Here is a 123,829-nt window from a genome sequence, read left to right as displayed (position 1 = left end):
GTCATGAAATGCAAGAGATGATAATGCTGATCCGTTGGTGGAAGCAGAAGAGATAGATAAGTGGATGGCAGGAAGGAGGCTAGAAAGAAAGTCCCATCTCTTCCCAAAAGTCATTATTATACCATCAGTATAGGGAAAAACATCAAGTGACTTCCATTTCTATAGCCAAAACATTGAAGGACAAGTTTATGTTTAATTTGCTGCCTCTCCTCTGCTTCTGGTTGACTTAGGGGTGAAAAATACCTCTGCAGATAGGACAGGGGCTTGCTTCTCCGAGGAGGGGCAGCCCCGGCTCTCTCCACCTGCAGAGCAAACACACTTGTCTCCCTGCCCCAACCTTCAGCCCACAGTATTTGTTTTCACTGTGGTAAAATATATATACAATTTTGCTACTGTAACTTTTTTTTTTTTGAGATGGAGTCTTTCTTTGTTGCCGGAGCTGAAGTGCAATGGCACAATCTTGGCTCACTGCAACCTCTGCTTCCCAGGTTCAAGTGATTCTCCTGCCTCAGCCGCCTGAGTAGCTGGGATTACAGGTGCCTGCCACTATGCCCAGCTAATTTTTTGTATTTTTAGTTGTGATGGGGTTTCACCATGTTGTCCAGGCTGGTCTGGAACTCCTGACCTTGTGATCTGTCCGCCTCAGCCTCCCAAAGTGCTGGGATTACAGGTGTGAGCCACCATGCAGAGCTGACAGCTGGACTCTTTTACCTCAGAGCATTTAAGACCAATAGCCAGAAGGCTGTCTGCTCCACAAGGCAGTTGTTGAAAACTTTAAATGACAGTCTTCCTCAACGATCTCCATGATTCCAGCTACTTCTACCAATTTTCAACTGGGCATTGTGTGCAAATACTGGAAATAAGGCTTGCTCTCCTTTAAAAGGCACTTCAGGGGTGGGGCTTGAAAAAAAAAGGCACTTCATCACGCCTTGTAAGTGGGGAACCTCCTCTCTCTGTATCATCTCCTAACTCCTGACCGTGGCCCTGGCAGAGCTGGTTTAGCAGGAAGTCATAACTGGGTGGGGCAACCTCAGAAACTGTCTCTTCGGCACATGACCAGACAGCAGCAACCGGTTCCTGTTTAACTTGGTCAGCACCACGGCTGACGACACAGAGGGCTAGAGTGAAAGAGACCTAGGTTACGATTCCTCGCTCTGCTTCTCTGAGTCTCCGTTCTGCTGGCTTTGTAGAATGGGTGAAGGGTCCCTAGTTTCTGAGGGGTGGTAAGAAAATCATGCACGTGAAGTCCTGAGCACAGCCCTGGCTTGTGAGGTAGGGTTCATTTCATGCCCACGTACACACAGTCTACACTCCCACCAGCACTCCCTGAAGCTCCATGTGTTCAACTCTCTGCTCTGTTAGAACTCCCAGTCTGGGCTGGGCACTGTGGCTCACACCTGAAATCCCAGCACTTTGGGAGGCTGTGGCGGGTGGATCACCTGAGGTCAGGAGTTCAAGACCAGCCTGGCAAACATGGTGAAACTTCGTGTCTACTAAAAATACAAAAGTCAGCCAGGTGTGGTGGTGCACGCCTGTAATCCCAGCTATTCAGGAAGCTGAGGCAGGAGAATTGCTTGAACCCGGGAAACAGAGGTTGCAGTAAGCCGAGATTGGGGCACTGCACTCCAACCTGGGTGACAGAGCAAGACTCCATCTCAAAAAAAAGGAACTCCCAGTCTGTTCTCATTGTTTGCCACAGCCACCCGTGCAGGCACCACCCCTTCCCAAACACTGCCTGCCCTCAGTGTAGTGACCCTTTGGTCCTAGGGTCACATATGGCCAACTTCTGGGACAAACTGAGTGTGGGAAGTAGAAAAACTCCTTTTTTTTTTGAGACGGAGTTTCACTGTTGTTACCCAGACTGGAGTGCAATGGCATGATCTCGGCTCACCACAACCTCCACCTTCTGGGTTCAAGCAATTCTCCTGCCTCAGCCTCCTGAGTAGCTGGGACTACAGGCGCGTACCACCAGAAAAACTCCTTTTTTTCTTTTTTTGAGACGGAGTTTCACTCTTGTTTACCCAGGCTGGAGTGCAATGGCGTGATCTCGGCTCACCACAACCTCCGCCTCCTGGGTTCAGGCAATTCTCCTGCCTCAGCCTCCTGAGTAGCTGGGATTACAGGCACGCACCACCATGCCCAGCTAATTTTCTGTATTTTTAGTAGAGATGGGGTTTCACCATGCTGACCAAGATGGTCTCGATCTGTTGACCTCGTGATCCACCTGCCTCGGCCTCCCAAAGTGCTGGGATTACAGGCATGAGCCACCGTGCCCGGTGAAAAACTCCTTTTTAAAGTTTCATTTCTTTAAAAAATAAATCATAAGTGTGCTAATAACTTTGTTAAGCCCTATCCTACGTAGCTGTTAGACATGCCGTGCTCACAGGCACGTAGTACATTCTATGTCTTTGTACTTCAACCAAGATATCTGTGCTGGACGTGCTCACAGGCATGTCCCAGCTCTCCATTGCTTTTACCTGTTTAGAAAAGTTCTAAGTTGTTAGCCAATTGGGTTTTAGTTTAGATGGTGAGGTCTGGCTCCAGCCCACGGAGATCAGACATAGCAGTAAGGACAGGCCCACATGCCTCAGGGATAAATTTGTGTGTATTCCTTTGTTCTTTGTACTCTCACGGCACAGCGGCTACTGGGAGTACCCTTCCTGCAGTCCAGGAAGTAAAAATTGCATTGCTAAAAAATTCTTTGTCTCAGTGCTCATTTTTCTTTGCAGCACCGAGCGTCTATTTCTAACATCTATTTCCAACACTGAGTTAGAGTAGTTGTCTCCAAAGAGGGGTGCAGAAGCTCACGTTGGGGGCTAAGAAAAAAATATCAGGCCATGTGTGGTGGCTCACACCTGTAACCTCAACACTTTGGGAAGCCAAGGCAGGAGGACAGCTTGAGCCCAGGAGGCTGACCTGGACAACACAGACCCCTGTGATATGGTTTGGCTCTGTGTCCCCATCCAAATCTCATACAGAACTGTAATCCCCATGTGTCATGGGAGGGACCTGGTGGGAAGTGATTGGATCATGGGGGTGGTTTCCCCGTGCTGTTTTCATGATAGTGAGTTCTCACAAGATCTGGTGGTTTAAAGCGCGAGACAGTTTTCCCCTTCACTCTCTCTCCTGCCACCATGTCCGATGCGCCTTGCTTCCTCTTGGTTTTAGTTAAATCTCCAAAGCAGCTATTGTGTTCCAGAGGAGTAATATAAGAGCGCTCATTTGGGCAGTTTGCATCATCTGGCCTGGAGGGTGAAGTGAACGGGGGACATGACACAGACCAGTAGGTCTGGAAGGCACTATGCTCAGTGGCAGACTTAAAGCACCCACAGCCAAGAAGATGCTCCAGACCATGGTGCTAAACAGGGTAGGTAGCTGGCAAGAGACAAAGATTCTTGAAAAACAGCAGGACGAGATGCTGCCAAGCCAGAGAATTCTGTGCCTAGGAAAGGATCATTTCAATGTACAGTGATGTCTGCAAAGTGGTGAAATCTCTTTACCAAAGGGAACAGAAGGCCAGACGGGAGAGTTCCTGACAGTTTCAGGCCTTCAAGTTTCCGAAACTATGTTTATTTTTATTTTTTGAGATGGAGTCTCACTCTGTTGCCAAGGCTGGAGGGTAGTGGTACAATCCTCCGCCACCCAGGTTCAAGCGATTCTCCTGCCTCAGCCTCCAAGTAGCTGGGATTACAGGCGCACGCCCCCACGCCCAGCTAATTTTCTGTGTTTTTAGTAGAGACGGGGTTTCACCATGTTGGCCAGGCTGGCCTGGACTCCTACCTCAAGTGATCTGTCCGCCTCAGCCTTCCAAAGTGCTGGGATTACAGGCGTGAGCCATGGATGGTGTCCAGCCTTAAGTTTTGTATTTTTAGTAGAGATGTAGTTTCACTATGTTGGCCAGGCTGGTCTCGATCTCCTGAGCTCAAGGGTTCTGCCTGCCTTGGCCTCCCAAAGTGTTGGGATTACAGGTGTGAGCTACCACGTCTGGCCCAAGCACTCTCTAATATAAATCGACATAGTCAAGGCCAGACATAGTGGCTCATGCCTATAATCCCAGCACTTTGGGAGGCCGAGACAGGTGAATCACCTGAGGTCAGGAGTTCGAGACCACCCTGGCCAGCATGGCAAAACCCTGTCTCTACTAATAACACAAAAAAATTAGCTGGGTGTGGTGGTGCACCTGTAATCCCAGCTACTTGGGCGGCTGAGGCAGGAGAATCGCTTGAACCCAGGGGGTGAAGGTTGCAGTGAACTAAGACTGTGCCACTGCACTCCAGCCTGGGTGACAGAGAGAGACCCTGTCAAAGAAAAAAAAAAAAAGAAAAAGAAAAAAGAAAGTGCGGTCAGAAATTTAAAACCCTGTACTTCTTATGTTATTAAACTGTGCAAACGTGATTTTTTTTTTTTTTTTTTTTTTGAGACAGAGTTTTGCTCTTGTTGCCCAGGCTGGAGTGCAATGACATGATCTCAGCTCACCACAACCTCCACCTCCTGGGTTCAAGCGATTCTCCTGCTTAGCCTCCTGAGTAGCTGGGATTACAGGCATGTGCCACCAAGCCTGGCTAATTTTGTATTTTTACTAGGGACAGGGTTTCTCCATGTTGGTCAGGCTGGTCTCAAACTCTCAACTTCAGGTGATCTGCCAGCCTTGGCCTCCCAAAGTGCTGGGATTACAGCCATGAGCCACTGCGCCCAGCAAATGTGATTTTTAATGTGCAAGGGTTGAATACATTGAGGTTACCTTACCTCTGCTGAATGGGTTAAGGGCAATTATTGTCCTCAGAAAACAATGTATTTTAGTTTTAAAATGTATTACCAAAATAAGCACTTTAAAAAACATTTGTGTGAAAGGTTAAAAATAACATTCTTTTAATAAGTTTAAACTTTTAGAGAAATATACTGAGACCCATATATCTGCTTCAACAAAGAAAACAACTTCTTCACTCTCTTCATACTTTACTTCATATTACAAATTTGTGCTACTATTACATGATATATTAATTCTATTTTCATTACATAAATTGAGGACGAAATGCAGAATCAGATTCAAATATATTACAAGGCATTTAGGGGGTATGTTCTGTTGTGGAGCAGAAAATTATCTGAAATCTACTTTTTTTTTTTTTGAAACAGGGTCTCATTCTGTCACCCAGGTTGGAGTGCAGTGGCATGACCTCAGCTCACTGAGCCTCCACCTCCTGGGTTCAGGTGATTCTCGTGCCTCAGCCTCCTGAGTAGCTGGGATTACAGCTTGGCTAAGTTTTGTATTTTTAGTAGAGACAGGGTCTCACTGTGTTGGCCAGGTTGGTCTCGAACTCCTGATCTCGTGACCTGCCTGCCTTGGCCTCCCAAAGTGCTGGGATTACAGGCATGAGCCACTGTGCCCACCCTGAAATCTATTTTCAAAATGGAAATAGGCTTGTTTAAAAATGCTATCCTGTCTTCTTTCTTCTTTAGAATATAACCTGGTTTTCATTAAAGTCCCAATACATGGATTAAACACATTCCTTCTCACACAGTTAACATTCTGGGCGTTCCAGAAAATCATATTCGATGCATTCTTCCAGTTGTTTTAAGACCTTCGGGCTATCTGTGACAGGAAACTCCAAGAATGGAGCTCCTGGGGTATCAGCAGGCAGCTGTCTTTGGGTTTTAAATGCACAGTTTAGGGTCCTGAAGAATGGCATCAACTGCCTGATGCTGGAAACAGAATGTTGGCGCAGAAGCGGGAATGCATGCTTCGTGGTGATCTCATCAGAGCTGCTGACCTCCTGCAGAAAAAACAAACCTGTAAAAATGCTATGGCTTCACTGTTTATTGTTGGCCAGGATGGTCTCAAACCCTGACCTCAGGTGATCCACCCACCTCGATCTCCCAAAGTGCAGGCACCTGTCACCACACCAACTAATTTTGATAGAGATGGGGTTTCACCATGTTGATCATGCTGGTCTCAAACTCCTGACCTCAGGTGATCTCCCTGCCTCGGTCTCCCAAAGTGCTGGGATTACTGGCCTCCTGAATATAATTTTTTTTGCCTCCTCCTTCTCCATGAATATAATTTTTAAAAAGAAAAGCAGGCCAGGTGCGGTGGCTGGCCTGCTTTTTGAATCTAGCTTTGAAAAAAGCAGTTAGACATTTATAAAAAACTTCGAAACAGTGTGGGCATGGTGGCTCATGCCTGTAATCCCAGCACTTAGGGAGGCCAAGGTGGGCAGATCACTTGAGGTCAGGAGTTCAAGACCAGCGTGGCCCACATGGTGAAACCCTGTCTTTACTAACAATACAAAAACTGGCCAAGCGTGGTGGCACATGCATATTCTCCCAGCTGCTTGGGAGGCTGAGGCATGAGAATTGCTTGAACCTGGTAGGCGGAGGATGCAGTGAGCCAAGATCCCACCACTGCACTCCAGTCTAGGCAACAGAATGAGACTCTCTCAAAACAAAAAACAAAAACCACCAAGAATTAGGCAAGAATAGTGGCATGTGCCTGTAATCCCAGCACTTTGGGAGGCCAAGGCAGGTGGATCACAAGGTCAGGAGTTTGAGAACAGCCTGGCCAACATGGTGAAACCCCATCTCTACTAAAAATACCAAAAATTAGGGGCGTAGTGGCAGGTGCCTGTACTATCATCTACTTAGGAGGCTGAAGCAGGAAAATCGCTTGAACCCAGGAGGCAGAGGTTGCAGTGAGCTGAGACTGTGCCGTTACTCTCCAGCCTGGATGACAGAGTGAGACTCCATCTCGAAAAAAAAAGAAAAGCAAAGCACTTACCCCAAATTTTAATTTTAGAAGTTCTAGAATCCTGACAGTGTGGGGTTTGCATTCTTGGTGATTCTCCTCTACATCCGACAGGAAGGCAGGGCCCTCTGTGTCTACTTCTGGAACAAATGCCCACCTGTAACTGCAGGGAACAAACCCAAGGTCAGGCCTGCTGAAAGAGCCCTTCAATGTCGTTAACATTAGTTGTATTAAGATATAATTCACATACTACATCGATTTAGTATGGACAACTCAATGCCTTTTATTATATTCATAGAGTTGCACGTCTATTATCACAATTATTTTTAGAATATTTCATTACCCTAAAGAGAAATCCCATTCCCCTCATCCATCACCACCCCAACCCCTATACCGTTGAGACTTAGGCACCCACAAATCCACACTGTCTCATCCTGAACATATCCATTCCTGGACATATCCACTCTATGGATATGTCATGTTATCTATCAGCTGACGGCCATTTGGGTTGTCTCTGCTTTTTGCCTATTATAAGTAATGTTGCTATGCACATTTGCATACATCAGAATCCACTTTTTTTTTTTTTAAGACAGAGTCTTGCTCTATCACCAAGACTGGAGTGCAGTGGTGCAATCTCAGCTCACTGCAACCTCTGCCTCTCAGGTTCAACTGATTCTCCTGCCTCAACCTCCTGAGTAGCTGGAATTACAGGTGCCCACCACCACACCTGGTTAATTTTTGTATTTTTAGTAGAGACAGCATTTTACCATGTTGGCCAGGCTGGCCTTGAACTCCTGACCTCAAGTGATCTGCCCACCTCAGCCTCCCAAAGTGCTGGGATTATAGGCATGAGTCCCACACGTAGCCTAACTTTTGTCTTTTTAGTAGAGACAGGGTTTTGCCATACTGGCCAGGCTGGTCCTGAACTCCCGAACTCCCAACCTCAGGTGATCAACCCACCTCAGCCTCCTGAAGCGCTGGTATTACAGGCCTGAGACACCATGCCCAACCCAACCCCACTTTTTAAAAACTGAAAAACTCTCTTTTGTGGAACAGCTTTAGGTTCACAGCAAAACGAAGCAGAAAGTACCATTCCTCTATACCCCATTCTTACACACATACAAGTCTGCCCTATTATTGACATCCTGCACCAGGGCGGTACATTTGTTAAAACTGAAGAACCTCTACTGACTCACCATTATCCTCTCTAAGTCCAGAGTTTACATCAGGGTTCACTCTTGGTGGTGTACATTGTATGGGTTTGGAGAAATGGACAATGACGTGGATCTACCATTATAGTTCCATATGCAACAATTTCACGGCCCTACAAATCCTCTGTGCTTCACCCATTCATCCCTCTCTCCCTCTCCCCAACCCCTGGCAACCACTGATCTTTTTACTGTCTCCACAGTTTTGCCTTTTCCAGAACCATACAGTGTGTAGCCTTTTCAGACTGGCTTCTTTCACTTAGCAATGTGCATTTATGAGAACCCACTTTTTAAACCACAAACATTTCTACATGATTACTCTCTTTGTGGGAGTAGGAGAGAAATAGCCTCTGGGGCTGGGCATGAAATTAAACAAACGAGCAGCTGTGTGGAGCCTAAAGGAAACATAAGCCTAAGGGGCAAAGTGAATTGGAGATGGCAGGCTCCAAAGAAAGGCATTTGCATGTAACTAAACACAGACAAAAAGGTCTACACAGAGGCGGTGGGGACCACCAGTGGGTAAGCCCTGTTTTATAAGCATTCAGTAGCAAAAACCACACACACACACACACACACACACACACACACACACACACCCATAGAAACACATTCATAAACACTCCTGTGAGCCAAATTCACAGAGCCACAGATGTTGCAAGTAATCTGAAACTTGGTATTCTGAGCTGGCTCAGCTGTCACTAGAAACCCAGATGGTGGTTTCCCGTAGACTGTACATGAAAAAAACAAGTGAGAGTGCTTAAAAGGGAAAAAGAAATCTCCTACTTCAAGAAGGACACACGATTCGATCTGACTTACATTTGAAATAATGGCATCTTGTCAGGTGGAAAAGAAAGCGCCGTGTCCAGGAATTTGCAAGCAGATAAATACAAGATGAGTTCACTCTGGGGAATCTCCCCCACTGAGGGTCCATTTCCATCCGGGACTGAAACTTTTGTTCGGTTTACTTTGTTGCTGCTTCTATAAATGTGCAGAGAAATGCTTGTTATAAATTCATTCAGCTCTGTGAATAGTCCATTCTCCTATGATATAGCCCTAAGAAGAATTTTCCTTTTAAGAAATTTTCGGAATAGCTGGTCCTTTCACAAGTACTTTAAGAAAACAGCATTTAGCGTTAGATAACCCTGCATCTCAAGTGATGTCCTTTAATCTTGACCATCTTTTCCTCCCATGCACAGATCTTGTGCTGCTTACCTCAATGACTCATCTTCATCTTTTAGATCATCTTCAAGCTGTGTGAATGTCTGAATCTGAAAAAAAAAAATGCATTCAAGTTACTGAGAGATATTAAACCTATCTGAATATATATATATATCTCGGCTCACCGCAACCTCCGCCTCCTGGATTCAGGCAATTCTCCTACCTCAGCCTCCTGAGTAGCTAGGATTACAGGCATGTGCCACCATGCCCAGCTAATTTTTTGTGTTTTTAATAGAGACAGGGTTTCACCATGTTGACCAGGATGGTCTTGATCTCTTGACCTTGTGATCCACCACCTTGGCCTCCCAAAGTGCTGGGATTCTAGGTGTGAGCCACCGCACCCGGTCTTATATTTTTACTTATTTTAAAAAATCGATTAATTTATGAATGAATGAATAAGATGGAGTCTTACTCTGTCACCCAGGCTAGAGCGAAATACTACAATCATGGCTCACTGCAGTCTCAACCTCCTGCAGATGCAACCTCCCACCATGCCCAGATAATTTTTGTATTTTTTTGTAGAAAACGAGTTTTACCAGGCCGGGAGCGGTGGCTCAAGCCTGTAATCCCAGCACTTTGGGAGGCCGAGGCGGGTGGATCACAAGTCAAGAGATCGAGACCATCCTGGTCAACAGGATGGCCAACCCCATCTCTACTAAAAATACAAAAAATTAGCTGGGCATGGTGGTGCGTGCCTGTAATCCCAGCTACTCAGGAGGCTGAGGCAGGAGAATTGCCTGAACCCAGGAGGCGGAGGTTGCGGTGAGCCGAGATCGCGCCACTGCACTCCAGCCTGGGTAACAAGAGCAAAACTCCGTCTCAAAAAAAAAAAAAAAAAAAGAAAAGAAAAGAAAAGGAGTTTTACCATGTTGCCCAGCCTAGTCTTGAACTCCTGGGCTCAAGTGATCCATTCGCCTTGGCCTCCCAAAGTGCTGGGATTACAGGCATGAGCTACTACCCTGGTCCAAATTTATATGTATATAAAAAACTAGTAAATATTATCAAATGGTACCATTTGATAATCAAAAAAGTGAATCAGAATAACTGACAGGTGAGAGATCAAATACGATTATAGGGTAAAATATTCTCTATTTAACCAAGAGTAAACCATGTGCTACCAACCTGATTAAAAATAACTTTTAGGCCAGGTGTGGTGGCTCACGCCAGTAATCCTAGAACTTTGGGAGGCCAAGACAGGTGGATCACAAGGTCAGGAGATCGAGACCATCCTGGCCAACATGGTGAAACCCCATCTCTACTAAAAATATAAAAATTAGTTGGGCATGGCGGCATGTGCCTGTAGTCCAGCTACTCAGGAGGCTGAGGCAGAACAATTGCTTGAAACTGGGAGGCAGAGGTTGCAGTGAGCCGAGATCACACCACTGCACTCCAGCCTGGTGACAAAGCTAGACTCTGTCTCATAAAAAAAAAACAAAAAAAAAAAAAACCTTTTAGATAAAATGGGATGCACATGAAATAGTATATGTTACTGAAAAAGCATTTTAAAAAGCTCCAACCTTTCTTTCAAACTGACAATACCTGTACTCACCAATTCAGAGACCATTATTGGCCACAATGAAGTCAAATGTTGAGGAGATATTCTTAGCAGCAAAACTCTGAAAAAAAGAAACATCTGAGCAGCAACTATGGATGTCTGTCCAACTCTGAGATTGTCTGTCAGGCGTTCTAAGGAAAGAAGATTTTAAAGACGTCACACAGATATGCAGTTTGGGGTTTCTTATCAGACAAAGAAAGATTAAACTGATTGTTCTGACATTCTGGTAACAGCCCAGGGCAAGGAAGGAGCGTTACAGGCCAGGCTCGGTGGCTCGCGCCTGGAATCCAGCACTTTGGGAGGCCGAGGCGGGTAGATTGCTTAAGCTCAAGAGTTCGAGACCAGGCCTGACAACATGGTGAGACCTCATTTCTACAAAAAGTATTTTTAAAGAAATTAGGTGTGGTGGCACACGCCTGTAGGGTCATCTACTTGAGAGGATCACTTGAGCCCAGGAGGTAGAGGCTGCAGTGAGCCACAATCACGCCAGTGCATTCCAGCCTGGGCAACAGAGCAAGAACCTGTCTCAAAAAAAAAAAAAAGGAGATGTTTTTGCACAACTTGTTTACCCTAGCCCTCTTCTTGTGAAATACAGCAGTTCATGGCTCTTGCCAAACCTCAAAGAAAACGATTCCCATGGGCTGTCCCACCGCCACAGCTGAGAAGAAAGACACTCAAATCCACCAGATGACTAATGGCCACTTAAATGTTCTTCTAAGAATATGAATTAGGAGGCGCAGAAGCCAAGCACCTGTGGTGAGGGATGGACTTACACAGTGGGATTGACTGGCTGGGAGACAACACCATATTTTGGGGGTGGCGGGTAGAAAGTGGAGCAAGTAAATATAATAGATTTATTCACTGAGGTTTCAACTTGATGGCCATGACAAAACTCCTATGGAGGGAAAAGTCCTTCAAGTCACACTCTCTAGCTCCTCACACTCTTCCCTGCTTCTCCTCGGAAACGGTCATTTGTAGAATGAGACTTTTTTTTCTCATAGCTTAAGGTTTCCTAGGAATGTAACAAATTGCTACAGCAAACAGATGAACCGTAGTCATGCTAGCTAAGACCTGCTGTAGAACGTTAGTATATAAGTAATAAACTTTTTTTTTTTTTTGAGATGGAGTCTCACTCTGTCACCCAGAAAAACAAAAAAACCCAAAAAACAAAAAGTTCATGACAATGAGGAAGACTGGAGATGGAAGATACTGCGACAGACAGGGACGAGCCAGCTTCGTCCTGCTAACCGGAAGGCAGCGTTTCCTCCACATCTTTCTCATCCTCTAGGCAGAAGCCTCTGTGACACACAATGTCTGTTCTCATCTCATTTTAGAGAAGTAGCATTTTGCCCGTTTTCTTTTTTGAAATAAATACTTGCTTTATGCTTATTACTGTTTGTTTTGTGATCATTGTGAAAATCTTAAGCACATTTTATCGCACATATTTAAGGTGGACAATATGATATGTACATATACTTATCTCGCTATTCACATACACAGGGAAGTGATTACTACAGTCAGTCAAATTCACCATCAAATCATCATCTCATGTAATGACCTTTCTTTTTCTTTTTTTGTTTTTTGAGAGGGACTCTCACTCTGTCACCCAGGCTGGAGTCCAGTGGTGCGGTCTCAGCTCACTACAACCTCCGCCTCCCAGGTGTCAGCGATTCTCCTGCCTCACCCCTGTGGGTAGCTGGGATTACAGGCATGCACCACCACACCTGGCTAATTTTTGTATTTTTAATAGGGATGGGATTTCACCATGTTAGCCGGGCATGGTGGTGAGCCCTGTAATCCCAGCTACTTGGGAGGCTGAGGCAAGTAGCTGGGATTATAAGATCCTGTCTCAAAACAAAAATAAAAACAAAACAGAATGTCATCTTTGCCACCTGAACATTTTATGAGAAGTTAAATAACAAAATCCTCGGCCGGGCACGGTGGCTCATGCCTGTAATCCCAGCACTTTGGGAGGCCGAGGCGGGTGGATCACGAGGTCAACAGATCGAGACCATCCTGGTCAACATGGTGAAACCCCGTCTCTACTAAAAATACAAAAAATTAGCTGGGCATGGCGGCACGTGCCTGTAATCCCAGCTACTCGGGAGGCTGAGGCAGGAGAATTGCCTGAACCCAGGAGGCGGAGGTTGCAGTGAGCCGAGATCGCGCCATTGCACTCCAGCCTGGGTAACAAGAGCGAAACTCCGTCCCAAAAAAAAAAACCAAAAAAAAACAACCCTCACAATCATGTACAATATCAGCAATAATAATAAATATTATTATTTAATTATTTATTTTTTTTGCAATGGAGTCTCTCTGTCTCCCAGGCTGGAGTGCGGTGGCGCAATCTCAGTGGTTGCTCAATGTAACCTTGTAAAGCCTACAGGGTTTAAGTGATTCTCCTGCCTCAGCCTCCCCAGTAGCTGGGATTACAGGCATGAGCTACTACACCCAGCTAATTTTAGTAGAGATGGAGTTTCACCACACTGGCCAGGCTGATGTCAAACTCCTGACCTCAAGCGATCCACTTGCGTTGGCCTGTGAAAGTGCTGGGATGACAGGCGTGAGCCACTGCACCTAGCGGGCAATAATTATTTTTATACAGTCAAAGAATATAGCAGGGAAGAAGAAAAAAAATTGTTAAGGACAAAATCAGGTCTTTCTCCAAAATCTTGCCCCTTCCCTGGTCTCAGCTGAAGGTGCTGATTAAGGGAGTATTGTAAACACCAAGTATCTTAACTGCAGGAGGAATCTGCAGAGACAGTGCCGAGGAAGTATTATTCCTATACTGCACTGTCAGACTTTTAAAACTACCTAATAAAAAATTAATAACACTGTGATTGACTGTATTATTTATTTATTTAGAGACAGAGTTTCACTCTTGTTGCCCAGGCTGGAGTGCAGTGGCACAATCTCGATTCACTGCAACCCTGGCCTCCCAGGTTCAATTGATTCTCCTGCCTCAGCCCCCCAAGTAGCAGCAATTACAGGTGTGTGCCACCATGCCTGGCTAATTTTGTATTTTTAGTAGAGATGTGGTTTCACCGTGTCAGTCAGGCTGGTCTTAAACCCCTGACCTCAAGTTATCCGCCCACCTGGTCCTCCCAAAGTGCTGGGATTAGAGTTATGAGCCACTGTACCTGGCCTATAATTGATTTCAAAATAAAGTTTCAGATTTACCAATGTATTTCTCAAGTTCTGTAACTCTTCAGAATACTTGTTTTAGCATGTGACAGTCATGCCAAGGCATGTAGTAGGCCCCTCTGGTAACTAATCACCTCAGCCCCTCATGGGTCTGTCTGTGTGGGGGGTGAGGGCAGGTCAGCTGTGGTTTGAATGTTTGTCCCGTCCAAAATGCATGCTGAAATTTTATTGTCACTGTAATGTCACCGGGAAGTGAGGCCTTTAGGAGGTAATTAGGCCACATCATGGATGGGATTGGTACTGTAATAAAAGGGCACATTCAGCCCCCTCTTGCTCTCTTGCCCTTCCGCCTTCTGCCACAGCAAGAAGGCCCTTGCCAGACCCAGCCCCGGGATATAGGACTTCTCAGCCTCCAGAACTGTGATGCAATCAATTTCTGTTTTCATAAGCTCCCCAGTCTCAGGTATTCTGTCATAGCAGCATAAAACAGACTAAGACAGTTGTCTTACCTTGTATCAGTGGAAGGTAAAGGTGGTATTGATCAAGTTCTCCACTGAAGACAGCAAATGCCTGGCGCTTTAACAGCATGGCTTTCTGTTCGAAACTTGAGAATAGTTTCAAAGAACTGCTCTGCATGTCTAGAATAAATACAGCAAATATGTTTCACTTCCTGAGAAAACCACAATTGGAGGCAAGTGATAGGAAATTCACACTAGTTTAATTCTATATTCCCTGGTGAAAAATCATGATCTTTATTAAGGGCATTAGATTATTGTTACCATCGATATTTACAAAATATTTATTTATCTTTTTATTTCTTATTTAAGACAGGATCTTATTCTATTACCCAGGCTGGAGTATAGTGGTGGGATCACAGCTCACTGTAGCCTCAACCTCCTGGGTTCAAGTGATCCTCCTGCCTCAGTCTCCCAAGTAGCCGGGACTACAGCTGTGTGCCACCATGCCTGGCTAATTTTTTGTAGAGATGGGGCTTCGCTATGTTGCCCTGGCTGGTCTTGAACCCCGGGGTTCAAATGGTCAGCCCACGTCAGTCACTCAAAGTGCTGGGATTACAGGTGTGAGCCACTGTGCCCAGCCAATATTTATTTCTTTAATGATACTTAATGATAGTGCATTAGAAAGGCTCTGAGGTGTAGAAAAGTACACCTAGTAAATTATGGAAAACTTATTGTTTTCAGCACAAATGTCAAGATGTGAAGCTAGATGCTTTCAGCAGTATTTCTTCACTATAAAACTATGAAAGAGGTTGTCGAAGTGTTCTTGTCCATAGACTTCAACTGGAAAGACTCGTTCATTTAGTCCTGCTATATCACGCATATCACAGTAGTCTTTGTGGCTTAGACAGCATTGGAAAAGTTTGAGTAGGGTTCAGAAATACATGATAAAGCTGGTTATTATATTGGCATTGATCCTATAAAGTGTGAGTTATGCACAAGTAACTTAGAACTTACTCATTAAATCCTTAAACATTGTTTTCTCATGAGTCAAAAGATGGTCAATAATGGACTTCCAACTGGATATTAAAGAAAGCAAAATCAATTAAATTTGCGATGAATGATAGTTTGATTCAAAGCATTAAGAAAATAACATATCCCCTTAACATCTATTAAAAACTGCTTTCTGGGACAGGCACGGTGGCTCACACCTGTAATACCAGCACTTTGGGAGGCCAAGGAGGGTGGATCACCTGAGATTGGGAGATCGAGACCAGCCTGACCAACATGGAGAAACTCCGTCTCTATTAAAAATACAAAATTAGCCAGGCGCGGTGGCACTTGCCTGTAATCCCAGCTACCTGGGAGGCTGAAGCAGAAGAACCGCTTGAACCCAGAAGGCGAAGACTGTGGTGAGCCGAGCTCACACCATTGCACTTCAGCCTGGGCAACAAGAGTGAAACTCCGTCTCAAAAAAACAAAAAACAAAAAATTACTTTCTGAAAAGATGTTAGTAATAGAAATAAATAGTTTACGTATAAGAGAAAGCTACGCTAAAGTTTTTCATTTATAAACCTAATACAAGGAATGAATAACGACTTTTTCCAGTTCATCATAAAGAAAACAAATTGACAAGGCACTCTTGCTTTTTGAAGGGTTACTCTTAAATGTATTCATACAGGATGATACTCACACGGTTGTGTTGATGAAAAAAGTGGGATAGTGAAGATAAATACGACCCTCAGCTCTTCCTTCCAAATGGGCTACCCCAGCAGAGCAACATGATTGCATGGAGGGGGCCACAGGGCCGCCAGCAGCCCTCTGGGGGTGGCCACACTTTCGTGCCATACAAAAAGGGTTCCCGATCTCTACCCTCTGTCGCTGAGCCTTCCTGTCATTAATAAAGGAGTGGCTTTCTTTCTGGCTATTTTTGAGACAGGGCCTAGGGCTCTGTGCTGTCACCCAGGCTGGAGTGCAGTTGCACAATCGCGTTTCACTGCAGCCTCAACCTCCCGGGCTCCAGCGATCCTCCTGCCTCAGCCTTCCATGTAGTTGGGACCACAGGCATGTGATAGCATGCCTGGCTAATTTTTTTGATTTTTTGTAGAGATGGGGTCTTACGTTGTTGCCCAGGCTGGTCTCTAACTTCTGGGTTCAAGCAATCCTCCTGCCTAAGCCTCCCAAAATGTTGGATTACAGGCGTGAGCCACCGCGCTCAGCCCTGAGTGATTTTCTTGATCTCAGGAAAAGGCCCAGGAGCACATCTTGAGTCTGAGTCTCAGTGGATCTCTGCCTGGCTGCTGCAAGATTTCAGTAAGAACTTACGGAGTATCAGCTGAGAAGCGGGGTAAAGACACCACCAGGATCACCCAGTGGGCTCTGTCATCTTAATGCTGGCCAATTATTATGTGATTACAAGACAAAGTAGTATTAGAACAAGTATCACTGGAAGCCCATGTTATGCTGTTTATCTATTTGAGATGGAGTTTCACTTTGTTGCCTGGGCTGGAGTGTAGTGGTGGGATCTTGGCTCACTGCAACCTCCACCTCCCGGGTTCAAGCGATTCTCATGCCTCAGCCTCCCAAGTAGCTGGGACTATAGGTGTGCACTGCCATAACCGGCTAATATTTGTATTTTTTAGTAGAGACAGGGTTTCGCCATGTTGGCCAGGCTGGTCTCGAACTCCTAGGCTCAGGTGATCCACCTGCCTCAGCCTCCCAAAATGCTGGGATTATAGGTGTGAGCCACTGTGCCCAGACAAGAAATAACATTAAATCCCAGCTCTCTGAATTAAGTGAAATTCCTTCTCGTACTTTAAGAGACTTAATCCCATGATTCATGAGAGACATTCTCCCATGAACATGCGAGCATGTGACAGGAATGTCCTGTTACTTGGGGTGATGCTATGGCTCTGCTTCTATTTCAGGAATGAGAATTATGTAAACCAAAACACTGTTTCCGCCTGAAGATTCAGAACACACTGTTATCAGGACAGTATCTCTTACTGAGCACAAGAAGTATCCATCTGAAAGAAAGCAGGGTCGAGAAACAGTTCCAGGACTTCCTTCCTCCAGGCTCGTTTTGTGTAGGCATAGCCACTTAGGGAGCTCAGCAGCTGAGCGCCAGCCCGGAAGCTGGGAGCGTTGTAGGCACTGAGTGGGAGTGGGAAGAGAGAAGGGTCAAGGTCAAGGACTGCCCAAGGAAAACCATTTGCTTAATTTCTCAAACATATTTTTCTGCAGACGGGTGGGAAGAAATGGCGAAGACGACATTACCTGTGGTTGCGTAAATATGGGAACACATAGTAAAGCAGACGGGAGATTAATGGCACAGCTTTCTCCTTCTCATCACTTCGATAAACCATGTCCAGGAGGGAAGCCAGAACCTAAAAGAACAAGAGCATAAGAAAACAGAAACTGGCCAGGTGTGATGGCTCAAGCTTGTAATCTGAGCACTTTGGGAGGCTGAGGCCGGAGGATCACTAGAGGAGTGATCACTTGGGAGTTTGAGACCAGTTTGGCCAACATGGTGAAACCCCATCTCTACTAAAAATACAAAAATTAGCCAGTGTGGTGGTGCGCACCTGTAATCCCAGCTACTCAGGAAGCTGAGGCAGAGGTTACAGTGAGCTGAGATTGTGCCACTGCACTCCAGCCTGGGTGACAGAGTGAGACTCCGTCTCAAAAAAAGAAAACAGAAACCCTCGGAAGTGACAATAAGAAGTGTAGTCATGGCAGGGCGTGGTGGCTCACGCCTGTAATCCCAGCACTTTGGGAGGCTGAGGCAGGTAGATCACGAGGTCAGGAGATTGAGACCATCCTGGCCAACATGGTGAAACCCTGTCTCTACTAAAAATACAAAAAATTAGCTGGATGTGATGGTGGGTCCCTGTAGTCCCAGCTACTCCAGAGACTGAGGCAGGGGAATCGTTTGAACCCAGGAAGCGGAGGTTGCAGTGAGCCAAGATTGTGCCATTGCACTCCAGCCTGGCAACAGAGCAAGACTCTCTCTCTCTCTCAAAAAAAAGAAAAATTGCAGTCCTCAAAGCAAAACCTAACCCAGAACTCCATAGTGTAGCTTGAGGCCAATGCTGCCTGATGGATGAGCTCACCTGGGAGGATGCAGCCCACACCCCCTGGCACCTGAGAATGAACAAATGCCTTTGCAACAATTCGTGATGGTGCTCATTTCCATAAAGGATGACAGGGCACATGTGTACTTACCTCTGCCAGGAGAGAGAGGGCTTGCACACTGTACACCGAAGGGGCGGATGAAGACACCATTGCTGAAGCTGCAGCAGCATCTGTGAACAAAAAGAGGCATTTGTGTTTCAGCTATGATGGACGGGTCACCATTTACTGTCCCCAAAGGCACTGCATGAATGTCAGCCATCAGTGCCCACCTTTCAAACCAATTGTGTCCATATGACTCAGGTATCCTTCTCTGTTAACATTCAACTTTTTTTTCTTTGAGATGGAGTCTCAGTCTGTCATCCAGGCTGGAGTGCAGATAGTGGTGTGATCTCGGCTCCCTGCAGCCTCCGTCTCCCGGGTTTAAGCAGTTCTCCTGCCTCAGCCTCCCGAGTAACTAGGACTACAGGCATGCACCACCACACCTGGCTAATTTTTGTATTTTTAGTAGAAACGGGGTTCTCGAACTCCTGGCCTCAAGTGATCCTCCTGCCTCAGTCTCTCAAAGTGCTGGGATTGCAGGTGTGAGCCACCGTGCCTGGCCAACATTCAACTTTTTTATTCTTATTTTTGAGACAGGGTCTCGCTCTGTTACCCAGACTGGAGTGCAGTGGGTGATCATGGCTCACTGTAGCCTTGAGCTCCTAGGCTCAAGTGATCCTCCTGCCTCAGCTTCCTGAGTAGCTGGGGCCACAGGTACACACCACTATGTCCAGCTAATTTTAAAATTATTTATAGAGACAAGGTCTTGCTCTGTTGCCCAGGCTGGTCTTGAACTCCTGGGGTAAAGTGATTTGCCTGCCTCGGCCTCCCTAAGTGCTAGGACTACAGGTGTGAGCCACTGCACCCAGTCAACATTCAGTTTCAACAACTAAGAATCTGGATATTTTGATCAAAGAAATGAGCACGAACTCACTGACTTCCTCTCCATTTCCATTCTTGTCATCGTTCTTGAAACTTCACGACCCCCTTGGATGCTCCCTCCCACATCTCAGCCTCTAGGCCCCTGGCTCTCTTCTCTTCTAACCATCTTCCACGCTGCTCCAGCTCCGCCACTGTCATACCCTCGACCTCACCAATTTCACAAATCTCCATTCCCAGCATCCTCCTCTGACCACGCTGCTGGCATTTTCCTGCATCCTAGGACCGCTTTCCAGTTCCTGAGTCTACCACTCATGCAGGTTATAGGCACGTACTGGCACACTTGGCTAATTTTTGTATTTTTAGTAGAGACGGGGTTTAGCCACATTGGCCGGGCTGGTCTTGACCTCCTGACACCTCAGGTGATCCACCCACCTCAGCCTCCCAAAGTGTTAGGATTATAGTGTGAGCCACCGTGCCTGGCCTTTTTTTTTTTTTTGAGATGCAGTCTCGCTGTTACCCAGGCTGGAGGACAATAGTGCCATCTCACTGCAACCTCTGCCTCCCCTTTTGTAGAGATACGGTCTTGCTATGCTGCAAGAACCGTGTTTTTTTTTGAGATCTAGTTTGTTTGCTCTGTTGTCCATGCTGGAGTGCAGTGGCACAATCTTGGCGCACTGCAACCTCTGCCTCCTGGGTTCAAGCAATTCTCCTGTCTCAGCCTCCTGAATAGCTGGGAAGACAGATGCTTGCCACCACACCTAGCTAACTTCTGTATTTTTAGTAGAGATGGGGTTTCACCAAGTTAGCCAGGCCAGTCTCGAACTCCTGACCTCAGGTGACCCACCTGCCTTGGCCTCCCAAAGTGCTAGGATTACAGATGGGAGCCACTACACCTAGCCTGGCTAATTTTTTTGTATTTTTAGTAGAGATGGGGTTTTACTGTGTTAGCCAGGATGATCTTGATCTCCTGACCTTGTGATCTGCCTGCTTTGGCCTCCCACAGTGCTGGGATTACAGGCTCACGTGAGCCAAGTGCCCAGCCTACCTCATGCACTTTTTTCCTTTTTGTGGTGAGAATGCTCAAGATCTCTCTTAAGGAAAAGCTGGACCCACCTGTTGAGCAGAGGCACCATCGCTGACCCATCTCCACCTACCGTACAGGTCCTCTTCAGCATCAGATTCTTCTAGAGAGGCCTGAGGCTGGGCCTTCACTTCCAGGTTTCTGCTTAGCCAGCTGGTTTGCTCCAAGGAAGAGCCAGCAATGTTCCCCACAGCTTCTAGGATTTTCTGAGTGATTTCCTGAGAATCATCAGGAGGAGGGGGAAAGGAAGTTAATTAAGGAAAAGAATGTTAAGAACAGCACTGTCCAATAGAAAGAAAATGCAGGCCACGACTATGTGCATATATGTAATATTAAGCTTTCTAGGAGCCACATTAATGGTAAAAATAAACAGTTAAAATTTAGGCTGGGCACAGTGGCTCATGCCTATAATCCCATCACATTGGGAGGCAGAGGCTGAGGCAGGTGGATCACTTGAGGCCAGGAGTTCAAGACCATCCAGGCCAACATGGCAAAACCCCATCTCCACCAAAAAAAATTCAAAAAGTAGCTGGGCTTGATGGCACATGCTTGTAGTCCCAGCTACTCAGGAGGCTTAGGCAAGAGAATCGCTTGATCCCAAGAGGCAGAGGCTGCAGTGAGCTAAGATCATGCCACTGCACTCCAGTCTGGATGACAGAGCAAGACCCTACTCCAAAAAAAAAAAAAAATTAATAATATATTTTATTTAACCCAATATATATAAAATATTATCAACATGTAATCAAAACAAAAAACTAATAATAGGCTGGGCACAGTGACTCACACCTATAATCCTAGCACTTTGGGAGGCCGAGGTGGGCGGATCACCTGAGGTCAGGAGTTCGAGACCAGTCTGACCAACATGGTAAAACAATGTTTCTACTAAGAATACAAAATTAGGTGGGTGTGGTGGTGCATGCCTGTAATCTCAGCTACTTGGGAGGCTAAGGCAGGAGAACGGCTTGAAACCAGGAGGCAGAGGTGCCATTGCACTCCAGCCTGGGCAACCAGAGTGAAACTTTGTCTCAAAAACAAAAACAAAAACAATTAATGAGATTTTGCATTCTCTTTTGTGGTGTGTGCACTAAGTCTGAAATCCAATGTGTATTTTTTTTTTTGAGACGGAGTTTTGCTCTTGTTACCCAGGCTGGAGTGCAATGGCGCGATCTCGGCTCACCGCAACCTCCGCCTCCTGGGTTCAGGCAATTCTCCTGCCTCAGCCTCCTGAGTAGCTGGGATTACAGGCACGCGCCACCATGCCCAGCTAATTTTTTGTATTTTTAGTAGAGACGGGGTTTCACCATGTTGACCAGGATGGTCTCGATCTCTTGACCTCGTGATCCACCTGCCTCGGCCTCCCAAAGTGTTGGGATTACAGGCTTGAGCCACCGCGCCCGGCCCCAATGTGTATTTTGCACTTACAGCACATTCAATTCAGGCTAACTACCACATTTCTTTTTGAGGGGTGGTGGGCAGGATCTTGCTGTGTCAACCAGGCTGGAGTGCAGTGGTGCAATCAGACTCACTGCAGCCTCAACCTCCTGGGCTCAAGCCATCCTCAGGCTCCCAGGTAGCCAGGACTACAGGTACATGCCACCACACCTGGATCATTTTTAAATACAGACGGGGTCTCCCTATGCTGTCCAGACTGCAGTCTAGCCACACTTCAAGTGCTCAACAGCCACCTGTGGCTAACGGCTACTATACCGGCCAATGAAGGTGAAATATACAGAGATCGCAAGTCATCGCAGCAAGCTGATAAATTGTATTCAGTGGACTAACTTTCTGGTTTCTCCAGGACCACGAGTTCTTCCTAGAAATGCATCTCTCAATAATATAACAAGAAATAAAGGTCAGCAAGTGAAACTGACTCAATGGGGTGAAGTGAGGAGTCACCTGCACTCAGGAGTATGATCAGTAAAGAATCTGGTTAGTAGCTGGAGAGACAGAAACTTGAAGCAGGCTTCTCAGCCAGTGTCATCAAGTGTTGCCAGCTAAGAGTGGCTGTAATCCTTGACATCGAGAGTTTAACAATCCTGACCTCATGTGCCACAAGGTTCCTAGGCTCAGCAGTTGTGCTGAGGCGTGAAGCAAGGGCACACCCGCCTGATGGGTGGCGAGAAGGGTGTGCTCAAGGGAATCGGCTAACTGGCTAACTCAGGCATGGGTGGGTGTGAAGGGCAGAAGGAAAGTCAGGAAAAGGGAGTGGGGGCTTAAAGGAGTTCCCCTAAGGACCGATGAAAGCACTGAGTGGATGGGTGTGATATTGTGGAAATATGTTTTTGGCCTTTCTCCTCATTTCCCAGCTATAACTCCTGTTTTCTGTGGATTCTTCAAAGTAATAAGTGTCTTTTTGTATGCTACTGAGATGGCTGTGGCTGGGGGCGCCTAGGAAGCTTCAGCTCCCCAACCTCCAGGAAGGGGAGAGGGTTTAAAGGTTAAATTGACCACCAATGGCTAGTAATTTAATCCATCATGCCTATGTAATGAAGCTTCCACAAAAACCCAAAATAACTGGTTCAGATGAGCCTGTGCATGGCTGAACACCTGCAGGTTCCTAGAGGGTGGTGCCCCTTCCATGTTCCCTGTCTGATTATATCTTCATCTGTCTCCTTTCTCATCTGCTTTATAATAAGGTGGTCAGCTGGGCGTGGTGGCCCACGCCTGTAATCCCAGCATTTTGGGAGGCCAAGGCGGGCAGTTCACGGGGTCAGGAGTTGAGACCAGCCTGGCCAACATGGCGAAACCCCGTCTCTACTAGAAATACAAAAATTAGCTGAGCATGGTGGCGGGTGCCTGTAATCCCAGCTACTCGGATTGAGGCAGGAGAACTGCTTGATCCCAGGACGCAGAGATTGCGGTGAGCTGAGATTGTGCCATTGAACTCCAGCTTAGGTAACAAGAGCAAGACTGTCTCAAAAAAACAAAACAAAACAAAACCCCCAAAAACAAAAATAAACCAACCAACCAATCACAAACAACTGGTCATCGTGGTCCCTGAGTTCCACGAGCCACTCCAGCTAATTAACAGAACCCAAGGAGTGGGTAATGGGAACTCTATTTAGAGCTGGTATGTCAGAAGCACAGATGAAACCACCTGGGGCTTGTGACTGGCACCTGATGGGGTGGGGCAGTCTTGTGGGACTGAGCCCTCAACCTGTGGGATCTGAAGCTATCTCCGCGTGGAGAAGGCCAGAACGGAATGAAATTGGACGACAACTATCTGGTGTCTACTGTAGAACTACCAGCTCAGTTGCTGTTGGGAAGACATTCCCACACATTTTGATTACGAGGTCACGGAAGCAGTCTGTTATGAGAGTCTGGTAGGAAAATCGCACTTTGTTTTCCTATATCCTCTGTGGGGAAGAAGCGTAGGGTGTGGATCAAAACAGCAGGAATTAGTGTGGAGAGGCCCAGTGTCATTCACAAGATAGAAAGAAGCAGACGCCACCTAACCCCCACCTCCTGCAACCAAAAGGAGCAGAGGCGGGCCAGCTGCAGTAACAAAGGGAATGCTGTGGTCAGAGCCCTGCCCTGGCCGGTGAAGACAGAGGGGCCTGCTACCGGCAACAGGCCGCAAAAGCAGGGAGGGCTTAGGTGAGCATGTGCTGTCCTAGTGCCCGGACCTGCAGCATCGGCACTGGAATGATGCTTTCTTCTCTGTGTACAAGTCGAGGCCAAAGCAAGCACTGGAATTGTCGAATTATGCTTTACTGTGCTTTTTTCTGAGACGGAGTTTCACTCTTGTCACCCAGGCTGGAGTGCAGTGGCACGATCTCGGCTCACTGCAACCTCTGCCTCCCAGGTTCAAACAATTCTCCTGCCTCAGCCTTCCAAGTAGCTGAGATTATAGGCATCTGCCACCACGCCTGGCTGATTTTTGTATTTTTAGTAGAGATGAGGTTTCACTATGTTGGCCAGGCTGGTCTTGAACCCCTGACCTCAGGTGATATGCCTACTTAGGCTTTCCAAAGTGCTGGGATTGATTACAGGCGCTTGGCCTACTGTGCTTTATACAGGACTCTCCTGGTTCAGAACTGCGGACCAAGGCTGTTTCTGGACACACCTTTCACAAATGCCAGGGATCAAAGATTAGCATCAGTATAGCCAAGGCCATAATGTGATAGAAAAGCCAACTGAATCGATGTCTACAGTGGCTGCAAAACAGTGACTTTTCCAACTTCATCATAACTTCTGTATGTATGCATGTATGTATTTATTTATTATTTTTTTTGAGATGGAGTTTCCCTCGTTACCCAGGCTGGAGTGCAATGGCGCGATCTCGGCTCACCACAACCTCTGCCTCCTGGGTTCAGGCAATTCTCCTGCCTTAGCACCCTGAGTAGCTTGGATTACAGGCACGCACCACCATGCCCAGGTAATTTTTTGTGTTTTTAGTAGAGATGGGGTTTCACCATGTTGACCAGGATGGTCTCGATCTCTTGACCTCGTGATCCACCTGCCTCGGCCTCCCAAAGTGCTGGGATTACAGGCGTGAGCCACCGCGCCCGGCCCAAATTCTGTATTTATTAGTTGGCATTCCACTCAGTTTTTCCTTCTCCTACAGATGAATTTTATTTTTCAGTATTAAACAATTTTTTAAGGAGCATATATTACTTTTATAATGGGGGATAAAGGGTTTATGGAAAGAATCCATGTATGGAGGCTGGGTGTGGTGGTTCACACCTGTAATCCAGCACTTTGGGAGGCCGAGGCAGGAGGATGGTCAGGAGTTTGAGACCAGGCTAGCCAAAATGGAGACACCCTGTGTCTACCAAAAATACAAAAAATTAGCTGGGTGTGGTGGTGCGTGCCTGTAATCTCAGCTACTCAGGAAGCTAAGGCAGGAGAATCGCTTGAACCCAGGAGGAATTTGCAGTGAGTGAAGACAGCGCCACTGCACTCTAGCCTGGGTGACAGAGTCAGATTCTGTCCCCCCCAACCTCTCCAAATAAAAGGAAAAGGAAAAAAAAAAAGAAATATCAATGTATAGGGATAAATTCCTTTACTTTTTTGAGACAGGGTCTCCCTTTGTCACCCAGGCGGAACAGCACACTGCAGCCTCAACCTCCCAGGCTCAAGGGATCCTCAGCCTCCCGAGTAGCTGGGACTATAGCACAGCTACCACACTAGGCTAATTTTTGCATTTTTGTAGAGATGAGGTCTCATTATATTGCCCAGACTGGGTCTCGAACTCCTGAGCTTAAGCAATCTTCCCGCCTCAGCCTCCCAGAGTGCTGGAATTACAAGTGTGCACCACCGTGTGTGGAGGGAGACAGATTTCTTATTCCATTTATGTTTCACAGTGAGATCCACATACATCGGCAGACAGTGCGAAGGGTGAGGGGCACAGCCGTAAATCCCAGTTGATTACTCAAGTGTTACACAAGAACCTTCATCAGAACCCGGGCCCCGAGTCTTGGAATTCTCTAGAGACAGCAATAGCGAAAGTAAGACTTGCGAACAAGTGCAAAGCTAACCTCAGATTCTGCCCAACATCTCTTGCCTGTCTGCTATCCCCCGAAGGAGGACAGCACTGCTGGGGTAGTATCATTCGGCTGAACCTCTTTCATATACAAACCTGCAGGTCTTTTTGATCCTTCTTGCTTTCCAGGTTGGGAGTTCTTGTTACAAAGTCATTCAGCATGCTGTTGAGAGACAATCAGCTTCAGATTAAAAATGCTGCAGAAATAAAATATGTGCCAAAAGAAAACATTACACAATGCCAATGTGGTGACATGATACCTGAGAAGCAGGAAATGCCCAGGTGGCGCTAGATTCAACTGCACAGACTCCCTCAATACTCCCAACAGTGAGGTAAAGTTCTCTTGCAAGGCTGGTACTGGGAGCCTGTTCATTTTAAAAATAGGAAAAATAACCATGAGCAAGTCAAAATACATTTATTCATAAGCACATTTGAGATCCTGGCAGTTGGAAAGCAAAGGATAAACAGCATACCTCACTGATTTTTTTCTTTTTTAAAAATTACAATGGGCCAGGCACGGTGGCTCACTCCTGTAATCCCAGCACTTTGGGAGGCCGAGGTGGGCAAATCATGAGGTCAGGAATTCGAGAGCAGCCTGGCCAACATAGTGAAACCTCGTCTCTACTAAAAATACAAATAATTAGATGGGGGTGGTGGTGGATGCCTGTAATCCCAGCTACTTGGGAAGCTGAGGCAGGAATATTGCTTGAACCTGGGAGGTGGAGGTTGCAATGTGCCAAGATTGCGCCACTGCACTCTAGCCTGGGTGACAGTGCAAAACTCCATCTAAAAAAAAAAATTACAATGTACCACAAGCTAAACTTTGGTATTCTGGCAAGCACTTGAAGTTTGGGAACCTGAAATCCTGCTGTTGGCAGGTGAGATACTCCTGGTTTCCTTGTCCATAAAATAAAAGCCTTAAATTAGACGATCAACCTTGAGCTCTCGGATCTTTCTTTTTTTAAGACAGAGTCTTGCTCTGTTGCCCAGAATAGAGTGCAGTGGTGCAATCCTGGCTCACTGGATCCTCTGCGCCCCCTCGGGTTCAAGTGATTCTTGTTCCTCAGCCTCCTGAGCTGGGACTATAGGCACGGGCCCCCACGTCCAGCTAACTTTTTGTATTCTTAGTAGAGATGGGGTTTCACCATGTTGGCCAGGCTGGTCTCTAACTCCTGGCCTCAAATGACCTGCTTGCCTCAGCTTCCCAAAGTGCTGGGATTGCAGGCATGAGCGCCTGGATCATTTCTCCTTTTTCTAAAAGAGGTTTTTAACACTTCCCTGTCTGTGGTTTTTTTCTTTTTCTGTGTTAATGCAAGTCCAAGTGTTTTAAACTTTAAAAGGCCTCACATAAAGCTTTGTTTACATGAAGTGTTTGAGATTTGAGTGTTGAGTGCACAGATTTTAAGATGTTAAATCTCTGGAGCAGGAAAAGTATAGATCAACAAATCGGGAAGAAATTATGACAACTTTAAAATATTTTCTGAACTATGGCTCTCTAGTAGTCTACAAATAAAACCAGAGATATTATGCATGGTCACTGCAATAGCATCTGTATTAAGGAAGTTTTTGGAGGACGGGGGACTGGATTACCTTTGGAGAAAAGCATAGCAAAACTGCAACACAGGAATGTCCACTAGGGGCGATTTCTGCAAATGAAAGTGAAACCAGTTACTCCAAGTTGGTGGGAAATAAGGCTAAAGAGAATTCAAATACAAAATGAAACATCTATAAACTAACAAAGCAAAGGTTTTTGTCTAAAGAATCTTACAGATGTAACAACAGACACCGAAATGTCCGTCATGTACAATCAAAACACGTGTGTCCTATGAACCCCCAAATCATTTGTGCCCCCTTAGACTTCTACTGTGATCTCCCATCCTGTTTACCCATTTTACATTCCAGGCACCAACAAGCATTCAGGAAAATGGGCGTTGTCACTGAACTTCCCCTGAAACAGAAAGCTGGGGCCAATGTTGACTCCAATGAATGCATATGATTACCAAGAGACAAGAAAACATTCGAATTATTCTTTTGCTTTTTTATTTTTATTTTTTAAAGACAGGGTTTCACCACGTTGGTCAGGCTGGAAGCCAAGGCGAGTGGACCACCTGAGGTCAGGAGTTCAAGACCAGCCTGGCCAACATGGACAAACTCCATCTCTACTAAAAATACAAAAAAGATAGCCAGGCATGGTGGCGGGCAGCTTGTAATCCCAGCTACTCAAGAGGCTGAGGCAGGAGAATTGCTTGAACCCAGGAGGCAGAGGCTGTAGTGAACTGAGGTCACGCCACCGCACTCCAGCCTGGGCAACAGAGAGAGACTCCATCTCAAAAAAAAAAAAAAAGTGAAAGGCAACAGCCAACTATACGTTCTTGGGAGATTGGGAGACCTGGGCCAGATCCCCACTAAACACTGTGGAAGTCACCAGGGTCCTTTTACATTCAATACCTTAAGCACTGAGCTGGCCCCATAACCTGGCCTGCAGTGTTGTTATTTTTTAGGATGGCTTCTCTTCTCTTCCCTCTTCCTTGCCAACCTAGAACATGGGAGGACTGAGGGCAGGAACTGTATTTTTTTCACTCTTTAGCCACTATGACACCACTCAGTGCGCAGAGCACATTGTTGATAAACACTGGAATGAAGGAAGAGACCAGGGACTGCAGCATAACTCGCTGGGTGACGCCCAATGGCCAGGTCCTCAGGGCCTGGGGCTGCCCTGTGTCATGTGCGAGGCTGAAAAAAAGTCTCCCAATCCTCCTGTAGTTCATGAGAGCAAAGATGACGTATTCACACGCAGGTGTGAGATGTGCCACCCTCAAACCTTGTTATAATGGTTGGCACATTACCCATCTGAAAAAAAGTCTTTCTTTTGTTTAGAGACAGGGTCTTGCTCTGTACTGGAGTGCAGTGGTGTGATCTTGGCTCAATGCAGCCTCAACTTCCCTGGCTCAAACAGTTCTTCCCTCAGCCTCCCAATTAGCTGAGACTACAGGTGCGTACCACCGTGCCTGGCTAATTTCTCTCTCTCTCTCTTTTTCTCTTTCTTTCTCTCTCTCTTTCTTTTTTTTTTGAGACGGAGTTTCGCTGTTGTTACCCAGACTGGAGTACAATGGCACAATCTCGGCTCACCGCAACCTCCGCCTCCTGGGTTCAGGCAATTCTCCTGCCTCAGCTTCCCGAGTAGCTGGGATTACAGACATGCGCCACCACGCCCAGCTAATTTTTTTTTATTTTTTATTTTTAGTAGAGACCGGGTTTCACCATGTTGACCAGGATGATCTCGATGTCTTGACCTCCTGATCCACCCGCCTCGGCCTCCCAAAGTGCTGGGATTACAGGTGTGGCCACCGCGCCCGGCCCCATGTCTTTCTTTTTTAATAGAGTCAGGGTTTCACTTTCCTGGCCAGGCTGGTCTTGAACTTCTGGGCTCAAGCAATCCCTCTGCTTCAGCTTCCCAAAGTGTTGGGATTACAGGAGTGAGCCACCCTAACACTCTAAAATCATAGTTATCTATCTATCTATCTATCTATCATCTATCTATCATCTATCTGCCTATCTACCTACCTACTTACCTAATATCTACCTACACCTACCTACCTAATATCAATGTACCCCTCTATCTATCCATCTACCTACCTAATATCTATGTATCCATCTGCCTACTTACCTACCTACCTACCTAATATCTCTATCTATTCATCCATCCATCCGTCCTACCTACCTACCTATTTTTCTATGTGTTTTTGTCTGCAGTTCTTGGTTCATAACTCCTGCCTTCCTTTTTCCTGCCCCGAGGCAGGACTCTAATCTGACTATGGTTCATTAGATCCTCATTCTGGAGAGGGTCCTGTCCCGCTCCCTGGAGGAAGGAATGCTGCACGGGCAGGCCCTGCTGGGTTTCCCCAGTCACTGTACTAAGCATTAGATCACACTCTTTTTGTTAAATCACATTTCCACACGGTTTCCATGCTTTAGTCATGCCCATCCAATGAAGTTTCCATAAAAGGCCCAAGAGGACTGGGTTTGGTGAGCTTCCAGAGAGCAGAGCACATGAAGGTACTGTGCCCACGGAAGGCATGGAAACTCCAGGCTTTTCCCCCCATACCTTGCCCTATGCACCCCTCCATCTGTAGCCTTTGTAATAGCCTTTATCATAAGCCAGTAAACATGCTTCTGGAGGTCTTCGAGCTGCTCTAACAAATTCATTGACCCCAAGGTAGGGGTTCATGGGAATTCCAATTTGGAGCTAGATAGTTAGAAGTTCCAGAGGCCCAGACGTGTGACTGACTGGTGTCTGAAGTAAAGGGTGATCTTGGGGACTGAGCCCTCACCCTGTGGGATCTGACACTATCTCCAAGCAGACAGGGTAGGAATTGAACTGGAGGACACCGAACTGGTGTCCACTCTAGAATCAATTGCTTGCTTATGGGTGGGGAGAAATCCCACATATTTGGGGCAAGAGAAGTCTTCTGTGTGGCCTGTTAGGTTGTTGAGTGAGGACACAGTTGAGTTCTTTTTCTTCCAGATATAGAACTGTGTTAGTCCTCGTGTGACTGGCTTATTTTCTTTCTTTTTTCTTTTTTGAGATGGAGTCTTGCTCTGTCATCAGGCTGGAGTGCAGTGGCATGATCTCAGCTCACTGCAACCTCTGCTTCCCAGGTTCAAGCGATTCTCCTGCTTCAGACTCCTGAGTAGCTGGGACTACAGGAGCCTGCCACAATCCCTGGCTAATTTTTGTATTTTTAGTAGCCACCGGGTTTCACCATGTTGGCCAGGATGGTCTCAATCTTTTGACCTCATGATCCGCTCGCCTTGGCCTCCCAAAGTGCTGGAATTATAGGAGTGAGCCACCGTGACTGGCCAATGACTAGCTTATTTAATTTAACTTAATGTCTTCCAGGTTCACCCATGTTGAGGATCTGACATCCATGTTGTAGCATGTGTCAGAATTTTCTTCCTTTTAAAGCCGAGTACCAATGCACTGCACGCACAGATACACACAAGGACGGCTTCTACCTTTTGGCTGTTGTGAATAACGCTGCTATGAACATGGATGCAAAAGTATCTGTGCACGTAAAGCTATATTTTTTAATAATCGCTTTTTCCATTGCACTAAATCTCTTTTTTTTTTGGACAGGGTCTCATTCTGTCACCCAGGCTGGAATGCAGTGGCTTGATCACAGCTCACTACAACCTTGAACTTCTGGGCTCAACTGATCCTCCTGCCTCAGCCTCCCAAACAGCTGGGACTACAGGTGTGCACTACCACACCCAGCTAATTTTTAAATTTTTTATAGGGATGGTGTCTCCCTGTGTTGCCCAGGCTGGTCTCAAACTCCTAAAGTGCTAGGATTACAGGCCTGAGCCACCATGCCTGGCCCCAATTTTCATTTATTCTTAAATCTTTGCTAACTGTATGATTGTAAATTATCTGACAGAAAGCAATTATTTCGAAATTGAAATAAATCCCTATTTTTTATTAAATTAATGAACTAAGAGGCAAACAGCTCCATTGCTTTCAATGATGAAGTCTGCTTTGGTAAAAACAAAAACAGAAGCCTAAGGGAATGCAAATATTATCCCATACAGCCTGCCCTGTTTTATGTTTGTCTGTCTGTTTGTTCATTTGAGATGGAGTCTCGCTCTGTCACCAAGGTTGGAATGCAATGGCCTGATCTCAGCTCACTGCAAACTCCGCCTGCCAGGTTCAAGCAATTCTCCTGCTGCAGCCCCCTGAGTAGCTGGGATTATATGCGTGAGCCACCATGCTTGGCTGATTTTTTTATATTTTAGTAGAGACAGGGTTTTCACCATGTTGGCCAGGCTGGTCTTGAACTCCTGACCTCGTAATCTGCCGGCCTTGGCCTCCCAAAGTGCTAGGATTACAGGCATGAGCCACTGAGCCTGGCCACCTGCCCTGTTTTAAATCCACCACTGTGTATAATTGAAGAAGCTCTCTAGATGACATGGGTCCTCCAGGCTGCTGTGAAGAAATTGAGCAGAAAAACTACAAGGAGTTTCTCGGTTCAATGACATCACCCTGGAGGCTTTTGTTTCACAGCAGCCGGATGAAATATCCTCTTTCTCAGAATGTCTATAATGAGTTACATTCTCTGACACTTATTTTCTACTTTTATAAAAAATTATGTGGCCAGGCATGGTGGCTCTTGCCTGTAATCCCAGCACTTTCGGAGGCCAAGGGGGAGGGCTGCTTGAGCCTAGAAGTTCCAGACCAGCCTGGGCAACATGGCAAACCCCGTCACTACAAAAGCTATAAAAATTAGCCAGGTGTAGTGGTATGCACCTGCGGTCTCAGCTACTTGGGAAGATCATTTGAGCCAGGAGAGGTCAAGGCTGCAGTGAGCTGTGATTGCACCACTGCACTACAGCCTGGGTGACAGTGAGATCCTGTCTAAAAAAAAAAAAGTTTAAAAAAATTATGCAAATTTTGGCCAGGCATGGGGGTTCACGCCTGTAATCCCAGCACTTTGGGAGGCCAAGGCGGATGGAGTTCGAGGCCAGTCTGGCCAAGATAGCAAAACCCTGTCTCTACTAAAAAAAGTACAAAAATTAGCCGGCCCTGGTGGCACATGCCTGTAATCCCAGCTATTCGGGAAGCTGAGATGTGAGAATCACTTGAACTTGAGTGGTGGAGGTTGCAGTAGGCTGAGATTGTGCCACTGCACTCCAGCCTGGGCAACAAAGTGAGACTCCGTCTCGAAAAACAAAACAAAACAAAAATTAGCCAGGTATGGGGGCATGTACCTGTAGTCCCAGATACTCGGGAGGCTGAGGCACAAGAATCACTTGAGCCTAGAAGGTGGAGCTTGCAGTGAGCTGAGATGGCGCCACTGCACTCCATACTGGGTGACAGAGTGAGGCTCTGTCTCAAAAAAAAGAAGGAAAGAAAAAATTATGCAAATTTTAATTAGTCCTTGACAAAGCCTCTCTCCTTGAGCTGACTCTAGGTAGGCTCCTCTGAGCCCTCTGCTTGACAGATGGTTCTGTCCACCCCAAGAACAAAGGACTTCAAACATACAACTTAGCATGGATCCCTAGATGGGGACAACGGTCTTCTTCGAGCACCTGCCCGAGAAAGCCCAAAGTTGCCAAAGAATTTACAGTGTATTCCTGCCAACATCTGTAGGGAGGCCCCTGACTCCATTTTTTAGAGCATTTTTTTTTTTTGGTTTACAACGATAAACACTTCCTCTGTCCCTGTGAGATGTCTATGTGTCTCCTACAACCTACGAATGTGTTTCTCAAGGACCTGGGAACCATCTCTTTGGAACAGAATCATCAAGGAAGACGGAGCCTGTATCTCGAGGCCTCTGTAGGAGGGTAGGAGTCTCGTTTGGATAAGCCCCAGTTAGCAAACCCAGGTGGCCTAATCACATCTATGCACTGACCGGCCTCCCTACCTGCTCTTTTGTAATTTTCTACTTCTCCAACTCTCTCTACATCCCTGGTCCTTCCTCCTCTCTCCTCCCTTCCCAGTCACCTCCACACAAATCTAAACGGAGCCCAGCACTTTCCTTGGCTGCAGTGGTTACCCAGTCACATCTGTCTTTACCACCTATCACTAGAGTCTGGTTTTCTTTATCTGACATCTTTAGGGCTGCAAGTTCCTTGAGGCAGGTGCCATTTCCTCTTTCTACAGATTTTATTCCACTTAATGCCCAGAAGGCGCTAACCCTCATACCAGGCAGTGTCCTCAGCAGCAGGGTACAAGGATGAGAGCCCCTGACCCCAGGAGGTTCCCACCTTAAGAAAGGAGCACCAAAGCTTCATCGGTCTCCCGCAAAGCACAGCAAACAGCACCTCCACTTCACTACCTCAAGCATTCCTCCTCATTCTCGTTACCTATCTTTTCCTCCAAACATGATTTATAAGGAAGTAGTTATAACGACTGCTACCCACTCATCTGCAGAAGCCCAGAGGCTTCCCCAGGCCCCTCACCTCGTCATCCCCTTTGACTTGGGGTGGCCTCTTCACCACCTCCTTCACTAGGTGCAGCAGGGTGTCAGTCTGCAGGGTGCTGAGTGCACAAACCAGGTCGACAAGGGTGAGCTGGGATGCACTCGCCGCTGGGATAATCTGCCAAGAAAAAAAGAATCCTTGAAAGCTGATAGAGACAGTAAAATAAGGATGATGCACAAACAGTATTCCATAGCAGTCGCCCCTGGAAAAATCAATCTGTTTTAATCTCTTTTTCTTTTCTTTTTTGAGACAGAGTCTCGCATGCTGGAGTGCAGTGGCTTGATCTTGGCTCACTGTCATCTCTGCCTCCCTGGTTCAAGCAATTCTCCTGCCTCAGCCTCCCCAGTAGCTGGGATTACAGATGCCCGCAGCATGCCTGGCTAATTTTTGTATTTTTAGTAGAGATGGGGTTTCACCATGTTGGCCAAGCTGGTTTCAAACTCCTGACCTCAGGTGATCTGCCTGCCTTGGCCTCCCAAAGTCCTGGGATTACAGGCCTGAGTCACCGTGCCTGGCCTGTTTTAATCTCTTAAACAAACATTTCCTATTGAACTGAGTAAAGGACTCCACCCATGGGAACAACATAATTTGATACAAATTAGGAATAAAAGGTGCAGTCCATGATGGGGGCTGTAATATTGGTACGTTTGAATTTAGTAGGAAGCATTTTAGAAACATATATACTAAATTTGAAGGAAACAGGTTGGCACCAACAGATGGAATAAAAAATATGAAGGCAGGAAGAAAAAACAGATAAACCAGGTTCCCATTTGCTGGCCCTGGAAAGAAAACTTTGGTATGGGAGGTGTATTTTTGATAACAGAAGTCTGCATAGCTTGGTCACAGGCATTTGGAAGAAAAACAACTAGCGCCAGGTTCATCACCAGGGAAGGAGCCCACAGGCGCTCAGGAGGGTGGTCTGCGGCACCCACCACTGCTCTTCCTCAAGAACAGGTGCCATGCCAGCCACAGAGACTGAGCACTGGGGGAGTGCCCAGGGGTTGCAGTGGCAGACCCTCTGAGCAGGGGATGGGGTGGGGGTAGGAGGGAACAAAGGAAGAGGACTGAGGCTGAAAAACGTAAGCCAGGCTGGGTGTGGTGGCTCACGTCTGTAATCCCAGCACTTTGGGAGGCTGAGGTGGGCAAATCACCTGAGGTCAGGAGTTCAAGACCAGCCTGGCCAACATGGCAAAACCCTGTTGCTACTAAAAAATACAAAAATTAGCCAGGCGTGGTGGTGGGCGCCTGTAATTTCAGTTACTTGGGAGTCTGAGGCCGGAGAACTGCTTGAACCCAGGAGGTGGAGGTTGCAGTGAGCCGAGATCCCACCACTGCACTCCAGCAAGGGCAACAAGAGAGAGACTCCATCTCAAGATAAATAAATAAATAAGAAAATAAAAAATAAGATAAAATGATGAAATCAACTCAACAGTTTCCCATGCTGGCCTCCAATGTCACCACTGATTCCGCATGATTCTGTGGTATTTCTTTGTCACAGTAAATTTAACTAACCCTCTCACTTTTTAAACCTTACCTTCGTCTTGCTGTGACGCTGGGCTTTCTTTCTGCTCCACACTGCCGCAACAGCCGCTGTCAACTGAACCCCAAGATGGGCCATCAAGGGGTTTAAGAAGTCTAAAATTTTTTGTCTTATGGTCTAGAAAACAGATAAAAAAGTTGCTGCAGAGTAATATTGGGGCTGTGGCATCAGATACACTTCACCACCACCCGCTGTCCACACCGAGAGCTCGGATCCTGCCATGTTAGTGCCCAATGCCGTGCTGAGGCGCTTCCCTGACGGGTGGATCCTAGCAAAGGGAGGAGTCAGAGCCCTTCCTCGAGGGAGCTGGATGTGTGATGGTGGCGTGCCATGCCGGGGGTAAGGCGCAGTGAGTGGCCACGACGGAGAGACGGAGGGCCGGCTGGACTGACCAGGCGCCTCTCAGGAGATGATGAATGTCACCCTCGCTGCTGTGAGCACAGCAGGGTTGTGCAGGAAGCCAGGCGAGGCGCTGCAGCACTGCTTTCATCTGAAAACCCCACAGCCTCAGCTTGTCTCCATCAGCAGCGGAAGGGCTTGTATTCACCAGGAAAGCTGTGGCTCAATTTCCAGAAACAAGCACCATTTAACTCATTTTTTTTTTTTTGAGACAGAGTCTCTCTCTTGCCCAGGCTGGAGTGCAGTGGCGTGATCTCAGCTCACTGCAACCTCTGCCACCTGGGTTCAAGAGAATCTCCAAGAGATTCTCCTGAACAGCTGGGATTACAGGTGCCTGCCACCATGCCCGGCTAATTTTGTAGTTTTAGTAGAGACGGGGTTTCACCATGTTGGCCAGGATGGTCTCGAACTCCTGACCTCAGGTGATCCACCCGCCTCAGCCTCCCAAAGTGCTGGGATTACAGGCGTGAGGCACCACACTCGGCCCATTTAACTCATTTTTACTACTCCTCTCACTTTTTAAACCTTACCTTTGTAAGGTTTATATCAATTTAATTAAACCTGTAACATAGTCCTGATATTACTCATCACCCTCTGTTTTGCACTCATGAATTTCTCTCTGTCCCTGCCACGTTCCTCATTCTGTAAACCCTACTCCTCTCCCAGCCTGAAATGCCCACCCTAGTTAAATCTCCACCTGGGGCCTCAGCTAAGCCACGCTGCCTCAGGCGTGGCCGGAGCAGGCCAGGGCTCCCGTTCACACACTCTCAGGAAAGCCTACCTTTCTCTGAAGCACTGCCCACATCATTATTACACTACCAATTAATGCCTGTCTCTGCATGGGGGCAGGGACTTCATCTCTCTTGTTCTCCGGTACCCCAGGAGAACCTGGTGCTTGGCAGGAGGCACAAAACATCTGTCGAATGAATGGATTTATCCAATGCTTCCTGTGTCCTCAACTGCCCATGTTTATTTCACATTAGATATAACTGAGCCAGCATAGAGCTGCCCCCTCCTTCCCACCATGGTTTCTGCTCTAGAGGGACTAATAGGGGATGTGTGTGGGGGGTGTCCTGCTTCTCGGGGCCCTGGGTCCCTCAGGAGAGCCAGGAGTTAAGTGCCTAAGGAGCATCAGCCTTGATCATAATTACTCTCCATCAACCCAGGAGGATAGGATGCTGGCCACAGCCTGCTTTAACAGACGAGGAAGTGAAAGCTCAGAGAGGCTGAGGGCTACAGGAACCTACTCTAAAAAAGGTTTAGAAAATCTTTTTTTCTGAGCGAGAAAAATGGTTTTCTAAATCTTTTTACGAGAAGGTTCTTGGCCAGGCGTAGTGGCCCATGTCTGTAATCCCAGCACTTTAGGAGGTCAAGGCAGGTGGATCACCTGAGGTCGGGAGTTCGAGACCAGCCTAGTAAACATGGTGAAACCACAACTCTACTAAAAATACAAAAACTAGCTGGCCATGGTGATGCACGCCTGTAATCCCAGATACTCGGGAGGCTGAGGCAGAAGAATTGCTTGAACCCAGGAGGCAGAGGTTGCAGTGAGCCGAGATCGCACCATTGCACTCCAGACTGGGTGAAAGAGAGAGATTCCACCTAAAAAAAAAAAAAAAAAAAAAAGCAGGTTCTTGTACCAGCTTGAAATACAGAATTCCCTTCTTGGGCACTCTTGGAATTGACAGAACGTCTGGAGACCACCTGTGCACTGTGGTACCTAAATGCAGGATGGCAAGGCTCATCCCTGAGGCCACAGCTGGCACCTGGGGGCTCTCAACTGATGTCACACATGGCAGATAACTCTGAGATGCCACACACCGTAATGCAGTTGGTGAGCAACTGAGTCCTGCGCCTACAAGCCTTCCAAGGTGGACACTGAAAACCAAAGAAGACTAAACGATAATATAAATATTTATGGTTGTGCGTTTCTGGCTTAAGAACTCAAAGGCACCCTGACATTCCACTCTGATGGGCCCATGTTTGACAGGCACCACTAAGAGCAGAACAGAGATGAGCTGTCTAGCAGAAATGCTTTAGAGACTCGAGACTTGGGTCTCTAAAGCATTTAGAGGTGACGCCCTAGGTACCCCCACCTTGAACCTCTAGAGACATTCATTCATTCATTCATTCATTCGTTTGAGACAGGTTTTCACTCTGTCGCCTAGGCTGCGGTGCACTGGTGCGATCTCGGCTCACTTCAACCTCCACCTCCTGGGCTCATGCAATATTCCGGCCGTGGCCTCTTGAGTAGCTGGGAATACAGGCACCTGGCACTACACCCGGCTAATTTTTGTATTTTTAGTAGAGACGGGTGTTGGGAAACACAAAGGAGAAAGGACTTACAGACGCCTACATAAATGGGTTACCAGTAACACGTAAACAAGGTACAACAAAGTGCACAAGGCCGCAGGAGGCCTCTGAGGAGGAAGGCCTCTCCATGCCTCATGTTCCGGTGCAGGGTGACCTCGGCTCTGTTACCATAAACATCGTGCTCAAGGACGTAAAACCCCTTCTAGCACTATGACGTAGCCAGACTTGTAGGCTCCTTGTAAGGCCCATCTTCCATCAGCTGCACATAGATAATAGGCTAAAGATAACCACATGTTCTTGTTTTGTGAAACTCCCAAACCGCCACTGTTATCAATCCTTAGAATGATACACCAGTTCCGGCTCACTGATTCACTCCACCATCACTCCACCCCTACCCTATAGATCAAAGTGATTGTAATCAATAAAGAGTGTGGACGATCAGAGCTCAGGGCCTTCACTGTCTCCTCCAGAGCAATAAAGTGATGGCCTCCTGGTCCTACTTTCTCTCTTAATCTGTCTTTTTCTCATTCCTTGATCACTATGGAACTTGGGGTACCCACGGATGATACAGAGCTGGCTCCCTACATTCTGGTGCCCAATGTGGGACTCATGGATCCCTACAATCTGGCGCACGAACGTGTGGGGCTCATGGATTCCCTACAGACGGGGTTTCACATGTTGGCCAAGCTGGTCTTGAACTCCTGACCTCAGTCTTGAGCACGTCTCAAGACTGTACACTTTATTATGTACACTTTCCTACACATAATTATTTTGGGTGGAACAATACAAGTAAATGACAGAACTACAGAGACGTCCTCTTACTTTGGTGGTTTTAAAGTAAACGGAAGAGGATCCTGTCGTGGCCCCCAGGAGATCGACGGGTCTCTTTTGAGTCTCCTCCTTTCTGAGAACATTCCAGAGAAGGGCCATGGTGTTAACAGTTCGAGGCAGCTCTTCCAAAATGGCATTTCTGGCATTTCTCAGGTTGGCAGGATCACCTATGGCATTGGCCTAACAATTAAAATGAACACAGAAATTAACATGGCTGTGTCTGTGGAATGGTTTTTCTTCCTACGAGGGCAGCGGTGCTGGTGGGATTCAGTCTGGGCTGTTGGGCTCTCTTCTAAGCAACTCGCACAAGTGGTGGTCTGGAAGCAATACGCGTCCCTGTGCGTTTGAGCCCATGGCCCTCTTCCACAGAGGCAGCTGTGAGTGTAACATTCCAAACGACAAACTTTTCAACCATTCACACCAAGCGTTAGATGTGTTCTAAGACTTAGTCCCAGGCAGGGTAGAATAACCAACAGCTAAAACGTCTGCCAACTCAGACATCATCAACACCATGACAGCAAGTAAAAAATACGTGGAAAAAGAGGACTATAGGCCTAAAATCAAACAAGTGGCTTTATGTGTTATCTCATAGGCTACTGATGGAACAATGGGCAAACGGCAAGCACAGGGAGTATCAGTGGGAAGAAAACCAGGTTCGCAAGGCTGACACACACACGACTTATACACGTGCATTTGCGTTAATTATATGCATGCATTTGCAGACACAGTTGCACATGTACTTGCATTGCTAACCTTATGTAATGCTTACATACACATGTGCATCACTTCCACATGCATATTAGGTACATACACTGCATACATACATTACTCATTTGAAACAGTCACAGCCCAAAGACAAAACAATATATGAAAATTGCCTTGAACTCAGGAAAAACATTTACCTTTTTGTTTTGGTTGGCTTGTTCCAAAAGACAAAAATGACTAATGGTCGTTAGACCTTCTAGAAGGGTGAGTGGATAATCTGGAGAAATGTTTTCCCTCTTTGAGGTTGTGCTGTAGCGAAGAAGAGAGAAACTGGTTTGAGAATTTTTAAGAATGAAGCCATAAAGGTTTCTAATTCTACATATCAACAGAGAAACTAGAGAGAGACCACCATCGCAGATAAACTGGAGCTCCCGTCACGGAATATCATAATAATGTTAACCATCTTTTGTGTGATTTTACATCCATCCAGTCACTTTGGAGAAATGGTTTCAATGTTTTAGAATTTCTGTGAAGATGATTTGCATCTTTATTTCTGTGTTGCAAAAATAGTAAACTGACATGCCCTGCTAGGCTGAGCTAGACTGGGTCCCTGTGTGGCTACTCGGGAGACTAAGGCAGGAGAATTGCTTGAACCAGGATGTGAGATGTGGAGGTTGCAGTGAGCCGAGATCAGGCCACTGCACTCCACCCTGGGCTACACAGTGAGACTCCAACTCAAAATAAATAAATAAATAATAAATAAATAAATAAAGGATCAGGGCTGGGCATGGCGGCTCACGCCTGTAATCCCAGCACTTTGGGAGGCCGAGACAGGAGGATCAATTGAGGTCAGGAGCTCAAGACCAGCCTGGGCAACATGGTGAAACCCTGTCTCTACTAAAATACAAAAATTAGCCAGGAGTGATGTGGCAGGTGCCTATAATCCCAGCTAGTTGGGAGGCTGAAATAGGAGAATCACTTAAACCCTGGAGGCAGAGGTTGCAGTAAGCCGAGATCATGCCACTGCACTCCAGCCTGGGTGACAGAGCAAGACTCTGTCTCGTAAAATAAAATAAAGGATCAGAACATTTAGTTTTTTGTTACCCCTCTTGATAATGCTAAATAGGCTTCTCACTGGGATGAAATTATCCTCCAACTGACATCCCTGGCAAAACAGCCATTCATTATGAAAACCATCACTAATGGAACAAAGATGTCACAAGGAGCACAACGTACCTGACAGAGAGCTTCACAGATTCGCTTTCATACTGCTTGACCAGGTCATCCAAGTTTTTGCAAATCTGGACAACAAACGGTGTCACCGTCCAGCCCAGGGACTTTCCGAAGTAGGGCAAGGAATGCGTGACCAAGCTCACCCAGGCCGGATGCATGCCATAGCCGTAGGCGGGCTGCAGACCTCTCACCACCGCAGAGACCAGCAGCCCCTGGGAGGTGAGGGGGTGGGGCTGCACGTACTGCAGGGCGCTGATGGCCTGCTGGAAGTTCAGGGCTCTCTGCCACTCCAGGGACAGGTCGGGCTGGTTTTCCACCTCCTCGTGGGCTCGACCCAGGTGGTGCTCCAAGACAATCAGCACCTGCAGCAGCTTCAGCAGCTCGATCTGCAGGGGGTGCTCACTCCAGATCTGGTCCTGACCCAAGTTGATGAGACTCTCCTCAAAGAGGTTGTCCTCTGGCGGGGCCCTGCCGTGGTTGGCGGTGGCCAGCCCGTAGCGCTTCTGGCTCGTGTACATGGATGCCGACAGCGAGAGCAGGACAAACTCCTGAACCTTGCACCTCTGCAGCAAGTTGTGGATGAACTCCACATTCTTCCCTTCGGAAGACTTGGCCACCGAGACCAGCTGTGTCATTATCCTGATCAAAACCTCGACACTTTTGACCTGCACATCCCGATTGCCGAGAATGTCTCGGTGTGAGACCTTCAAATAGCAAGGGTAGTAGGAGCGCAGGAAGCTCAGACAGAGGTAGGTGAGCAACTCCAAGAGCAGAGAGTGGGGACACACGTTGGGGGCCTGGGTCTGGAGCTTTCCATAGAAACTCTGGCCAATGAGGGACTCCTGGTGGCGAGCGAGGAGGTTGGAGATGAGGTTGAGGTGTGCGGTGGAGCTGGTGTCCATGCTAGTCCTGGACACGGCCTCGATGAACTCCTTAGGGTTGGTTTTGAGCACGGCCTCCAGCACCGAGAAGGCGTAGAGGACCCGCCTAGAGTCGTAGGGCTGCAGGTAGAGCAGGATGTGCTTGAACAAGGCCTCGACGGCCTCCTGCCTTTCCCGCTGCTGCTTCAGCAGCCTGGAGGTGGTGAGGGCCTGGAGCTCCAAGTCAGCCTCCTCATCACTGGAGAACGACTCGGAAGCCTGCGTCTTGTCTGAGTCCACCCGTACCAGGCTTAACTTGGCCCCAGCCTTGAAGCTTTCGGACTGGAAGGCTGCCAGCAGGGCCGAGCGCTTGGGGTACCCCCTGCCCCCCATGGGGATGGGCGCACAGCAGTTCTCTTCGTTGCTCAGCTCTTGCGGGTCGTGGGAAGGGGAGGAGAAAGAGGATGTGTTCTCGCTGTCTGTGCGGCCAGAGCTCGTGTCTGCGGACTCAGTGTGCTCGCTGCTGTCTGGGGCGCTGTGGGCCGTCCTGTCCGGAAGCTCCACATAGTAGGGCAGCTCATCCTCACTCAGCTCGCCTCTCAGTGGGGCCTTCTCAGGCTCCTTCTCCACTTCGGCCCAAATGGCTTCACGGTCGACGGTGGTGAACTGGCTCAGAGGCAGGTGCTCTTCAGAGCTGCTCTCCTGAGGCTCGGGCACTGCACATGCCTCTTTGAAAGAGGTTTTCTTCCTGTTAAACCAACGGTGCAAATCATCTGAAAATTACAAGATGACAAACGACTTTAGAACAGAAGGGTCAGCTGTGATACGTTACCTGTAGGGCGATCTTTGTCCTAAAGGCAGACAGAAAGATCAATATTCATAAAACTCTCACATGAAACCCCACCACCGGGTTACATTACAGATGGAAGGTGCACAGGTTTCACCGAACGCTCAAGGATGGAATCATTTAGTTACGTTGTTATAGTACACTTAGGTATCATCACCTTTTGGGGAGAACAATTTTTTTTTCTGAGATGGAGTCTTGCTTTGTTGCCCAGGCTGGGTGCAGTGGAGGGATCTCAGCTCACTGCAACCTCTGCCTCCCAGGTTCTTGAAATTCTCCTGCCTCAGCCTCCCAAGTAGCTGGGACTACGTATAGGCTCGCGCCACCATGCCCAGCTATGGGAGAGCAATTTTTAAAAATGTATATTATTTTTTCCTAGGAATTCCCTTTCAAGAAATGTATCTGGCTGGGCATGGTGGCTCACACCTGTAATCTCAGCACTTTGGGAGGCCAAGGCAGGTGGAACACCTGAGGTCAGGAGTTCAAGACCAGCAATGGTGAAACCCCGTCTCTACTAAAAATACAAAAAGTTACCTGGACATGCTGGTGGGCAGCTGTAATCCCAGCTATGCAGGAAGCTGAGGCAGGAGAAACGCTTGAACCCGGGAGGCAGAGGTTGCAGTGACTCTAGATTGCGCCGCTGCACTCCAGCCTGGGTGAGAGTGAGACTCCTTCTCAAAAATATAAATCAAAAAAGTAAATAAAATAATAATAACAAAGCCCAAGAAACTGTGGAGATGGAGCTTTCTTCTTAAAAAAGACAAAAAAAAAAATACTAAAAAAATGTAGCTGCCATAAATAGTAGCCAAACTTTTAGAAAGGTTCTTAGTTTATACTTTTTTCAGTTTTACCTTTTCTTTCTTTTTTTTTTGAGACAAAGTATCGCTCTTGCTGCCTGCTGAGGCTGGTGTGCAGTGGCACGATCTTGGCTCACTGCAACCTCCGTGTCCTGAGTTCAAGCGATTCTCCTGCTTCCGCCTCCCAAGTAGCTGGGATTACAGGCATGAGCCACCACATCTGGCTAATTTTGTATTTTGAGTAGAGATGTAGTTTCTCCATGTTGGTCAGGCTGGTCTTGAACTCCCAACCTCGGGTGATCCACACACCTTGGCCTCCCAAACTGCTAGGATTACAGGAGTGAGCCACTGTGTCCGGCCCCTCAGTTTTACTTTCTTATAACATGGAACAAAAAAATGTTTCCTATTTGACAGGGCAGTCAGCTTTTCCCCTAAAGGAAAACCAGAGGTTAGAGGTTTAGGCCAGGAGCCTTATAAAGAGAGGAAGCCATTTCATACACCTCTGCTTCCTTAGCTGATAGGCTGCTTTTCTCTGTAAGAGAAGATTGAGACAGCCGGCATGGTGGTTCACACCTGTAATCCCAGTACTTTAGGAGGCTGAGGCAGGTGGATCATTTGGGGTCAGGAGTTCGAGACCAGCCTGACCAACATGGTGAAACCCTGTCTCTACTAAAAATACAAAATACAAAAAAAAAAAAAAAAAAAAAAATCAGCCAGGCACGGTGGTGTATGCCTATAGTCTCAACTACTCAGCAGACTGAGGCAGCAGAATCACTTGAACCTGGGAGGTAGAGGTTGCAGTGAGCGAGATCGCACCACTGCACTCCAGCCTGGGTGACAGAGCAAGACTCTGTCTCAAAAAAAGAAAAACATTGAGATAAATACAGGATATTTATAACCCAGCAAGCTAAACAAGCTCACTCAAAGCTTGCAAACCATCCCTTAGAAAACTGTAATGTCATTAAATACAGCCATTGTAGGAAGTAAGGCTAGTTCACAAAGTGCATTAGGTATTAATCAGTGAAGTTTAATTGGCTCATCAGGCTTATTTAGTTTTTCTTTTCTTTCCGAGTTTCTACCTATATTCTTTCATATTTGTGCTAAAGATGCCTCTGGAAGTTCTCTGAACTACAAGGTTTGTTTATTCATCATTTCTGATAATCTAATTAACAGGGTTTACAGTCTGAATATAGAGTACAGACAGAAAATAAACCACTTACCTTGTAGTTGAAGGTTCACAAATAAAAGTTGTTTAATTTATTCATTTGTTTGAGAGAGTCTTGCTCTGTCACCCAGGCTGTAGTGCAGTGGCACAGTCTCAGCTCACTGCAATCTCCATCTGGTTCAAGTGATTGAACCTCAAGTGATTGGACCTCAAGTGATCCACCTGCCTCAGCCTCCCAAAGTGCTGGGATTACAGGCGTGAACCACCATGCCCAGCCAAAAATGCTTTTTATATGTAAAATACAACTGGCTAGTTTACATGCACGTTTTGACATTTCTGGTCACTTATACTTGGAGGCCACCCCAGCTGGAGGCAGACGATCTGGACAGAAGGGCTGCTAGTCCTGCAAACCCAAACTGAACAGCTGCGCGCCAGACATCCAAGCTCAGTTCTTTTCTCTGAAGTGAAGGTGTCAGCTTGGGAAACAGCTAGACAGGTGTTCTGTTCTCTCCTTTACCTGAGGCACACTTGAATTGTTTTCTCTAGCGACAGAATTAAGAATCAACTCTTTCTCTTGGAACATAGGTTACTACAGTTTTAAAAATTTTAACAAATAATAATTGTATACATTTATGGGATACAATGCAATGTTTCAGTATATATATACTTCATAGAATAATTAGCTCAATCTAATTAACACAGCCCTCACCTCACTTATCATTTTGTTGTGGTGAGAACATTTGAAATCTACTCTCAGGCTGGGCTTGGTGGCTCACGCCTGTAATCCCAGAACTTTAGGAGGCCGAGGCGGGTGGATCACTTGAGGCCAGGGGTTTGAGACCAGCCTGGCCAACATGGTAACACCTGTCTCTACTAAAAATACAAAAAATTAACCGGACCTGCTGGTGGGCACCTGTAATCCCAGGTACTCCGAAGGCTGAGGCAGTAGAATCGCTTGAACTTGGGAGGCAGAGGTTGCAGTGAGCCGAGACCTGCCATTGCTCTCCAGTCTGGGAGACAGAGTGAAACTCTATCTCAATCAATCAATGCAATCAATCAGTCAATCAACAGTAGAATGGTGGCTACCAGAGGTTGGCGGGGAGAGGAGATGTTGGTTAAAGGGTAGGAAAGTTCAGTTCCACAGGAGGAATACATGTTAGTGTCTACTGCAGAGCATGGTAACCATAGTGAATCATTTTCCTTTTTTTTCTTCTTTGAGACAGGGTTTTACTCTTCTGCCCAGGCTGGAGTGCAATGGTGCAGTCTCAGCTCACTGCAATTTCCGCCTCCCAGGTTCAAGCGATTCTCCTGCTTCAACCTTCCGAGTATCTGGGATTACAGGCGCCCACCATGACCCCCAACTAAGTTTTGTATTTTTAGTAGAGATGGGGTTTCACCATGTTGGCCAGGCTGGTCTTGAACTCCTGACTTCAGGTGATCCACCAGCCTCAGCCTCTCAAAATCCTGGGATTACAGGCTTGAGCCACCACGCCTGGCCAATTTTCCTTTTTTAATAGCAAAATAATCTTTTTTCAGTGAAAACAGCAAACCCACTCCCTAATAGTTCTAAGTGCTAGATTACTAGGTCCTTAAATTGTCGACGTCCTCACAATTTGCAACGTACTATTTGCATCGAACAAAACATCTAGTGGGCTTCAGTCTCTCAGTTATCATTGCTGAGGTCCAGTCCTCCACCCGTTCCTTCCTCACCCCTAGGTCTAGTGCAGGCTGCTCACCGGCCGAGTTCTCCTGCTTGAGGCAGTGGATGGAGGTTCTCTGGGTTTTTGGCTGCAGCAGGAGCAGGAGCACGGGTTCAAGAATGCGAGCCACGTCCCCAAGGGAGAGCGCACGCACCAGCCAGCCCTGGGCTGCTGCACTGATGGCGCCGTCTGTGCAGGCCAGGCTGTCCAGCACGACGAACAAGGACCTGCAGTGGGAAACATGCTAGTGGGTCTGTGCACAGCCACCCCTGTGCACCAGCCACCGTGGCAGACACTGGGCATAGGGTGTCACCCAACACAGCTGCCCTAAGAGCTCCACTCAAGTGGGGCTTCCAGACCCAAGTGGATGAGGACAAGGGGGACTCAACTTTGGTTTCACGTTGGAATCACTAGCGGGAGCATTTAAAATCCCGACGCTCAGGCCTCACCCCAAATGGGTTATATCTGACTCTGGGCATGGGCCCCAGCATCAGGATCAGCTGGTGTCTTAAGGCCAAGTGCCTGACCTCACACCTAGACTTTCAGAGGCACCTGGGAAAAACAATGTGGAGCAGAATGTGCTGCAATCAAGTTCACCTTTTTTTTTTTTTTTTTTTTTGAGACAGTCTTCTTGCTCTGTTGCCAGGCTGGAGTGTAGTGGTGTGATCTCAGATCACTGTAACCTCCATCCGCCTCCTGGGTTCAAGCAATTCCCCTGCCTCAGCCTCCCAAGTAGCTGGGACTATAGGCATGTGCTATCACAGCCAACTAATTTTTGTATTTCTGGTAAACACGGAGTTTTACGATGTTGGCAAGGATGGTCTCAATCTCCTGACCTTGTGATCCACCTGCCTTGGTCTCCCAAGGTGCTGGTATTACAGGCGTGAGCCACCTCACCTGGCCTCAAGATCATGTCTTAAGCATGCAGTCAGCAAGGGGACAAGCACATCCACCCCAGTGTAATCACTGCCCCAAAGGAGGGCTAGGCCATCTGCCCTCCCTGCAAAGTCCCCTCATCAGGGCATGTTGTAAAAGCTGGACAGGTGACTTCGGGGCACGCCAGGCTTCCTCACATCCCAACCAAATTAAGAAAATTCCTAACATGTATTCACATGTGTCTGGCCTAAGTTCACTTAGGGGTTTATGGGAACCACTGACTGTGCTCCAGAGGGGTCATGTGGAGGCGTCAGGTTTTCTTTTTTTGAGATGGAGTTTCACTCTTGTTGCCCAGGCTGGAGTGCAATGGTGCAGTCTCAGCTCACTGCAATCTCTGCCTCTCAGGTTCAAGTGATTCTCCTGTCTCAGCTTCCCAAGTAGCTGCGATTACAGGTGTGTGCCACCATGCCCAGCTAATTTCTGTATTTTTAGTAGAGACGGGGTTTCACCATGTTGGTTAGACTGGTCATGAACTCCTGACCTCAAGTGATCTGCCCACCATGGCCTCCCAAAGTGCTGGGATTACAGGCATGAGCCACCGCGCCCGGCCATGGGGGTCGTGTTTTCAACTGCACGCGCCTGTCCCTCCCCAGCCCCACACATTGGGCAGGAACCCCTGTGAAGTTTCCTCGAGTTAATGGGACACCATAAAGAAGCCCACCTCACCTGTCAAAGGAGCGACTGTGAGATGTTACTCGACTGCCTTGGATCTCTCTTGTCAGGTGCCAGAGCACGGAAAATCTAAACAGAGCTTCCAGCCTTGTTCCCTTGATTAGGAAATAAATGGGAGTCAGGAACTTGGTTTTGTAACTGACCGCTGTCTTCAATCACCATAAACCCCATTTAAACAAGAGATGTAAGACTTCAGCAGAACTGACAGCGACCACAGCGAAGATGCTGCATTCTCCTTTGGCTGATTCGGCCAGAAGGAAAAGGAGAACCTGCGTCCAGGCCCTCTGACTGTTCACTTTAACACAGCGGCACATTCAGAACTGAGCATGAGAGTCCAGGGTTTCCCCTGTGGTCTGCGGTCAAAGGAAAACACAAAGGAGCATGACTTCCTTGCAAGCGTCAGGGCCAAGTGTCTTAAAGAACGAGGACACACAATAGACTGCAGAAGAGACCCAGGGCAATGAATCCTCAATGAAATATTTTTAAAAATCAGTTGTTTATTATTATTATTTATTTTTGAGATGGGAGTTTCGCTTTGTCACCTAGGCTGGAGTGCAGTGGCATGATCTCGGCTCACTGCAACCTTCACCTCCCAGGTTCAAGTGATCCTCCTGCCTCAGCCTCCCTTGTAGCTGGGATTACAGGCATGTGCCACTATGCCCAGTTAATTTTTGTATTTTTAGTAGAGAAGGGGTTTTGCCATGTTGGCCAGGCTGATCTTGAACTCCTGACCTCAGGCGATCCACCCGCCTCAGCCTCCCAAAGTGCTGGGGTTACAGGCGTGAGCCACTGCACTGGCCTTATTATTTTTTTGGTAGACATGGATCTCACTATGTTGCCTAGGCTGGTCTTGAACTCCTTACCTCAATTTCTCCCACCTCAGCCTCCCAAAATGCTGGGATGACAGGTGTGAGCCACCATGTCCCACTTCAGTAAGTTCATAAAGAGATAATCAATTCCCTACAAGTGCCTATTTTGCCAGCACCTGCAGAAGCCCTGCAAGTCCTTGAGCAAGTCTGGGCGGATTTCCCTGGTGAGCCTTGATACAGTCACAGACCGCAATGGCTCACGCTTGCAGTGGTCTTCCAGTCCCGAAATCCTGGAACACCTCTGCCTATTTCACTAATCATGATGTTGACTCAATCGCAGAAAGACTTCCACTGGATGGATGTAAGTTGGCCTTGGGCAGGTACAGCTGTGGGCCAGGCCTGCAGTAAAGGGCAGGGCGGGGCGCTGCAGGATGGAGGTGACGGCCAGAACGGCTCACCTTGTCAGGGTCCAGGAGGGCGTGGCAGATGATGTCCTCGCAGATGTTGGCCGTCGGGGCCAGGCAGTGCAGCCGGTAGAACAGTTCTACGGAGGTGACGTGATGCTCCCTGGTCTCTTTGTTCAGCTGATTCCAAAGCACACGAGCCACCCTCTGGGACAAGGAAAAGGCAGGCGGGGACCATGTCAACACAGGCAGCATCTGCTCACATCCTCCTCACTCCATCAGTCCTAGCCCGAACATACTGGCTCTCACATACGTTTGCCATCGGAGAATCCTCCATGTCCAGAGACAGAGCACCAACAAATAAATCAAAGCAGGAAACCCACCAGAGGCACCGTGGTTCATGCCTGTAATCCTAGCCCTTTAGGAGGCTGAGGCAGGTGGATCACGAGGTCAGGAGTTTGAGATCAGCCTGGCCAAGATGGTGAAATCCCGTCTCCACTAAAAATACAAAAATTAGCCGGGCATGGCGGCCGGTGCCTGTAATCCCAGCTACTTGTGAGGGTGAGGCAGGAGAATGGCTTGAACCCAGGAGGCGGAGGTTGCAGTGAGTGGAGATCCCAAGATCACCCCACTGCACTCCAGCCTGGGCAACAGAGTGAGACACTGTCTCAAAACAAAAAAAAAAAAGAAAAGGAAAAGAAACCCACCAACGACGTCATCCAGGCAGCAGGCAACGTCACAGGAGGTCAAATCTGGAGTTTCTGGCCAGCTAAGAACATTGCAGCTCTTGCCCAGACCTCAACATTATTTTCTGAAAGGGAATTAACTGGAAGCTGGACCAGAGGGGCTGAGGCATTCTTTCAACAGCCACGCCCCGAGCCTCGCCCTGTGCAGGCGCTGGGGAATCCACAGAGGCGCCCTCTAGGGAGTTTGGTGAATTTGCAGTGGTTGTCAAGACCACCCATTCTTTGGGGAAGAGCCAGGCCTGCTAGCTTTAATTCCACTACCTTGACTGTTCTGTTCTCTGTGCGCAACGCTGTGGCTCACTTTCAGGTAATTGTACCCCAAATCCAGTCCTCCGTCTTCCCAACCCTGAACACAGCTCATTAAACAAACGGGGTCTGCAAAGGGCTACAGCCCTTCCCAAGTGGCAAGGAGCAGGAGCCAGTGTGTCTGCCCCAACAAGGATGAAACCCAGAAGGAGGGCTGGTCCCCACTTCTGCGAGGGGGAGTTTTTAAAGGCATTCTTATACTTCATAGACTACATTAAGTTTGTATCTCATAGACTGGAGTATTGTAAGCATAACTTAGATCAAATAACTGTTTTTTGGCCCATTTCTTTTCTTTTTTTTTTAAACACACTCTTGCTCTGTCACCCAGGCTGGAGTATAGTGAGTGGCGTGATCTCAGCTCACTGCAACCTCCATCCTCTGGGTTTAAGCAATTCTCCTGCCTCAGCCTCTGAGTAGCTAGGATTACAGGCATGCACCAACATGCTTGACTAGTTTTTGTATTTTTAGTAGAGATGGGGTTTTACCATATTGATTAGGCTGGTCTCAAACTCCTGACTTCATGATCTGCCCGTCTCAGCCTTCCAAAGTGCTGGGATTATAGGCGTGAGCCACCGTGCCCGGCATGGCCCATTTATTTCTTCTCATGAAAACTTTCTTTCTCTGTACACATCAAGTTAACCACTGACTGGCTCAAACTCCTAACCATTATTTTGTTAATTTTTTCTCTAAGGGAAAGTGATTTCCAATAATCACATAACAAATGAATTCTGATATAAAACTTTTTGACTAAGTAGACCCCCATTTCCTCACTGTCATTATCAAATATGTGTGCAAGGGACTCCCCTTCTGGAAGGTTTAAAAACACTTTCTTGCAGAGTTTTTGAGTTGATGCTAATCACAAAAACCATAGCTACTCCCTCACATATATTTTTTTGAGACAGGGTCTCACACTATGTCCCCCAGTCTGGAGTGCAGTGGCACGATGTCAACTCACTGCAACCTGCACCTCCTGGGCTCAAGTGATCCTCCCACCTCAGCCTCCCAAGTAGCTGGGGCTACTGGTGAGCACCACCACGCCAGGTTAATTTTTGTATTTTTTTTGTAGAGATGGGGTTTTGCCATGTTGGCCAGGCTGGTCTCGAACTCCTGAGCTCAAGCAATCAGCCCTCAGCCTCCTTAAGTGCTGGGATTACAGGCGTGAGCCACCGCACCCGGCCTTCCTTCACATGTTTAAACCTTACTCTACTGCTCTGTTCTGGGTGTTGTCTTAGTTATCTGAAATCTGCCATCACTACCCGATAAGAAAGGTCAGGGCACTCTTGGGCAACTCTGTTCCTGTTGCACTGTGGGAAGCAGGAATTCTGGTATGTAAGCTGTTCCACAGGATTAAAAAAAGGCTGAAGGATCAGAAAACAGCCTTGTCTGGAGTCTGGGAATTGGGGGCACATCCTGGCTATGGGTGAGGTTGCTGTGTCTCTAGTTCCAGCATCTGAAACAGGGACAGGCACTAGCCAGAACTGTCCCCAGCTCTCGAGAACGGTGTAATACATAAAAGTATGCTCCAAGGAATAAATCCTGGCATGCTATTGCACAGTAGCACGACTACTGCTAACAATAATGCATTGTGTATTTCAGATTGCTAGAAGAGAGGGTTCTGAATGTTTTCACAACAAAGAACTGATAAATGCCTAAGGTGGTGGGTATGCTAATGACCACGATTTGGGTATGCCAATGACCACGATTTGGAAATGCCAATGACCACGATTTGGGTATGCCAATGACCACGATTTGGGTATGCCAATGACCACGATTTGGGTATGCGAATGACCACGATTTGGGTATGCTAATGACCACGATTTGAGTATGCTAATGACCACGATTTGAGTATGCTAATGGCCAGGATTTGATCATTACACAATGTACAAATGTGTCAGAATATCAAATTGTATCCATAGATATATATAATTATTACATGTCAATAAAAAAAAGTATGTTCTTGGCCAGGTGAGGTGGCTCACGCCTGTAATCCCAGCACTTTGGGAGGCTGAGGAGGGAGGATCACTTGAGGTCAGGAGTTCGAGAGCAGCCTGGCCAACATGGTGAAACCCTGTCTCTACTAAAAATACAAAAATTAGCTGGGCGTGATGGCGCACACCTGTAGTCCCAGCTACTCAGGAGACTGAGGTGGGAGAATCACTTGAACTCAAGAGGCGGAGGCTGCAGTGGGCCAAGATCATGCCATTGCACCCCAGCCAGGGAAACATAGCAAGACTCCATCTCAAACAAAAAAAAAAGTATGCCAAGCAAGTGGTAGGTACTACATGAAAATGAAAATAAAAACCAAAGTTTCAGAAAGAACTTGGGAAAGTTTCTCTCACTTCCCTAAAATAGAAAAGAAGGTATTTAGTACTGTCACTTTTATTCCATGAGTACCTTTTCCAAAGATTCGTGGTCTCAATTCTTTCTTCTTTTTTCTTCCCTATGCCTATACATAGTGTAAATATGCCACATTTTCTGATCTCTGACCTCCATAGGGCCAAGATGACATTTGCCTAATCGCTGCTGCTTATAGTGGTTCCAGTCATAGTTTTTTTTTTTTTGAGATGGAGTTTCGCTCTTGTTACCCAGACTGGAGTGCAATGGTGTGATCTTGGCTCACCGCAACCTCCGCCTTCTGGGTTCAAGCAATTCTCCTGCCTCACCTTCCTGAGTAGCTGGGATTACAGGCACACGCCACCACGCCCAGCTAATTTTTGTATTTTTAGTAGAGATGGGGTTTCACCTCCTTGACCAGGATGGTCTTGATCTCTTGACCTAGTGATCCACCCGCCTCGGCCTCCCAAAGTGCTGGGATTATAGGCATGAGCCACCGCGCCCAGCCTGAGTCCTAGTTTTAAGTTCCATCAATTCAAGATCTAATGTGACTCAACTCTAGCAGGAAGGGGAAACGTGGCACTTAAGTCAGTGATCAGCTGGGTGCAGTGGCTCATGCCTGTAGTCCCAACACTGTGGAGGCCGAGGCAGGCGAATCACCTGAGGTCAGGAGTTTGAGACCAGCCTGGCCAATGTGGTGAAACCCCACACTGTTACAAGTACAAAAATTAGCCAGGTGTGGTGGCATGCATTTGTAATCCCAGCTACTCAGGAGGCTGAGGCAGGAGAATCACTTGAACCTAGGAGATGGAGGTTGCAGTGAGCGGAGATCGCGCCACTGTACTCCAGCCTGGGCAACAGAGCGGGACTCTGCCTCAAAAAAAAAAAAAAAAAAAAAAAAAATCAATGAGCAATTAAATATGGGCTCCCCACAGGACCTGACACTGTAGATGGGGTCCCACCTCATGGAACTAAAGCTGAGCAGTGTGAGGAGTTCCACAGACGGACCCTCTCCCCAGCAACAAAGCCATAACCGGAGAAAATTATTTTACAACCATTGAGAATCTAGAAATCATCCAAAGGGCACTCAGGAAATAAAGAAACATTTATTCTGGAAAATCTACTAAATTTCGGCAAAAGCAGCAAGAGTTGTGGCACTTGGGCATGACCTGCTCGTCATCTCCTTCCTTCCCCAGCTCAGCTCCATGGAAACATCACTATTCACGCTGGTGAGTGTAGCCAAGAAAAAGGGTGCTCTCTTTCCCCAGCTCCCAGGCAAGGGCTTCTGCACCTCCTGGGAGGGGCAGGCCACTAGCACGTCACCTTCCCACCCCTCTGCTGGGTGTGGCAGAATCCAGGAGTCCCCAGTGGAGGAGTCATGGGCTCCCCGCCTCCACCCAGACCCCACTCCCGGGCAGGGGTTCCACTCAGGCACGGCAGACCCAGAATACTGGGGCCCCAGTTGCTCTCACCAGAGCTTGCCTGGAGGGTGAAAGTTACAGGCTGGGAGAGGCAGTCTCAGCAGACCTGAAGCTACCGTCTCTGCCCAGTGCCCTGTAGGAACATCACCCCCAGCGATACGGTTCAGAGTTTTGCTGGGGGGAGAAGTAGTCCATAAGGAGAGTGTTTCCAGCGGCAAATACCTGATAGAAGTCTGTTTTCTCTGCGATGACTTTCAATATCCCTGGAGCAATGGGAGGAACGGTTACCATCTGCAGCTTGCCAAAAAAAGGGTTGTGTCCAGAGCTCTTGTACCGTTTCATCTTGTCTTCAATGACAAGCGCTAAGGACTGGGAATGGTTGATCACTTCCAGCAGAGTGGAAATGGCCACGTTCTGGAGGTAGCAGTCAGTCACACAGCAGCAAATGGTCATTAGGGATTTCAGCCAAGATGGAAAACTGAAATCACCGGCTCCTGAAAGGAAGCCAGCCACAGAGGCAGAAACAAACAGAACCACATGAGAATGGGTCCCCAGCCTGCGGATTCTCCAGCATCCCAGATGTGGGAAGTTACTTGAGAAATTTACCTGAACAGCAGTGCACTAACCTCCTGCTGGTGAGACTTGTTTGGAAATAAGGTCTTTACAGAGGAGTCGAGTTAAGATGAGGTTGTTGGGGTGGGCCCTAATCCAACATAACTGGTGTCCTTATCAGAGGAACATGTCAAGGGAAGACAGGACACACAGAGGATACCGTGTGAAGACAAAGGCAGAGACGGGACTGACACAGATGTAAGCTGAGGAGCCTCAAGGGTTGCCAGCCAGCACCAGAGGCTGAAGAGGCAGAAAAGTATCTCACCCGGAGTCTCAGAGGAGCATGGCTTGGATGACACCTTGATCTTGGACTTGTGGTGGAGTTTATGGTACTCTGTTAGAGGAGTCCTAGCAAACCAATATGTAAATATCAGCCGGGCGCGGCGGCTCATGCCTGTAATCCCAGCACTTTGGGAGGCGGAGGTGGGTGGATCACATGAGGCCAGGAGTTTGAGACCAGCCTGGCCAACATGTTGAAACCCTGTCTCTACTAAAAATATAAAAATTAGCTGGGTGTAGTGGCACATGCCTGTAGTCCCAGCTACTGGGAAAGCTGAGGCAGGAGAATCACTTGAACCCAGGAGGCGGAGGCTGCAGTGAGCTGAGTTGGTGCCAACATGCTCCAGCCTGGGCAATGGAGCAAGACCCTGTCTCAAACGAAAAAATCTTTATCAACAAGTATCATGAAATAGTCTAGTTACTACCACTCAACACCACTCATGTTTAGGTCTTCTGATGGGCCATGTTGGACACCCAAGGCTTAAAAATATAGACCCCACCCTTACCACTTTGCCATGTAGTAAGACACTAAGCCAAAAATGTACTAATTACAAATGAGGAATGGGAGCAAATGAGGCCAATAGCGTCTTCTTTCTTGGCTGACACAATTTGAGTGAGTCTGTAAACATAGGATGAGAATCTCTAATCTGAAAATTCAAAATCCAAAATCGGAAACCTGATTATTAAATACTCACTGAAGCATCTCGGATTTTGGATTTCTGGATTAGGAAATCTGAACTGCTAAGTGTAAGGCAGACATTCCAAAATCTGAAAAGAGTCCCAAATCCCTGGCATTTTGGATAGGGGATATTCAACCCACATCAATCGCCTCAGTCCTGAGATTCCTGAAGAGGGACTTCGGCAGGAATGCCACTCACCTGGCAGCTGGAAGAGCGTTTCACAGAGCTGCTCGGTCTCTTCCTCAGACAGGTAAACGGGGAAGGTGGCGCAGTCCAGCAGCAGGTGGCAGGCGGCGGCAAAGGCCTCCCTGCATTCCTCCCTGGAACCTCCCAGGTCAATGACCACCTGCTCAACATCCCATTCTCCCCTGTTTTTCCTGGCAGGGCTGCTGGGTGAAGATGATGGCGACTCTGAACTTTTTGTCTTGAATGGAGACCCTCGTGCTGAGAACAAGTCTGAAAGCATCTGCTTAAACTGGGGCACGGTGATGGGCCTGGGCTCCCACGAGTTCTTCCTGCTGGAACTGTCAGCTGCCAGGCTTTGCGTCCCGTCCCTGTCCCTCTTCCTTGCAGGCTCCTCCGCCTTGCTTTCTTCTCCTGACGCTGCTAGCTGTACTCCAAAAATGTTCTTGCTGGCGAAGTTGGCGATTAACTCTTGGATGCAAAGAAACGTCCTCTGCATGCTCCCGCCCTTCTTCCAAATGTCGTCCCTTTCCAGAGAAACTCGAGGAAGCCTCAGGTGCTCAGAGAGCTCCGGTGACGAGGCACTGAGCCCGATTCCACTGTCCTCAGACTTCAGAGGGGGAAATGAGCCATCTTCATCACCAGGAACCACTGCCTTGGTTTTCAAAACTATTTTGCCGTTTTCACCTTTTACTGGACTCTAAAAAATAAAAAGATGTGAATTGTGCATCTAACACCAAGATATTCAAGTTATCAGTTGAAATCATGAATGTATTTCAGTTCTGTTTTTCAAAATCATCACTCTGTAGAGAATCCTCGTGTCAAGTGTATAATAAAATTTAGGAGGCACCCAAAACAGGGGAAGGAGAGGGGTGGGGGCAAACAGGAGGCTGTGCACCCACATGCTCTTCAGAGAGGCTGGCTTTTGGGCCTTTTTTTCTGGTATTTTCATCTAAATATACAACCCCTTTTAAAGTTCAAAGAAAGTTGTTTAAAAATGGTTTCTGCCAGGCGCGGTGGCTCAAGCCTGTAATGACAGCACTTCAGGAGGCCGAGGCAGGCGGATCACCTGCCACAATTTTCTGGGCAACAGAGCTAGAATTGTATCCAACATATTAACAAAGGTGAGTGACGAAACTGAGCTGAGGATAAAATAAAGGTATGGGGAAATAAAATAAGGCCGGGCACAGTGGCTCATGCCTGTAAATCCCAACACTTTGGGAGGCTGAGGTGGGCCGGAATTTGAGACCAGCTTGGCCAACATGGTGAAACTCCATCTCTACTAAAAATACAAAAGTTAGCTGGGTGTGGTGGCGCACACCTATAATCCCAGGTACTCAGGAGGCTGAGGCACAAGAATTGCTCGAACGTGGGAGGCAGGGGTTTGCGGTGCGCTGAGATAGCACACTGCACTCCAGCCTGGGCAACAGATCAAGACTCCATCTCAAAAAAAAAAAAAATAAATAAAATAAAAAGAAGAAGAAAAAAGAAAAGAAATAAAATAAGAGGAGAGGCTTACGCCTATAATTCCAGCACTTTGGGAGGCTGAGGCGGGCAGATCACCTGAGGTCAGGAGTTTGAGACCAGCCTGGCCAACATGGTGAAACCCCATCTCTACTAAAAATTAGCGGGGCATGGTGGCAGGCACCTGTAATCCTAGCTACTTGGGAGGCTGAGGCAAGAGAATCGCTTGAACCCGGGAGGTGGAGGTAAGAGGCAGGGAGCCAAGACTGTGCCAATGCACTCCAGCCTGAGCAACAAAGTGAGACTCCATCTCAAAAAAAAGAGAGGAGAAAGCTAGAATGAAGAGTCTCCTCAAAAAAAGTATGCATACATGTATACACATGTGGATTTATATACATGCATGTATACATACACAGACACACACACACACACACACACATTCATGGTAGCTTTTCCAAAGTGATGGCACTTCAGCCTTCAATCAACCTTTTGTCTTTTCCTATACTGTTAGATAATATTACATTGAATTTGAAACTCTTTATCATTTAAAACACCATGCTCTGTGGGGAAGAATGTGAAGGCAGTATGTGATTTTTAAACATATTCTTATTCGTATTTGTAGACTACTCATGCTTAAGCTTTCTTTTCTTTTTGAGACTGGGTCTCCCCCTTTGTTGCCCAGGCTGGAGTGCGATGGTGTGATCATGGCTCACTGCAGCCTTCACCTCCTAGGCTGAAGTGATCCTCCCACCTTGGCTGCCTGAATAGCTACAGTTGTACACTAACAGACCTGGCAAATTTTTTTTTTTTAATTTTTTGTGCAGATGGGGTTTTGCTGTGTTACCCAGGCTGCTCTTCAACTCCTGGGCCCAAGTAGTCCTCCTGCTTCGGCTTCTCAAAGTGTTGGGATTACAGGTGTGAGCCACTGCCTAGCCAAGCTTTACGTCTTAAATTATCATGGCTGGGCACAGTGGCTCACGCCTATAATCCCAATGCTTTGGGAGGCCGAGGTGGGCGGATCACCTGAGGTCAGGAGTTCAAGACCAGCCTGGCAACATGATGAAACCTTGTCTCTACTAAAAACACACACAAAAAATTAGCCAGGTATGGTGGTGTGCACCTGTAATCCCAGCTACTCGGGAGGCTGAGGAAGGAGAATCACTTGAACCCATGAGGCAGAGGTTGTAGTGAGCTGAGATAGCACCATTGCACTCCAGCCTGGGCGATAGAGAGACGTTGTCTCAAAAACAAAAACAAGAAGAAAAGCAAGTCAGAGAACAGTGTATGTTATGGGTTGAACTGTGTCTCCTAAAAAGGTGTTGGAGTAACTCCTCGTACCCGTGAATGTGATCTTAACTGGAAAACAGTCTCTTTGCAGATGATCCATTAGGATCATTATCCAGTAGGACTGGTGTCCTTATGAAAAGGGGAGCTCTGGACACAGAGACAGACGGGCACAGGTTGACTGCCAAGTGAACACAAAGGCAGAGACTGGGTGATGCTTCGACAAGCCGAGGAATGCCAAATACTGCCAGCACACCACCAGGAGCTAGCGGGAGGTAGGAGACACTCTTTCTCCCCAGAGCACTCAGGAGGGGCCAACCTTGCTGACACCTTCCTGTCAGACGCTGGCCTTCAGAACCTGAGAGAACAAATGTCTGTTGTTGAAGCCACCTAGTCTGTGGTATGTTGTTATGGCAGCCCCCGCAAATGACTCTAGTACCTCATCCCGCTTACATTTGAAATAACCCAAGTCACCTGCTACAAACACACACATAACACAGTCTGCAAGCCTAGTTACAACTGGCCCATTAACCGTAGTCATGTAGTTACCAACTATATCCAACCACTAGCTGCAGTTACTATGGAGCAGGCAAGTAGCACGAGTGGGTGAAACAAAGGTGCTAAACTTAAACATTTTTTTTATAGAGACCAGGTCTTGCTCTCACTCAGGCTGGAGTGTAGCCGTGAAATCACGGCTCACTGCAGCCTCAACCTCTTGGGCTCAAGGGATCCTCCCACCTCAGTCTCCTGAGAAGATGGAACTACAGGTGCACATCACCATGCCTGGCTTATTTATTTGTTTAGAGACAGAGTCTAGCTCTGTCACCAAGGCTGGAGTATAGTGGCGTGATCTCGGCTCACTGCAACCTCTGCTTCTCGGGTTCAAGCGATTCTCCTGCTTCAGCCTCTCAAGTAGCTGGGATCACAGGTGTGTGCCACCACGCCTGGCTAATTTTTTGTATTTTTAGTAGCGATGGGGTTTTGCCATGTTGGCCCAGGCTGGTCTTGAACTCCTGCCCTCAGGAGATCCACCTGCCTTGGCTTCCCAAAGTGCTGGGATTATAGGCATGAGCCACTGTGCCTGACCTAATTTTTATTTTGTAGAGAGAGGAGGTCTTGCTGTGTTGCCCAGGCTGGTCTCGAACTCCTGGACTCAAGCAATCCTCCTGCCCCAGCCTCCAAAAGTGTTGATATTAAGGCATGAACCACTGCACTGTGTCAGGTGCTAATAGCTTTTAAAGTGAGGGTTTTACAAGCACATTTGATAGACTGCCTGGTATCTTCTTGTCTTTATTCCCATCCTAACCAACCCTAAAGACTTTCTACTCCCAGGAAGGCATAAGCTGCTTTCAGCTCCCAGAGTCACCTCTGCCCCTCAGAGCACACACCGAGGTTCCGCTGGTGGACTCCGTGTCGAGGTAGGAAGGTGGCATCTGGACTTTGCTAAGCACCTTGAAACACGTCTTCAAGGCATGCGTGAGTTCAGGTAAACTCAAGGCCTCCATGTCCTCAGCAAGAGGCTGCACCAGGCAGCCAAGCACCTGAGGGAGATACTGAGTTTGCACCTCAGAGTAAAGTTCCTGTGAAATAAATACATGGGTTAATCCACACATTGTCAGTTTACAGTCAGAAAAACAATGCATCTCAAAATGGCATCTAAGTCAATTTTTTAGGGCATAAATTTCACATTAATTTTCAAGTCAGAAAACAAAATAAGGCTAGGTTCAGTGGCTCATGCCTATAATCCCAGCCAGCATTTTGGGAGGCTGAGGCAAGCAGATTGCTTGAACTTAGGAGTTTGAGACCAGCCTGGGCAATGCAGTGAGACCCTCATATCTATAAAAAATTCTAACATTAGCCAGATTTGGTGACACATGCCTGTGGTCTTAGCTACTTGGGAGGCTAAGGTGGGAGGATTGCCTGAGCCTGGGAGGATGAGGCTATAGTGAGCCGAGACCATGTCACTGCACTCCAGCCTGCGTGACAGAGTGAGAGCTTATCTCAAAAAAGAGAAAAGAGGCTGGGCATGGTAGGTCATATCTGTAATCCCAGCACTTTGGGAGGCCAAGGCTGGTGGATCACCTGAGGTTGCATTTGAGACCAGCCTGACCAATATGGTGAAACCCTCTCTCTACTAAAAATACAAAAAATTAGCTGGGTGTAGTGGCAGGTGCCTGTAATCCCAGCCACTCAGGAGGCTGACGCTTGAACTCGGGAGGCAGAGGTTGCAGTGAGCTGAGATTGTGCCATTGCACTCCAGCCTGGGCAACAAGAGCAAAATGCCCTCTCAAAAAAAAAAAAAAATCATTTCTATTGTTTTTTTCTTTGAGACTGGATCATGTTATGCTGGTCTCAAATTCCTGGGCTCAAGCAATCTTCTGCCTTGGCCTCCTGAGTAGCTGGGATTATGAGCACAAACCACGGTGCTAGGCTCAATATTTTAATTTGATCTATACAAATTGAGGACGTTATGTCTCTCCTCACAAGTGGCTTTACACTTTCTAATAGAAAATAAAATTGGCACTTTTCTATATTAAGAAAATTAGTTTCCTTTGAGAAAATTAGCCAATAGCACAATTTTAATTAGGAAATGTATTGACTCTTACCCTAAAATAACTGTAATACAGGGGTGATACCCAGTTCATCGGCTGGATGACTTAACTTCGGCTTAGCCCACTTACAACTGGCCCAAAAGTTATAGCCCCTCTTAAATAAGACACTAAGAATATAAGAGATTATATCCAGCTATATATATATATATATATATATATATATATATATATATATATTTATATTTTTTTGAAATGGAGTTTCACTCTTGTTACCCAGGCTGGAGTACAATGGTGTGATCTCGGCTCACTGCAACCTCCGCCTCCTGGGTTCAAGCAATTCTCCTGCCTCAGCCTCCCGAGTAGCTGGGACTACAGGAACGCGCCACCACGCCCAGCTAATTTTTTGTATTTTTAGTAGAGATGGGGTTTCACCATGTTGACCAGGATGGTCTCGATCTCTTGACCTCATGATCCACCCGCCTCGGCCTCCCAAAGTGCTGGGATTACAGGCTTGAGCCACCGCACCTGGCTATCCAGCTATATATTTTGCCAAAACAAACATCAAAACAGTGTCGCTTATTTATGTAAAACATTTCCAGTAAAGTGAGGTTGATGAGGCAGGCCACCGCCACCCGTGAGAATGTAATCAGCAGCAGATGTTGAGCCATCTCTTCCCAAGCACTCACCAAGGGAATGACGTCCAGCAGGAAGACCAGGAGGGCACAGAGCTCCGAGACGGTCGGGGGAGGGCTGATGCTGCTCCTCATGCTGTAACACTGCTTCACTGGTCTATAAATCGCAGCAGAGAAAAATCCATTTTTTTGGCCAGGCACGGTGGTTCACACCTATAATCCTAGCACTTTGGGAGACTGAGATGGGCAGATTGTCTGAGCTTCCACCAGCCTGGGGAACATGGTGAAACCCCATCTCTACCACCATACAAAAAATTAGCCAGGTATGGTGGCGCATGCCTGTAGTCCTAGCTACTTGGGGGGCTAAGGCATGAGAACTGCTTGAATCCGGGAGGCAGAGGTTGCAGTGAGCCAAGATCGTGTCACTGCACTCCAGCTTGGGTGACAGAGCAAGTCTCAAAAAAAAAAAAAAAAATCAATTCTTCCTGCCATAAGTCTAAACATTTCTTATATTATTCTACTCCAAACATAATGAAAGACAGCTTTTGCAGTTCTGATAACTAAATTCCGTCGACCGAAACTATCTAACATGGAGAAATGTTTGTAAGTGTCTTGAACCTGCTGGTGTCCGAAACAGGTTCCCTCTGATTGAACTCTATTGATTCAGATGTGGGTGGTCCCATACCCATGTGGGCACTCCATACCCAGGAGACCTGGAGTGCACTGACAGATGTAATCCCAGGTCCCCAATCCAAGCCCAAAGGCCCGTTCCAAGGGAATGAGGCTGGGCTGGAGGACACCACAGTCCACATGGCTGTTGGATCTGCTACAGGAGTGGCCTGAGACAACGTATCTCCAAGTAACACCAGGAGTTTATCAGCAATACCCAGGAGTAATACCCAGGAGTTTATCAGCACTCGAGTTGCCTAGAACACTTTAGCTTCTGAAGAGAAGTGTAACTCCACCAATCAACTGTTGTTAGTTGCTTATCTTATACTGAAATTCAACACTTCTTTTTAAATAAACAGGGTACTAGATAAATAGGTAAGTTAAAAAGTATCTATTGCTTCTCATTCCATAACCCTGGGATGAATAAATGAACTGTAATTGCATCCACAGGCAACAGCAAAGCCACGTTATACTGAAGACAGACATTAATCCCAGGACAGTGATTAACTCTGGGATGAAAGGAAGACAAAATGTTGGGAAAGTGGAGAGTCAGCTCTAGCTGGGTAGAAACATTCTATTCTTTTTTTTTTTTTAATAACCAGGATGACCAGATGAAGTGGCTCATACCTGTAATCCCAGCACTTTGGGAGGCCAAAGCAGGAAGATCACTTGAGGTCAGCAGTTTGAGACCAGCCTGGCCAACATGGTGAAACCCCATCTCTACTAAAAATACAAACATTAGCTGGGTGTGGTGGCATGCGCCTGTAGTCCCAGCTACTTGGGAGGCTGAAGTGGGAGGACTGCTTGAGTGGGGAGGCGGAAGTTGGAGTGAGCTGGGATCATGCCAGTGCACTCCTGGATGACACAGAGAAACTTCGTCTAAACACACACACACACACACACACACACACCAGGCTGACCAAAGCATACTGTAACCTCAATATAATATGGCCTTGCTGTTGCCTGTGGATCCGATTGCAATTAACTTATTCGTCCCAGGGTTGTGAGCTTATTTGGGCAGAAAAGCGTAGTGGTAGCAGCTGAGAGTTAAGACTGTGAGACAGCCGAGAGCATGACAGTGGAGATGAACAGGAAATACGTGTTGCGGCATGCCTCACAGGACAAAACAGGGTTTGAGACATGACTTTATTCCTCCCGCAAAGAAAATGGCATGGGAAAGGGCTCTCCAGGAAAGCATGGTGTCCCCAGCGCACGCCACTGCACACAGTTTAGGGGGTGCAATTCACCCAGTTAAAAGAGACGGAGAAGCTGATTATAGCAGCTTAAAACATGAATGCTTTTATCTGACCAGTTACACATTAAGTGCAGTAAGAATTTAAGAAAACTGAAGGTTTCAGAAACACTCTATCCAGTCACAGAGCCACAAAGCTAAGCTGCTTTCAATAGATCAGGCAGCCAGGAGGGAAAGCGGATTTGATGAGTGTAACCAGGAAATGCACTGAGGATTTTCTAAAGTTAGACTTTTCACGCAGCTTCGGAATTACACGGCAAGGATTATGCGAACCTTCTTATTGGAGATGTTTTTATTCTGCTAGAATCTTAAGTGAATTCTTTCCAATCCTGTTTTAGTTGAATTTCAAAACTCAGGAAAGACCACCCAGCTTAGCTACTTCTGTATAATCTGCCCATTCTAAGCAGCTACCAAATCGTTAAACCTCTCATCCTTCCTAGATATTCTGTATTTCTGACCCACATACTTACCTAAAGCATTCCTCAAAACACCTCGTCATATAATCCCAGAGAAAGTCTGTGCTTAGAGAAGTGATCAGCAAATTTACTGTTTTGACAATCTCAGAGGCATTTCTGTTTTCTTTGATCGTGCTGTAAGGAGGAGAGGGCATGAACACGTACATCCATAAAAAATCCTGAATTACAAAAAGTGTCCGAAAAACTAACTCGTTTCACCATCTACAACTTATTTCTAGAGAAGCTGACACACCCTGATAAAAATGAAAATATTACTGTTCTTATAAAGTGTTTGCATAATGCCATCCTACACAGTATTTATCTTGATATGGAGTCTCAAAAATAAATTTCAGAGCCAGGTAGGGTGACGGGGTTTCACCGTGTTGGCCAGGTTGGTCCACCCACCTCAGCCTCCCAAAGTGCTGTGATTACAACCCGGCAGGTGGGGACTGCAGTGAGCTGAGACTGCGCCACTGCACTCCAGCCTGGGTGACAGAGTTAGACTCAGTCTCAAAAAAAAATTTTTTTTTCAGAGCTACTGTAAAAAGAAATTGTACAGAAAAACAGCTTTACTCCATATTCTACTGGTGGAATAACATGGTACACAGATATGCAGCATGGAAATTTAGCTAAAATTCTAAATGTTTATATATATAAATTTTTTTTTTGAGACAGAGTCTCACTCTGTTGCACAGGCTGGAGTGAAGTGGCATCATCTCGGTTCATTGCAACCTCTGCCTCCTAGGTTCAAGCGATTCTCCTGCCTCATCCTCCTGAGTAGCTGATATTACAGGTGCCCGCCACTAGGCCTGGCTAATTTTTGTATTTTTAGTAGAGATGGGGTTTTGCCATGTTGGCTAGGCTGGTCTAGAACTCCTGACCTCAAGTGATCTACCAGCCTCAGCCTCCCAAAGTGCTGAAATTACATGTGCGAGCCACAGCGCCCAGCCTTAAATGTTTATCTTCTATGGCTCAGGAAATTTATTCGAGAAATTTATCCTGCTGAAATCCTTGCACAGGTACACAGATGTGTGCAGAAGTGTACCACTGAAAGGCCATTAAAAAATACTGAAAAAGGCTGGGTGCGGTAGTTCACACCTGTAATCCCAGCACTTTGGGAGGCTGAGGCAGGCAGATCACTTGAGGTCACAAGTTTGAGACCAGCCTGGCAAACATGGCAAAACTCTGTCTGTACTAAAAACATAAAAATTAGCCAGATACGGTAATGGGAGTCTGTAATGCCAGCTACTCAGGACGCTGAGGCAGGAGAATCATTTGAGCCCAGGAGGTGGAGGTTGCAGTGAGCTGAGACAGTGCCAGTGTACTCCAGCCTGGGTGACAGAGCGAGACTCTGTCTCAAAAACAAACAGGCTGTGCATGTGGGGGATAGCACTTGCAATCCCAGTGCTTTGGGAGGCCGAGGCAAGCAGATTATGAGGTCAGGAGTTCGTGACCAGTATGGCCAACATGGTGAAACCCCTGTCTCTACTAAAAATGTAAAAATTAGTTGGGTGTGGTGGCGGGCACCTGTAATCCCAGCTACTTGGGAGGCTGAGGCAGAAGAATGGCTCAGGAGGTGGAGGTTGCAGTGAGCCAAGATTGTGCCACTGCACTCCGGCCTGGCAAGAGAGCAAGACTCCATCTGGGGAAAACAAAACAAAACAAAACAAAACAAAACAAAACAAAACAAAACAAAACAAAACAAAACAAAACAACTCTTCACATTACTCAGTAGGGAACAGTCAATTCCTACTGCCTGACTTCAGGGCATTGATTATGTTAACCAATGGTCTCACCTGCTGCGTCTCTACTTTCTCTACCTCTTAACAATTTATAGTAAACAAGAAAGGAAAAAAAAAAAAACCACAGCACCTGGGAGGGACAAAGATGTGTGATGTTCGAGGCCAGACCCATACCTTATCAGCGAATTTCCACTCTGGGTGTAGCTCAGTTTCAGATCGGAGCCAAGGGCATCTCTGCAGTAAGCATAAAAGGCCCTGATGACTTCGAGAAACAAATTCCCCACCACTTGAGGCCCTGAAATTAGAAGGAAGATGGTCAGAAACAGATTAGCATCCCTTTCAAAGTGTTAAGTGACAAATACACAAGACATATACAGAGTAAACCTGTACACAGACATCTTATGTAGTCTAAAATACACCGAAACTTAACTTCAGTGGTGACAACTTTAGCTGGGGAAACATTCATGAAAATAGCCAACATTTTTGTAGAACTTTCTGTGTGCTGGACATCCTTCCTTTTTTTTCTTTTCTTTTTTTTTTTTTAGACGGAGTCTTGCTTAGCCACCCAGGCTGGAGTGCAGCGGTGCAATCTCAGCTCACTGCAACCATCATCTTCCAGGTTGAAGCAGTTTTCCTGTTTCAGCCTCCCGAGTAGCTGGGACCACAGGCACCTGCCATCATGCCCGGCTAATTTTTGTATTTTAGTAGAGATGGGGTTTCGCTGTGTTGGCCAGGCTGGTCTTGAACTCCTGACTTCAGGTGATCTGCCCACCTCAGCCTCCCAAAGTGCTAGGATTACAGGCATGAGCCACTGGCCTGACAGAAATTCCTATGTGCCCAACACCCTTCTAAGCATTTAACATCTACTGGCTTATTAAACCCTTATAACAGCCATGTGGACAGATACTACACTGCTGATGACATGTAAGGGGATGGAAGCACAGAGAGGTTAAGTAACTTGTCCAGGGCAGATTCTGCTAGATGGAGGCAGAGCGCAGACTACCTGTGTTAAGTGTGTATAAACTGCTGGCCGGGGACATGACTCAACAGAAACCTCCACAGAGCAGGGCAACTTCTTCAATTCCTTTAGTCATGAGCTGGAGCAACACAAAATAAAAATGATGCCCGTCCTGAACCACCGAGAAACATGGCACAAAAGAACTGGACCAGCTGAACGTTAGAGAAGCTTTACTGCCAACCAGGCAGGGGCTGGGCAGGGCATTTCTGCTCTGCACACCGCAACCCTCAGGGAGCTGAGGGCCTGACTTTTCACCCATGTATCCGGAGGGAGAAACACACAATGAATTCAGAGAAAATGAAAGCTCTGTCAACACTGGCAAAAAAGTGGATTAATGCAATCTTTTACATTTTCTTTTCACAAAACCAAAAGATGCGCCGCAGTGGCTCACGCCTGTAATCCCAGCACTCTGGGCATGAATAGTGCTGCTAAGGCTAATGGATCACGAGGTCACGAGCTCGAGACCAGCCTAACCAACATGGTGAAAGCCCATCTCTACTAAAAGTACAAAAATTAGCCGGGTGTGGTGGTGTGTGCCTGTAATACCAGGTACTCAGGAGGCTGAGGCAGGAGGATCACTTGAACCCAGGAGGTGGAGGCTGCAGTGAGCTGAGATTGCGCCACTGCTCTCCAGCCTGGGCGACAGAGCGAGACTCCATCTCAAAAAAAAAAAAGGATGTGCCTCTGAGAGAACTATTTTCATGCTAATTTTCCTGAGTATTTTTTTAAAGATAGAATTTATTATTATTTTTTTGGAGACAGAGTCTCACTCTATTGCCCAGGCTCCCAGGCTGGAGTGCAGGGGCATGATTTCAGCTCACTACAACCTCTGCCTCCTGGGTTCAAGCGATTCTCCCGCCTCAGCCACCAAGTAGCTGGGATTTCAGGTGCATGCCACCACATCCAGCTACATTCTGTATTTTTAGTATAGGCGGGTTTTACCATGTTGGTCTGGAACTCCTGACCTCAGTTGATCTGCCTGCCCCGGCCTCCCAAAGTACTTCTGGGATTACAGGTGTGAGCCACCACACCCGCGTTGGCTTCCTCTGTGTTTTACCGACAGCATAAGAATGCTAAATGCTTGCTACCAAAACGAAGGCAATTTTGCTGCCTTGATTCATGGAGGAGGAAATGAGGTATGGCTAAAGCCCAGCCACAAAAAGTACGGACAGGACTGAACGGCCGTCCTGTGCCTCCTAGTTCTAGGTAATCACCTCCTTTGCCTCCTGAGTATGTTTTCCTGCAGACAGCTAAAAAATTAGAAAGAGTAAATTAAACAACTGTTATGACTGGGCAGGATCCTGATATTCATTTGCTTCCAGAAAATATGTCCTGGAGCCCAAGTGAGCAGCACTTGGCTCACCAAAGTGCACAGCTTTGACATGAAACACACATCTCCGGAATGCTACGTTATATTTTCTTCTTTTAATACTTCCCTAAAGCTACACAGCAAGCTCCCAATACGTTTACAGAACTTTTTCCACTTTTTGGACTAAATCATGACTTTTCAGAGCTGCAGTTACTTCACACTAGCAGGAAAATCTATTTGGTTTGAGGTGGGAGGGCAGAGATGGGAAGAGGAATCTGAACGAAGTGCAGGTCCCCTGAGGCAGCACATCAGGGGCAGAGCATAGAAGAACAAATGCTTCATACTTGGACTTTGGTTAAGAACAACGAGAGCTGCACAAGTCCTAGAATCAAAGTTCACCCCTCGGTGACGGAAGTGAACATCTGGGGTACGGTTTCTCTGAACGCAATCAGGTAAGCATCTGGGAGTGCTGAGAAACCGAGCTTAGGCTCCTCAGTGTTCCTGAGCAAATGACCTACCCCTGCCCAACCTTGGTCTTTCCATCTGTAAAACGGATGTAGTGGGAATACCCACCCCGGCGTTGTTGGAGGGACGGAAATGTGTGTGCAGACAGATATAAAAGGATGTATGCATATCACTTGGCAAAAGTAATTGCTTAAAAAAATGTCAGCTGCGGTTATTATTCATGAACAGGAAAACACTCCAGGAACATGGAGTCTCCCCTTCCCTATAACTTCATGAGAAGCTGCTCACCTTTTGCCCTTCTAGAGCCTGGCACTGTCCCTGCCACATGGCAGATGCTCTGAGCTTTTGAATGGATAAGCGAAGGGCCTCCATCCCAAGCCAGAGAGAGTCAACCCCTTCACTAATGCCCTCAGCTCTTTCTCTCTCTTTTTTTTTGAGACAGAGTCTTATTCTGCCATCCAGGCTGGGGTGCAGTGGCATAATCTCAACTTACTGCAACAGCTGTCTCCTAGGTTCAAGCGATTCTCCTGACTCACCATCTAAGTAGCTGCATTTATAGGCATGCCCCACCACGACCGAATTTTTAATAGATATTTTTGTATTTTTAATAGAGATTGGGTTTCACCATATTGGTCAGGATGGTCTCGAACTTGGCTTTCCAAAGTGCCAGGATTATAGGTGCAAGCCACCACACCTGGCCAGCCCTCAGCTTTCTTGTTCTCTGCAAACAGCTCTGGTAGGCACACCTGGCACACTGAAATGACATTCTGAGGCTTGCAATCCAACAAAAGAGAGGGAATGGTTTCCTTGGTACGGGCCTCTCATAAGCGGATGTAGACATAAGCACAGTGAACTAATATGGTAGCAAATTTCTGTTTTTCTTGTGATGGAGTCTCGTTCTGTCACCCAGGCTGGAGTACAATGGCGCAACCTCGGCTCACTGCAACCTCTACCTCCCAGGTTCAAGCAATTCTCCTGCCTCAGCCTCCCAAGTAGCTGGGATTACAGGTATGCACCACCACGCCCTATGTTGGCCAGGCTGGTCTCGAACTTTGACCTCAGGTGATCTACCCACCTCAGCTTCCCAAAGTGCTAGGATTACAGGCATGAACCACTACACCCGGCCGCAAATTTCTTTTTTTTTTTTTTTTTTTTTTGAGACAGGGTCTCGCTATGTTGCCCAAGCTGGAGTGCAGTGACTATTCACAGGTGTGATCCCACTACTGATCAGCATGGGAGTTTTGACCTGCTCCATTTCCGACTTGGGCTGGTTCACCCCTCCTTAGGCAACCTTGTGGTCCCCCGCTCCCGGGAGGTCACCATATTGATGCCGAACTTAGTGCAGACACCTGATCGGCATAGCACACTACAGCCCACAACTCCTGGGCTCAAGAGATCCTCCAGCCTCAGCCTCCCAAATAGCTGGGAGTACAGGCACGCACCACTGCGCCTGGCTGCAAATTTCTTTTTAAAGTGAGGTAGAGGGCTGGGCACAGTGGCTCACACCTGTAACTCCAGCACTTTGGGAGGCCAAGGCAGGAGGATCACTTTAGGTCAGGAGTTCGAGACCAGCCTGGCCAAGATGATGAAACCCCGTCTCTACTAAAAAATACAAAAATTAGCTGGGTGTGGTGGCAGGCACCTGTAATCCCAGCTACTGGGGAAGCTGAGGCAGGAGAATTGCTTTAACGTGGGAGACGGAGGTGTCAGTGAGCCCAGATTATGCCTTTGTATTTCAGGCTGGGCAACAAGAGTGAAACTGTCTCAAAAAAATTATAATAATAATAAAAATAAATAAATAAAAATAAGGCGAGGGAGGAAAGGTCACTTTTCTCAACCTATGCTCAAAGGACTGTAGTATCTAAGAGGGGAGCCTCTGGTGACCTTCTGGTGAACTAGACTAGAGTCTCGTTCAACCCCCTTCCTTTTACAGTGAAAATGTTTTTAATCTACACAGTGAAAAGAAGTGGCCTGCCCAGGATCCCAAGGCGAAAAGTTGGACGGGGTCCCCTACTTACTGAAAATCAGACCAAAGCTCATTTTAAGCATGACACTGAAGAAAAACAGTCTTAAAAAGGAAACACCACATGTGTTCTGTAGACACGATAGGAGCTCAGAGGTATTTTCCTGACAAAAATATTCAAATTATTGAGCAAAACTTTTTTTTTTAGACAGGGTCTTACTCTGCTGCCCAGGCTGGCGTGCAGTGGTACAGTCACAGCTCGCTGCAGCCTCAAACCCCTGGACTCAGGTGGTCTTCTTACCTCAGCCACCTGGTAGCTGGGACTACAGGCACACTCTACCAGGCCTGGATTTTTTCTTTTTGTATTTTTTTGTAGAGATGAGGTTTTTCAACATGGCTTTTCAGCCTGGTCTCAAATCCATGAGCTCCAGTGCTAGGATTACAGGCGTGGTTACAGGTGTGATCCGCCATGCAAAACATTTACGTGACCACACATGATCACTGAAGCATGTAACCTAACAATTTCAAAGGTCTGAGATTCCAAAGATTACATTATATTCAAAAAAACGCTTTGGTTGTATCCCACTGTGTTTTATTTCCCTGAAAACAGGTCACCTGTATCTGCATAGGACAGCAGCAGCATTTCCAACATTACCTATCTCTGGCTTGTCGAGCAGACTGATGAGGATGCGGAAAGGCTTCAGGTATGTGTGATGGCGCTCCTCCATGTCAGCATCTAGAAACTTCTGATGCAGTATCTCAGCCAGACCCTATTTATTTTTAAAAAGCCATATATTAGACTATCGTAGAGCATAAAGTGTAACAACATCACTGGCTATTCTAATTGTCCAGTACTCTGGGACAGAGGGAAAACCAGTTACCCACCATGTAACAAATACACTGCAGCTCCCCAAACCAGGGGCCCAGGAACGTGCCCAGGGCCTACATGGAAGTCTCCCAAAGAAATCCACTGGAGAATCGTGACGAGGAATGCCCTGAACTTTCCAGAAATGCTGCCTTACCTCAACTAAAAGATCCTTGGAGTATTTTTCAAAAAAGTAAGACGACTGGTCTTCATAGGAATTTGAGATTTCAGATTCTGGCACAATGGTATTTCCTTTAATGTCGGAGCCTGTAAAAGAACAAGTGCCAGCTGTAAAGAGAGCCACGCTTTTAAAGGACATCATATTGTGCAAAAGTCTCACGCTCCGATGTTTTTAAAAATATCATTCCTCTGACGGAAAACCAAAATCAGATCCAGAAAGACCAAGTCATATTTTTTCCCTCTGACAATGGTGTGGCTATTGGACAGGTAGAATTCCATCTCAATGGGCTTCAATTTAGCTTGCTCTAAGAATTCACCCTTTTACAAGCATGATTACAAACATCAAATGAAATGCTATCTTTTTTTTTTTTGAGACAGTGTCTCATTCTGTTACCCAGGCTGGAGGGCAGCTGCATGATCAGAGCTCACTGTGCCTCCACCTTCACGCTCAAGCAATCCTCTGGCCTCAGCCTCCTGAGCAGTTGAGACTACAGGTGCATGCCACCACACTCTGTTAATTTTTTTTTTTTTTTTTTTTTGAGACAGAGTCTCATTGTCACCCAGGCTGAAGCACAGTAGTGGGATCTCAGCTCACTCCACCTCCTGGGTTCAAGTGATTCTCCTGGCTCAGCCTCTCAAGCAGCTGAGACTACAGGCATCCACCACCTATAGTCTCAGTTATTTTTAGTAGACATGGAGTTTCACCATATGGGCCAGGTTGGTCTGGAACTCCTGGCCTCAAGTGATCTGCTTGCCTCAGCCTCCCAAAGTGCTGGGATTACAGGCGTGAGCCACTGCACTGGCCAGATTTTTTTGAATTTTAGTAAAGATAAGGTTTTGCTAGGTTGCCCAGGCTGATCTTGAACTTTTGGGCTCATGTGATCCTCCCGCCCTGGCCTCCCCTCCCAAAATGCTGAGGTTATAGGCATGAATTGCCTCACCTGGCTGAGGATCTTTTTTTTTTTTTTGAGAGAGTCTCACTCTATGGCCCAGGCTGGAGTGCAGTGGCACAATCTTGGCTCACTGCAACCTGCACCTCCCGGGTTCAAGTGATTCTCCTGTCTCAGCCTCCCAAGTAGCTGGGACTACAGGCACATGCCCCCATGCCTGGCTAATTTTTGTGTTTTTTAGTAGAGACAGGTTTTCACCACATTGGCCAAGCTGGTCTTGAACTCCTGACCTCAGGTGATCCACCTGCCTCAGCCTCCCAAAGGGCTGGGATTATAGGCGTGGGCCACTGTGATAAGGATCATTTTTTAAAACTGGTGTTTATTTGTCCAGCATTATGTGAGGTCGAGGTAATCTCGTGCACATGCTCCCATCAGCTGGAGCCTTGGATGAGTCTGCGAGTTTCTCAGGGCAAAGAAGTGCATCCTCATAGTACAGGCAAAGAATATGAGGCTCCTGGGGCCGCAGCTAAGCGATAAGACCTGGTGCTGCGGTCGGACCCCGCAGCTAAGCGATCAGACCCGGTGCTGCGGTCCGACCCCGCAGCTAAGCGATCAGACCTGGTGCTGCGGTCCGACCCCGCAGCTAAGCGATCAGACCTGGTGCTGCGGTCCGACCCCGCAGCTAAGCGATCAGACCTGGTGCTGCGGTCGGACCCCGCAGCTAAGCGATCAGACCTGGTGCTGCGGTCGGACCCTGCGCCCTCCACACAGCGTATCAAGTCCCATAGAAGCAGAGCTGTGCATTTAACAAAATCATCCTTTACAGACAAATCCTTAAAGAGTCTATAAATAGTCTTCTTAAAATCCTTAGTAAGCTTCCTTGCAATGACTTTTAAAAGTTTTATAACTAGGGAGAAGGGAAGGAAGGAGGACTGAAGAGGACTTCCTGACTTCAGTAAGATCTTTGGTACAGATCTTTGATAAGATCTAAATGGTTGGCTGAGCATGGTGGCGTGTAATCCCAGCACTTTGGGAGGCGGAGGTGGGCAGATTGCCTGAGGATAGGAGTCTGAGACCAGCTTGGCCAGCATGGTGAAACCCCATCTCTACTAAAAATACAAAAATTAGCTGGGCATGGAGGTGGGTGCCTGTAATCCCAGCTACTTGGGAGGCTGAGGCAGGAGAATTACTCGAACCTGGGAGGTAGAGGTTGCAGTGAGCTGAGATCACACCACTGCACTCCAGCCTGGGCAACAGAGCGAAACTCCGTCTCAAAAAGAAAAAAAAAGATCTAAATGTTGAGAGTTAATCAGAGCTGTGAAGTCTTGTCACAGTTGTTTTGCATACCACCTTTTCTTAGGTGCGCAAGTATCAGACTTTAGAAAATTCATGAATGTGTTATCTTTTAGGCTGCAATTTCCTAGACTCTGTCTCTGGGAGGCCTTCTGACCACAGTCAAGGGCCTTTGCCAACAAATGTACAGGCAGTCCGCAAAACACAGAAACACAGCCCAGGGGCTCTCGTGATCTCCAAAGTTATCCAAAAGACTCCCAAAACATTTCCACTCATACAAAACCTCCTTCTTGATTTACACATCTCCCACAATATTTGTAAGTTTTCACCACGATATACCTTCATCGTATGAAACTTCTCCATAGCAACAGGCTTCTACTTAAACGAGGTTTCACCACCAGTTTCTGGTGGTATTTCAAGCTCTTAAAATGGAATTCAGTTGGCATTTTAAAAATCCCACTTATTATTTCCCCTTTTTTAAAAAAAAAATTCTGCAAAATAACCATGTGTAGACACAGACGTCAACTGCCCAGCGCCATATTTAGTCACTGTGGTATCTTCATGATTCAGAAATACATCACCAAGACCAACTCCTATTCCAGAAGTCAGCTCTAAAAGGTTTCACGTTAAATTTGACTTTAAAAGGCTGCATACTGCTCAGTACCTAGTAACCACGCATACAGTCTTCTGTTCAGGGACATGTCCCTTCTCAGTAGGGTCTGGGTGGCGGCTGAGAGAATGTGCACGATGTCAGATCTGAGGAGGGGGACGGCTCGCTCACTGGAATCCTATTAGAGGGACAGAGATTTTACTGCAAGGGAAGGATAGGGTAGATGGCTAGCTTTTTGACATGCAGCCCTTCCTTGTTGGTCTACAAAGCTCTATGTTAGAAAGGGTTGGCTCCTCGCACATTACCAACGGAAGAAGCTATTCGATATGTGCAATGGAAACTCCATCCTTGCAAAAATGAGCAGGGACTTTTCACTGGCTACCAGCAAATAATGCCCATGAGTGGCTGAGCTGTCCTCTTACGACAAAAACTGCTTGAGATCTATATCCCACCCCTTGGGAAACCCCAGTGACTTACCAGAAGAGTACAAATGACTTACCAGACAGGTGTAAAATGGGAAGAAAAACAGAACAATTTCCAGATTATTTCTTTGCACAAGAACATTTGAGTCCAACAGGGAGGCACACAAAGATTTCACCTGTAAATGGTCAAACGACATTAGCATTTTCAGGCTACATTTATGTACCTTTCCTAGGACTTTTGAAACTCCTGTGTTATATCACTCAGGAGAGAAGCTGCAGCCGCAGGTCAGGAGAGTGTAGGTCCTAGCTCTCGAGGCCGGCAGGCTGTGTGACGTCGGAGATGTTCAGCTGCAGACCTCGCCGTTCCACGTGAGAGCTGGAGGGGTTTGGATGAGATGGCCGGGTTCTAAGATCTCATATTCCACGACCCCAGAAAGGATCCAACAGGAACCTTAGGTTAAACTAAAGCTCTGAAGACACATGGGAAAATACTTCCTGATCAATTCAGTAGATATTTTGAGTGTCTTTTCGGAATACAGATAGGTAGACTAGAGATGCTTAAGAAATCAGAGCCAATGACAAATGCTCGGAGTTCAGAAGAGGAGAACTCTTTCAACTGCAGAGAACAATGACACTCCATGGGAAAGCTGGGCTTGAAGGACAGGAAGGAGCTACCCTGAGCCTGTGAAGAAGGGCAGGAATGAACAGCCAGTGGGACAGAAGGGAATGGCCAGGAGCAAAGGCACCATGAGGCCAGGCCCCGTGGCAGTTGGGTGGAAGCGCGGGGCCTGCAGGGAAGAGTGAGGTGCCGTGGGTGGGAGCAGATGGTGAGGATGCTTTTGAGCTTGGACTACAGCTGGTGGCAATGGGAGGTTAGATATTTTTATTTTTTATTTTATTTTTTGAGATAGGGTCTTGCTCTGTCACTCAGGCTGGACTGGTGGCGTGATCTTGACTCATTGCAACCTCTGCCTCCTGGGTTCAAGAAATTCTCATGTCTCAGACACCTGAGTAGCTGAGATTACAGGCACCTGCCACCGTGCCCCGCTTTTTTTTTTTTGAGATGGAGTCTCACTTTGATGTCCAGGCTGGGGTGCAGTGGTGCAATCTCAGCTCATTGTAACCTCCAACTCCCTGGTTCAAGCAATTCCCTTGCCTCAGCCTCCTGAGTAGCCCACCACCACGCTTGGCTAATTTTTGTAGTTTTAGTAGAGACAGGTTTTCACCATGTTGGCCAGGCTGTTCTTGAACTCCTGCCCTCAGGTAATCCTGCCTTGGCCTCCCAAAGTGCTGGAATTATAGGCGTGAGCCACTGTACCCAGCCTAGTTTTTGTATTTTGTAGTAAAGATGGGGTTTCACCATGTTGGCCAGGCTGGTCTTAAACTCCTGACCTCAAGTGATCCACCTACCTCGACCTCCCAAAGTGCTGAGATTACAGGCATGAGCCACTGCACCCAGCTGGGAAGTTAGTATTTTTAAAGCATAGGATACATATAAGCAAAGCTAGGCTTTGGAGAACCAAATCTCTTAGCAGTTCATAAGGACTGGATGGGGAGAAACCAGTTAGACCTAAGAGTAAAAGACAAGAAGCCAGAGCAGGGCCGAGACACTGGAGAGAGAGACGAAGGGGATACTGATGGGGCAGGAAAGGGACATATTCATCGGGATCGCCTGTATTCTGATCACTGTGCGAGACGCCTTTCATCCATTTTCCACCTTGTCCTCAGAGAGACCCTATCCTCAGAGAGGCAGGTCTACGACGCCCATTTTGCAAGGAGAAATGGACTCAGAGGGGTAACTGACACCAGCTGTATGACTTCTCACCTGCGAATTCAATCTGAACAATTTAAGGTCAAAGTATGGAAACACCACCAGGTGGCGAAAGACAGCAAGACACAAAAACAAGAGGCAGGTCTGGGGAAAAGAGACAAAGATCCGGGAGGTTAGAGTCTTGCTCTGTCGCCAGGCTGGAGTGCAATGGCATGATTTTGGCTCACTGCAGCCTCCGCCTCCTGGGTTCAAGCAGTTCTCCTGTCTCAGCCTCCCGAGAGCTGACACTACAAGCATGTGCCACCAGGCCCAGCTAATTTTTGTATTTTTAGTAAAGACATGGTTTCACCATGTTGGCCAGGATGGTCTTGATCTCCTGACCTCATGATCCGCCTGCCTCAGCCTCCCAAAGTGCTGGGATTACAGATGTGAGCCATCACACCAGGTCGAGGTTACCATTTTTAAGGGCATGAAAAGGGATGTTGTTGCCTGAGAAAAGAGCTTCCCTTGAAGGGCCTGGAGATGGATACTTGGGGAACCTGATAATTTAGGTTTGAAAGCAGCCAATGGAGACAGGCGAGCAGGAGGAGAATGGCCAGGGAGGAGGCAGTTTCCACGTGTGAGCGGGCAGTGGCCCCGGTGATGCAGGACAGGGGCAGGAAATAAAGACCTTCTGAGCGCTGTGTACAGCTAAGCACATTTCTTCAAAGCTGGTGGCCTCCAGAAGGGACCTCTGAGGGTATGAACACTTATTTGAATATACAAATCTTAGTGCCACTTTGGGAGGCTGCAGCGAGTGGATTACTTGCTAGGCAGGCAGTTCGAGATCATCCTGGCCAACATGGTGAAACCCTATCTCTACTAAAAACACAAAAATTAGCTGGGCGTGGTGGCAAGTGTCTGTAATCCCAGCTTCTTGGGAGGCTGAGAGGAGAATTGCTTGAACCCAGGAGGCGAAGGTTGCAGTGAGTCAACGTCACGCCACTGCACCCTGCCTGGGTGACAGAGCAAGACTCCATCTCAAAAAAAATTAATGCATATGTTAAAAATGCCACCACCACCTGCAACTGCATGAGGCAGCCTTCTTGCCTTGCTAAGCGGCTCGTGACTCAGACTCGAGCCTGGTGCACCTCCCTTTTCCGGATGTCCCTCTGCAGCTTCAGTGACAACCTGCGCATGAGGACGCTGTGCCCACGTGTTGCCTCCTCCCCGTGCCCCAGGAGGAGCACAGCACCCACCGTGAGTTGGTGATTGGTCCCCAGCATGTACTTCTGCTCCCGGCCGGGGGCATCCCTGTTGATGTGGCCCACCACAAAGACTGAGGCAGGGAGGCGGATGGACGGGCTAGCCAGGACGCTCCCCCAAAGGGCAGTGTAAAACACCTCTTTGCCGACCACCAGCGACAGCCTCAGGAGCAGAGCATCTGTTCTGTTGATGAGAGAGGAGAGGGTTCAAGGGCTCGCCCCGTCTTCCTGGGTCCTGCTGCACAGCGCTCTGTGAATGCTGCGTGAAGAATCACGGAGGATTCACCTGGCTGGGGAAGCCCCACCTTCCTCACCGCTGGGAGCCGCTGCTATCTCTCACCCTGCCATGTGTGTCCACCTGCTGGCTGTCACACTGACCCTGGATTTGCTAAAACGAATGTCACCAGGCAGTGCAGTGTCTTGGCCAGTGAAAAGTGTCTAAGTAGTCGTGTGTGGCGCGGCAGAGACCTGGATCCACCTTGGCCGAGCCGTGGATGCTGCGGTGCTCACGGAGGGAGGTTCCACCAGAAGAGGGATGGGCAGGTCAGCCACTTTATATAAAAGCGGAAGGAGCCATTCATGTATCGAAAACAAGCACAAGCTGATGAGACTGATCAAGGACTTCAGCAATTAGACATCACCAACCTGAGCACAGCCAGAAATGTGCCAAGTGACATCTGCCTTTAGAAATGCTAGGGGCGACATCTATCTGCCCAGGGCCTCCCACCAGCCTGCAAATTCCATAAACCTGGAGTGGAGTTTTCTTTCAATCAGCCCACAGCACCCGCATGTGCTGACTCCCACTCTGAGGGGCTCTCATGCTGAGGTCGAGCATTTGTTCACCTCTTATCTTTATCTAGGTCTCCCATGACACAAAGTCAGCAACTTCTCATGCTTCCTTTAGAGGAACAGCGTCACCAGTGGATCAGGGCTTGTTTTTCCACTGACGCTGACCCATGTCTGTTCGGTGGTGTCCCTGCAGCTGTCTGCAACCCCTTTCCTGTCCACAGTGCGCACAGCCTGCAGGCTGGGTGACAGCATCTACCAGTAAGACAGCGGAGGCACATTCTCCCTAAAGGATTTTGCCCAATGAAGGATGTAACTCATTCAGTACCTGAAAGGGTTCAGTTTCTCACATGCTTCCTATCTGCAAAGACCACAGAAAACAAAGACAGCAAGTCCAGCCCAGTGGACTGTGTTGGTTCCCCCAGCTTGCCAGAGTCAGCCCCAGTGTCCAGATCCTGGTTGTGAAGCCTCCTGGCTGCAGGACCTAGAACAAGTTTAACAGCTGTGTATGCCTGGACTCAGCTAAGAGACAGGGGAAAGAGCCTTGATCTCGTGGAGATGTTGTGGGAATGAAGTGAGAGTCCCCTTGGAAAAAAAAAACAAAACAGCTCGGCCGGGTGCAGTGGCTCATGCTTGTAATCCCAGCACTTTGGGAGGCCGAGGCAGGTGAATCACTTGAGGTCAGGAGTTTGAGACCAGCCTGGCCAACATGGTGAAACCCCATCCCTACCAAAAATACAAAAATTAGCCAGGTGTGGTAGCAGGTGCCTGTAATCCCAGCTACTTGGGAGGCTGAGGCAGGAGAATTGCTTGAACCTGAGAGGTGGAGGTTGCAGTGAGCTAAGATGGCACCACTGCACTCCAGCCTGGGTAACAGACGAAAGGAAAGGAAAAAGGAAAGGAGGAAAGAAAGAAAAGAAAGAAAGGAAAAAAAGAAAAGAAAGAAGGGAAAAAAAGGAAAGAAGGAAAAGAAAGAAAGAAACAAACTCAGCCCAGCAGAGAGCACAGACCAGATGCTTGGGCGATGCCACCTGCAGTTACTACCAGCTCAGCTCTGTCTACTGTCACAGTCCTGGGGCCTATCTGAGCATCTGCCTCCAGGTTGGCACTCGAAAAAACCCTCAGAGAATTTCTTTTTTGTATCTCCTACAAAAATATCTACCATCATGTTACATTAAAAATGCATTCTGTTCTCCTTAAAATTAGTTTGAACTTTTTTGGGTTTCGTAAAATATTGTAGGAAATAATGCACGGTCCTGCCTTCTTAGGAAAAGTAAAAATGGGCCGGGCGCAGTGGCTAACGCTTGTAATCCCAGCACTTTGGGAGGCTGAGGCGGGTGGATCACGAGGTCAAGAGATCGAGACCATCCTGGTCAATACGGTGAAACCCCGTCTCTACTAAAAATACAAAAAATTAGTTGGGCATGGTGGCGTGTGCCTGTAATCCCAGCTACTCGGGAGGCTGAGGCAGGAGAATTGCCTGAACCCAGGAGGTGGAGGTTGTGGTGAGCCGAGATCGAGCCATTGCACTCCATCCTGGGTAACAAGAGCGAAACTCCGTCCCCGCCCAAAAAAAAAAAAAAAAAGAAAAGAAAAAGTAAAAATGAAGAGGCTTAAATCATGGCTAAGTGTTCAGGAAAAGCGCGCAGGGTGACTAAGTGGCTGACGTGATTGCTTGGTCTTCTATCAAAGGCTGAGTAAACAAATAGAGCTTGTCTTTGCCCAGCTCTGAAATCATCACAAACACTATAACGGACACACCCTGGTGTCATAGTCCCCCTTTGCTTAGCACTGCATATTCCCAAAGTATGTTCCACAGAACAGGCCACTAGAGGTGTTCCACAGAAGAGGGTTCCACTGTCTAAAAGCCTGGGAAACGCTGCCCATGCTATCTCCGCTCCAATATTCAGAAAACTGGCTCTTAGCTTTCGCTATTAAAGAAATGCATCTTTTCCGTTTTGAGACAGAGTCTCACTCTGCCACCCAGGCTAGAGTGCAGTGGTGCGACCACAGCTCACTGCAGCCTTGACCTCCAGGGCTTAAGCAATTTTCCCACCTTGGCCTCTGAGTAGCTGGGACTACAGACCCATGTTGCCATGCTGAACTAATTTCTGTATTTTATGTATAGACAGGGTTTCATCATGTTGCCCGGGCTGGTCTTGAACATCTGGCCTCAAGTGATCTGCTCCCCTCCATGGCCTCTCAGCGCTGAGACTACAGGCATGAGCCACTGTGCCCAGCCAGCTTTATTTTTTAAGTCGCATTTTATTCTTAAGAAATGGATGTGTACTAATAAGGTAAATGACATCACAGTAGAGACGACAGCAACTCTGGCAAACCTTTGGTTGAGAGAGCCACAGAACCAGGGTTAAAACGAAGTAACTCCCTACTCAGCAAGGGTTACTCGGATCATCTTGGTCGTTAAATTCCAATATGAGTGTGCAGTTCAGAGTCCTGAACTCTAAACTTTTTTTTTTTTTTTTGAGATAGAGTTTCCTTCTTGTTGCCCAGGCTGGAGTGCAATAGCACAATCTTCGCTCACTGCAACCTCCACCTCCTGGGCTCAAGTGATTCTCCTGGCTCAGCCTCCTGAGCAGCTGGGATTATAGGTAGCAGCCACAAGGCCTGGCTAATTTTTGTATCTTTTTTGGGAGAGACAGGATTTCACCATATTGGCCAGGCTAGTCTTGAACACCTGACCTCAGGTCATCCACCAGTCTTGACCTCCCAAAGTGCTGGGATTATAGGTGTGAGCCACTGTGCCCCACTGGGAACCCTAAACTTTTAATTCAAAACCAACAAACGGGCTGGACGTGGTGGCTCACACCTATAATCCCAGCACTTTGGGAGGCCGAGGTGGGTGGATCATTTGAGCTCAGGAGTTCAAGACCAGCCTGGCCAACATGAGGAAACGCCATCTCTACCAAAAATACAAAAATTAGCCGGGCATGATGGTGTGAACCCGTAAACCCAGCTTCTTGGGAGGCTGAGGCAGGAGAACCGCTCGAACCTGGGAGGTGGAGGCTGCAGGGTACCAAGATTGCATCACTGCACTCCAGCCTGGGCAACAGAGTGAGACTCCAACTCAAAAAACAAAACAAAAACAAACAAACAAAAAACCAACAAACATAAACAAAAACCCAATCCAAACCCCAGGTATTTCCATCCTTCCTCAGTCATCCTGGCTTGTGCTCTCTCACACCTCCTGCAAACACAGCTTCTTCACATGACACTGGCAGCTCCACTCTTTATAACTGAGAGCAGGTGAGTGGTATGGGCCGGGTGCTGCAGACCCCAAGCACTCCACAGCGTTGGTTCTGCAGCTGCTTGCCGAAAGGACAAGCGCGGAAAGCCAAGCTGTCACAAGGCAGCGCCGCTTTGGTGCAATCATCTGAAACTGAAGAGGCAGGGCAGTGACAACAGCACCCTGTACTGTAAACTGGTGATCAGAAACGGTGCTAAAGAGGGGGTAACAAACGCCTTGAAGCAGCACAGCTCATCAACACAGTGCCTGAAACCAACCAAAAGAAATGTCGGTGCCGCGCACCATGGGTCACGCCTGTAATTCTAGCACTTTCGGAGGCTGAGGCGGGTGGGTCACTTGAGGCCAGGAGATTCAAGACCAGCCTGGCCAACATGGTGAAACCCTGTCTCTACTAAAAATACAAAAGTTAGCCAGTTGTCATGGTGTGTGCCTGTAATCCCAGCTACTCAGGAGGCTGAGGAGGATCGCTTATACCAGGGAGGCAGAGGTTGCTGTGAGCTGAGATCACACCACTGCACTCTAGCCTGGGCGACAGAGCGAGATTTTGTCTCAAAAAAAAAAAAAAAAGAAATGTCAGCCAAGTGAGGTGGCTCATTCCTGTAATCTCAGTGCTTTGGAAGGCTGAGGCTGGACGGTCATTTGAGCCCTGGAGGTTGAGGCTGCAGTGAGCTATAATCCTGTCACTCTACTCCAGCCTGGGTACAGAGCAAGACCCCGGAATTCAATGTGATCAGGTGTGTAGTACATGCTGCAAGTGCCCAGTAAAGGGTCATTCGTTTCCTACATGACAGGGGCCCTAAGCGGGCACGTCTTCCCCTCCACACATGGTGACTCCGTGGAGAATTCCAGAACGGGCCAGGACATCATGGGAGCCCTGCACTATTGCCTCCCTTATTAATGAGCTCAAGAAGAAAAGAAATGTCAGTAAATATTTTTCAACTCTTTAAGTCAGGGTTTCTGAACTTCCACCCCACTGACATCTGGGGCCAGGTAAGTCTTTGTCATGGGGGCACCCGTGTGCACTGTAAATGTTCAGCAGCCCCTGGACTCTACCCACTAATACCAGTAGCATCCTCTCCATCTCCAGTTGTAACAATCAAAAATGCCTCTAGATATTGCCAAATGTATCCTGAGAAGCAAAATTACTACCAGATTGAGAACTACTAATTTAAATGGAAATATCGGGGAGACAGTTGTTGCTTTCTTACAAACTATTTAAAACATTCACTTCTCCTCATCTCCTTAGAAGAAGAGTTGTGTTTTCCCCGTTCTAATCTTGCTTTTTTTTTGAGATGGAATCTCACTCTGTTGCCAGGCTGGCTGGAGTGAAGAGGCGTGATCTCAGCTCATTACCACCTCTGCCTCCTGGGTTCAAACGATTCTTCTGCCTCAGCCTCCCAAGTAGCTGGGATCACAGGGGTGCGCCACTATGCCTATCTAATTTTTGCATTTTAGTAGAGATGGGGTTTCACCATGTTGGCCAGGATGGTCTTGATCTCCTGACCTCATGACCTGCCTGCCTCGGCCTCCCAATGTGCTGGGATTATAGCATGAGCCACCGTGCCCAGCCTCTAATCTCATTTTCTTAGTATAGCAAAACACAGCTATGTGGCTATTTCATGGGCACTTAAAAAAAAAACAACAAAATGGATATCTGACCAGTAATAGGTTCTCTGAAGGCCCCAAAGGGTTAGAAAGCCAGGGGGGATAAGAAGTCCTAACAGGGGCCAAAAGTTTCATTCCATATGGTTCACCAAAAAGCACACACCAGGAACAGCCTCCAGCTGCATGAAACCATGAGTCGCTGTAGCCTTCACCAGCTCAGCCTAACTCACCGCTCTGCAATTCCTACCCCCATGAGTCGCTGTAGCCTTCACCAGCTCAGCCTAACTCACCGCTCTGCAATTCCTACCCCCATGAGTCGCTGTAGCCTTCACCAGCTCAGCCTAACTCACCACTCTGCAATTTCTACCCCCATGCACATGACCCCCCACTGCACCCTCCCTTTCTGCTCTCTGCACCTTTGCTGGGGTGTTTCACTCAATTCCCAAGACACTTTTTTTATTTTTTTGAGAGGAGAGTCTCGCTCTGTTGCCCAGGCTGGATGCAGTGGTGCAATCTCGGCTCACTGCAACCTCCACCTCCTAGGTACAAGCGATGCTCCTGTCTCAGCCTTCCAAGTAGCTGGGACTACAGGCGCCGGCCACCACACCTGGTCACTCAAGAGAGCATAACTTTTGGGAACAGTTGCCAAACCGTCTCAGACTAAAATGGAAACAGCAACAAAAACATCTTGTGCAGTCACTTCAATCACTGCGCCTGCAACACGCTCGCTCAGAGATTACTGTATAACCTTTGATCGGCATCCACCTTGGAGAGCTGATAACTAATCACTGCTGGGTGCCACACCGCATTTGGGTTTCTGTCAAAGCTAAATGGATCCAGTGATTCATGAAGCTTTACTCAGCTCTTGGTTCGATGTCAAGAAATCACAATATTTGGAAAAAAAAAAAATAAATGTTAAGCAACTTTAGCAACTGCTCAAATGAACCTTCATTTATCAACTAAGAAAACAAAAACATTCCAACTATTTACACACTTCTAGTGTGAGTCACACAGATTTAAAAGATCACAGTAAGCTTTAGGAACGAATGTGCTCATGGGTCCGATGACAGGAAAATCATGTATGCACACACTTATACTCACATATCTGTCATCAGAACACAAGCAGAGCAGCACTTCTAGAAAGGGTCTGGGATTAGGGGTCCATCAGCATGGAGTCTGGTAATGCCCTCCTGCTGCCTCCGGTGTGACTGGGACCGCTCCTTAACAAAACACACACTTACTGAGTTGCACCAGCCACAGGGCCTGGTGCTGGGCTTAAAACTGCAACGAGACAGATTCTGCCTCCTAAGGTGGAAACTGTAAAGGTGGATTCTCCTCTGGGAAACGGAAAGCCAACACTGGTTTATGTGAAAGCTTGAAATGGTTAAAGAGCTATGTTTTGGTTACATCTGTGAAGTCTTGATACAGAGTTCATGGAGTTCACCCTTGGTCACTTCCTAACTAACCCTGCAAACCATTCTGGTGATTTACTTTACTGGAGGTCTGGGGGAGCCATGCAAGTGGACCTGGGATTGATTCCCAGGTTCCACTCCAGCCTCCTGCACCCTTCAGTCACAGCTAACGCCACAGGCAAGGGGGAGCTGCCTCGGGTCTCCAACACAGGGAAATGTGAGCAGTGCATTGTGTAATCACACGGAAACTTTTACAAGAACGAAAGTCACCAGTCACAGAACACGGGCTCTTAAAACAGGCCCCATTAACAGAGGTGAATCACTGTGGCATCTCAGAGAAGTTAATAAGCTGGAAGTGAGTTCTTGCTTCATAATTCTCCAGAAACAAAGATCACTGTGTATACTTAATAGTCTTTTTTTTTTTTTCCAGATGTAGTCTCACTCTGTCACCCAGGCTGGAGTGCAATGGCGCAACCTTGGCTCACTGCAACCTCTGCCTCCAGGGTTCAAACACTTCTCCTGCCTCAACCTCCTGAGTAGGGATTACAGGCACTCACCACCACATCTGGCTAATTTTTGTATTTTTAGTAGAGATGGGGTTTCATCATGTTGGCCAGGTTGGTCTTGAATTCCTGACCTCAAGTGATCCACCTTCCTTGGCCTCCCAAAGGGCTGCGATTACAGGTGTGAGCCACCGTGCTCAGCCATACTCAATAATCTGAATGAATACACACTTTCTCCCATTCCTAAGCAGTGGTCAAAAAAAAAAGTGACATGAACTTTTGTGCGTGAGTGTTATAGATTTCTCCAAGTTGCTGCTAAACTCTGTCAAGATATTCTGCTTCGAATTGCACTCAACTGCCTTTTCAAGCCCTGCCTGGCTTTGCTTTTTTATTTAGAAGCAGCCTCATTTAATGGAAGGATGAAGGACCTTAGAATCCAATACGGGCTGGGCACAGTGGCTCACATTTGTAACTCAGCGCTTTGGGAGGCTGAGGCAGGAGGATCACATGAGGTCAGAAGTCTGAGACCAGCCTGGTCACCATGGGGAAAACCCCATCTCTACTAAAAATACAAAAATTAGGTGGGCATGGTGGCACATGCCTGTAATCCTGGCTACTTGGGGGGCTGAGGCAGGAGAATTTCTTGAATCCAGGAGGCAGAAGTTGTAGTGAGCCAAGATCACACTGCACTCCAGCCTGGGTGACAGAATGAGACTCTGTCTCAAAAAAAAAAAAAAAAAAAAGAATTCAATATAGTGGAATAGAATCCCAACTCTGGTGCTTGCTGACCGTGCAACTGGGAAAAACCTTCTTTATCTTCTGACACTCACCTGTAAATGGAGATAACCCCTGGAGCAGAGGAATTCATTATGCAATGTGATCATGTGCATAATACACGCTGCAAGTGCCCAGTAAAGGGTCCATTCATTTCCTCCACAATAGGGGCCCTAAGAGGGTATGTCTTCCCCTCCACACAGGGCGACACTGTGGGGAACTCCAGAACGGAACAGGACATCATGGGAACCCTGCACTATGGCTTCCCTTATTAATGAGCTACATTTCTTTCCATAAAGGATCTCATCGCCCCAGGCTTGGGACTTCCCCTTTGGCAAAGAAATACAGAGAGATTCCAGGAGGAACGGGGCACTTTGAAATCACAACCACCAAGGAAATGTGAACAAGCAACCCGACCTCCACACCTGCTGCTGCTTCCCGTGTCTCTACTTCCTCTCCAGGTCTTATAAAGCAGTGGAATAAACATGGCTTGAAGACGCCCACGCACCTGTCGGAGATCTCGGAGCCCTCTTCCAGGCCGGGCAGCAGGCCGACGATGAAGGCCTGCAGGCTGGGCAGGAGCAGCTTCTGCAGTGGGAGGAAATACTTCTCGTACAGGGTGAGCAGCACGGGCCTCACCGACACCGCCGCATGTGCCAGGAGAGGAAATAACCCACAGCTTTGAAAAAGAACAAGAGGGAGCGGGGCAGAAATAAGATACCCAGTCAGAAGTCCCAGGTGACAAGCCAGCTTTTTTTTTTTTTTTCTGAGACAGAGTCTCAAATTGTCGCCTGGGTTGGAGTGCAATGGCGTGAGCTCAGCTCACTACAACCTCCACCTCCTGGGTTCAAGCGATTCTCCTGCCTCAGCCTCTTGAATAGCTGGAATTATAGGTGCTTGTGAGCCCAGCCTGGATAATTTTTTTTTTTTTTTGTATTTTTAGTAGAGACAGCGTTTCACTATATTGGCCAGGCTGGTCTTGAACTCCTGATTTCATGATCTACCCACCTTGGCCTCCCAAAGTGCTGGGATTACAGCTGCAAGCCACTGCTCCCAGCCTGAGGAGAGATTTTACAAGCGAACAGCTGGCCACTTAAACTGCTGGTCTCGATATGTGGTTGACATGAGATGGTCACAAAACACTGTTATGTAATGCAGCCAACAAAGCCATCCACAATTCAGATCCTAAAGTTCACTTACAGAAAAGTCAGGACAGACAGACTCCAGAAGGCACCCTGTGACATCTCCTGGCGACAGTTTTATGATTAACTGTTGCACATAGAGCTCCACCCTTATTTGGCCTGTTTGTCATTTTCCCATCTTGTGGACCGAAATACAGATTACCTGGGTAATAAAAAGGAACACAGCAGAGAAGCAATCGTACCTGTACAGAAACAAGTCCTTGGCCAGCCATTTGGTCCCCACAATTTTAAAGATAATCTCGTAGGTTTCCAGGGCTTTTAAGTGTACGCCACTGGGCAGGGCAGGATGCAAACACTGAGCTAATCGCTTGCTGATGAGGATCCGTCTTGGCAACAAGGAGTATTTCAGGTTACTCTGAAGAGCCTGTGAAATAAGAGAGAAAAAAACACATGAGGAAGGAGGCAGTGACATTCACAATGGAGAGTGAATCTGTCGAAGCCAGGGATATTGCAGCCACGCCCTGATATGGCTGTAAGAAAGGGACATACACAACAAGGGAACAGAGGGACTGCATGGTGAGAGCCCACAGAAGCTCTGGCAATGCGGCAGATGAGGCAGGCACAACGACTTTCTTAGTACATGGCCAGCTTCTGGGTCACACCTCGGAGCCTGTGATGGGTGAGGGCCATGAGCTTCTCTATCTTGGGAAACCATGAGCAGGGGCTTGCCCAGAAGATATGGATTGGGATTAAAAGGGACCCATCCAGGCTGTGACTCCTGACATTTCTACCAGTTGGAGATGGTGCTGGGAGGGACCCGTGTTCCCCAGGAGGAAAATGTCACAACCCTACTGGGCTGGAGCAATGGTAGTCCCGAGTGAGGCTTCTGTAAGCAGGACACATGAAATGTCTGCAGGAAAGCATCCCCAGGTGCTTGCTGTACCTGAGACATGGTCAAGACTGTGAACAGATCAGTGCCGTCCTTTGTGGCATTGAGTAACCGTGGGCAGAGTTTTGTGCCTGGGAGGCCCCTCATGGCTTAATCTTATAACACAGGGTTCTGACGTTACAGGGAATGACCCGCATAAGTAGCTCATTTGCTCACACAAATATTTACTAAAAGCCTACAGGGTAAAGTTCACACTTTTTTTTTTTTTTTTAAATGGAGTCTCGCCCTGTTGCCTATAGTACAATGGCATGATCCCAGCTCACTGCAACCTCCACCTCCTGGGTTCAAGCGATTCTCCTTTCTCAGCCTCCTGAGTAGGTGGGATTACAGGCATGTGCAACCACGTCTGGCTAATTTTTTGTATTTTTAGTAGAGATAGGGTTTCATCATGTCGGACAGACTGGTCTCAAACTCCTGACCTCAAGTGTTCCACCCGCCTTGGCCTCCCAAAGTGTTGGGATTACAGGCGTGAGCCACACTGAATCCAGCCAAGTTCACATTTTTATTTTTTTATTTTTTTTGTGACAGAGTTTTGCTCTTGTCACCCAGGCTGGAGTGCAATGGTATGATCTCAGCTTACTGCAATATCCGCCTCCCAGGTTCAAGCAATTTTCCTGCCTTAGCCTCCCAAGTAGCTGGGATCACAGGCATGCGGCATCACGGCCAGCTAATTTTGTATTTTTTAGTAGCGATCATCTTGGTCAGGCTGGTCTTGAATTCACGACCTCAGGTGATCTGCCTGCCTCGGCCTCCCGAAGTGCTGGGATTGCTGGTGTGAGCCACCGTGTCGGGCCAAAGTTCACACTTCTTAAAAGATCATTCAAAGGCCTCCAGGGCACAGCTCCCGCCTGTTCTGCTTGCAGTCTGTGGCTCTGGGCTGCCTTTCACTGCCCCTTGCCTAAATACCCTTCCATCCACCTTGCTAACTCTTCCTCACGTGTGATTTGGCTCGGTGCCCCCATCTCAGGGAGGTAGAACAGGCCTCCTCTCTGCAGGGTGAGGGCAGGGACTATCCTCTCTGCCGTCTCCAGCACCTTGCACAGTGCCTAGAACAAAGCAGGCCATCTGAAAGAACATCTAAGACACGTGCAATGCCAGCTGCGTTCCATCCACGTCAGAATCGTGGGCCCTGGGCCATACGACCGCAGGGCCATGACAACTTTTCTCTTGTAAGCAAAGACTACGGTCCCACCTGTGAAACACACTCAGGTTATTCAGGACATAAAAGGAAGACAAGGAAAACAAGAATATTTTTCCTCAGAGGCCTGCGGTCCAAGTAAATTCTCAAATTCAATGAAATGACATCTTAAAAAAAAAATCAGATATAGCCAAGCGCGGTAGTTCATGCCTGTAATCCCAGCACTCTGGGAAGCTGAGGTGGGTGGATCATGAGGTCAGGAGTTCAAGACCAGCCTGCCCAACATAGTGAAACACCATCTCTACTAAAGATACAAAGAATTAGGTGGGTGTGGTGGCATGTGCCTGTAACCCCAGCTACTCAGGAAGCTGAAGCTAGAGAATGGCTTGAACTTGGGAGGTGGAGGTTGCAGTTAGCCAAGATCATGCCATTAAAAAAAAAAATCAGACATAACTAGTGGTCATCAGAAAAATACCTTAAACTGTATTTATTTATTTAGAGGCAGGGTTGTACTGTCACTCAGGCTGGAGAGCAATGGTGCAATCATGGCTCAATGCAGTTTCAACCTCCTGGTTCAAGTGATCCTCCCACCTTGGCCTACTGAGTAGCTGAGAATCGCTTGAACCTGAAAGGTGGAGGCTGCAGTGAGCTGAGATTGTGCCATGTACTCCAGCCTTGGCAGCAGAATGAGACTCTGTCTCAAAAAAAAAAAAAAAAATCAGCAGAGTGTGGTGGTGCACACCTGTAGTCCCAGCTACTCAGGAACTGAAGTGGGAGGATCGCTTAGCCGGGGAGGGAGAGGTTGCAGTGAGCTGTGATCAACTACAGACCCAAAGTAGCGTGAGAATTTTAACAGATGCTGAAGTCGTGGAGGAAATCTGCACGTAAGAGGTGCAGCTGAAGAACCTGTGATACAAAAAAGATAAATAATAATTAACAGTAACTAATATTTAACATTAAAAGAAAATAAGGTATTATTTCCTAAATGACACAGTGAAATTGTTTTTTTTTTTTTAGATGGAGTCTCGCTCTGTTGCCCAGTCTGGAGTGCAGTGATGCAATCTTGGCTCACTGCAACCTCTGCCTTCTGGGTTCAAGTGATTCTCCTGCCTGAACCTCCTGAGTAGTTGAGATTACAGGCACTCACCACCACATCTGGCTAATTTTTGTATTTTTAGTAGAAATGGGGTTTCACCATGTTGGCCAAGCTGGTCTCAAACTCCTGACCTCAAGTGATCTGCCCACCTTGGCCTTTCAGAATGCTAGGATTGCAGCTGTGAGTCACTGTGTGCAGCTGACACGGTGAAAAGCTTCTAAAGAAACAATCTGTCTCCAGACACAAGACTGGAGATTAGACTTCCCAGGTGAAAATGCTTTCCATTTAGATTTGAAGCACTTCTGGAAACGAAGGCTTGTTCGCTCTAGTCCCCTAGACAGAACTCTTTGTCCCTCAGTGTAGACTTAATCCATGCAGAAAATAGGGAGGTGAACCCTATTTAAAAATATCCTCTGCATCTATTAGAAGGCTCAAAATCCACAACACTGACACCACCAAATGCTGGTGAGGATGTGGAGCAATAGGAACTCTCCTTCATTGCTGGTGGGAATGCCAAATGGTGCAGCTTTGGAAAACAGCAGTTCCTTATAGAACTAAGTGTACTCTTCCTAAATGGTCTAGAAACCATGCTTGCTGGCATTTACCCAAAGAAATGGAAAACTTATGACCACGCAAAACACTGTACATGCTGAGGGCATGGTGGCTCACGCCTGTAATCCCAGCACTTTGGGAGGCCGAGACAGGCAGATGACTTGAGGTCAGGAGCTCCAGACCAGCCTGGCCAACATGGTGAAACTCCATCTCCACTAAAAATACAAAAATGGTTGGGCGCGGTGGCTCACACCTGTAATCCCAGCACTTTGGGAGGCCAAGGTGGGCAGATCACAAGGTCAAGAGTTTGAGACCAGCCTGACCAATATGGTGAAACCCCCATCTCTACTAAAAATACAAAAATTTGCCAAGGGTGCCTGGGATCCCAGATACTCTGGAGGCTGAGGCAGGAAAATTGCTCAGGCTAAGCAAATTGCTCAGAATTGCTCCCAGAAGGTGGAGATGGCAGTGAGCCAAGATTGCACCACTGCACTTCAGCCTGGGCAACAGAACAAGACTCTGTCTTGGTTTTTTTTTAAAAAAGTTAGCCAGGCCTGGTGGCGAACGCCTGTAATCCCAGCTACTCAGGAGGCTGAGGCAGGAGAATCGCTTGAACCTGGAGGCTGCAGTGAGCCACTGCACTCCAGCCTGAGCAAGACTTGATCTAAAAAAAAAACTGCACATGCATGTTTATAGCAGGTTTAATCATAATTGCCAAAACCGGGAAACAACCAAGATGTCCTTCAGGAGGTACATGAATAAACTGCGGTATGTCTCCACAATGGAATATTATCCAGCACTAAAAAGAAATTAACTGTCAAGCCATGAAAAGACATGAAGGAAACTTAAACGCATATTACTAAGTGACAGAAGCCTATCTTTAAAAGGCTATATACTGGCCAGGGGTGACGGCTCATGCCTGTAATCCCAGCACTTAGGGAGGCTGAGCCAGGGGGATCACCTGAGCTCAGGAGTTTGAGACCAGCCTAGGTAACACAGCAAGACCTTGTCTCTACGAAAATTCAAAAAGTATTAGTGGCAGTGTGTGTCTGTAGTCCCGGCAACTCTGCACTGAGCTGTGATCATGCCACTACATTCCAGTCTGGGTCCAGAGCGAGACTGTCTAAAAGAAAGGGGGGAGGCTATACTGTATAATTTCAACTATATGACATTAGGGAAAAGGCAAAACTATGATAAGGTAAAAAGATCAGTGGTGGAATTTTAGGGCAGTGAAACTGATCTGTATGATGCTGTGAGGTGGATCCATATTACTATACATTTCTCCAAACCCATAGCAAGTACAACGCCAAGACTTTGGTACCTCAAAGCATGCTTGAAGGAGAGCATGGCCTATCTCTCAACACCTTTAAGGAAGTGGTGATCTTTTTCCATCACGCCACCCGTTGTGCAGAAGCTCAGGGTGTAGCCCAGTGGAGAAGGGCGAGCCAGTTGCCTGGATCAGTGGTAAAGGCCACCATGGAGGTTCCCTCTTGGGCCCCCCGCAATTCCACCTTAGGAGACTTTTCCATGATGCCCTTCAGTCTGAGGGCTAGCACCAGCCACAAGAGGAACAGCACAGTTTTAGGGCAAACTTCTCTGATGGATACTGATGGGATGCAGGAAATGCTATCCCAAAATATGGCACCTGGGAAACAGAATACAGCAGAAGCAGGAAGGCTCCTCTCACCTTCCTCCCTGAGGCAGCTCGCAAAGCCTAGGGAGGTCTCTGACCTTCTCCCTCTCTTCTCCCCTGAACACCCGGTGACAGGCATCCTGCCGAATACCCAGAAGGAAGGAGTGTCACACAGAGGCACCAAGAAGAATCTGAACAAACAGGCCTTGCGCAATTCCCCCGGGTTATTACCGTATCACCACACCCTGCATCCAGTCATTCTGCACGACTGTCCACGCTTCATCAGACCCAAGCATGGAAACACAGATTTGAATCCCTGTTTCTTTGAGTCTTAGCTCTTGTGCTGTGTAAAACTTAATTTGTGTGCTTTTCATTCGTTCATCTCTTTTGTTATTGGGGTCTCAGCCATGAACCTCACAATGGGTGAGGAAAAGACACTACTTCACTCCTTCCATACTGTTTTTTAAAACTGCTAATGCCCTGTACACAAAGACAACATCGGTGCCCTCCTCCAAGTGCAGGACTAGGAAAGCTTCTTTTTTTTTTTTCTTTTTGAGACGGAGTCTCGCTCTGCTGCCCTGGCTGGAGTACAGTGGCATGATCTCGGCTCACTGCAACTTCCATCTCCCAGGTTCAAGCGATTCTCCTACCTCAGCCTCCCAAGAAGCTGGGACTACAGGCGCACACCACCATACCTGGCTAATTTTTTGTATTTTTGGTAGAGACAGGGTTTCACTGTGTTGGCCAGGATGGTCTTGATCTCCTGACCTCATGATCTGCCTGCCTTGGCCTCCTAAAATGCTGGGATTACAGGCGTGAGCCACCACGCCCAGCTGGAAAGCTTCTTTGGTACGAATTTTCTTATTCTAAAGAAAGTGGCTGGGCACAGTGGCTTACACCTATAATCCCAGCACTGTGAGAGTCCAAGAAGGGCAGGTCACTTGAGCCTATGAGTTGGAGACCAGCCTGGGCAACACAGCAAAACCTGGTCTCTACCAAAAAAATACAAATAAATTGGCTGGGTGTGGTGGTGCATGCCTATGGTCCCAGCTACCTGGGAGGCTGAGGTAGGAGGATCACCAGAGCCCACGAGGTTGAGACTGCAGTGAGCTCTGATCATGCCACTATACTCCAGCCTGGGGGACAGAGACTCAGACTCAAAAAGAAAAAAAAAGAATGAAAGTTAGCTCTTGGCTTTTTTTTTTTGACAGGGTTTTGCCCTGTCACCCACAGTGAAGTGCAGTGGTGCGATCTCAGCTCACTGTAGCCTCGACCTCCAGAGCCCAGGCCATTCTCTCTCATCAGCTTTCTGAGTAGCTGGGACCACAGGCATGTACCACCATGCCTGGCTAAGTTTCTGTGTTTTTTGTAGAGATGAGGTTTGGCCATATTGCCCAGGCTAGTCTTGAACTCCTAAGCTTAAACAATCAACCCACCTCAGCCTCTCAAAGCACTGGGATTATAGGCGTGAGCCACTATGCCCAGCCAATAACAAAAGTGATCCCAAGGAGTTTGAGACCAGCCTGGGAAATACTTCAAGACCCCATCCTGAAGTTTCTGTTTGGGAGGATGAAAACGTTCCAGAGCTGGAAGGTAGGGTACATAACATGAAAGTACTTAACACTACTGAACTGTGCACCTGAAAACAGCTACAACAGTAAACCTTAGGCCGTGTGCATTTTACCACAACAGCATAAAAAGAAAAGAAGTAATGCTGTTTCACGGCTCCTTAGCCTGCGAGAGCCACGAACTCCTGGGTGACGCTTGCATGCCAGCCCCTCCCGGACTCAACTGCCTAGAAAACAATGAGGCTCATTTTACCAAGTCCTCAGGCAGCCCAGGGGCTTGGTCCAGCTCTCGTGAGAGACAGCTTGCAATCTTGTTTTTGAGACGGAGTTTCGCTCTTGTTGCCCAGTCTGGAGTGTCTCAGCTCACCACAACCTCTGCCTCCTGGGTTGAAGTGATTCTCCTGCCTCAGCCTCCCAAATAGCTGGGATTACAGGCATGCACCACCACACCCGGCTAACTTTGTATTTTTAGTAGAGACTGGGTTTTTCCATGTTGGTCAGGCTAGTCTTGAACTCCTGACCTCAGGTGATCCACCCGCCTCGGCCTCCCAAAGTGCTGGGATTACAGATGTGAGCCACCACGCCCGGCCAGCCTTTAAGCTTGAATTAGCACAATAATCTCTTTCCAGGGCTTGCAAACTCCTGATTTCTTCTTCAGGGTTGTGAGTGTGGGTGTGTGTTTCCCTGCCCAGCGAATCAGTAAATTCAGGTTTTTTCTGTTTTTGTTTTCCCTGGTTTGTTCTGTAAAGTTCTAGTGGGTTGTCTTATTTTCTGACAGCATCTTCACCCTTCACCCAGCAACATGCTTCAGCTCCTATTTGGCAATGTAGCTGACACTATGACCCACTAGCCACGGCTAGAACTCCAAGACATGAAGTATTTGGGTGCCAAGAAGGAAGCCCTGCTCTCAAATTCCTTCTAACTCTCATCTAGGAGGACAACCATGAGCTCCTGCCCTCACAGCCGGTCTTGGTGACTTTTCCTTCTTTGAGCTAAAACTGGGCCACAGGTCACTCCCATCCCTCTCCCAGCAGGCCCAGGGCTGCCAAGACTGGAATCATGGCACAAATGGGGTGTGCCACCCTCACACTGACTTTCTCAACTCCATCCTCCATCCAGGCTTTGGGAAGAACCTTCTCCAGCAAGAAAAGCTCAGCAAACACTTCCGGGGCGGTTTCACTGTCCAGAAACCCAAATTGGCTGGCCAGTAAGCTGAGTATATGTATCTCATGAGAAATGTTCTTCTGCATCTATAGAATAAATATCACAGAGAAACAGATGAACTGAGGCTGGACTCAGTGGCTCACACCTGTAATCCCAGCACTTTGGGAGGCTGAGGCAGGCAGATCATTTGAGGTCAGGAGTTTGAGACCAGCCTGGCCAACATGGCAAAACCCCGTCCCTACTGAAAATATAAAAATTAGCCAGGTGTAGTAGCACATGCCTGTAATCCAAGCTACTTGGAAGACTGAGGATAACTTGAACCCGGGAGGCAGAGGTTGCAGTGAGCTGAGACTGTGCCACTGCATTCCAGCCTGGGTGACAGAGGGAGACTCCATCTCAGGAAAAAAACAAACAAAAACCCCAGATGAACTGGCCAGGAAAAATAGCCATGTTTTCAAAATCACTTTTTATTTTATTTATTTATTATTTAGAGACAAAGCATCGCTCTCTTGGCTCACTGGAACCTCTACCTCTTGGGTTCAAGCATTTCTCCTGCCTCAGCCTCCTGAGTAGCCAGGATTACAGGTGCGTGCCATCATGCCCAGCTTTTTCTTTTTGTATTTTTAATAGAGATGGGTTTCATCATGTTGGCCAGGCTGGTCTCGAACTTCTGACCTCAGGCAATTTGCCTGCCTCGGCCTCCCAAAGTGCTGAGGTTACAGTGTGAGCCACTGCACCCAACCCAAAATTACTTTTTAAAGTGCTAAAAAAAAAAAAAAGGAGAAACTGATGAAACAGGAAATTAAACTTTCTTATTTATTTCACTCAGGAACTCTACTGTTCTAAAAGCATTTCTTGAGCTATAATTAGGACATAATTATAATATTTTTGACCTCATTATATTTATAGGCTCACCAAGTTGACCTTATAAGAAAAGACTAAACTGTAAGTATTAAGTATGTTTGAATAAAACAGACTCAAACTACATCCAAACTTAGCAGAAATCAGGAACTACTGCCGTTGCTCCACCCAAGAAAATATCTTTGCTTTCCTTTGACTTTACACAACCTGACAGTATGACAGTTCCCAGGACTTGGCATGATTTACAAGTGTTCTGTGTAGGAAACGACACGATGAAAAGTTCCAAAAGGCTACAGCATGATCACAACAGTTAACATGCTTCAAAATGGTTAAGATGGTAAACTTTATGTTGTATGTATTTTACCACAATTTAAAATGTTTTTTAAAAAAAGAATAAACAATATGGGTGGAGAGGTGAGCGAGTTATGTTTCATTTTTAAAATGATTTATTCAGCCTGTAAAATAAAAACGTTAAATGTTTCCTTTGAAAGTTCCTAGAAGAGACAGTCGCCCTAATCTTGCACAGAGTGTAATGCTGACTTCAGAACACCAGATGTCTTTGTCTAGGAAGAAATGTCAGTCAGCCAATTTAAAAGCACAGCTTCCATGAAGCAAACGAGGAGTTGAATTTTTCATGGCGGAACGCTGGCATGTCTTCCTTCTGCAAGTCAAGCATCTTTATAAGGGTGTTCTTTTCATGCCACACAAAGGAAGCTGCCACGGTGAGTCAGGGAGGCCAGGTGGCACAGGCTCGAATGCTCAGTGAAGCATTTGCCAGGGGGCACTGTGAGTGCCCTTTAGATAGGACGAACACGGAACAGACGCAGAGCTGTAACAGACCAGCGTGTGGCCAGGACTTCCCAAGTACTGATAGTGCAGCGTCCCACCTTGTCTGAAATGGCTCTGCCAGCTTGAGGGCATGGCAGTGGCAAGAGATAAGCTGGAGAAATAGGCACAGGGCAAGGCTGCTGAGAGCCATCTCAGGGAGTCAGGGTTCCACAGGTAACCAGTGAGGCCACGTTTTGTTGAACTGGGAGAGCAAAGCGGCTGTAGCTCCTATGTAAACAAGGAGCTTCCTTCTCCGAAAGGTCACAGCTGAAACATCACTTGTGCTGTATTTACATAAGTCAGCTGAACCCTAACAGGGCCATGTACCCGATGAATCAGCTTCCAACAGGAGTTACGACATCCACATCCCCAAATCCCAGCTTCCAATAAAGCTGCCAGCAAGCAATGGGTCGCTCAGGCTAACTCCATCTTCTGCATCAGGTAAGGAGGCACATTAGAAGATGTATTTTTTTCCTTTTAATATTTCCCTAAAATTACGATGCTGCTTGAGTAGGAGTAGAAGTGAAGGCTCAGCATATCATCTACTAGAGATTTTAAAAGCATGCTCAGAAAAAAAAAGGGGCAGGCCAGACGTGGTGGCTCAGGCCTGTAATCCCAGCACTTTGGGAGTCCGAGGCAGGTGAATTGTTTCAGCCCAGGACTTCAAGACCAGCAGCATGGCAAAACCCTGTCTCTACAAAAAATACAAAAATTAGCTAGGCATGGTGATGTGCACCTGTAGTCCCAGCTACTCAGGAGGCTGAGGCAGGAGGGTCACTTAAGTCTAGAAGATCAAGGCTGCAGTGAGCTATGATAGAAGCCTGCACTCCAGCCTGGGCAACAGAGTGAGACCCTGTCTCAAAAAAAAAAAAAAAAGGCTGGGCTTGGTCACTTATGACTATTATATCAGCACTTTGAGAGGCGGAGGCAGGCAGATCACCTGAGGTTGGGAGTTCAAGACCAGCCTGGCCAACATGATAAAACCCCATCTACAGTAAAAAATATAAAAATTAGCCAGGTATGGGAGCGGGCTTCTGTAATCCCAGCTACTCAGGAGGCTGAGGCAGGAGAACTGCATGAACCCGGGAGGCAGAAGTTGCCATGAGCCAATATGGTGCCACTGAACTCCAGCCTGGGTAACAGAGTGAAGCTCCATTAGGAGGGGAAGGAGGGAGAGGGAGAGGGGGAGTGGAAGTGGAGAGGTGAGGGGGAGAGGGAGAGGGAGTGTAGGGGGAGGGGAGGAGAGGGGAGGGGAGGGGAAGAAGGGAAGAAGGGAAGAAGGGAGGAAGGGAGGAAGGGAGGAAGGAGCAGCCAGCTCGTCTAGGCCAGGCTTTGGAGGCAGAGCACAGCTGGTGCTTGACTGTGGCCGGCACCTACTCACCATCTATAGAGGAAATGACATTGCTGAAGGCAAAGCCTGAGCCTTGGCAGCTTAGCAGGTTCAAAAACTCATTTTTATCAGTTCACCCAGAGGTAGCTCTGCTGTGGAGGGAATGTTTTGCTGGCCACTGGTTGAGCTCCTAAGACGAGCTCTGACAGTCAATGGGAAGAGAACTGTGATAGGCCAGGTTCTGAGTGGCTGGCCTGGGTCTGAGTCCGGGCACCAGCTCTCATCTGAGCAAGCCTGTCCCAAGTCACCTGATAGCTCTGAGGCTCTGCTTTCTCACCCATTATTTCTGAAACCTAGAATCCTCCAAAGTCAGCACCATTCAGCCCCTTTTACTGATGAATGAGCTGGAGCTCAGAGGTTTGCCTGCAGGTCCGCCAGCACCCTGCAAAGCCCACACTCCTGGGGTGGGGGTGGAACATGTAGACATGTCAGGGAGGCTGAGGAAGCGCTGTAGGCGACCAAAAATGTGTCATCACTTACTCATAAGCTGGTCGTGCAGGCTAAACTCAAAAAGAAGCTGAAACATACAGGATATTCCTTCTACTTCCACTTCCCCAGTGTGTAAGGGTCAACACGGATATGCGTGCACATGTCCACACATGCATGCACACGAATACGTACACACATCTTACATGCATGTGCACACACACCTTCTACACATGCATATACATACACACATGCACATATACACTGCACACAGACTGCATACACACACATCCAACACATGTACACATACACAAGTCATGAGCAGTAGGGTCTGTCAACCAGAGTCTGCTCCCAATTTCTTACTTAAGATGACTCGGGAATCTAGATGCTAGATCAGAAAATTACTTCTTTTTTTTTTTAATCTGGAGTCTCCCTCTGTTGTCCAGTGGTGTGATCTTGGCTCACTGCAACCTCCACTTCCCAGGTTCAAGCAATTCTCATGCCTCAGCCTCCTGAGTAACTGGGAGGTACCCACCACCATGCCCAGCTGATTTTTGTACTTTAAATAGAGACGGGGTTTTACCATGTTGGCCAGGCTGGTCTCGAACTCCTGACCTCAAATGATCCACCTGCCTCGGCTGCTCAAAGTGCTGGGATTATAGATGTGAGCCACCGCACCTGGTCCAGAATATTACTTCTTAAAACACAAGGCAACTAACTCACTGCGGCCCCATGGTGGGCAAGCTGCAGCACATGTGTGCAAATGCCGCCCCTTATTTTTCCTGTCAGAGTTTATTATGACACTTTGACTCAAAGCCACTCAATCTTGCCACTAACGCCTATTTTCCCTATCTTCCCACACAGGAAATTTAGGTAGCTATGATGCTGTACAATGCCTTCCACATTTCTAGACTTACATTTTATTCTTTTTTTTTTTTTTTCAGACAGAGTCTCACTCTGTCTCCCAGGCTGGAGTGCAGTGGTGTGATTTTGGCTCATTGCAACCTCCGTCTCCCGGGTTCAAGTGATTCTCCTGCCTCAGCCTCCCAAGTAGCTGGGACTACAGGCGCATGTCACCATGTCCAGCTAACTTTTTTGTATTTTTAGTAGAGACGGGGTTTCACTGTGTTAGCCAGGATGGTGTTGATCTCCTGACTTTGTGATCCGCCCTCCTCGGCCTCCCAAAGTGCTGGGATTACAGGCGTGAGCCACCGAGCCTGGCCTACATTTTATTCCTTTGCGATAGCACAGCACTTCCTCAGCCTTCCCTGACACTGGTACACATTCCCCTCAACTCTGAGTGTGGGCTTGGCAGGGCGCTGGCTGGCTCACCTGATCCCCAAATACAACTGGCAAGAAGGCCGAGGGGAGAACAGCTAACAGGTGGGTAGCCAGCGCATCTGCCCCAGTCTCAGAAGTGGTGAGTTGGAACATGAACCCAGGGGCTCCGACTACAGGCTCCCTCCTGAATTCTACAAATTTGAATTCGATTATCTTTCCACATATTTGCTTCCCGGCATATCTCAGGCATTGGGAAAATCTAGCCTCAGGACAAGAATTACCCCCAAACACAAGAGTAGTATGTAAGGCAGAACTGTGACATCTGGCAGAAAGCAATTCAATACTTTACACATTGATCAGGTAATGAAATGACATGACTTTCTTGCCATATAAAGATAAATAGTTATTAAATGTTAGTAACCAAGGAATAAACTGATCCTTCATGAGACAAGAAACAAGGAGGTCACAGGGTAGAGATGAAAGTGAAACACTACAGAACCTTCCATTAAAACCAGTGCGTGCCAGGTGCGTGCAGGCGCTGGGCCCAGCCCACCCAGATCATGGCTCCCTTCTTTTTCAGTTAGAGTGCAGCTGGGCCACGGCTGCTCAGTTTCCCTGGGAGGATTGGGTGGATGTAACACATGCCATCAGGACCTGGCTTGTTAAAACCTATGTGTGCTTCTCTGTGGCCTTCTCTCTTCCTGTGGGACAGAATGGCAATGAACAGAGAAACTTTGAAAACCATGTGTTCAAGAAGGCAGAGTCCCGGCTTGAGTTTCTGCAATGACCACGTAAAAGAGGACTGCACGCCCATCGGAACACCATGCTTAACGGATACCTGAGAACATACTTCAATTACATCGAGGGCACTGATTTTGGACTTCTTTGTTATAGCAGCCAACATTACTGTGGTCAATACACTAATAGTAACATTGCTCTTCAACACTGTTCCAGGAAATGCTAGCAAAACATTAGAAAAAAACACAAATCAGTACTGGTTGATGGCACACACCTGTCTACCCAAGGAAAATGATCCCATTAACAAGAGCAAAAACACCTGTATAAATTACTGAACATACTTGAGAAACAGCAAGTTCTTATATAAGAAGAGCTCTTTTTTTTTGAGACAGAGTTTCGCTCTTGTTACCCAGGCTGGAGTGCAATGGCACGATCTCGGCTCACGGCAACCTCCGCCTGCTGGGTTCAGGCAATTCTCCTGCCTCAGCCTCCTGTAAGAAGAGCTCTTAAGGACATTAAGTGAATACTTTTTTTTTGAGGCACAGTCTCACTCTGTCACCCAGGCTGGAGTGCAGTGGCGTGATCTCAGCTCACTGCAACTTCCGCCTCCTGGGTTCAATCGATTCTTGTGCCTCAGCCTCCCAAGTAGCTGGAATTACAGGCATGAGCCACCACACTCAGCTAATTTTTGTATTTTTAGTAGAGACAGGGTTTTGTCATGTTGGCCAGGCTAGTCTTCAACCCCTGACCCCAGGTGATCGGCCTGCCTCGACCTCCCAGTGTGCTGGGATTACAGGCATGAGCCAGTGTGGCCAGCCTCAATTTTTTTTTTTTTTTTGAGATGCAGTTTTGTTCTATTTCCCAGGCTTGAGTGCAGTGTATTGCCCAGGCCCAATCTTGGCTCACAGCATCTTCTGCCTCCCGGGTTCAAGCGATTCTCCTGCCTCAGCCTCCTAAGTAGCTGGGACTAACAGGCGTGTGCCACCATGCCTGGCTATTTTTTTGCATTTTTGGTAGAGATGGGGTTTCACCACATTGGCCAGGCTGGTCTCGAACTCCTGATCTCAGGGGATCTGCCTGCTTCAGCCTCCCAAAGCGCTGGGATTACAGGCATGAGCCACCGTGCCCAGCAAAGTGAATACATTTTAATGAATGATGGGAACTACCACATTTCTATATGGAAGGGCCCAAATGGGTAAGATGTCACTTTCTCCAAGAATAATCTAAATTTTTATTACCTATAATGGTTAATATCAATAACCCCCTCCATTTTTTTTAACTTTATAAATTATCCTAATGCTCCCAACATGGGAACAGTGGAGAAATTGTGGAATCAGAAGAGTGACAAGATTGGGGTAGAGAATGTATCCTGCTAGATAAACAGATGACAAAGTATCCTGCTAGATAAACAGTTTGACAGGCAGTGGCTCTGGCATCGTGCGGCAGAGGAGTAGGGCAAATAAAGTCAGCCACATGCCCGTGCTTCCAGAAGCTCAACTGCACGTCCACTGACCCCTACTCCACCTCTGGCAATTCATCTTGACAAAAATAGCCACGTGCATAAAGATGTTCATTACAGCTTTGTTCAGAATCGGGAAAAACTGGAAATACGTGAGTCCAACAATAAGGGGCTTTAAGATCTTGTCCACTCCTATACAACACCCCCACCACACACACACACCCAAGATTGAGTGCGCTCTATGTAAACTGTTCCACCTGTCCATTTTTGCCCCCTTATTATAATCAGCATTTTTCATGTTAGTAACTACAAGCCTACCTGGTTCCAGTGGCTGTGTGTGCCACTGTATCAATCTTCCACGACTTACTTCACAATTACCTCCCTGCCAATGGTGGTCATTCCCAAGTTTTTGCTATTACATACAATAAAACAGTGAGGATTCTTACAGTGATCTTTACATTGTATGTCTATGGGATTAAAACAAAGTTACAACGACCACTTACTTTCTTTTATTTTTTTCTTTTTGAGACAGAGTTTAGCTCTTGTTGCCCAGGCTAAAGTACAATGGTGCGATCTCGGCTCACTGCAACCCCCACCTCCTGGGTTCAAGCGATTCTCCTGCCTCAGCCTCCAGAGGTGGCGCATGCCACCACATCCAGCTAATTTTCTTTTTGTATTTTTATTAGAGATGGGGTTTCTCCATGTTGGTCAGGCTGGTCTCGAACTCCCGACCTCAGGTGATCCACCTGCCTCAGCCTCCCAAAGCACTGGAATTACAGGTGTGATTACACTGTGCTTGGCCCACTTACTGACTTTCTAATCATCTGTCATGTGGGAAATGCAAAAGCCACAGTAAGATAGTATTACACTCTCATTAGAATGACCAAAATGAAAAAGACTGACCATACCAAGTGTTGAAGAGGCTGGGGGAGAACTGGAGCTTTCTTACGCTACAGCTGCGGATGTTAAATGGTACAACCACTTTGGAAAACAGTTTGGCAGCTTCCTAAAAAATTAAACATATACCTACTGGAAGCAACCCAAATGTCCACTAATGGGAAATGGATAAAGAAATTGTATAAATCCATGGACTTTTACTCAGCAGTTAAAAAGGAATAAACCTTTGATGTACACAACAGCCTGAATGACTCTCAAAATAGCCTTGCCGAGTGAAAGAAGCCAGACCAGAAGAGGAGAAAGAGGGCAAGACTGTGGGATTCCATTTATATAAACCTTCAGAAAATACAGATAAATCTATGGTGACAAAAAACAGATCAGCAGTTGTCTGGGGACAAGAGAGGGAGGGAGAGGACACAAGGGCAGGAGGAAACTTCTGGGGGTGACGGATCCATGCTCACTGCCTTGATTATGGTAATGGATTCACAGGGATAAAAGTTATGTCAAAACTCCGTAAATTATACACTTCTAAATGCTTGCAGTTTATTGTATGTAAACAAAGTTGGAAAAAATTTCAAAAGGAAAAGACTATTTTAAAAAGATAAGTCAATGGGAATGCCTGTATGTGACACAAATACAAGCCTGAATGTTGTTGTTCCTGTTCACACATTTGTCTTTTCTGAAAAATACAGTGTCACTTAGTTCCTTCTGTAACAGTTGGCCCAGGCTGCCATCACAAAATACCGCAGAGTGGGCAGTTAAACAACAGAAATGTGCTTCTCGCAGTCCAGCAGGTCGGGAGGCCACAGTCAAGGCGCCCACAGTCAGCTCTTCCTGGCTTGCGGACAGCTATCTTCTCACTGTGGCTGCACATGGTGAGTTGTGGGAGGATGTCTGTCTCTTCCTCTTTTTTTTAAAGAGACTCCTGGGCTCAATCAAACCTCAGCCTCCCAAGTAGCTGAGACTACAGGTGCATGCCACCTGGTTAATTTTGGCATTTTTTTGTAGAGATGGAGTTTCCTCATGTTGTCCAGACTGGTCTCAAACTCCTGGGCTCAAGTGATCCTCCTGCCTTAGCCTCCCAAAGTCCTGAGACTACAATGTGAGCCACTGCGCCCGGCCTCTTCCTACTCTTATAGGGCCACAGTCCTATTAAATTAGGGTCGCATCCTCATGACCTCATTTAACCTAAATCATCTGCCGAAGATCCCACCTTGATATACAGCCACACTGGGGGTGAAGACTTCAGTATATGATTTGAGGGGAGGAGGAGAAACACCATTCAGTCCATAGCACCTTTCACACTAAGGCCTGACATGGGGTTTCGGGCTCATAACTTTCTTGGCAGAATTTATACAATGTAAGTGGGTCACAAACCGTTTCCGTTATCCATAAACTCAATTCTGTTAGATTACCGGATTTTTCAGTCTATTTTCTGTTGCTTATAACAGAATACCTGAAACTGGGTCATTTATAAAGAAAATAAATTACTTTTTACAGTTACAGAGGCTGAGCTCAAGGGGCTGCATCTGGCGAGGGCCTTCTTGCTGGTAGAGACTCTCTGCAGAGTCCCATAGTGGTACGGGATACCACATGGCAGGAGGTGGGCATGCTAACGCTAGATCAGGCCTCTCTTCCTCTTGTTATTAAGCCACCAGTTCCCCACCCAGGATGGCCCATCAATCCATTAATCCAAAAATCAGGTAACTCATTTATGAGAGCCCTCGGGCCCCTCAGGGCCCAATCACCTTTTAAAGGCCCCCCGCAAACCGGTGTTGTCATATTGGGGGTTAAGTGTCAGCATGAACTTTGGGAGGGCCACTTAAATCACAGTCCTGGAGGAATACAGATGAGGCCCTACCAGTGAGATGCTGAGATGGAAGCAGACACCCTGCAGGCTGAGAGGTGCAGCTCATACACTCTAAATCTGGACTACCTGCATCCCCACAGCAGACCTGAAAGGAAGAATGGCAAAAATGTTCCTTCACTCAAACACAAAATAAATAAGACTATTCTGGCTACAAATTATTGAAAAGCGTATCAGATTCTTTTCAGCAGACAGGAAGGCTCTTTTCAGTGTGAGTAGTCCTCACTGAGGCTGCTGTCAAGCCTGGGGTAGCGGTGCTCTTGCATATTCTCAGCTCCTTCAGATGACCTGGGGTAAGGGACGAAGCTGTAATGTCATCAGAGCCCCAACATGGCAACAACAGAACAACAGCAAAGGATTCAGCAGCCTTTGCCACACCTTAGAAACAAGAGTTAGGGCTGGATGCAGTGGCTCACGCCTGTAATCTCAGCACTTTGGGAGGCTGAGGCGGGTGGATAACCTGAGGTTGGGAATTCAAGACTAGTCTGGACAATATGGCGAAACCCCATCTCTAATTAAAACAAACAAACAAAAATAGCCCGGTGTGGTGGAGCGTGCCTGTGATCCCAGCTACTCAGGAGGCTGAGGTGGGAGAATCGCTTGAACCCAGGAGGTGGAGGTTACAGTGAGCTGGGATTGGGCCACTGCACTCAAGCCTGGGCAACAGAGTGAGACTCTGTATCAAAAAGGGGAGGGGAGAAGAGGGGAGAGGAGGGTAGAGGAGGGAAGGGGAGGGGAGGGAAGGGGAGAGAAGGGAAGGGGAGGGGAGGGGAGGAGAGAGAAGGGGAGGGGAGGGGAGCAGAGGGGAGAAGAGGGGAGGAGAGGAGAGGGAAGGGGAGGGGGGAGGGGAGAGGAGGGAAGGGGAGGGGAGGGGAGGAGAGGGGAGGAGAGAGAAGGGAAGGGGAGGGGAGGGAAGGGGAGAGAAGGGAAGGGGAGGGGAGGGGAGGAGAGAGAAGGGGAGGGGAGGGGAGCAGAGGGGAGAAGAGGGGAGGAGAGGAGAGGGGAGGGGAGGGGGGAGGGGAGAGAAGGGAAGGGGAGGGGAGGGGAGGAGGGGGGAGGAGAGAGAAGGGAAGGGGAGGGGAGGGGAGGGGAGGGGAAAAGATAGAAGGGAAGGGGAGGGGAGGGAGGAGAGAAGAGGGGAGGAGAGAGAAGGGGAGGGGAGGGAAGGGGAGGGGAGGGGAGTTGGACTTGCATCTTCTAAATCCTGGTCTCAAGATCAGGACACTGCCAGAGACAAATGGGTGTGGGGCTGGCCCCCCTACTGCAGGAACAGGATCTACTTTAATGTGGTAGGAACCTCCCCCATCAGCATCCTTTCCATTTGTTCACTTCTCAGAAGGCAATGCAGGGCCTTACCATTCGGCGACGACCCTGGCCCTGCACTCACCTGACCACCTCCACCTTCACGGTCACAGCCACAGAGGTCATTAGAACAAAGGTTGCTGGGAAATGTAGGTGCCACGGTCTAACAGATGAGGCCCTACGAGTGAGATGCTGAGATGAAACCAGACACCATGCAGGCTGAGAGGCGCAGCACTTACAGGAGGAGGCTGGCAGGGCTCAAGACCTTGTTCCAGGCCACTGAGCACCAGGGTCTTGTCAGCAGGGATGAGGAGTGCGGAGTTAACTGTGGTGGCAGCACCAAGGCTCCAGTGGGGGAGGAAGGCTGAAAGGACCATCCCCAGCAGACATGTAAGACACCCCCCACAATGCAGAGCCTCATGAATAAGCTAGTGCAGAGCTCTTGGCATGCAGTGGGGAGAGGGCACAAATCACCTGGAAGGCTTTCCTGACTCAGCAGTTCTGGGTGCATCACCGAATCACCCCCCGCCACACACACACACACACACACACACACACACACACACACAGGCTCTTCACCGGCCTCCCGGACCACGAACAAGACTAGAGAAATCATACTTCCTCTGTTCCTCCACAAGGTGTGGGATACAAGGACCATCTGGGCTTCCTTCAGAGATCAGCTTTGTGAACAGGTGACAGGTGTCATCACATTCTGTCACCTCCTCATCACATTCTGTCACCAGCTGAACTGTATCCCTCTCAAACGCCTATGGCAAAGCCCTTCCTGACCTCCACCTGAGACTGGGACTGTATCTGGAGAGGTTTTTTTTTCTTAGAAAATAAAGAAATGCCTATAGTCACATGCCTATAGTCCCAGCTACCTGGGAGGCTGAGGCAGGAGGATGGCCTGAGCCCAGGAGGCAGATGTTGCAGTGAACTGAGATCATGCCACTGTACTCTAGCCTCAAAAAAAAGAGAGTCAGGATTCTGTTGGACTCACCAAGTATGTATGTAGGTATGTATGATTTGTCAACCAGGCTGGAGTGCTGGAGTTCACTGGTGCAATTGTGGCTCACTGCAGCCTCTGCTGCCCAGGTTCAAGCAATTCTCGGGCCTCAGTCTCCCAAGCACCTGGGATTACAGGCACCCACCATCACACCTGGCTAATTTTGTATTTTTAGTAGAGATGAGGTTCTGCTATGTTGGCTAGGCTGGTCTCAAACTCCTGACCTCAAGTGATCTGCCCACCTCGGCCTCCCAAAGTGCTGGGATTACAGGCATGAGCCAGCATGCCTGGCCTCTCACCAGGCTTTTAGGTAAAGAGGTCTTGAAGCTGAACTGTCAAGGGCTAGGGTAGCTGACTAGGTCTCCAATCTCCAGCCCATGTTCTTCCCATCACGCTGCAGCACTAATTCTGAAACACCACAATCACGAGGCTCTGCTTTCAACATGAGGTGCTCGTAGCTAAGTGATGAAGACTCCAGAAGCTGAGCTGTATGTCACCACAGACCTCAGGCTGCCCTTGCTGTTCATGGCTGTTCTGTACAACTGTAGGGTGTCATCACATAAAAGCAGCAAAAAAAGCTGGTTCATTTAGGACCATTATGACATTTTTTTTAAAAAAAAAAAGCTTTAATAAGATTTTAAGATCTAGAGTTAATTTATTTCTATTAGCCTTCATTTCCAAAATCAAAGCCTGGTACAACACTTGGGTTCAGGGCTTAAAAGGCACTTGATTAAAATTTTTTTCTTGGGTTGGGCAAGGTGGCTTATGCCTATAACCCCAGAACTTTGGGAGGCTGAGGCAGGTGGATCACTTGAGCCCAAAAGTTCAGGACCTGCTTGGGCAATATAGCACAATCCTGCTTCTACAAAAATTACAAAAATTAGCTGGGCCCAGTGGCACACACACGCCTGTAGTCTCAGCTACTCAGGAAGCTGAGGTAGGAGGATCACTTGAGCCCTGAAGGTTGAGGCTGTAGTGAGCCGTGATTGCGCTACTACACTCCAGCCTGGGTGACAGAGCCAGAACTTGTCTCAGAAAAACAAAAAAAAATTATTTAATTGAATAGTAAAATTATTACACATTTATCACATGCAATATGTGTAATATGTACTAATTGTGAAATGTCTGAGTCAGACTAATTAACACATGCGTTACCTCACGTATTTATCATTTTGTGGTTAGAACACTTAAAATCTATTCTCTTAGCAATTTTTTTTTTTTGAGACGGAGTTTCACTCTTGTTGCCCAAGCTGGAATGCGGTGGCACAGTCTCAGCTCACTGCAACCACCACCTCCTGAGTTCAAGCGATTCTCCTACCTCAGCCTCCTGAGTAGTTGGGATTACAGGTACCCACCAGCACACCCAGCTAATTTTTGTATTTTTAGTAGAGACAGGATTTCATCATGTTGGCCAGGCTGGTATCGAACTCCTGACCTCAGATGATCTGCCTGCCTCTGCCTCCCAAAGTGCTGGGATTATAGGTGTGAGCCACCGTGCCAGGCTCTCTTAGCAATTTTCAAGTACATAGTAATTGTTATTAACTATAGGTGCCATGCTGTACAACAGTATTAACTTTCTGTGCCTGGCTTATTTCACTTCACACAATATTCTCCAGGTTCATCCATGTTGTCACAAATGGCAGAATTTCCTTCTTTAATAAAAGCTGAATAGCATTCCAGTGTGTATATTTTGGTGATTAATACTGACTTAAAAGTAATCAGGGAAAGATGATGGCTTGAAGTCTCAGCAAAACCATTCAGCAAAAGTTACCCTGTTCATGCTAATACACCTAAAAACTATAAAAGATAAACTATTTTCTAACACAGAAAAATTCTAAAAATGATACTGAAACATTTAGCAAGTTTGAAAATGATACCATTAGAATCTGTCTACAGTTGGACATACCAAGACCCTCCGGGACCCAGTTTTCTTAGTTGTAAAAAGGGTTGAGCTGGAAGAGTATTCTCCAAATCTAAGGTTTATGCATTTAGTCACCTACCTTCACCATAAGGATGTTGCCCCTAAGCTTTTGTGTCCTATATTATTATTTAAACTGTATTATAAAGAATTTTACTAATTCAACTCTCAACTCTTTTTTATTTTAGACGGACTCTTGCTCTGTCCCCCATGCTGGAGTGCAGTGGTACAATCTCGGCTTATTGCAACCTCTGCCTCCCAGGTTCAAGTGATTCTCTTGCCTCAGCCTCCCGAGTAGCTGGGACTAAAGGCACTTGCCACCATGACTGGCTAATTTTTGTATTTTTAATAGAGATGGGGTTTCACCATGTTGGTCGGGCTAGTCTCAAACTCCTGACCTCAGGTGATCCATCTGCCTCTGCCTCCCAAAGTGCTGGGATTATAGGCGTAAGCCACTGCGCCCGGCCAGAAAATTCTTTATTCACATCAACCCCTATCAGGGACCCTTGAATGTAGAAGTTGCACGTTTCACAGAAGCAAGTATTCCTGATGCTGATCAAGACGTGCTCCCTCCAGCATCATCCAAACCCTCCACATCCAGTAACAGCAGGAAATGATTTCAGGGCTAAAGGTGTGCACATCCATGCTGGCTCTCGTGTTTGGTGACAGCCCAGGGGATTCTTGCAATGGGTAAGGCAGAGGTTCCCTTGCTCACAGCCTCCCTTGGAGGAAGCTCAATGGCTTCCCCTCCCTGTCAGAGCAAAATCCCATCGGTGGACTGACTTTGCTGCATTTCTGGTCACTCTGTCCTCTGGCTACTCCTGTCCCCTTCCCATGCCTTGGACACAGGCCCATGCCCCAGATGGCCCTTCCCGCCAGCTTGCTTGCTTCACCCCGGCCTCTGCTTTAATGTCACACTGTCAGAGCCCTCTCTCTAAAATAGCACTCCCTCCTCCTTCCTCCATACCCCACTTTCCCAGTGTATTTTTCTTCTTAGCATTCAGCATCTGACATCACACAGTCATCTGTTGTCTGTCTCTCGCCAAGAAAGCGTAATTTCTTTCCATAAGAGCAGGGGCTTAGTGTTCAATGCCTTATCCCCAACACTGGTGTTCTTTTGTTTTTTTTTTGTTTTGAGATGGAGTTTCACTCATGTTGCCCAGGCTGGAGTGCAATAACGTGATCTCAGCTCACTGCAACCTCCGCCTCCCGGGTTCAAGCAATTCTCCTGCCTCGGCCTTCCAAGTAGCTGGGACTACAGGCACCTGCCACCAGGCCAGGCTAATTTTTGTATTTTTGTAGAGACGGAATTTCATCATGTTGTCCAGGCTGCTCTCGAACTCCTGACCTTAGGTGATCCATGCGCCTCAGCCTCCCAAAGTGCTGGGATTACAGGTGTGAGGCACTGTGCCTGGCAACACTGAGGTGTTAACAGTTCGTGTCCTCCTCCTGCCACTGTAGCAGTGTTCTATGGCTGCTATAATAAAGTGCCACACACCAGGTGGATTAAACAACAGAAATGTATTATCAGCTGGACACAGTGGCTCACGCCTGTAATCGCAGCACATTGGGAGGCTGAGGTGGGCATATTACCTGAAGTCAGGAGTTCGAGATCAGCCTGGCCAACATGGTGAAACCCCATCTCCACTAAAAATACAAAAAATTAGCCACTGCGAATGGGTATGGGTTTCCTTTTGGAATGATGAAAATGTGTGGAACTAGCACGTAGGAATGGTTGCACAATGTGCTAAATGCACTAAAGGCCCCTTAAGTGTGCACTTAAATGGGTAAACGGTGAATTTTGTGTCATGTGAATTTTATCTCAATAAAGAAAACAGGGCCAGGCACGGTGGCTCACACCTGTAATCCCAGCACTTTGGGAGGGCCAAGGTGGGTAGATCATGAGGTCAGGAGTTCAAGACCAGACTGGCTAACATGGTGAAACCCCATCTCTACTAAAAAATACAAAAATTAGCTGGGCATGGTGGCTTGTGCCTGTAATCCCAGCTATGTAGGAGGCTCAGGTAGGAGAATTGCTTGAACTAAGACCAGGGAGGCGGAGGTTGCAGTGAGCTGAGATCACGCCACTGCACTCCAGCCTGGGCTACAGAGCGAGACTCCATCTCAAAAAAAAAGAAAGAAAAGCACGGTGGCTCATGCCAGTAATCCCAGCACTTTGGGAGGCCAAAGCAGATGGATCACAAGGTCAAGAGATGGAGACCATCCTGGCCAACATGGCAAAACCCTGTCTCTACTAAAAATACAAAAAATAGCTGGGCGTGGTGGCACGTACCTGTAGTCCCAGCTACACGAGAGTCTGAGGCAGGAGAATCGCTTGAACCCAGGAGATGGAGGTTGCAGTGAGCTTAGATCGCACCACTGCACTCCAGCCTGGCGATAGATGGAGAATCCATCTCAAAAAAAAAAAAAAAAAGGAAAAAGAAAAAAGAACAGAAATAACAAACACTGTCCCCTCCTCAACAATAAGTATGCTGTTTGGCTGGACATGGTGGCTCATGCCAATAATCCCTGCACTTTGGGAGGCTAAGGTGGCCAGATCACTTGAGGTCAGGAGTTCTAGACCAGCCTGGCCAACGTGGTGCAACCCCGTCTCTACTACAAATACAAAAAATTAGTCAGGCATGGTGGCAGGCACCTGTAAGCCCAGCTTCTTGGGAGGCTAACGCAGGAGAGTCACTTGAACCTGGGAGACGGAGGTTGCCATGAGCCGATATCCACCACCGCACTCCAGCCTGTGGGACAGAGCAAGACTCTGTCTCAAAAAAAAAAAGTAGGCTGTTTTTAGACTCCAGGAGAGCTGAGTACTGAAACATCAAAACATCCAGAAAAATGTGGACTCAACGCCATTCTACTGCTTCTCCCTTTCCCCTAAAAGAGCAATCTACCTTCACGCAAGTCTGCGAATGCTATCTTCATTCACCTAGAGAATTCCTGAGATAGAGCTGTACAACCACAGAATGTGTAAGCTCTTATTTCCTGTTTTAAAGACCTTAGAAACATTTAGGCACACCAGCCAGCACCAACTAGTGACATTTACATGTTGTAAACATGCCTTGCATAAGACCAGCAGCTTACAGGCCACGAGCTGTAAGAACTGCCTAACTCCATCTGTCAGGGCTGTGGAGTGGGCTGCTGAAATTCTTCACTCACCCCAAATCCCCTGTGTGTTTGGCCTGGGGAGCTGAGATCTGCAGAGTAGAGCTGGACATCTCCTAACTCCCACCTAGCACTTGGGCTCCAAACTCAGGTCCTGTCCGAACAGCAACAGAGCTAGGGACAGTTCTCAAAGCTCAGATATCATCTACCTACACATTGCAGTGGTCATCTGAGTGCTTAGGGTCCTTGTGTCGCTTTCTTTCTGGGCAGGATGGAAAAACGCAATGCTCCCATCTATAGGTCACTGATATAGAGGCGTGGTCCCCAACCTTTTTGGCAGCAGGGACCATTTTCATGGAAGACAATTTCTCCATGGATGGGTTGGCTGAGGGGCGGGAGGGTGGATGGCTGATTTCGGGATGAAACTGTTCCACCTCAGATCATCAGGCATTAGTAAGATTCTCATAAAGAGTAGCAGGGCGCAGTGGCTCATGCCTGTAATCCCAGCACTTTGGGAGGCCAAGGTGGGCGAATCAGTTGAGGTCACGAGTTTGAGGCCAGCCTGGCCAACATGGCAAAACCCCAACTCTATGGAAAATACAAAAATTAGCTAGGTGTGGTGGTGTGTGCCTGTAATCCCAGTTACTTGGGTGGCTGAGGCAGGAGAATCGCTTGAACCTGGGAGGCAGAGGTTGCAGTGAGCTGAGATTGTGCCACTGCACTCTAACCTGGGAAACAGAGGGAGGCTGTCTCAAAGAAAAAAAAAAAAAGATTCTCATAAAGAGCATGCAACCTAGATCCCTCGCACGTGCAGTTCACAATAGGATTCATGCTTCTATGAGAATCCAATGCCACCACTAATCTGACAGGAGACAGAGCCCAAGCAATAATGCTCAGGAGCACTGCTCACCTCCTGCTGTGTGTCCCTGTTCCCAACAGGTCATGGTCTGGTACTGGTCAGCAGCCTGGGGGTTGGAGACCCCTGATGTAGAGTACAAGGTCTAGCCCACATTTGACCAGTTTTGGTTTTACTAGATCTGACCCCATATACACATACACATTCACATACACACACAGGACATGCTCACACACACAAAGTTTTGGGCAGATTTCAATATTTATTTCAACTTTTATTCTCCTAGGAGTTACCAGACAGCAGTAAAAGTCTCAAAAAAGTAGATCAAAGAAGAAAAATAAACACAAATCTTAAGGAGTATACAAAGAACGGTCTTTGAATACCTAATTTGATACTTTTAAATTTTATCTTGTCTAGACGTAAATATTGTAAGAAAAATGCTGTTCAACTATATGAATATTATATATAATTTTACGCTCAGAAAAAGCTGCAAGGAAGTATGTACACTGATAGGTCAACAGTGGGTAACACTGGAGGACAGAATTATGGGTGGTTTTTTCTTTTCTGTATTTTCGAATTGTTGTAATCATCATGGTATATCCAATGGTATTTCCTTGAAATAAAGATTATACTGTATAATATGTAATACAAAGATTATAAAATACAAATAATATTACCATGTAATTTCTTGTAATGATAAAAAAGACAATTACATCCCCACCTGCACTCAGTCCAAACAGGATACACCCTACATACCTTGTTGAGTTTGCCAAGTGAAGATATGAGATCCGCCCATTCACTCGAGGACTCAAAATTTCTCAAAGCCTTTTCAATCACTGAAGAGTAGCTTCTGTATCTGTAATCATTTAAGAGCTCCTGCTCTTCTGGATCCATCTTACATTCTCACAGCAGAAAAGAATCTAAAAGCAAATCAAAAAATAACCAAATGAGAGGGCCATTTGGGGACACAAATCATTCTTAACTCAGAGCTATGGAAGACACGTGTCCACAAACACTACTGTGCACAAACCCAGCTCAAATATTTAGCAAGGCTTCTGGGCCAGGCACCATGGGAGATGAAAGATAAACAGTTCCCGCCCTCGTGGATTCTGGGGGAGACCAGTATACAGAAGCAGAAAGCACAAGAGTGCTAGGGCTCCAAGTAAAGGCAAAACGAATTCCAGGATCAAAGCTCCAAAGCTGCTAGACTACATATTGTTGCCAGCTGGTAATTCTGAATGAGCATGGCCCTTCCCGTCACAGGGCATTTTAAAATTTTTTAATTTTTTGGGAGGTAGGGTCTCTCTGCCACCCAGGCTGGAGTGCAGTGGAATGATCATGGCTCACTGCAGCCTCAACCTCTTAAGCTCAAGTGATCCTTCCTTCCACCTCAGCCTCCCAAGTAGCTGGGACTATTGGAATGCATCACCAGGACTGGCTGTTTTATTTAAAGTGTGGCAGACATCTACCCAACATGCCTTGTTCTCCCTTTCTGTACTAAGAGAGCACTGGTTTTGTTCGGGGTAACACTAGAATGCCCAGACTCCCTTGCATCTAGGTGGCCAGGTGAGAACTCCTGACAATCAGATGTCAGGAGAAGCTGTGAGTCAAAAAGGCTGTTGGCAAGGAGGCAGACTTCCTGGCATAAGCCTTTTGCCCCCCACTCTTCTTTCTGCCTGGAACAAAGGCATGATGTTGGAGTGAAGTCACATCTTGCAACTGTCATGCAACATGCACAAAAGCCACAAAGTAAGGATGGCTGAGTGGAAAGACAGAGCCCCTGCGGCCCCAGATGGCATGATGAAGGCGCCACACACCAACCCTGGATGCTGTAACGTCTGGCATATGTTTTCTGCACGTAACAGCTAATTTGTTTAAGCTGCCGTTCAATCAGGTTTTCTGTTACAGCCAACCACAATCCTAACTGATATATGAGGACAAACAGTATTTCACCAGTACTGCTCAGTCTGAAAGGAAAGACAAATACAGAGCAATGCCATATAATTAAACACGCATGAATGCAGTTAGCTGGGCACTCTGCTGAACAAGTTGGACGTAGTCAATCAATAAAAAGGCAAATATGGTAGATGGAAGAAACTGAACTGAAGATACAACATGTTCTGTAGGCTAAGTCTTTCATTTACAGGACAGGATCGTTATAAAAATTTCATGAAATATTGTATGTCAATTTCTGATCACTCCAGACCCAATGCAGTCCTTCACCAGCCATCACTACTTTCAAGTCACCAGTGGCAGGGGTCCCTTCTGTTTCCTCCCTTTACCTCTCAGCAGTACCCTGCGGCAGACCACCTGCTTCTCTAAGCGGCCTAGCAGCCTCTGCTTGGTCCACACACTCCTCTGGTCCCTCTAGTCATGGAACTTCTTTCCTCCTCCTCTACCAACTGCTAAATGCATTCCCTGGCAGCTGGGCATGGCGACTCATGCCTCTAATCCCAGCACTTTGGGAGGCCAAGGCAAGTGGATCACTTGAGGTCAGGAGTTTGAGACCAGCCTGGCCAATATGGTGAAACCCCATCTCTGCCAAAAAATAAAAAAAAATTAGCTGGGCATCATGGCGCGCACCTGTAATCCCAGCTACTTCGGAGGTTGAGGCATGAGCATCGCTTGAACCTGGAAGGTGGAGGTTGCAGTGAGCCGAGACTGCGCCACTGTACCCCAGCCTGGGTGACAGAGTAAGACTCTGTCTCAAAAAAAAAAAGAAAGTGAAGATTTTGGGAGGTGATTACATCATTGGATTAGTCTTTTAGAGTGAGGGAAATGTGCTAAAATTGAATTATGGCGATGCTTGCACAACTGTAAATTTATGAAAAATCACTGAAATTAGCTGGACACAGTGGCTCATTCCTGTAATCCCAGCTATTCCAGAGGTTGAGGTGGGAGGACTGCTTCAGCCTGTTACCCAGGCTGGAGCTTGTGACCAGCCTGGGTTAACAGTAAGATCCTGTCTCAAAAACAACAGCACTGAATTATATAGTTGAATGAGTTTTATGAGCTTGAAAGTGTAGATCAATAAAGCTGTTTAAAAAGTAAAACTAGGCCAGGTGTGGTGGCTCATGCCTGTAATCCCAGATCTTTGGGAGGCTGAGGTGGGTGGATCATGAGGTCAGGAGTTCGAGATCAGCCTGGCCAACATGGTGAAACCCATCTCTACTAAAAATACAAAAATCAGCTGGGCATGGTGGTGGGTGCCTGTAATCCCAGCTACTCAGGAAGCTGAGGCAGGAGAATCACTTGAACCCGGGAGGTGGAGGTTGCAGTGAGCTGGGATCATGCCATTGCACTCCCAGCCTGGCAACATAGCAAGACTTTGTCCCAAAAAATAATAAAAAACAAACAAAAAACCTAAATTCTTAATTCCATCTGCTCAACATGCTCCTTCTCCAGTCTTTCCCTTCTGAGAAGTAGCCCCTTCATCTGCGGAATCATTCTAGACTCTTCCTTCTCTTCACCTGCCATGCTCAACCCCAGTCCCGTTTGCCTCTTCTTCCTAAATACCTGTTGACTCAATTGCTCTCTGTCTCCACTGCCCCGCTGTGCAGGCTGCCTGTTCCCTGCAAGTCTGCAGAAGCGTTCCAATGATTCTCCCACACTTGCCCCTTTCCAGCGCCTTTACACACAGTGCTCCAAGTTAAAACATAATGCATACAACTGCCATGTTTCAAATTGTTTCCATAAGGCCTAAAATAAGGCCAGGCACAGTGGCTCATGCCTGTAATCCCAGCACTTTGGGCGGCCAAGGCGGGTGGATCACCTGAGTTCAGGAGTTTGAGATCAGCCTAGCCAACATGGTGAAACCCTGTCTCGGTTAAAAGTACAAAAACTAGCTAGGAGTGGTAGCACATGCCTGTGATCCCAACTACTTGGGAGGCTGAGGTAGGAGAATCCCTTGAATCTGGGAGGTGGAAGTTTCAGTGAGCTGAGATCATGCCACTGCACTCCACCCTGGGCAACAGAGCAAGACTCTGTCTTTAAAAAAAAAAAAAAAAAAAAAAAAAAAGCTTCAAATAAAACCAAACAACCCCTTTTCCAGCTTACAAGATTCTACCCACTTCTCATTGCACCCTACAAATCCCAGGCCAGACCCATCCCGCCACAGAGCCTCTGCATATGCGTGCCCCTCTGCAAAAATATACTGCACCTTGCACACCCACCCACATAATAAGACTGCCTACTCATTCCTGGGAAGGCCTGTCCCTTTTTCTGAAATAAGTGATTTCACACGTTTTGAAAATATTAAGGAAAAGATGGTAAAAAATTGGTATATCGAAACAGTCCATACTTTTTTTTTTCCCCCAGAAAATTCAGTTCTGAAATCCAGCATCTCTAAACCACCACAATACTCCAAATACTCCAGTGGGGCAGTCTCTTCACTCTACTGAGTGTCTAAACATGGGGGAAAGAAACATAAATAAGACAAGATCCCTACTTGCATGGTCCATAGCCTGATAAAAGTGGAAACACCTAAACACATCCCTTCAGTTTAGTGTGGCATACATGTGTGACAGAGGGTGGACAAAGTGACAGAGTCTGATGGTAGCAAGAGAAAACTCAGCCATCTGCAGAGGAGTCCTCAAAGTCCAGAGGTTATGGGAGGAGAACGGTCATAAGGAGTGTATTGATGATAAGGTGTGTATTTAGGAGGTGGGGTAGCAAGGGACACCACTGCTCATGGCAAGGAGGGCATCAGCCAGGTAAGAGCAGGTAACTGGAGCAGCTCAATGTTATGGTTGGCCATATGAAGAAAGTGCTATTTGGTGTAACTGCCAGCACAGGTGGGAAGTCTGGAAACACTCATTCATGCAAGCGCCTTTATTTCAAAATACAGAGCCTGTGGTATGCTACCAAGCGAGTCTTCTGGGTGAGCTTGGTAAATTCACCATTTATGCATGTTATTTCTTTTTCTTTCTTATTTTTATTTATTTATTTGTTTTGAGATGGAGTCTTGCTCTTGTTGCCCAGGCTGGAGTGCAATGGCATGATTCTGGCTCACTGCAATCTACGCCTCCAGGCTCAAGCGATTCTCCTGCCTTAGTCTCCCAAGTAGCTGGGATTACAGGTGCCCACCACACACCTGGCTATTTTTTTTTTTTTTTCGTATTTTTGGTAGAGAAGGGGTTTCACCACATTGGCCAGGCTGGTCTCTAACTCCTGACCTCAGGTCAGGAGTCAGCCACCTCAGCCTCCCAAAGTGCTGGGATTACAGACTTTAGTAAATGCACCTGGCCTTACGCATCCATTTCTTTCATGCAACACAAGAGTCCTGTGAGATGGGTATTAGCCCCAAGATGAGGATACTGGAAGTCACGCCATTCGGAAAATTGCCCAGGTCACACACTCAGCGGCTAGCAGAACCAGATTCGAGCTCAGGTCAGTGAGGCAGTACAGGGTCTCCATTACAATATGCTAGTGAGAAAATTATTGGTTCAGTCCTTAAATAGCTCTTTTGCCACTGATCCTGCAATCTATCCTGAACATCTATCTTGTGAGAGATTGAAGAGTTTGGTAAAACTGACAGAGTTATATAGCCTATAAATAACTAGACACTCAAAGAAGTAATCACAGAAGAAATGTATCTGAGCAGATAGATACACACACCTTACAATCGAAAATGTCAGCAAGAAATCTCTCACTTTACCCATTTTTAACTTCATACAAAACCACATTCAGGGTTGGGAGCTGCGGCTCATGCCTGTAATCCCAGCACTTTAATAGGCTGAGGTGGAAGAATTGCTTGAGCCCAGGAGTTGAGACTAGACTGGGCAACATAGTGAGACCTCCGTCTCTACAAAATAATAATAATAATAAAGAAAAAGAAACAAGTTCGAGTGAAAAACCAATAGCCAGATCCCAAAAAAGTTCACTGTAAATATGTTTACATGAAGGAATATTTCTGAGTTCGATGAAAATGAGGACGCAGTGACCCTACACAAAAGCAAAAACATTTAGCAACAAATAATAGATATGAACCATTAGTAATAAAATTGATAATGACCCTTAGCTTACAGCACAAAAACATTCATCACCAACGGGTCTCATCGACTCTGAGACACACTGATTTGAATTTGATCTTTCACAGTGGTAATTAAATTGTACTCGAAAAAATTTAAGCCACCTAATGGTAGTAGGCCTGGGGGGCGGAGGGGACAGTATTCCATCACTCTAACCAAAAAATCTAGCAACGTCTTCCCAAATGCAGGGCTGCGGTCGCGAGTGTAAGGCAACACCTGCGGGTAACAGTCCCCGCCAGCAGCCGGGAACGCTGCAGGGCGCAGGGGCCAGGCCGGCAGAGCGCCCGGATCCCCTCTCCTGCGAACGAGTTGGAAGACTGGGGTCTTCCCCGACCAGGAAAGCCTTCAGTCAGGTCCGCGTCCCCAGCCAGGACCGCACGAGCAAACAAAGGCTGCGCGTCTCGCTGTGGGCCAGCCCCAGGAGGGCGCAGGGGCCGCGACCCACCTGACCTGCACCTGCCTCCCCGCTCGGCGAGGGCGTGGCTGGACGCACATCCTCCGCGCGAGGATCGGGTAAGTCGAGGGGACCCCACCCAGCCTCCCCGCTGCACTCCGGGTCTCCAGCCCCGAGCTCCCCGCCCCCGCACTGCAGCAGCGCGCGCCGCGGGCCCGGGCCGCGCGCCTGGAAGCCACCTGCACCGCGGGCTGCCCTACGGCGCCGCCCGAGCCCTCTGGACCCCGGGAAAGGCTCGCGGACGGCGGGGAGGCGACACCCGGCTTCCCCGGCTTCGCCCAGCGGCTGAGGGGTGGACGCCGGGCAGGGCGCGAGCACTACTTACCCGCAGCAGCGGCCCTGTTGGCGGGCGCGCCCACGTGCGGCGCGGAGGAGCCCGCCCGTCTGCGGAAGAGACTGGATAGGGGCTGCGGCGCGGCCAGGAGCCAGAACCGCCTAGGAAGCACGGCGCCCGAGAACCAGCGGCGGCGGCTAGTCCCTACCACGGCGTCGGGGCGGAGCTTGGAGGCGGGGCCTTTACGCTCGGGGCGTGACTCGAAGGCGGGGCCGGATGCCTGGAGGCGGGCCCAGGGGGGGGGTCGGACCTGCAGGTGGGCCATAGGCGCGCGGGGGCGGGGTTTCCGCGGGCGGGGCGGAACTGGAAGATGGTGCCTGCCGCTTGGAGGCAGGATCGAGGGCGGGGCCTGGAGGTGGGTCATGGGTACGGGGGCGGGGCCTTGGCGGGCCGGACAACGTTGGAAGGCGGAGCCTGACGCATGGAGGCGGGATAATGGGCGGGGCATGGAGGTGGGCCATAGGTGCGGGGGCGAGGACTCGGAGGGCCGGGCTGGGCTGAAAGGCGAGGCCTGATGCATGGAGGCGGGTTCAAGGGCGGGCTGAAGGTGGACGTTCGGCTTGGGGGCGGGGCATCGGGCTTAGGAGCGGGGTTTGGGGAGGCACTCGGCCGACCTGGGCGGTTCCAGTCGCAGCAGCCGAGTAGTGAGGGAGCCGGAATCTTCTTTAGCTTCCCGCCGTAGGCGTTGCTTTGCAGCCGAGCTGCTCCGGGGAAGGTCTTGTACAGGTGGGCGGGGCGGAGTCTGCATCTCACCTGGGGACCCCCGACTAGGGGTCTCACCTGGGGACCTCCTCCTAATGTGAGGAGACATTGGTCAGTGCCAGTCCAAGGTGTCCGCGCGTGCATCGGGCCTCGGAGGTGCTTTGGAATCACTCACACAAACGGAGAAGTGGGGGCTCCTCGAAGGGTGCGCTGCACCTGGTTCACCCCAACTTTTCCCTCTCGACTACGCCCAAGTCCTCCACACACGCTCGGGGCTCAGGGGGCGCGGCGGGCTTGGGACCCCTGCTAAGTTGCCTCAGCCCGCGCGGGCCTGAGGTTTCCGACCCTGGGCGACCGGGGAGATGGGATCCTTTCTACCTGGACGGACCTCGTCACGTGGTCTCTGGCTCAGGAAGGAGACCTTGACGTCAACCTTAGAAAGCATTCCTATCTCCAGACAAACCCCAGCCCCTGCCTGCTATCCTCTCGAGCGCTGGGACCTGGAAGGTCCAGTCTGACCGCTTCAGAGCAGGACGCACCTGGAGGGTGTGCGGTAGGTATAGCTCACCTAAGCACAGGCCCTGACCCATCCAGCTGCGGCTCCCAATCCGGACTGGGCCACCTGTGGATGAAGGCTGTCATTTCTGCAGAGGCCTCGGTCCTTTTAACCCCCAAGCATCCTTTAGAAATGTTCAGACCAGGGCAACAGAGTGAGACTCCATCTCAAAAAAAAAAAAAAAAAAAAAAATTTGAGTATTCTGACAAGAAATCTGCTTTCCTGGATCAAGTTGTCTTGTCACACTTGAAAGTCTACTTAGCTGCGTTCATCAGTTTAAGACATGCAGAAAGAGCCAGGTCCTTGGATATTAATACTCAAACCAAGTAAGGTGTTTCAAATTTAATTTACATCCAAACTTTAATCCTTACCCCTCTTGACAATAAAGAAGGCATTATAAATCAGAACCCACTACATTATCTGGCTCAGGCTGGTGCACCCAGACCGATCTCAAGTGATCCACCCACCTCGGCCTCCCAAAGTGCTAGGATTACAGGCGTGAGCCACCGTGCCAGGCCTAAGTCAGTGTCTTTTATAAACTAAGTTCTGCTCCACCCATCTTGATAGTAACCACTGGTTCTCTGTTGGCTTCTGCTTCCTTCCCTAAAATATCCATTCCCTTTGCTCTCCCCATGTTCTTCTGAGTGGAGAAGTCCTGTGCATTTCTGTATTTGATACTTCCTCCACTTTGCAACTGACCTTTGTTATTGACACCTGTTTCATCTCCACACTGCATCCTCATTCAGATTCTTGGTCTGTCACAATCCTTGTTGCAGTTCAGTAGGTGAAGGAAAAAAAGGGTGGAGTCTAAAGCTGATACTGCATGTGGTTGTACCACACATGAAACAGTCTAGAAAAATGTATCACAGAAAAGCTGATGTGGAAGGAACCACTGGCTCCTTCTGGTGCCTAAAAAACACATTGTATTAGCCAGGCGTGATGGCATGCACTTGTACTCCCAGCTGCTTGAGAGGCTGAGGCAGGAGGATCACTTGAACCTGGGAGGTGAAGGTTGCAGTGAGTCGAAAATGTGTCACTACACTCCAGCCTGGGCAGCAGAGTAAGACTCTGTCTCAGAAAAAAAAAACAAAACCAAAACAAACCAAAAACACATTGCGTGAGATAATCCATTTAAAATATGCTGCATTTAAACCATATTTCATTTCTCTATGGAAAAGTTCATATAGGGGCTAACTTGGGGATTTATTAATAATAACCATATGGCTTACACTTTAAGTGTAATCTAATTTGTGTTTAAGTTAAATGAATCATCTCCCTTAGTTTTTACACCAAGAGAGTTACTACTTGGTCTCTAGACTCATCAGTGAAGCTGGACTTGCCAAGCACTAGAGACAAAAGGACTTGGTAGTCAGTCCTGGATATGATCCTGGCTTTAGCTCTGAGATCTTGAGCAAGTCAATTAACCTCTCCAAGCCTTTATTTCTTAATTTGAAAAATGACATTGATTCCTACCTTAAAGGATGCAGTGGTTTGAATGTGTCCCCTAAAGTCATGTATTAGAAACTTAATCCCCAAGGCAACACGGTTGCAAAGTGGGACCTTTAAGATCATGAGTGAAGATTCTGCCATCATGAATGGATTAATACCTTTATCAGGGGAGTGGATTCCTGATAGAAGGATGAGTTTAGCTTACGCCTTGTGTGCATTCTCTTGCCCTTCTGCCTTCTGCCATGGTAGGGACACACCAGTAGGCCTTTGCCAGATGCTAGTGCCATGCTTTTGGACTTCCCAGACTCCAGAATTGTGATAAATAAACTTACTTTTTTTTTTTTTTTTAAAGACAGGTGACAGAGTCTCATTCTGTTGCTCAGGCTGCGGTGAAGTGGCATGATCATAGCTCACTGCAGCCATAAACTCCTGGGGACAAGTGATACTCATACCTCGACTTCTTAAGTAGGTAGTACTAAAGGTAGGCATGACCATACCTAATTAATATTTATTTTTTGTAGAGATGGGGTCTCTCTATGTTGTCCAGGCTGGCCTTGAACTCCTGGCCTTACATGATCCTCCCACTTTGGCCTCCCAAAGTTATGGGATTATTGGCATAAGCTACTGTGCCCAGGCAAATTTACTTTCTTTATACATTACCTGGTCTGTGATATTCCATCATAGTAACACAAAATGAAGGGAAAGGACTACAGTGAGAATTACCTAAAACCATGTTGGGAAATTATTAAGCAGGACATACGGTCTAGTTTGCCATAGATTTTCAATTCATGATTTTTTTTCTCCTTTTGATTCCAAGCCTAATTGTTTTTTTTCCTACAGCATACTCTGAACCCCCAGAATCTGAGACAGGTCTCAGTTAATTTAGAAAGTTTATTTTGCCAAGGTTGAGAATGGGCAACCATGACTCTGACAGCATATGCCCAAGACGGTAGGGGCACAGCTTGGTTTTACACATTTTAGGGAGACATGAGACAACGATCAA

General features: G+C 47.5%; 2 protein-coding genes and 1 non-coding gene across 10 annotated transcripts; 1 reads left to right on the top strand and 2 right to left on the bottom strand.

The window, feature by feature from the left end:
• Positions 1-4,839: 4,839 nt before the first annotated feature.
• On the bottom strand, positions 4,840-120,273 carry DOP1B (DOP1 leucine zipper like protein B). 8 transcript variants are annotated; one of them, XR_001908649.4, is made up of 37 exons: positions 120,111-120,273; positions 114,059-114,222; positions 87,499-87,680; positions 86,623-86,793; positions 77,764-77,953; positions 74,832-74,930; positions 74,387-74,510; positions 71,517-71,626; positions 71,150-71,264; positions 65,914-66,034; positions 64,013-64,132; positions 61,676-61,778; positions 59,826-60,017; positions 55,705-56,389; positions 54,158-54,429; positions 49,183-49,335; positions 47,910-48,010; positions 46,344-46,534; positions 40,945-42,574; positions 39,906-40,017; positions 38,995-39,183; positions 35,455-35,577; positions 33,900-34,037; positions 27,531-27,586; positions 26,201-26,305; positions 26,037-26,103; positions 20,529-20,673; positions 18,544-18,623; positions 17,596-17,705; positions 17,326-17,472; positions 15,337-15,398; positions 14,374-14,502; positions 10,715-10,781; positions 9,160-9,215; positions 8,764-8,925; positions 6,773-6,902; positions 4,840-5,771 (listed from the first exon to the last, which is right to left on the bottom strand). XR_001908649.4 is itself a non-coding variant. In XM_008986644.5 (37 exons), exons 2-37 carry the CDS (start codon positions 114,194-114,196, stop codon positions 5,520-5,522), a joined length of 6,897 nt encoding a protein of 2,298 aa, XP_008984892.2. In that variant the 5' UTR covers positions 114,197-114,222; positions 120,111-120,273; the 3' UTR covers positions 4,840-5,519. The 8 variants fall into 8 exon arrangements, 4 of the variants coding, with proteins under 4 accessions (XP_008984892.2, XP_017822695.2, XP_078214761.1 ...); XM_008986644.5 differs by having other exon boundaries at positions 10,715-10,851; XR_013530616.1 differs by lacking the exon at positions 15,337-15,398 and having other exon boundaries at positions 10,715-10,851.
• On the top strand, positions 28,692-28,796 carry LOC118150014 (small nucleolar RNA U13). Its single transcript, XR_004737783.1, has one exon. It is a non-coding gene; the product is annotated as a small nucleolar RNA U13 (small nucleolar RNA).
• Positions 120,274-120,362: 89 nt separating the features above from the next.
• On the bottom strand, positions 120,363-121,522 carry LOC128930368 (uncharacterized). Its single transcript, XM_054249021.2, has 2 exons — positions 121,390-121,522; positions 120,363-120,913 (listed from the first exon to the last, which is right to left on the bottom strand). Exons 1-2 carry the CDS (start codon positions 121,409-121,411, stop codon positions 120,480-120,482), a joined length of 456 nt encoding a protein of 151 aa, XP_054104996.2. The 5' UTR covers positions 121,412-121,522; the 3' UTR covers positions 120,363-120,479.
• Positions 121,523-123,829: the final 2,307 nt, after the last annotated feature.

This window comes from Callithrix jacchus, chromosome 21, assembly GCF_049354715.1.
Source record: "Callithrix jacchus isolate 240 chromosome 21, calJac240_pri, whole genome shotgun sequence".
Classification (NCBI taxonomy): domain Eukaryota; kingdom Metazoa; phylum Chordata; class Mammalia; order Primates; family Cebidae; genus Callithrix; species Callithrix jacchus.
Note: the sequence above shows the minus strand (reverse complement) of the source record. Positions and strands in the feature narration are given on the sequence as shown.

What these genes read in the sequence shown, in the direction of transcription:
- DOP1B (XM_008986644.5), bottom strand. Translation starts at nt 114,196, where the DNA reads ATGGATCCAGAAGAGCAGGAGCTCTTAAATGATTACAGATACAGAAGC. An exon ending in TGTTTTGAGGAATGCTTTAG is followed by an intron (nt 61,779 to 64,012) that starts GTAAGTATGTGG and finishes TGCGATTTATAG; the next exon opens with ACCAGTGAAGCAGTGTTACA. An exon ending in AAGATGCCATTATTTCAAAT is followed by an intron (nt 6,903 to 8,763) that starts GTAAGTCAGATC and finishes TGTTCCCTGCAG; the next exon opens with TTACAGGTGGGCATTTGTTC.
- LOC128930368 (XM_054249021.2), bottom strand. Translation starts at nt 121,411, where the DNA reads ATGGGTCAGGGCCTGTGCTTAG. An exon ending in GGGTCAGGGCCTGTGCTTAG is followed by an intron (nt 120,914 to 121,389) that starts GTGAGCTATACC and finishes TCCTCACATTAG; the next exon opens with GAGGAGGTCCCCAGGTGAGA.